Source organism: Musca autumnalis, unplaced genomic scaffold, assembly GCF_047663935.1.
Source record: "Musca autumnalis isolate F117 unplaced genomic scaffold, ASM4766393v1 scaffold_2, whole genome shotgun sequence".
NCBI lineage: Eukaryota > Metazoa > Arthropoda > Insecta > Diptera > Muscidae > Musca > Musca autumnalis.
In genome coordinates, this window is record NW_027411755.1 from 95,447,304 (window position 1) to 95,548,608 (window position 101,305).

Genomic DNA, 101,305 nt, shown 5'->3' on the forward strand with positions numbered 1-101,305 from the left:
TTTGGGAACAAGTAAACGACACTTGGAGCTAAATCAGGAGAATAAGGTGGGTGGTCAAGCAACTCGTACTTTAATTCGTTGACTTTAGCCATTGTAAAAACACTCTTGTGCGCTGGTGTGTTGTCTTGATGAAAAATATTTTTTTTTTGTGTTGTAAGACAGGACGTTTTTCTCGAATTTGTACATTTTATTGATCCAAAAGGTTGCAATAGTACTCTGAATTTATTGTTTTACCCTTTTGCAGATAGTCAATCAATAAAATACCTTTGAAGTCCCATAACCTTGCCATAACCTTATCAGCCGATTGAATTGTTTTTGCCTTCTTTGGGGCACTTCCTCCAGCTTCAGTCCATTGTTTCGATTTTTAAAGATCCGGCAGTCGGAACACGACGATTTTTAGTACTCCGCAGCCGAACACTACGATTTTTATTGTTCCATTCTTTGGTTTTTTAGAGATCCGGCAGTCGGAACACTACAATTTTTAGTGATCCGGCAGTCGGAACACTACGATTTTTAGTGATCCGGCAGTCGGAACACTACGATTTTTAGTACTCCGCAGCCGAACACTACGATTTATTGTTCCATTGTTTCGATTTTTGGAGATCCGGCAGTTGGAACACTAAAATTTTTAGTGATCCGGCAGTCGGAACACTACGATTTTTAGTGCTCCGCAACCGAACACTACGATTTTTATTGATCCATTGTCCAAAAATCAAATCAGGCGTTTTTCACGTGTTCTATTAAATTTTATTTTTTAATTTGTATTTATTAAAAAAAAATTATAAAATATTTAATTTTCCTCACAAATCATAATAAACTCATGTATCCACAGTCAGAACACTACAATTTGTAGTGCGTCTATGTACAACAACCGCATCAATGTTTTTCATATTTTCTACTTAAGATCCCAACGTAATTAATTAATATGTATACATACGTGGATTTAAGAGGTGTATCTGAGTTTTTATGTCTTAATTTGTACTTATCTCAAAAATTATAAATATTTAATTTTTCTCGCAAATCATAATAAACTCGTGTGTGGTACATTATCATTACGTTATTTTTTAGTGTTCCGACTGCGGAGCACTACGATTTTTAGTGCTCCGACTGCGGAGCACTACGATTTTTAGTGTTCCGACTGCGGTACCCAACGTTTTTAGTGTACCAAAATGTGGAACACTACGTTTATCGTTGTGCTCCGGATCATTATCACTAAAATATTTTTTAGTGTTTGTGTTCCGGAACACTAACGCTAAAAATATTTTAGTGATACTGTTCTCGGAGCGGTACACTATGTTAGTGTACTGTTTATTTTCGAACTCTGATTTCATTTGACGTTTGAGCAAAGGAATTAATTGACAGTTTGAAATCGACTCGATTACGAAATCGTCATTACAATGATAAATAATCATTCGCTATATGAAATGTTTTAGTTTTTGTCGATTATTAACAAATATATTTTTATTGTTGTGTAAATTTATGTTTTTTCGAATATTAATGTTTTCACTCATTCTTAATTTTTCGAACAATAAAGAAGAATCATTCCGTTGCACAGTGGTGGCACTTACATGGGAAGGTGTGACAAAAATACTTCTAAATGCTATATCGAACTGAAATTGTTATCAACGGGTCATAGTGGCCTAAAAACACTCTACGTAAAATATTGGGGTCCTCGGTCCAAAATTTCGCATGTTTCCCATGAAACGGATCATCTTGAATTTAAGTATTTTACTGTTACCAAGACATTGTTCAACCAAATTTTCTATAATCCGGTACCAGGAGTTATTATTGTATTGTAAGCATCCCCACGAAAAATTTTCAGTATTGGTCCATGATTTGGTTTACTCCCCAATGATTTATATATCGATTTATTTGGGCAGATGTCAACCAAATATTATAAGCGACTATATTCTTATAATGATCTCAGACTTCAGAACATTATATTATAAAGAAATGTCGTATCGGTCCACTTTTGACCACAGCCTCCATATAGGGTTACCATCTTTTTTTGTACTTTATAAGATTTAACCACATTTGTCTGCAGAATTACTTGTAATAATGCATATTTTTACTCAATGCGGGGAAAAATCTCCATTTTTTAGCGTGGTCTAACATTAGGGTGTCCCAAAAATAAAATAAATTATTTGTTAAAGTGATTACCCCCAAATCTTTTTTTCGCGAGTTTTCATTACATGTCTAAGTTACCATGACCATAGAAATCGCTAATAGCACAAAAAACGTCATATTGAAACCAAATTTAAGAAAGGATAATACTTAAAAGTATTCCAAAAAATATAAATTCAGCAACTATAAAAGGGTGTTAAACTTTTGGTCATAACTGTCAAAACCGCAAATTTCCGCAAAGAGTCTATACAGTTTTGAAATTCACAGGCGCTAGGCTACAATTTGGCACTAGTGGCCATTTGTTCGAATTTGTTGAAAGTGACTAAAAGTTTAAGGAAATCCATACATCTATATTAAATAATTTAATTTTTACTAATATTATAACCAAAATATTTGGCAACCCTTGCGATTTAGAGGATTTTTCATAACTAGAAAAATGAAGCTTAGGCAATTTACTAAATGAGTCATCTTAAGTTAAGGCGTTAAAAATAGTCCTTTGTTTCATAAATTCGCTTAGAATATAAAATATTTTTTCTCATTTTTAAATACATATTTTTCTTCAAAATTAGTCATGTTCATGAGGCGTTTTCTCCTTAAGAACCGCGAAAAATGGAAAAAATAAGTTGAGTTTCGAAAAATTTGGAATGTTTTGAAGCTATTTGCATTTTTAAATTTTTGAAACGACGACATGAATTTTTTGATTTTTGTCGTTGGGCGCATCCACTGTGCGTTGTCTATATTTAATTAATCTCAATGATGCACCACAATAATCGATTAATAATTTGCAAAATCAGAATGTTGAAATAGTTGATTCTCTATCGTTTCCAGTTGTTTTGTCATTGATTCCGACAGAAAGAATGATGTTTCTGACGTAATTTTGGCATGATCGTAGTTAGTGTCCCTTTAGCTCTGTTCCTTTACGTTCAAGAATCTTCAATTTTTACTACTTTTTACTCGAAAAGCGTTCCTTTACTTCAGACACAATGCAATTCATATGGGAGCAGTTTACAACTTTTACTACTTTTGCCGGTTTTACCATTTTCAGAAGTAAAGGAACAGACTATTTGTAGTCAATTTGGCTAGACATTTCGTCGGTGTCATGCTTAAGTGTTCCATACGCCATTTTTGACATTTTGAGATAAAGGTACCTTACAAGATTTTAAAGCATGCTCTTTCAGATTTTTTAGTCGGGTTTTCTCTATCTCTTATAGATTCTGAGATATTCAGATGCCAATATGTTCCATATCCTCTTGCGACACCGACAAATTTATCATTTTGTTCCATATCCATAAAGCCTGGCGTATGGAACAAAACAACTTTGAACTTTTTAGTTCCATATCCATGTCGTTTGGCGTATGGAACAAAAAGAGACAAAAACGAATTGTTCCGCACCAGAAATGATGGCGTGTGGAACAAAAAATTGACCAATTTTTTCAAGTTGCGAATAAGGTGGCGTATGGAACAAATTGTTTTAAATCTAAATATTTTTAAATATTGTACTGTTATATGAAACTAAATTTATTTTTATACCCAGGGCGTGTGTGGTGAAAAAAGTAGAACACATGTATTCTTATGAGAACTACCGAAATACGTCGAGCGTATACTTTTTGTAAGTTGAACAAATTTAACTTTGACAGAACGTTATTGTTTGTATGTGTGTGTTTTGTATTTTAAAAACAAAAGCCCAACAAAACATGAAATACAATTCATTGCAAAGGAAAATAATTTGTTTTACGAATGAAAACATTTAAGTAAGTTTCGGTCGCGGATTTTGTATTTTAGATGTGACTTTGGACTCAACGTATTTGGGTAATACGGACGCTCAGAGAGCGTTGTTGTGGTAGGTTGGTGAATAGTTTTTGTACGTCGCGCTGAGAGTTAGGTATAGCTTTAAAAACTATTTTCAAAGAAAAGTGTGAAAACTTTTGTTCTATGCCCTGATTTTTTAAAATTACGTCAGGAACATATTTTTTATTTTTATCGGAATCAATGACAAAACTACTGAAAACGATAGGGAACCAATTATTCCAGCCAACAATTTGGAATTATTATGGTGCATCATTTTTAATGCTCAATTTAAAAATGCACATTTTTTGTTTTCCGCTAAAATTTTAGTATAACGGTACTGGAAACGGAATGCCATTTTTAAGACAACTTTTCAGGTTACAAAATTGTTTTTTGAATTTTAAAAAATCTCAACTCGTTTCCAATTTATCAACGTTTACATTTTTTATTTCAGGTTGCATAATTTTCAGTGACAGTCACCGTAGTTTACCTGCACCTGAGATATCGATCCCGACAGTTCGGGAACACACGAGTATTTAGCACAATATTGGAAGTCCTAGTGCATAACAACTAATACCAAGACATTTAAAAACTTACCTTGTACAATTATATTGAAAATTAAAGTTAAAGAATCCACAAATTTATGTATATCCATATCTTTATTTCAGCATTATTACAAATTCACAAAATGAAATATGTATGTATATTTTAATAAATAAACAGGTTATAACAATTACAAGGGGTTTTACTTTGCTATAAACATTATTTGCAGGAAAAAATTACAGATATTTACCCCCTGTTTATGTATTTCGAAACGAAAATGTGTGCGCATGAAACACACCCAAACTTTAGTTTTTGAAATATTATTGCCTTTGCTTTTACTTCAAAACAAAAAACAGATTTGAAAAACACACTCAAATTTGGTAGTCTTTCTTGCGCATTCATTTTCTTATCGACATACATGAACAGGCTGTTAAGGGACACAAAATTCTTTTTCAACATTCAAATGACGATATACACACATACATATATTGTGTTTCGGTACGTATAGTCGTATAGTGTCCTTCATTAGCTTTGATATTTCGTATAAAAATTTCAGTTTTATGTTCGTTCGTTTTAACATATTGCATTCTTTAATCATTTTCATTATTACGGTTTATTTAACAGTTCTTGTATTTATGTATAGGTACATATATGCTTTACATTTTTTATATTTATTTTATGTTTTTTTTTCTAGTATGGCATATATGTAAATATAAATAATATGTAAATATGAATAAATACAAAATATTTTCCAAAGTTATATATATATAAATAGAGGATGTCTTTACAAAGTATAAACCCTGGCTCAATACAAGGTCACCGTACCCATAACACAATAGGTGTGTTCGTTTACTCAACAATTCGTACAAATTTGTACAAGTTCAGTAACTTCTTGTAATCGGCTAAGGTCTTTTGCATTGTACTGTAGAGTAAACGAACAACATCCAGTAACAATTTGTACAACTTTTGAGTAAACGAACACACATAATATTGCGTTTTGATTCGAAATTGAAAAATAACAAACTTTCTTGGTTGAAACCATGACACAGTTACAGGGTTAGGGGTATCGTAAAATTTTGAATATGTTGTGTCAAAATGTTCTTTATGTTTGGGAAAATACAATAAAAATAATTTTTTTATAAAGGGATTTGACTTTTCATATTGGAACAGCTGGTGTGATACCACTACCTTGGTAAATTGTGCTATGGATGAAACCAAATTAAATATTTTTGAACTTGCAATAAAATATATATTTTTATTATTTATAATTTATTACTTTTTTACTTAAATTTTTGTTGTTGTTTTAGACTATTTAACAAATACATGTTGTGAAATCTTCTTTTACTATAACAAAAATAGCCTGAAATATATACCATGAAAATCAAATTTGCTACGGTTACATAATTTTTCATATACATTAATAAAAAAAAAACACCAATTCGCATCCTGGGTGACCTGTATAGAATCATGGTATATATACATACATATGTACGCAGGGGCCTAATTACGACATTCGATTCGATCGAGTATTTGCTCGTCGATAGTAAAAAATGCGTTTATTTTAAAATAAAAAGTAAAAAACAAAATTAAGAATGAAAAATGTAAATATTTGTTAAAATTGTTGAACAATTGTTCATTCGAATAAAGGCAAATTTATGTAAGGAAGAACTGACAATCATCTGTATTTTTACCTTTTTTGTAAATTTGAAACTTCGAAATTTACTCCATAAAATACTTCTTTTCATCCTAAACATGTAATAAAAATGACCTACGACATTTTGTTCTATTTTGGAGGATTTTCAAAATGCATTTATGTTTTTCCTGAAAAAAAAATTAGAACGACCCTATTATTCAATATTTTCTTTGGCATTTAATTTAACAACAACAATGTTGTTTTTGTAAATTTGTTAGTTGTTATAATTCATGCATCTACCTTATAAAAATATGCCTTCATTCGAATGAAGTTGTGCTAGAAAATGTACCAAAGACCCAGTCAACACTAGAGTGATTTCATTGAAAAAAATTGCATGTCTCTATGTAGTGGGGAACTCGATCAATGAACGCCTACTTACTTAGCTGGCCCATTACAGAACATTTGTTCCATAGGCCGAACTAAGAAAAGATCTCCATTTCTCTCGTATGTGTTGCTTCGCACTCTGGAATATCGCGCTTTTTCATCTCTTCATTCACTTGTTTGCCCCATCTATTCCTTGGCCTGCCAATTCTGCGTGCACCGCCAAGCGGTCCGTATTTATACGCCTTTTTAGCGGGTTCATCTTCGCTCATTCTTATGATATGGCCTAGCCAACGCAAACGCTGCATCTCGATACGTTTAACCATATTGATGTCGTTGTACAGCAGATACAGCTCGTGGTTCATGCGACGTCGATATTCATCGTCAACGCAGATTGGTCCGTAGATCTTTCGAAGAATTTTTCTCTCAAAGACACCAAGCACTGTCATGTCTGCTTGCGCAAGTACCCAGGCTTCGGAGCCATACATCAGCACGGGTAGTATCAGTGTTTTGTAGAGCGTTATTTTTGTTGGACGAGATGTGGCTTTGTTTTTAAACTGCTTACTTAAACCAAAGTAGCATCTGTTGGCCAATACAATTCTTTTTATTTCGCAACTGATGTCGTTTGTTGTGTTTACGGAGGTGCCGAGGTAGACGAAGTCTTTTACTACCTCAAAACTATAGGAACCAACTTTCACAGTTGGTTCGAGCTCAATGGACGCATTGCGCGTCGACACCATTAACTTGGTCTTTTCACCGTTTACCGCCAGACCCACTTTAGTAGATTCTCCTTCAACCTTCATAAAGGTATCAGTTACTTCTTTTACTGATCGTCCCATGATGTCTATATCATCAGCATAAGGAAGTAACATGTGGCTATTGGTGTAGATTGTGCAACTTCTTTTGACGTTTGCCTCTCGTATAACCTTTTCCAGCAGGACGTTGAAGTGATCACACAAAAGACTGTCTCCCTGTCTGAAACCTCTTTTGGTACAAAACTTTTCGGAGAGGTTCTTTCCAATTTAACTGAGGTCCTCGTGTCAGTTAAAGTCATTTTACAAAGCCGGGTGAGCTTTGCGGGGATTCAGACATGGCTTGGAATACCTTTGAACGCAGCGGGCTGTCGAATGCTGCTTTATAATCGATCTCTTGGGTCTTCTCCAGGATTTGCCGCAGGGTAAATATCTGATCAATGGTGGACTTGCCAAGCCGCATTGGTGTGGGTCAATCATCTCGTTGACCAAGGCTTTAGTTCGTACAATATCCCTGATACGATCTTTTAGGGGCACAGGATACTCAGGTTCCAATCGTCGGGTACGCGTTCTTCCTGCCAGATGGTGCTAACTAGCTGATGGGTAACGTAGGGGATGAAAGATACCAAGGGACGGTCATGACCGGCTTTAACATGGCAAAGTCCAGGATTTATCTTGGTCCCTCTTTCATCTCAAGTGGACACCGACCTCCCGTGGTGCCACCTGAGCTAAAATGTGCCGCGCGTTCACCCATAAGAACCTTAAAAACTTGGGTTTGGGCGCAGGGTTAGTAACCCTCCCCTAGAAAAAGCAGCCTACTATGAAAAAACAAAAGAAAAGAAAAACAAATCCCTCTATGAACACCTAATTTCATGAAATTTTATAATGAAATCGTTCTAGTGTGGACCGGGACAAATTATTTATTTTTGTAAAACTTTTTGACATTGTTGCAACAGATTGCTAATGTATCTACCACTAGGTGGCGCGAATAGGTTTTCATAGTTAGATTTTTGCATTCACGAGCAAATACTCGATCGAATCGAATGTCGTGATTAGGCCCCAGATAAATTTGGGTAGCGTACGTACGTGCAAACATACATACATGTGTATGTATGTCTGTATTAATTTAATTTCAAAGAATGTCTAAATGATTACAATTCATTTAATTCCATCATCGCCACCACCATTAAAGAAAATACCCTACTTTTCTATAAGTTTTTACCGTAAAAGCCTAAAAGTCTAATACGTGTCGATACCGGACTTTGAACGTGTTCCAATATTTCCATCTTTATTGCATAACAATGAGGCAAACAGTAAAAGCACGAAAATAGAAATAAGAAAAAAGACAAAATGCAATTTTAAATAATTACGATTATTATACTGGATTGTTCTATTTTTTAAGCTAATAAAGCGGAATCACATTGCTGGTCGTTTATTAAATAGTAAAGAAATGTACATTCACACATACATATGTATGGACAGTGAGTGTCAAAAATATTCAATAAAAAAAAGAAAAAAAAAAAAAACAAATACTGAAAAATATGTTGGTCCTGTGGCAATTAAAAATGTGCATAACATGGATCCACGGCAACCCTATAACCTAGAATAATAAATAAAAGTTTGTTAACCCTGTTCTCGATGCTTCAAAAATATTCGGGTTTTAAACTTTTTTAAATATTTTGTTAAATAACAGGTTATTATCGATCCTTTTTCAGCAATATTAGTATACAGTTTAATAAATGCGAATAGAACCTTTATTCCTGTGTGCAAAAATAGTACATTTTATACAAAAATTATTATAATTAGGCGCCAAGGAAAAACGCTATCTTTGAAAAGAGAGGCCTAATTACCACATTCGATTCGATCGAATATTTTCTCGAGAATGAAAAAATCGAACTATGAAAACCTACTCGCTCCGCCAACCGTACATTTACTAAGGTAGATGCATTAGCAATTTGTTACAACAATGTCAAAAAGTTTTATAAAAATAAATCATTTCGTACATTTTTCTAGCAAAACTTCATTCCGAAATTATTACCCAAAGTATTCAACGATTTCAACAAATATTTAAATTTTTTCATTAATAATTTGTTTTTTAGTTTTTGCTTTTAAATAAAAACGTTTTTTACCATCTACTTTCGTAATTTGAAGAACACATAGGTCTTCATAGTTCGATTTTTTCATTCACGAGCAAATACTCGATCGAATCTAATGTCGTAATTAGGCCCCTGACCGAAATAACAGGATATTTTGCTTATTTTTGAATACTTAGTCGAATATAGTTGAAATCATGTGCAAAAGTTACGAAAATATAAAAATAATAGATTTCGTGAAACACATAAACCAGCCAAAACCAAAGACTGGGAGGGAAAGTTGAGGAATGTCCCAATTTACATTAGGCGAGTTTACTTGCGGCAATTGTCAGTTTGTAGGTGAGAGAGGGTGCTGAGAGGCAAATGGTTACCATATGCCTCACCTCTCTCTCCTACAAAATGACAATTGCCGCAAGTAAACTCGCCCAATGTAAATTGGGACAAACTCCTGAAAAATTACGGCTAAACCTCCTTTAATTTTCTTGAAATTGGCCACCGAGTCCTAAATGACGTTCAGAAGATAGAAAATATGCACTTATTTTCCAAAAAATTTTAAGGTTAAAGCTTCTCATAGCCTTGTAACTCATCATAAGTCATTGGAAATACATGGCCGGAAACTTGGTGGTATGATGATTTTCCTTCTTAGGTGTTCAAAACTAACACCATTGCACCAAGATTGTTATGTACATAAAGCTTTGTTATGTACATCAAGGCGAAACTTGAACTAGATTCTTGGTTACGTACATAAGCCGTTGGTTTGTGATGTGTTACAAGGCTATGAAAAGCTTTTTACCTTACTATTTTTTTGAATGTAAGTGTTGATTCCTTCTTAGTCATTAAAGGCTCGTTGACCAATTTCAAGAAAATTATGGGGGTTTAGCTGTAATTTTACACACAATTCCACTATCTTCCCTTCCAGACATTGATTTTGGCTGGTTTATTTGTTTCATGAAATCTATTATTCCTATATTTTCGTAACTTTTGCACATGTTTTCAACTATATTCGACTAAATATTCATAAATAAGCACAATTTCTGTTTATTTCTACCGTTTTCATAATGAAATATAACAGGATTTCCTTTTCTAAGATAGCGTTTTCCTTGGCGCCTAATTATAACAATTTTGGTATAAAATGTACTATTTTTGCACAAAGCAACCAATGTTCTATTCGCTTTTATTAAACTGTATACTAATATTGCGGAAAAAGATCGATAATAACCTGTTATTTAACAAAATACATAACCCTGCGTCTACACAAGACAGGACAGTTGACTTCATGTATTGATTGTCAGAATACCAAAACTTGCCTGTGTGACGTAGGCGTCCTGACAACTGCAAAAACAGTTGTAAAATTATGAATGAATATCATCGATTTCCTTTTATTTTCCATTGTTTTCAACACATTTCAATTATTATCTCACACATTTTTACAAAAAATGCCAAAAAATTGTTAGCCTTACTGTCTGTGAAAAACTGAAGGACAGCTGGGAGACAGCCGACAAATGTACATATGTGTTAGTAAATCAGAGTTGTATTTGAAGACAAATTGTCTGGTGTAAACGCCTAGTTAAAGAAGATAAAAAACCGAATATTTTTGACACATCGAAAACATGGTTAACAAACTTTTATTTATTTCCCTAGGTTAAAGGATTGACGTGGATCCATGTTATACACATTTTTTAATTGCCACAGGACAAACATACTTTTTAGTATTTGGTTTTTTTGTTATTGGACAGGGGTTTCTAAAATACTGAGGTGTTATTTTTGGTAAAATTGAAAATCGAATATTGTTGACACTCACTGTACATTAAAAAACTTTTAGTATCATCCGGACACATCCGGTTTAAATCTAAATCAGAAGTAGTTAGAAGTAGTAGTTTTTTTTTAATAAACACAACTAGTAATTATTCGACTACATATGCATTTTCCATTAGACCAACATGTCCTGTTCTTCAAATAACTAAAAATTCGTTAAAGAATCATATAGAAGTTAACCAAATTCAAAACTGTCGTCAAGTAAAAAATTATCAGTCGGCTTGGCCGACAGAGGTATCGGCCTTATTGTGCGTTTACGTCATACAATTTTGAGAAGATAATCAGTAATAATATTTCCCTCGAAATATTCTGCACGGAAAATAATTTTAAAAAGTGAAATTCTTTTAAAATCAATGTTTTAAAATTATGAAAACTACTGGAATCTCTTAAGCATAGTACACATTGACCAACAAAACTGACAGTCATAGTGGTCTATTTCGTTATTAGGGGTGTCTTTTTACTTACTAAAAGTTGCTGAAACATTTTTTCAGCAACTTTTCCTTTATACAACTGTCAAAATCTGTAACATTAGTAATAATTATTACTAATTATCACGTAAAAAGACAAAGCTATAATCAAAGTCTAGCTGAATAATTACTTACCTAATCTCTAAATAATACTTTATTGTCTATATTGTATTTCGATCATTTTTAGCTAAACATAAGTTTTTATTTAATTGAATTTGCCAAAAAATTGTCCTAAAAGTACGTTGACTGTCAGTTTTGATGATGGTGTATACCCCGCTTTAGTCAAGGGACATTCTCACCGAATCTAAAAAATATTACCTTTTTGGACGTAAATATGGAAATAAAAAAATGTGAAATTGGGGAAAGGGAACAAATTCCGCACGGAATTTTTATTCATGATTGCCCTGAATATCAACGATGCAAACCTTTTTTTATCGTGTATAACTCGAGAGTGTAAACTTCATAGGATCTGAGCAGTGTAATCCCAAAGTAGAAATTTTTGTGCATAAATTTACAAATGTTACGTAAATTGAGTTTTTTGCATTCTGATGCCCGTAATTTCTACACGCCTCGGTAAATGGCAAGTAGAAATTACCAAACGCATAGGTAAAGTTAACTAATGGTTAGTACCCGTTTACCCAGACGGCATGAATCTAATAAGCCAAATCCATCAACTAGATAAGGGAATATGGTACCCCTCAAATTTGAAAAATGTGCAAGAAATCTTTTTGAAAATATCGCGCATTTCAACGCGTGGTGGATGTGTAATTTCTACATATGTAAATAAATCGATACGACTTTTACAAATTTGCAGAAAAATATATTTAAGCGCTGCACGATGGGGCCAATAGCAGGTTTTCGAGGCAAAAAGTCAATTTTTGAAGTGAACAATTTGAAAAAATAATAACGGATTTCGATTGCCAACACTCTGAATCACTAAAAATAAAAAAATAAATCAATCTGGTAACATCACATAGCGACATACTGATCTGGCAATGGTGACATATGTATTTTCTTATGCATCATTTTCCGACATTCATTATAAATAAGAAGTGAAAGCATTTTAGGCGCCAAAGAGAACATTTCAACATTTTTATATTTTTTTAAACATGGAAAGCTCTTCAATGGGTATGTAAAATAAGATAGTGTTAACAAATAATAAAAATGTTATGTGTGGTAAATGTATTTTTGAGTTAAGATGTTATGTCTTTTTTGGAGTATTTTGCTTTGTTATACATGTGTTCTCTGGAGTATAACTTTTGAGATCTAGGTAGATCTAGGATATTATATATATGTGGTGAAAGGTATTAATGTGTACTATCATTTTGTGAAAAAATTAGCTGCGCCTATCTGCGCCTTTTCATAAAAATCTGATTTCAGATGTCGTAATACTTAAAAATATGGACATTTTTATGATTTGGTTGGCGAATAATCGGAAACCCATTAATGTTACCAATTGGATTTCGGAAAAATTTAATAGACGTATACAATAATAATAATAATAATAATAATAATAATAATAATAATAATAATAATAATAATAATAATAATAATAATAATAATAATAATAATAATAATAATAATAATAATAATAATAATAATAATAATAATAATAATAATAATAATAATAATAATAATAATAATAATAATAATAATAATAATAATAATAATAATAATAATAATAATAATAATAATAATAATAATAATAATAATAATAATAATAATAATAATAATAATAATAATAATAATAATAATAATAATAATAATAATAATAATAATAATAATAATAATAATAATAATAATAATAATAATAATAATAATAATAATAATAATAATAATAATAATAATAATAATAATAATAATAATAATAATAATAATAATAATAATAATAATAATAATAATAATAATAATAATAATAATAATAATAATAATAATAATAATAATAATAATAATAATAATAATAATAATAATAATAATAATAATAATAATAATAATAATAATAATAATAATAATAATAATAATAATAATAATAATAATAATAATAATAATAATAATAATAATAATAATAATAATAATAATAATAATAATAATAATAATAATAATAATAATAATAATAATAATAATAATAATAATAATAATAATAATAATAATAATAATAATAATAATAATAATAATAATAATAATAATATATAATTTCAAAGATATCGCAAACTTCGGCTTTTGTGGCGGAATCTTAGCCGATTTTTATTAAAATTTGGACCTTTTTTTATTAACTTATAACAAACCACAGACAAAACCATAACATTTGAACATATGTATATAGGGGAGCTATTTCTATATCTGAACCGATTTCAATATAACTTGACAAACTTATTTGTAGTCCGAATTCCGTAACATTTACCAAATTTTATTGTAATTTGATGGAATTTGCATGCTTGGTCAATCATTTTCCTGAAATCGGGCGAACATATATATGGGAGCTATATCCAATTCTGAACCGATTTCAATATGATTTGCCAAAAATGTTTCTAGACCAAAATCCGTCACACATTTCAAATTTCATCAAGATTGGACATACATAGTGGGATTGGTGCACCAAATACCTAAAATCGGGCGAAAATATATATGGGAGCAATATCAAAATCTGAACCGATATCAAAATAACTTGGCAAACTTACTTGTAGTCCTAATTCCGTGGTATTTTCCAAATCGCATAAAAATTGGGCAGAATTTGCGTGTTTGGTCCATCAATTGCTTGAAATCGGCCGAACATATATACGGCAGCTATATGTATATATGAACTAAATTTGGCATATTAGTTTCTAAGCCCATTATAAACATCTGTACAAAATTTGGAAGGTCTAGCTTGCCCCAGTGATTTGTTGCCTCGAAAACCTGTCATTGGCCCCATCGTGCGCTGTAGCGATTCCTTTTTCAAAAATAGAGCGTGATACCCTACATCCACGATTCTTAATGGATTGTACTGAAATGGCATAGACTGAGGTATTTTTAAATGGTGATCACTGAAATCGGATGCACATAAAAAGTTAAAGCACTCTAAAATGCTGCTGATGCTACCAAACTTCAGTCATTTCCGTAGGATAATTTGCTAAAACCTTCGAAATACCGAAATTCTGTCGGACATGTGTGGTATCGTTATATACCTATATTGAAAATCTTCTGCAGGTTTCCAAAGAAACAAAAATACAAAATTTCAGCCAAATCGATTGGAAAATGTGGGGGCTACCATGAAACAGGGACCTTCATAGACAATTTTCGACGAAACGGTGTTCTTTACCCTGGGAAACGAAGATGTTAAATTAAAGCCTAATCAATTGTAAAAACGTGAACCTATAATAATGATATTTCGCATAGAGGGTTTATATTTACCACGAACACAAAACACCAATATTTTGCCAAATTAGTTAGAAAATATGGGGGGGGGGGGGTGCTATACCAAAAATTGGACCGACATGACCCATAGTTTTAAATAAATGGAGCTGCATAGCAACGTTTGTATTGTACACAGTCTAAAGCGGGCTTTTCGGAAACAGGGTTAAAAAAGCAGCTCCCCAGGTGACACAACATTTTGAATTAAAATGACTTCATTTTACTAAATGGATAGATATTACCTTTTGCTATCATAATAAATCTCAAAAAGTGCGCCAAATCTAACAAAACCCATGAAACATGGAAATTAAACCCGTTCTGGAAAAGTTGGGTACTATATTTTTACCTACCAAAAAGTATGCAAAATTGGGTTCATGGACATAAAAATCATTGGGAAGACATCCCCACTGACATCATTAGGAAATATTTAATAGTCATTATTCTGAAAGTCGGTAAAACGGGTCCAAAAGCTCAAACACGTTCAAATACCACCTTTCCAATATGTATTGTCGGATAATGGACCAATGCAAACAGTCCGATTTTGGCTTTGAAAACATCGAAATACCTCTGGACACTATAGGGAAAAAGTAGACCCTCAGGGTATTATTTTGAGAGACCTTCAACAGAGCTCCATTTCCTCTCTCAATATTATTGGAATCTCTTCATTTTTACTAAATGGATAGATATTATACTCTGCTGTCATAATAAATCTCAAAAAGTGCGCCGAATTTAATAAAACCAATCAAATATGAAAATTATACCCTTCTGGAAAAGCTGGAATACCGAATTTTTTGGTATAATCGGGTTCCCGGACATAATAATGATTGGGAAGACATCCCCACTGACATCATTAGGAAATATTTATTAGTCATTATTCTGCAAGTCAGTAAAACGGGTCCAAAAAGCTCAAACACGTTCAAATACCACCGTTCCAAAGGCCAGATCATGACAAATTAATCTTATTTGTGTAAGTTGCTGATGTAACATAATAAAACTAAACTGATAAATACCTCTGGCCAAACTTCTGATATCAGCCCTTATAAATTGTTTGGTTTAAGAAAAAAAAATCGAAAAGGTCCTCCACCGAAAGATCCAGATTTAATAAAAATTGGGGAGGGGAACCAGTACCCTTAGAGTGTAACATGCCGAGCCTTAAATTTTGTTTTAACTAAGCTCATTACTGCTCCAATGAATGTCCAAAGTGGATAGACAAGTCATTACGAAACATAAGTTTTGTAATTCTCCAAGAAACCGTAGATTTGGTAATTTTTGCAATACATTTATTGTCACCTCCAACTGGTAGTTAATTCTTATTTTTGACCGTATTTTTATAAATCGCATATAAACTTTGCATATTTTGACGGAATATTGTTTTGGAGACCAATAGCAGGAGGTTTACACAAAAAAACCGAACAATTAATATGACATTTTGGAACATTCCTAGTTTGACTATAATCGTCCGATCGATTTGAAATTTTCACCATAGATAGATCTCGATGCCCTGATTACGAAATTATGAAATTTTTGGCAATATATATTTTTTGGCTGGGACGTACCCGAAAATGGAGTGCATCCTAGCTGTGTGCTGTGGAACCGAAATGGAGTGCATCCTAGCTGCGCGCTTGTACTGATTAAACTGCATCCACGGATGCAAACTTTTTGCTGGGATCTTAATCTTGATTACACTGTGCAACATTTTTAAGGTGATCTTGTGCAAACTGAGGATTTTTTGAAAGTACAGACCCAAACGACGGGAAACCCTAGTTGGGTTTTGTTGTGTCAGATCCAGCTCGAATTTTATGGCCCCATCTAAACATGGTTAAATAGTGAGTTTTTAAAGAAATTCGAGGCTATATCTCTGAAACCAATGCGAATCTTCTTCTGACCTCTGAAGCAAATTTGTAGATAAGGACAAGAATAAAATATTTGGAGAAATAATGAGCTCGAAAAACTGCATTTATTGCCTCAAATTTCAAAATATATGCAAAAATTCCACAATTTTTATACGTATTTCCAAAACCGTTAATTTTTTCTGTTTAAATTTCAAGCCTTTTTCCTAAAAAAATATCAAAATTCATTACATCAATAAAATCATTACATCAGTAAAAATTTGGTAATCACATGTCATTTCTTCTTGCATTACCGGGTAATAAGTGCTCATTATACTACGCATTATCAGTCTGTATATATATAACAGTTCACATATAACTAATTACTTCCTTACTTACTAAGTAATGAGTATGGCGGCACAGAGCTAGTGTGTCCGACTACAAATCCTAGAGTTGAGTGTTCAAAGCTCAGCGTCGGCATGGGTGTTTTTGTTTACAAAATTACAAAAACATGTTGATGTACATGGATGAGTTAAACCAACCCTTGTTGTTCGTGCGAGTGGCCTAGTGTGTAGTGTGTTTGGCTACAAATCAGGGGGGTTACTCTGCATTGCGATGCGAAAGCAAATGCGATGCGAAAGTTAAATACGTTAAGAGCACAATTTGGTACTCTGTATCACAAACGCAAACGCTTTCGCAAAATAAACGGAAAATATGGCAACGCTGGCTGCACAATGTAAAAAATAACGAAGAATGAGAAAAAGAAATGTCAAAAAATTGTAAATAAAAACATTTTTGTTCGGTACGTGCGTTTTTAAAACTTGCTATTCGCTTATAACACAAAAAAAAAAATAAATAATTATGGATACGGTGGCGGAACGGTTTACAAAGAGAACAAATTTTTTCGTCTCAATAAAGATGCGGTTATGTACATTTAGACAACTAATGTATTGCAAATTGCTCGTTTATAGCAACAAATTATGTAAAAGCTATACGGTTTCTTGTGCAAATCTCTTGCTATTGGTCCTCAAAACAATTTAACTATACTATATAACGATATTTAATTTTCCAAAGCTAAGTCTATACTTCCCGAGATATAGGTCTTAACATTTTTACTTGTATCACCATTATTACTAAAACCTATGAAATATTAGACTAGACGAAGAGTACTTTCCAATGCCGCAAATAATTAATAATCGTAATTTGATTTTTTTAATAATAATTTATTAAATTATTATACGTCAACATTTTAACAACATTTCCCTAAAAGAATAAACAATTCTGATATAAATGCAAGCATTTAATTATGCTAACTTACAAGATTCGTTTCCTTTGACATACGCTTTCGTATTACAGAGTGCGGTGATACCAGATTTGCGAAAATTAGATGCGAAAGGAGATGCGAAAACGCATTAGAGAGTACCAATTACTTGATTCGGTACAATTTTTCTTACGCATCGCAATACAGAGTAACCCCCCAGAAGTTCGTGTGTTCAAAACTAGCAGGTATCGAATAAAAAAGAAAGAACAACAAAATGTGGAATGTTGAATTTGAATATAATTTCACTTCAATTTTTTCTAAAAATAGAACATATGCTTTTTAGCTTCTTTTCGACTGCCGGTATGTGGTTAAGTATGTACTTAAAAAACATATTTAAGGAAGTACTTCCTTCCTATGACATCCACATGTAAAAATAATGACTTTTATGACCAATTGTAAGTAGTTACTACTGCCAAAATTTACTGAATAAAGTCATTACTTAAGGGCTGTTTACACCATCTATCAATGTCATATGAGCTGTCATTTCTTTCACTCATTCGACATTCTCTATGTTTGTCAAAATTGACGTCATCCATACAACTTTCAATTTGTGCGTTCATACCTACAAGTGTTATTTTCGTATGACATAACCTATAAATATAAAAACAGCTGTTTTTGTCATTGTTTACATTTATTGTTGAGTTGCAAATTTGCGCAAATTTTAATTTTGGTTAAAGGAAAATGAATATCTAGCATGTTTGTTGTGGTAGAATAGGTTTTTGGGGTTATAGAGGCATTTATGTTTTTGCCACAAAGCAATCATTTCCAAGACTGCTTCTTTCGACCAATCGATCTGAAAATTACATTATAAACACTCTTTGTTCACTTTTCTAATTATTTAAATATACATAACTTTCCATTTTCTTTTTTAAAAGATTTTGTTTTTCTTTTTTTAGAATGCCAGAAAACAGCTGATACATTTATGTTTACATACAAGAATGCCGTATCAAATAGAGCGCTACCTAAATGAAAAATTTACATATGAGTTGCCAAATCATTTTGATAGATGAAAATTTTCATAGTGGTCACACTATGTGTACAACTGTTGTACAACAACATTCGCAGGTAGAAAATTTGACATCTCATACGACATTGATAGATGGTGTAAACAACAACAAAAAGTCATTACTAAAGGACATTTTTTGCTGGGATCGTTTATAAATCGAACACAAAACTATGACCGTTTTCAAAACGAGGAAAATAAACGATTATTAGGGTTTTGGGTTTTCCCGGTTTTTATTATTCCCGGGAAACTGGAATCACAAAATCGCCATTCCCGGGAATCCGGGATTTCCCGGGAAATTTTAAAATACAAGAGTGGATCAATATTTCCGTGGTTTTTTCATCTTCCCATAGTAACTTACATGAAATACAATATTTTCAAAGAGTTCCGGGCCCAAAAATGGATGACACGTTTTCGCTCTATCGATTAAAAAGGAAAAATTCATAGATTGGATTGGATTTCGAACTTGCGCCTCAGCCACCATGTTGCCCGGATTTTGTCCACACTGACCATTTCCATTATTCAAAGCTAAGGTAATCGCTCGATGAAAAGTGATTTGGCTCAAACAATGAAGTTATTGATTAATTTTATGGACCTTGAAAACCGAATGTTTTATTTATTCTTTTCTATTCTTCTACCCTCAGCCTCGGACCTAAAGAAAAGAAGCAAACACAATACTTCTGACGTTTCTACGGGCTTTTTGAGTTTTTGAGTCAATTTCTTAGGAAGTATAGGTTTGCCCCGAAATCCAAAATGTGTACCGTTTTAACTAGGGCCGCATACATAACATGTTGCCAAACATTTTAAAGGGATAGTGTGGGAGATTTCTCTCTTCGACGGTTATCCTACACAATGTGGTTGGTACCGGCAGGCTTTTTGAGATTTTGGGCTTGTACCTCAGGAAGACTGGGATTGCACTCCCAAAAAAAGTTCCGCCGTCTTAACAAGGACTTAAGTAGAATTTTTTGAAAACAAATTCAAAACTATCCGAAATAACTAAATTTTGTGTTGGAGGTACCCGAAGGGCTGGACCGATATAGTCCATATTCCTACCGGATACATGACTACATGAAATAATACGATGTGTAAAGTTTGGACTAATCAGAAACTTCCTGTGGGAGTTATCTTGCCAATTTTCCATTTTAATTGTTGCCTTCAAGGTTTCTTGGAGGTTTTAGTACATTATCTCAGGAAGTATGGACTTGACAAACTGCTGAAACAAATTACAACTCGATCAAAGAAGATCTCTTAAACTTCGCTCTTTTCGAATTTTGTGTGGGCGGTACATGCAGTAGTGGATTCGATATAGCCCATATTTGAACCCGTTCTATTCCTGAAGTATTACCATATGCAAAGTTATGACCGATTCGGTTACTCCCTTTGAGAGTTGTCATGCGCACCATTTTAGCGATAATTGTTGAACTTTTGTGAGGGAGGTACCGGAAGTAGTGGACCACAGATATGGCCCATCTTAGAACTTAAACTAAGTTTGAAAAAAATCTCGAAAGCCACCAGCCAGCCAGCCTGTCGGACGGAACAGAGACTGAGGTTATAAAAATGGGGCTTTAAAATAGTAAATATTCTTTCGCACTTAAATGGAACAGGAAAAAATCCGTCGTATAGTCCATGTTTTGGTTATTTCCAAGTCTTTTGTAATTTCCTGATTCTGTAAAATCTAATCGAATATTAATTCTATGGTTAAAAGAGACGGGCATAGTTTATTTATTCATTCAATATTAATTGTGATAAATGTAAAAATATATTTCCAGATTTCCCGGGAAATATGATTTTGTTTCCCGGGAAAAGTCCCGTAGTCAAAAAACCGAGAATTCCCGGTGCGGGATTTCCCTACCCAAAACCCTAACGATTATCGAATTGCATAACACGTCTTTTTGATCAATTTTCCACAGAAAAAAATGGAATATGAAACCGATATCGAAAACAATTCGATGTCGGAAAATGTACATGCATCACACCTAAAGTCGTTTTTGACTCGTTTTAAGCTCAAAATCGATTTCCATCATATACCTGGGGTCTAATTACGACATTCGATTCGATCGAGAATTTGCTCGTGAATGAAAAAATCGAACTATGAACACCTATGTTTATTTTAAAGCAAAAAATAGAAAACAAAATTATTAACGGAAAAACGTAAATACTTGTTGTAATAGTTGAATAATAATTCTTTGGGTAATAATTTCGGAATGAAGTTGTGCTAGAAAACTGCACGAAATTATTTATTTTTGTAAAACTTTTTGACTTTGTTGTAACAAATTGCAAATGCATATACCTTATTAAATGTACAGTTGGTGGCTCGAATAGGTTTTCATAGCTTGATTTTTTCATTCTCGAACAAATACTCCATCGAATCGAATGTCGTAATTAGGCCCCTGATTGTGTTTTTCATTCCGTTTAAAATTCCTCAAAGTAATCATTTTAGAACCCACAAACCATATACATACATACGAGTATATTCTGGATCAGCGTGCAATTCTACATCAATATAGTCCAATGTCGTGCTTTGATATTAGGTGTGTTCGTTTACTCAACAATTTGTACAAATTTGTACAAGTTCAGTAACTTCTTGTAATCGGCTAAGGTCTTTTGCATTGTACTGTAGAGTAAACGAACAACATCCAGTAACAATTTGTACAAATTTTGAGTAAACGAACACACATATTGTTAAAGTTACGAAGTTTTTCGGCAATTCACACAAACACGACCCAAACACAACGAAAGAGCACACAAATGTTTTGATTTGTTTTTGTTTTGCAGCATGCGTGCATACAACGTTACTAACACACTGTCAAAAGTTGCAAATATTGAGAATTTTGTGTGCCCTCTTCGTGGTCGGCCGTGATATAGTCCTGTCCGTCCGTCTGTGGAAATCACTCTACCGTCCGAACGGATTGAACTGGGTGCATAAAATTTGAAATATATAGTAGGACAGTAGAACTTTTGTTAGTGAAAATTGGCTATATAGGTCCACGTTTTGGTATAGCACCCATACAAACAGATTTGCTCTGTTCCAGAACCTGCAAGAAGCTACTACTTTTTACTACGATAACATTTTTTCCTTTATGTTATCGGAAAAATAGTAAAAATTAGTAGATTCTTGCAGTACTGGAACAGACCAATTGCTTTGAATGTACTAGTACCATTTGAATACCGAATTGGTTGTAGTTTTGCATTTTGTGTTCCTAGTACAAAAAACATGTTTACATGGTACAAATACACAGGTAGCCGCATCAGCAATTGTTGGTAACATAAGGTGTCAAAATTTGACATCAATTCAATGCAGTTGACACATTATGTTACCATCAGCTGGCATGATAATGCTACCTGTATTATTGTACCATGCATGTTTACCAACAAGTGTTTATATAGGTCCACGTTTTGGTATACCTAACGCCCCGTATAAAGTACGCGTCATTTTAAGGAATTTTGTAGGTATTAATCCCATTTGATCACCGAATCGGTTGCCATTTGGTATTTTTTGTTTCCAGAGGCTAACAGCAATTTCCAACAAAAATTGTTTATATAAGTTCACGTTTTGATATTGAAAGGTACAGCCCAATTTTCGGTATTTTCAAAGTTTGAGCCACATTATCTAACCGAAATGGCTAAAATTTAGTATGTAGTCTTCATTGGTGGTATGAAAGACTTTTGTCGGGAATTGTCGGTATAGGTCCACACCTTCATTGTTCAACCGAAATGACTGAAATTCAGTCTATAGGTTTCGTTGGAGTTACAAAACTTTCTTCCAGAAATTTCTTGGCACAGGTCAATGTTTTATACAGCCTCCATATTTCGTTATTTTGAAAACTTTAGTCACATTATTCAACCGGAACAACTTCTTCGCTATAGGTAAGTGCCGACCAACAAAATACCCCAGAAGAATCCCTTGAAAAAATCCGACAGTATAGGTCTTGTATAGCCTTCATACTCGTATACGGGTAGCCCGGGGATACAAAACCTAAATTTAGAAAAATGTAAATATTGGTCCATGTTTTTGAAAGAACATCGATGACGATCAGTTAAGATATTCTGCTCCTGCAAGGAATGAGAGGAAGAGCTTAGCTCATACTTTCATTAACGAAAGGAAACTAATTATTCCTATTTACTTCGAAACAGTTCGTGGTGGAGGGTATAAAAAGTTCGACCCGGCAGAACTTAACGCCGTTCTTACTTGTTTATTATCATTGAAACCGAAAACGAATAATTTAGGTACACTAATAAAATGAAAATAATAATTGCTCCACAAACATCCCAGAAGGGACAAGGGAGACTTCTCTCAAATAATTTAGGAAAATGAAACAAATTTTAATGATTCAAAGATAAAAATAACAATTTATTTTTTATATTTAGCGATTATATTGATATATGTATGTATTTAATTTATTTAAATAAAATAAAATATCACCTTCAAATAAGTTTCATGTTCACTCATAATTACACTCACTCTTAATTTTCTCTATTGCTAAAAACCAACTTAAAATACATCACATTTTAGGAAATTTTAATCTAATAATAAAAATAACAATGCCCACTGCACATATTTTCCGTAATGGGGCTTGCGGCATTCAAACGATTGGATATCGAAACCAAGGCATATTTATATAAGGTGACAATCAGCTGTATTCTATTTTTTTGTAAATTTACAGGTATGTGCATGGCAGAACTACCAGGTAGTGGTATCACACCAGCTGATCTAATATGAAAAGTCAAATCCCTTTATAAAAAAATTATTTTTGTTGTAATTTCCCCAACAACATAAAGAAAGTTTTGACATAACATATTCAAAGTTTTACGATGCCACTACCTGGGTAATTGTGCCATGGGTATGTGATAGAAATCGATTTCGAACTCAAAACGAGTCAAAAACGACTGTAGGTGTGATGCAAGTACATTTTCCGACGTGGGTTTCATATTCCATTTTGTTCTATGGAAAAATTGATAAAAAAGACGTTTGATGCAATCGTTTATTTTTCTCGTTTTGAAAACGGTCATATTTTTGTGGTCGATTTATAAAAGATGTAATGAATTTTGATATTTTTTAGGAAAAAAAGCTTGAAATTTAAACACGGATATAGAATAGATTAATATACATTTATTTGCCTTTTATTTAGTATATTTTGTTAAGAAAATATTTGATACTTCGATTCGATTCGAAATTTATCACATACCTGTTAGTTTTCAAAATGTAATAGGGTCTACTCATGAAATTTGAAACTTCAAAATTTGCTACCACAAAATACTTCTTTTTATACAGAACGTTATTATGACCTACGACAGTTCTGAATGCTTTATATTTACTTTTTGATTCAAATTTGTTCTATTTAAAGGATTTTCAAAATGTATTCATGCTTTTCATACAAAAATTTTTGAAAATTTTTTCAATATTTTCTTTGACAATTAATTTACAATGTTGTTTTTGTAATTTGTTAGTTGTTGTAATTCATGCATATACCTTAATTAATTTGCCTTGATCGAAACTATCAAATTCATAAAAAAAACATTATTTGTCAATGTGTAAAACAATGATGGATTCTGAAAGAAAATTAATGCTAGCAACCATTACCTTTTTTTCAATTTCAATCTATGACATTATTTAAACAAAAAAAGACTATATGATTTATTTGACGCATGTTGTGTACATTGTAGTCACCGTTCAATCCTATAACCTATTATGCCTCGTTTTTCAGAATAAGTGCAGTTCATTTTTTTTTTTCGAGAAAAATTAGAAAACAACTAAAATAGAACTAACAAAAGGAACAATTTCGCTACAAATGATAATTGCGCAAATGATTGTCAATCTGAAACAAAAAAGAAAACATAAAATTAATATGGCGTAAAATAAAAAATAAAAAGTTATAACTAAGTATAGGATGTTAAATATATAATTAAGTTGGTATATCTTGAGTAAGTTTGATTATCATTTAAATATTATTTTAAAGCACATCGCTATTCTCAATAAATTTTGATTCAATTCTAAAATATACATATTTGTTTGGAGTAGTTGTTTACGTCGATGCGGGGAAAAGGAAATAAAGTTAATCCAATTAAAACACGGTTATTGTTATGGTTTAAAATATTTCTATGGTTTTTAACCCTTTCAACCCCACTTTTTCCGTCAAGACAAAAATATTTTTTATTTATTATGATTAGTAGTCGCAAAGAAGACCTCTGCAATAAAATTCTTATAAATTCCTTGCGTTTAGGGACACTGTAAGTAATAATATTGCCAGATATCCGCTTGACATCTTCAAAATTTCTAGCATACTATAGGTATGGATATTGTATCAAAAAACAAAACAAAAAAAAAAAAAACGTCAATTCAAGTCCAAACTTCGGCTAATATTATAAATAAAATATTTTCACTTTTCCGAATGTCCCAATCACCCTTTTTGCTCAATTAAACACCATTAATCTGCAATTTCCTCTTCTACGCCAAAAGGCAACTTTCAAATTAAAAAAAAAAAATACTATTACAAACACTGTGCCACAAATTGGACCTCAAGGTCTGTGCGGTGGAAAATTTTTTTTTGGAGATGAAAGCCCTTATTGAGTATATTAAGAACCCAAAAGGAAATTTTCCCCATAGGTCAAGCTTCTGAGATATCGCGCGATGAATTTTTTGAATTTTCGCCTTTGATGCTTGAGAAAATAGCTTTATATCTCTGTTTGCCGTTATTGTAGCTTCGTTTTGAGATTACACGTCTGCAGTCAAATCGAATGGCGAATCTTTTTGTAGAACATTTCATTCTTCTAACGCAATTCCTTTCATGTCCTTTTCGTCCTTTCTTTCTTGAACCGTAGTAAAAGTACCACAAGATGAGATTTTACAGCATCCAAATATTCCACAAAAATGTTGCTCAGAGAATTTTAGGTACGGTTCTCATTGACAACTAATCGATATTGTCACGTTTTCATTGTCTTTTTTGACATTTACTCGGTTTTTGTTCAGAAAAAACCTATGTTTTGTTTTTCTGTATATTCGTTATTTGTTATGTATTGGTAGGTAGACATACCCATTGGTTATCGCTTATATTGACATCTGGGATGTATCTGAAATATTTGCCATATATAGCTCCAGATATGCTGAACACGTTAATGAAAAATTTTCTTGGAAAATAGATCCGGTTATCTAATATTTTGAACCGGATATAGCGATATAAAACTCGTATTTTGTACCGATTTTAAGTAATAGCCCGTTTCCACGGTACGTCGTTCGTTCTCTATTCGTCGTTCGACCCTCAAATACGAATAAATTACTTGATTCCCCATACAAAATTCTGAGAACGAACGAAGATTTTTCTATGTTGTTCAAGTAGAAATACTCTCTGAACAACGATAAAATATGTCCCATCCCTAACAAATGAGAGAATTTATCGAAAAAAATAATTATGACATGTCTAAATTCAAAATTGAAAAATTGGTTGAAAACACAAAAACTTTCAGAAAAAAGGAAAAAGATGAATGAAAATTAATGAAGTAAACATTTTATATAGATGCAGAAGGAAGATGGTTGTGTTTCCTTCTTAATTCCACACACATTTCTTGTCCATTAGTTCAAAATCGCGTAAAAAATCAGAAACAAAAAGAAACAAATAACTGAAAGTCTGTATACACAAACATTGTTTTGACATGTCTCTCTCTCTTTAATTTTGAAAATAGAAAAATATAAAAATATATTGAAAATACAAAATTATTCAGAATTTATGGAAAAATGAATGAAATGTGTGTAGATAAATATAGAAGATACATTTGAAGGAAAGTCTATTGCTTTTCCTATTCATTTAATGTATATTTTATGTGTTTTCGGTTCAAATTTTCGTGAAAACAAGGAAACAAATATAAAGGAGATTTTGTTTATGTTTCTGTTAATTACGAATGGTGTCGTGGAAACGGGTTAATTCGAAATTGAAACGCTCGTGTGAACATGACATAACCGATTAAGCTTATATGTATACCATTAGAAAGCTAATAAAATTGCCAATCAGGGAAAATAATTTTTTTGACAGAATCTTACCTGAGTTCGGTGCTAAAACAAAAAACCCGTATTCTTGAACCGTTTTTAAGGAAAAATATCACTGCGCGTAAATATAAAGATAAAAGCTTGGTGGGTGAAATATTCTTTTTGCCGATGAAAGTTGATGAAGTTAATATTATGAACCCGGAAGGACAGTTATGCCATAGGTCAAACTTCTGGGTTATGGCGTGATGCATACATTATTGATGAACTTTAAAAGCACGACAATAAACCCGTAACATAAATTCCATTTCGCTATAACTCAGAAGTTTGACCTATGGCATAACTGTCCTTCCGGGTTCATAATATTAACTTCATCAACTTTCATCGGCAAAAAGAATATTTCACCCACCAAGCTTTTATCTTCATATTTACGCGCAGTGATATTTTTCCTTAAAAACGGTTCAAGAATACGTGTTTTTTTGTTTTAGCACCGAACTCAGGTAAGGTTCTGTCAAAAAATTTATTTTTCCTGATTGGCAATTTTATTAGCTTTCTAATGGTATACATATAAGCTTAATCGCTTACTTAAAATCGGTACAAAATACGAGTTTTATATCGCTATATCCGGTTCAAAATATTAGATAACCGGATCTATTTTCCAAGAAAATTTTTCATTAACGTGTTCAGCATATCTGGAGCTATATATGGTAAATATTTCAGATACATCCCAGATGTCAATATAAGCGATAACCAATGGGTATGTCTACCTACCAATACATAACAAATAACGAATATACAGAAAAACAAAACATAGGTTTTTTCTGAACAAAAACCGAGTAAATGTCAAAAAAGACAATGAAAACGTGACAATATCGATTAGTTGTCAATGAGAACCGTACCTAAAATTCTCTGAGCAATATTTTTGTGGAATATTTGGATGCTGTAAAATCTCATCTTGTGGTACTTTTACTACGGTTCAAGAAAGAAAGGACGAAAAGGACATGAAAGGAATTGCGTTAGAAGAATGTAATGTTCTACAAAAAGATTCGCCATTCGATTTGACTGAAGACATGTAATCTCAAAACGAAGCTACAATAACGGCAAACAGAGATATAAAGCTATTTTCTCAAGCATCATAGGCGAAAATTCAAAAAATTCATCGCGCGATATCTCAGAAACTTGACCTATGGGGAAAATTTCCTTTTGGGTTCTTAATACACTCAATAAGGGCTTTAATCTCCAAAAGGAATTTTCCACCGCACACAAACCTTGTTGCACAGTGTAATTGGAACTGTAAATTTAAAAAAACAGTAATATTAAGTCAATTCATTTGACTAACGACATTTCATAACAAGTGAGCAAAGGCTATAGTCGGAATGGGGCCGACTATGTGATACCCTACACCACTATCCCTGTGCACTGGTAAACATTGTAAGTTTTTTGCAAATTCTGACTACTGAATATCCGAATTTCGCTACGATCCGATCAAAAATGCGACCTGTAAAGTGATTAACAAAATTAAAACGGTAGCTCCATTGTTTGATTACCTACGCCAACCTACTTTGCATTTTTGTGATGGTGAACGTTTCATCTTCTATTTGCAGGCTATGTTTTTGCAATATCTCTACTAGAAGCGGAGTTTTTTGCCCATTCTCACCTCCGAATATTATCGGGACCCCCATTAACTCCCAAAATTTCGTGACGATCCAATCAAAATTGCGACCTGTAGTGCTATTTCGAAAACAATTGAAAAATGGGATGTATTACCGACTATTGGGTGCCACCGTGGTGCAATGGTATGCACACCCGCCTTGCACGCTAAAGGTCGTGGGTTCGATTCCCCGGCCAGTCAACATCAAACACTTTTCAACGGTGGCAAAATACCCCTCAGTAATGTTGGCGACATTTTCTGAGTATTTCAGCCTTGTACAACTTCTCTACAAGTGGTGTCTTAGACACGCCGTTCGGACTCGGCGATAAACAGTAGGTCCCATATCAGTGAGCTAATATGAATCGGGGTGCACTCACTGATATGAGAGAAGTCTCCCCTGTCCCGCCTGGGATGTTTGTGGAACAATTATTATTATTATTATTATTACCGACTATTGCTATATCTCCGTTATTTGGCCACCTACGCCAACATACTTTGCATCATTGTTAAGGTGGGATATTATACTTTCATAGGCAGGCTTTGCTTTTAAAAGCTCCCCAACTAAAGCTGTGATATTCGTCATTGTTATTGTGATATTCGTCATTGTTATTTTGTTGTATTAGCGACTATAGCGATATTTTCGTTCTTTGACCACCTACGACAACCTACCCAACAATATAAATTGGAAGTAGTGCAATGTGGTCTAGTTCTTTCACGGCATGTTTTTATGCAGTTCAAACGGAGTCGTGAAAAAGGCACTCCATTCCTCACATCTTAACTGCATTTGGATGAAATCCAAAGAATCACTTCCACTTGTCACATTTTAACAACATCCGGATGCAGTTCAAAGGAGTCGTGAAAAAGGCACTCCGTTCGCTACATTTTATTAGCAGTTGTTAGAGATCCCTACAGGTACATAAATCAGTTTGTACATCTCTACAGGCAGCGGCATACATTTTCCAAGAAGAGATAAGCGTGTTAACATTTCCAAAAATTTGTTAATATGTATAAGATAAAAAATATTTATGGCCTGTTTTTCTACGACGACCAAACTCTTGTTATTGTAGAAAAAATTAATTTGATTGAAAACACAAATGAGTCAAATATTTTGCAACAAACAGTATTTTTGGTAGTATTTCGAACGAATATGAATTCGGTCCACACTAGAGAGATTTCATTGAAAAAATTGCATGAAATTATGCGTCTCTAGATCGACTTCCATAGTAGAGTAAAAATTTAAGAACGCCTAATTTCATGAAATTTTTTAATGAAATTCACGCTAGTGTGGACCGGGACCAATGGAGTGCTGTGATAGGAAGACAATATCAAACCCATTTAGCAGATGAAGCAAGAACAGTTCAGCTTGGATTAAATGGAGAGCGGAGTAAACACGCATGGTTGCGATTAAATTCAATGGAGAATTTTCATAATTTGTGTAAGTCCATATTTACATTACGCAATTTTCCTTGCGGCAATTGTCAGTTTGTTGGTGAGAGAGGGTGTTGAGAGGCAAAGGGTTACCACATGCCTCACCTCTCTTACCTACCAACTGACAATTGGCGCAAGAAAAGTGGCCTAATGTAAATTGGGACGTAATGTAATAAAGTTCTTAATATTTTTGTTGTTACTTGCTTCTGATAAAAGAAGAAAATAGAAAAGAGCAACCTAGTTCTAAATTGGTTTGCCTTCTTTATTCTTTTATTTTTGTTATGTCAGAAATGAAGCAGGAAAGCAAGGCAATCAGGCGAGCAGCTTATGTACCCAGGCCTTAAAAGCGAGTAAAATTTTTAAACTGATATCAGTCACCGGTGGGGTGGCGGGTCATAGGAAAGAAGCATGAACATAGGTTCAAGAGTCGGAAACTGCGGAAATAATGGAAATTTCTTCACATTTCAATTATCCATTTAATTAAATTCAGGGTCTAGGGTGCAGTTATATCATTTATTAGCAAAATTCATAAGTCTAGGTCTGGAAAAACATTTGAGTGTAGGGATTTGACCCTTACCAGGGTGAGTAGTATTGACCTATTGACGTTATAACGGGCGGTATCATTGGGAGTCTATAAACATGAAAAGTTTTAGAAAGCTCATCAGATGATATTGTACCACAAAAATTTGGTATGTATACATTTCCGGGTGGAGTACAGGCTTCCCAATAAAAAAATGTTTCAACACATTTAGTGCTCGCCAAAGCCCATTAACATTATGTTATAAATACCGTGCTTTGTAGTCTTCCGAGTGAAGTTTTGATAGTATTCTTGTTTCTTCGAACTAATGATTAATTTTGGTATATATAAGTATAGGTCTACCACTTTTATTTTGATGTATAACCGACTTTTTGGCCAAAACCATCTTATAATACCCTCCTCACATAGTCATGTCAAAATTTTTACTCGACTACTTATACGAGGGACACTAAAAAACATTCTGGCCTGGGCAACACGCAGTTTCACAAGGCGTCATTTGATATTTTTTTGGAAAGTTTGACAGTTTTTAGACTAATACCCCGTTTATATATAACCGGATTTAACAAACCGACTGGGTTTTAAATGTCAATTCCATTGCTTATATTTCAAACAAATCCTCATAAAAAAGGTTAACCCTGAAAAAAGCTCTAATATAAACAGCATATTACCCCCAGTTTTTGTAAAAATTTTTATTCTTCTCACACGAATTATCAAATTTTGTAGATCGATTTACTAGCTTTAGCGCAAATGTAGAGCGCTGATTTTTAAATGTGGAATCCTTAACGATATATGGAACGGGTATACGAAAAATTAGATGTGTATGTCATCTGGGGGCTGAGCTATGAATGCCTAAACTATTACGAATATAGACGAACGAACAAAAATAAGTTACAAAAACAGGGGGTAAGTCTTATGGCAGACTATGAAAATTTTCATTAAACACGTTTTGCCATTTTCTTCAAAATTTTCATTGACGTCTACACTAGGGCTATAACCAAAAAAAGCACCGACCGCAATTACTAAAACCCTTTTGATATTTTTTCTACTTATAATTTTAAATTTGCTTTGTTTGAATAAATATTTATAGACAAAAATACATTTCTCACAGGCAAAGTCATTAAAAACGGTCTGTAACTATCGCGAATTTGTTGCAAATGAGACCATATTCTCTTGTCCGATAGGTACAAAAAATATAAACATAAAATTCGCGAGTTTATAAAGAAAAACCAAAAATTGCAATAGTGTCAAAAAATCCGAATATGGTCCGAAATGGCGCGATTTGAGAACAAATTGGTCCAGAACGCTTTGATAATGATTTTCAATTAGATTACAAAAAAATAAAAATTTTAATGAAAAGCAAACATGTTGTTATAACCGATAAAATTAAAAAATGCATTACTGAACTTCAATGCACTTGGTGCGGAAACTTTTTTCGCGATAGAGAAAAAATTACACCTTATTTCATAATAGTTTTTCATGCTCTACACGGCTATGTGGTGGTATTTTCGATATCTGCAAAAAAGTGCAAAAAGTTATATCCCTAATGTATACATTCATTTAGCAAAAATTCATAAACACAATTTTTCCCAATCTACATTTTTTTATACTCTCAGGTTTTAGGGTCAAAGTGTGTTTGGAAGAAATATGTTTTAGGAAACTCGAAGTCGACTTAGCTATGTTCGTCCATCGGGGCGGCTGCCTGGAGAACACGATAATTCTCGAACAGATCAACCGATTCGGTCCAACATTTGGCCTTCGAGATATTTTGTCCAAATGTTGATCAACTTCGATCATGGACCATATCGTTCCACTCTTTCGGTAACCATCCACAGAGTATTTCAAAAATGGTCAGAGATAATTAGAAAATATACCTGTGTAAGCTTACGACCTAAGTAGTCATGGCTTCACTTCCTTTATGCTAATAATTTAGTTATAAGTAAAAATATGAAATAAATAAATTAATAAATAAAAAGACTTTGCTTTGCTTGGCTTTGCTTATTTGCAACAAGTGTTCTCGGGGCCCCTACAATACAAGTTTTTTTCAGGGGTCAAGTCCATACTTCCAGAGAAAATGGCTCGAATCCTGTAAAGAACACCTACGGCCATTATGTGTAGTGGCTGGTGCGCACGACAACTTTCGAACCGGATACTGCGTTGGTCCAAACTTTGTTTATCGCAATATTTTTGCGAGCCTTAAACCGGGTCATCCAACAAGAGGTACTTTTTTCAGCAGCAGTTTTTTGGCAGATCGTGCGTGAGTCGTGTCACGTGTTCATGTTATTTTTGTTTAGTACTGCTTGACATTTTATCATGGAAAAGCTTACGCCTCTACAACGTTTACAAATCATTCAACTTTATTACGAAAATTCGCGTTATGTGGGGAGTGTGTTTCGAGCCTAATTTTGTTCAGTGATGAGGCACATTTCTGGCTTTATAGGTATGTAAAGAAGCAAAATTGCCAGAAGAGAAACTTAAAGAGATTCAAGGGCTGCCACTTCATCCAAAAAAAATAGCGGTTTGTGGGTCGGTGGAATCGTCGGACCCTACTTGTTCAAATGATGTCGGTTAGGATTTCGTCGACTATTTGATGTCTGAAATTGAAGCTCTCGGCGACATTTGGTTTCAACAAAACCGCACCACTTCCCACACATTGCATCAATCAATGGATTTATTGTTGAGCACGTTTTTGACCAGTCGATTGGCCACCAAGATCGTATCATATCACTCCGTTAGACTTTTTCCTATGAGAATATGTAAAGTCAAAATTGTATGCGGATAAAGCCGCTTCGATTCCGGTCTTGGGGGAAAACATCAGACGCCAGTTACCAGTCGAAAAGCTTGAACGAATCATTGAAAATAGAACTCAACGGATGGGCCGTCTGAGACGTAGCCTCGGCCAATACTTGTTAGACATAATCTGCAAAAATAAATGGCATCGAATGTTCTTTAGAATGATAATAAACATTCCCCATTCAATTTGATTTTTCTGTTTTTTCTTTCTTTAGGAACCTCTAAATGGATCACCCTTTATAAAGTTGGAATATGGTGATTTTCGGTCTACTCCTTCTGGCATTTCCCCCAAATTTCAAGAATTTTAGCTAAAGCGGTATGTGCTATTTTTCTTAAACGGAGCAACAAATTTGGTCCAAATTTTGGATCTAGTAATATTTTGTCCAAACTTAGTTTTAACTCGAAAATGGACCATACTGGATACATCCCCCACAAACCTTCAAAATATTTGTTTAATGCAGTTTAAGGTCTGCTCGAGGATACTCAGAAATTTTTACTAAAGGTAATCCTTGTGCTTAGAGCGGTATTATGTTTTTCGTGGGCAAGTCCATATTTCATGAAAAAACTGAAAATTATACTCTACTGAAATCACTGGTGGGCGCAATATCTTTTAAAAGGTATGACTCCCAAAATAAGATCTACTTCCAAAATGTTCGCAATACTTGCGAACAATGATAAAATTCATTTTTTTTGGGCAAGTTCATACGTCCGAAAATGGCTACACAATTCTGAAAATCTCCTAAATGAAGAAAGTTTCAGTTCACACAGGCTCAGGGTATATTCCTGTCCGCAAAGCCGTCTGTTTCCGATCATTTTTTTTTTCGTTTGTCGTCACAAAGTCCTTTGCCGAAGAAGGAAAAACAAAGAAGGAACATTTCTAGAAATGTGCATCCATTGAAAGTACTTCCCAAAATACAATTCAAAGAGTAATCGACAGAAAAATCCCTGAAGCACCGATTTTATCTTTTATTGTTGAATTGCTCTTATCAAAAATTTCACAAACAAAAGATCGCAATAATGTTTTTTCTTGATGTTGTTTATAAGCCAAAGTATCGGCCGTAATATGCTACAAACGTTCAATAAATAGAAATAAACGTCTTGTTCTGAACTCAGTAACACTTACAGTCAGCTTAAAATTACAATTAAATGCTTAAACAATACCTTAAAACTTAAAAACAACAATGCAGAAAATTGCTCAAAAATCCTAACGTGTTTCATTATTTTTATACGTTCAAATATGTTGGACAATAAGTATACCAATGTAGTTCAATAGTTCTCTGTAATACTTCCTCCAAATACATACTTTACATATTTCTTGACAATTTTAAAACAATTTAAAATTTGACTCAAAAATTAAAAAAAAATGTGTAACACTCCCCACACCCCCACCATTATATCATATGTTGAGTCGGGGACATCGGATGCCAATATACATACAATTTAAAATACATACAATTTAAATAAAACAAACAGTTCTTCGTAACTGTATTTCCGGTTATATGGAAATATGTATTTATTTTTACGTTTGACAGTTAAAGTTTATATTACCACGGTTTCCTTATTCATGTTCCACTAGAGAAAGAAACAGTTATTTTTTCTGAATGACTCAAAACATATTTTAAATATTTAGATTTTTATGATGAATACGCCAGAGAACAAATAAAATAAAAATTTCTGATGAACACTGAAACCAAAATCATTTTATATTATATCATGCCTTAACATTTTAAAATTTTGTCCTAAGTTGAGAAAAAATAGATTTTTCGGAATGGTGCAAACATGCGCAATTTTTTATGATTGAATGTGATAGCGCATAAAACATCAGAAGAAACTATGCTCGGGAAACGAAGGGGAAATAGACATTTTCAATTATTAAATTTGACTTATCAATATTATCATATAAAATATGCATAAAAGAGGACATGTAGCAACACTTTTAAAGAGTAACAAGTAAGAAAAGCGTTAAGTTCGGTCGGGCCGAACTTTTTATACCCTCCACCACAAATTTCAGCCATTTCGGTGGATTATTGTGGCCGCAACCTTCAAAATACCGAAATTCGGAAGGTACCGTTCCATGGGGCCAACATGATGGCGTTGACCTATACCTACAAATTTCTGGGGGAAGGTTTTATACGCCTAAAGAAGACTAAATACCAAATTTCAGCCATATCGGTGTGATAATGAGGCTAAAACGTTCAAAATATCGAAAATCGGGAGATATTGTATTATGGGGGCTATATCAACACGTGGACCTATATAAACATTTTATGGTAGAAATGTTTCTTAGCCTCTGGAAACACAAAATACAAAGTTACATCCGATTCTGTGGTCAAATGGGTCTAATACATTCAAAATATATTAAAATGACGCGTACTTTATATGGGGCCTTATATGGGGGCTATACCAAAATGTGAACCTATATAACCTGACTTTGGTTGGAATATTTTGTGGCCTCTGGAGACACAAAGTACCAAATTACAACCAATTTGGTGGTAAAATGGGCCAAATATCTTAAAAATTCCTTAAAACGACGACGCGTCACGCGTCATTTTGTATGGGGGCTATACGAAAGCGTGGACCTACATAGTTCGCTTTCAATACCAAAAGTCCTACGTAAATATAACATATTTTCCCAAAATTTCATCAACCTACGTCAATCCGTTCGGACGCTAGAGTGATTTCCACAGACGGACAGACGGACGGACATGGCTATATCGATGTAGAATTGCACGCTGATCAAGAATATATATACTTTGTGGGGTCTACAATGATTATTTCGAGTAGTTACAAACGTAGTGACAAACTTAATATACCCCCATCCTATGGTGGAGGGTATAAAAATGCAAAAGCAATTTGATACTTTTAAGCTTATCTTGTTCGGAGTCTATGCAAAAACAATACGTTTTGAAAAATATAAATTTTCGCGAAAATAATGCCAGTTTAATGTTCACCTAATTCCTTAGTATTCGAATATGTACTTTTTTGCTTTCATTACAGCTGAGTTCAATCGACTGCAGCGTTGGATTAGTTAACCTCAGAAAGTTGCGGATGGTAACAGCGAATGGAGAAAAGAGTCAGATTGCTGATTACCAACAGTTTGTTTTTAAAAACGCGATTTTAATATTTTGAGTTTTGCGCAACTTTTGGCCTATGTTTCCTTCTATGTGAGTCGGGCCACAAAGGGTTAATAAATACGTTTTGCAAAAATTTTCGGGCCTGCTCTGGCATTCACCTCACCCGTCCAAGTGAAATGTACACATGCAAAGCGTTTCTGCAACACACATTACCAATTCGGGTAAGTTTGACACATTGTAATTTTGATGGAGAGAGCTGAGTGAATCCTTATTTTTTTTAATAAACTAATTGAACATTTCAACAAAAAACTGCATAATACTAAAATTTAATGTGTTCTCTATGAGCATTTAAAAATTTATTTAATTGTCTTAACAAAATATGCTATAAATAGTTATTTTTCTTAAATTAACAAATTCAACATGTACGCTCTTGTAGAAAGAAGTTCGTTCCTTTGTTTTCGTCTGTTTCGTAAACAATCAAAAGAACAAAGCGAACATACACGTAGTGTATTCGTTGATGTGCCAACGAAGACTAATATGGTTATCGTTGTTTATGGCAAAGTTTAAAAGCTCTAAAAAGCATGTGAATTTTACCTATCTGTTTTAGTTTCTGAGATACCCACGTTTCGAACCGAAAGCTTTAGTTTTCTTCAGGAATGAAATTAATACATATTTCAATAAATTACAAATTTAAAAACACATTTTGAAAAAATCAAAACTTTAATTTTCCATTTGGAATATTTGAATTTCTTGAGGAAACGATGGGAATATTTTTTGTCACTTTGTTCCATGTGATATATACAATATTGTTACGGAAATATATTTAACTTAATCGCGTGTAGAGGTTGTTTAATTCCCCGATACGACTTGTATCAAATAAAACTAGGGTCAGTTTATATTTCGATTATACAAGGCTTTATTACTTCACTTATTCACTTTAATTAATACACGATTTACTTCTTCTTTTCTTCTTAACTTCTTCTTTTCTTCTTAACGCGCTGATGTTTTTAGTTCGCGAGTAGATTTACAACTAACTGTCACATAATTCCCTAGTATTTATGCACAATCGCTTCTCGTTGCCGATGCTTCTAGACGATCGGGCATGGTAGAACAATATAAGGTAAAAACAATACCCAGGTGACTGAACTGGGCTGTAACGTTAGTGTCAAATTCCATACGACATTTTATACATTTATTTTCTATGTTCGATGTATATTAGGGATATATGGTAACATGGGGCGCCTTCTCCACTGGGGCGGCTATGCCAGCGCCGATTTTTTTTCGCAAATTACAAGTGCTAGAAAAAATATATTAAATGCAAAATTGTGAGTTTAATGAAGATCTATCATCTCCCAAAAGTTGGCAGTTGTGTCATAGGTATGATAGCGGACGCACGCGGTTTTATGTTTTCAGGGTATTGGGAAAAATAATTATGGTAGGTATTTTTTGTGATATCTTCTTTACCTTTTGTTATATCAAAAACACATTTTATACCGTTTGTAGACAACTACTGAAGAATGTAAATACCAATAATTCGCATGAAAAAAGTAATTGTAAATGTCATTATATTAATATTATGAAATATGTATGGGGTGGGGCGCCTACGCCATAATAGGGGCGTGGTGGGTTAATGTTAGAGATTTGTCATGTTTAACTTAAATTCTTTATACCATAGATATACCACACTATAATATGAAGTTTAAATCAAATATTATCCTAAACGTATCTTGTTTTAGTTATATTATGATTTTTGTACATAAATTAAAGGAACATACTTCAATTAACAGCTAGAATCGGTTACATTTTATGAATTTTAAAATCATTTTCGATGATTCAATGGAAAACATTTTCCTTTTTTGCATAATGTTGATATTTAAGGAAGAAGTATGGTAAATTACAGTTTTAGAGTCCGTTGGAGAATGTTCAATATCAATGGCGAAGCTGCCACTTATTAGACATTTTGTAAATTCTCAAAAATAATATTTTAAAAACAAAATTATAACCATTTATATATCAAAACTTATAGTCAAGATACGCTAATATTTGTACCAAAAATAATATTAGAATAAACTTCAACGGTGTCGGTATGAGAACATTTTGAACAAAAACGTGGCGAAGGCGCCCCATGTTACCATATATTGTTTCAGGAAAAATATATCATACAGAAAAAAAACTATTTCCCGTAAAGACTTCTTCATATCAATAATATGTAACCTCTTCAAAGTCCGAACAACGTGCAGCACACTATATATATTTGTTAATATGTGTGGTATTTTGTTAAATTTAAAAAAAAAAATAAAGCCGTAGTTTGAAACAGCTTCTCCTTTTTCAATGAATTTTTAGCGACCCCAAACATTTTTCCAAGAATTCTACTTTCTGCTACAAATTATCCATTTAGTGGAATGATGTGGATACTTTCAAACTGAAAATGTAACGAATTTTCATTTATGCTTTTCAAAATATTCAATCAAATGTAAAAAAAAATATTCTTTTTATAAATTCCAATAATTTATAGACATTTAATTGTTTTGTTTACATGTACCGGTGACACTAACATTACAAACAAAAACAAATTTCTATGTGGTTGTTGTTGAGTTGTATTTGTTGTAGTATTTACTCTATCTTCTTTGTTTTACCTTGACGATCTGATAACATCTCCAGCCAACCTAGCCTATGCGAAAAGGGCTACAAATACAAGTGAACCAAAAGAACAGCAATGACGTCACTCAATGGTCAAAACAACAATAATAATATATCAAAAATAATAGCAAACTAAGCGATAACTGCATGATTGTAGAAAAACTAATGTAAACAAACATCAATGACGTGGAAAATAAGAATGGAAGGATTGGGAAAAATCTAGACAGTAGTCTACGTTACAATTAAATTTTTTAAATTAACGGATACTCATCTAAATTAACTTAAACCTATCAGTTACATTTGTAACAATATTTTACATTTGTGTCATAAGTGTGGATATATGTGGAGAGCTCTATTAAAAAATTCTCTATAACTTCTATATTCCAACAGATATTCCTCCAAATTTTGGCAGAGATGTTCTATACACTATTATTAATAATTCAAATAATTCATTAAAATGCGATTATTTCAAAACGGAAAAATGGCGTATGGAACACTTAAGCATGACACCGAGACGATTGTTCAAATCTGTGCCGGCATATATTTTTGTTTTCCTAAAATCAGCTGCTTTCTTGTTTGCAAACTTGCTGGTCACATTATGGCAAACGAATATTTGACACCTTTTGGCAAATATTTGCCAATGTGACCGTTAGCAATGCACATTTATATAAGGTAGAAGTGACAATCAGCTGTATTCTTATTTTTTTGTAAATTTAGTTTTTAAAATGTAAGGGGGTCTACTCATGAAATTTGAAACTTCGAACTTTGTACCATAAAATAATGCTTTTCATCCTTAACGTGTAATAAAAATGACCTATGACCGTTCTGAATGATTATACCCTACACCACTATGTGGGGAGGGTATTATAAGTTGGTTTTGGCCAAAAAGTTTGTAACGCATCGAAATAATGGTCGTAGACCCATACTTATATATACCAAAATGAATGTCTCGACGAGCTGCGTCGATCTGGCTATGTGTGTCCGTCCGTCAGTCCGTCCGTCCGTCCGTCTGTCCATCTAAACCTTGTAATCACGCTACAAGTCGCAATTTTGATCGGATCGTCACGAAATTTTGGATGTTGATGGGGGTCCCGGAGGGGAAGAAGCCTATTGATTTTGGTAATGGTCGGATAATATTTAGGGGTCGGAATGGGCAAAAAACTTATGTGGATAAAAAGACAACGTTTTTTTCCAAAGCGAATATCTCAGCTTCTGTACGGGGTATACCAAAAGCAAAACCTGACAATAAAAGTAGAAAATATCACCTTTCTAATGATGTAAAGTAGGTTCTCGTAGGTGATCAAACAACGAATATATCGCAATAGCCGCTAATAGAACCCAACTTTTTATTTTTGCGATTTTAATTATAATGACGAATATCAAGGGTTTGGTTTGGAACTTTCCAAAAGCAAAGCCTGGCTGTGAAAGTAGAAGATCCCATCTTCACAATGATGTAAACTAGGTCGGCGTAGGTGACCAAATAACGGAGATATCGCAATAGTCGGCAATACATCCCATTTTTTCATTTTTTTGTAATCACGCTACAGGTCGCAATTTTGATCGGATTGTCACGAAATTTTGGGGACTAGTGGGGATCCTACAGAGAAAGAAGCCTATTGATGGTCGGATAATATTCAGGGGTCGGAATGGGCAAAAAACTTATTTGGAGAAAAAGTCAACGTTTTATTTCAAAGCGAATATCTCCGCTTCTAAAAGGGGTATATCAAAAGCTGCTAATGAAAGTAGAAAATATCACCTTTGCAACGATGTTACGTAGGTTGTCGTAGGTGGTCAAACAACGAAGATAAAGCAAAAGCCGCTAATAGAACACAACTTTTCATTTTTGCGATTTTAATAATAATGACGAATATCACTGCTTTTGTTCGGGACCTTCCAAAAGCAAAGTCTGACAATGAAAGTAAAAACTCCCATCATTACAATGATGCAAAGCAGGTTGGTGTAGGTATCCAAACAACGGAGATATCGCAATAGTCGGTAATACATCCCATTTTTCCACTTTTTTGGAAATCACGCTACAGGTCGCAATTTTAATTGGATCGTCACGAAATTTTTGGTGTTATTGGGGGTCCCACAGAGGAAAAAACCTTTTGATTTTTGATAATGGTCAGGGGTCGGAATGTGACAAAAAAAAAATTTGGAAAAAAGACCAACGTTTTATTTCAAAGTTAATATCTCCCTTCTGTAGGAGGTATATCGAAAGCAAATATCTCCTGGCGAGGAAAGTAGAAAATATCACCTTTACAACGATGTGAAGTATGTTGTCATAGGTAGTCAAACAACAGATATATCGCAATAGTCGGTTATGCATCCCTTTTTCCATTTTTGTGCAATCACACTACGAAATTTTGATCGAATCCTCACGAAATTTTGGGGGTTGATGGGGGTCTAACAGAGAAAGAAGCCTATTGATGGTTGGCATCCATCCCACTTTTCCATTTTTTATTTGGGTTGTACTGTCGATGCACTTAAATGCGTTTCAAAAATATTGACCTGTGTTAATGAAGACATTCAGAGCAAAGGCGCTAAGCTATCCCAATTTTAATATTTTGAATTTTATTAGTCAAAAAGCTTATGAACAGGGGTAGTGGTGTAGGGTATCACATAGTCGGCCCCGACCCGACTATAGCCTTGGCTTACTTGTTTATATTTAAATTTTGATTAAAATTTGTTCTATTTTAGATGATTTTCAAAACGCAGGGTTTAAAATGCATAGTAGGAAACATTATTTGAATATTTCTGCTCGAGCCCAAAAAAGTAAATAGATTACACAAATTCTTAGGAAATCCTGTTTTTACAACTTAAAAGTAGTAACATATTACGCATATCAACATAATCTCGAAATGAACACCCTAAAAACTTAGTTACAAAGCAGGGAATATGTTCGCGTATGCGAACATTGTAAACAAATCTAACTATAGTATTCAGAATACGTTGTAATTTCAAAAAAATAGTTTCATTCGCACCTGATATAATCTCAATAGCATATATAATTGAGCAATTCGAATTTTAATCCAAGAGGGTAAAAAAATACTAGTTGAATATAACTTACGCAAAATATAGTACATTTTTGATTGAATAATATCTATATATATATGGAATCCAAATTTTAGTTTATTATCCAATACAAGTCCCAGACATTTATGACTATCGACTACCTCAACACTAGACTGCCCTAAAGATTTTGTACTTCAGATCCAAAAACAATGGCCTTGGATTTCAGGGGGTTTATTACTAACGAATTATTTTGAGTCCAGCTCAAAGTCTGAGCTAAACAATTATTTATTTTATTTTCCAAATCAATTATATTATTTTTATTCGAATTGAAAAGAATAAACACATCATCAGCAAATATATGTAACGAACATATACTCATATCAAGGTTTTCTGGCAAATTATTTATGTAGATAATAAAGAGCAATGGGCCCAAAACGGAACTCCAGATGCTAAAGAAATAATATTTATTTCCACAAACTGCGACCTACCACTGACGTAGGACATAATCAGTCTACATGCAGAAGGAGAAAAGGTAAACTGATTCCTAAGTTTTGAAATCAACAGTTCATAATTAATAGAATTAAAAGCTTTAGATAAATCAATCGAGACTAAAGCAGACATACTATTATAATTGCTATGATACCTAATACAGTCAGTCAAATACAAAAGCAAAGATGTTGTGTTATGACCAGAACGGAAAGATTTGTCCTAACCTTTGAAATAATCTGACTTCTCATTATGTGTTCGCAAACTTTGGATAAAGCAGGGAGTATGGAGATTGCAATTGGTACAACCCGTGCAACCTTCCACGAAGAAGGAAACACAGATGAGGTTAAATTTGCATTGAATAAGTCAACTAGTAAATCAGACACATAAGGAAAAACCTTCTTCAAAAATTCTATAGATATATTATCAATCCCTTGAGATTTAGATTTTATTTTTCCTATAGCATTTTGAACCTCACCAACATTGACGCATGAAATAGAAAAATCGTTATCGTTTTCGATAAACGATGCCAAATTTACATCTACATGTCCCTGTGACACTCCACAGGATGCAAAGAAAGTATTAAGTGTTTCAACATCACAGTTATTTTGTAAATTATCTTCTCCCACACATCCATGACATCGAAGAACTTCGTATATTTCTATTCTATATTTCGTGTAGTTCTCATATCTTCATTGCGATATTTAGTGAAAACCATCCAATTTGAATCTGTGCGATCTTCAAGACAAGCCTTGTAAGCCAAATCTCTTAAATTCTGGGCCAATAATATACTCCTCGTTCTAATCCAATCACAATCTTGGGACTTAATACGCCTTCGAACTACAGGAACATTCAAATAAAGGTCTTCAAAATGTTTCGAAACAATAGAGCATTTGTCATCAACATGTAGAGTAACGTAAAATTCATGATAGTTAAAAGATGGCAAGCACTGAAATATCCCGTAGAACTCAACAATTTCTTCTGAAAAATTGATCATAAGATCAAAGCTGGCAAAAATTAACGCCTGATGCGAAATAGCAGAACATTGCAATTGACTTGTAAAGTATGACTTCACATCATCACTAATAAGAATAAAATCAATTAAGGACGAACCACCGTGAACCATGTCAAAGTGGGTGGGTTTTGAATTATGTAACACTGTAAGATTTAATATGAGTCAAGTAGAGCGTATAATAAAAGCTCGAGATAAAGAAAACATGTCGCAGTTAAAATCCCCAACCACAATTATGTTGGAGTAATTCAAAAACAGATTAAGGTGTACTTCTTCAAACTTAGATATATCTCCTACAGGTGGTAGATAAACTACTCCAAAAAGAATTTTTCGTAGATCCAGACATAAGTTTAATGAACAGTGATTCACACTTTCCAGGAATAGTGCTCTTAAAAACCAACTTATGTTCCAGCCTTTTTAGCACATAGATGCCAACCCCACCCCCTCTAGAATGTGGACCATCATTCCTATAAAATTTGTAACCAAAAAGATCCACCGCCCTAAAAGAAATTTCTGACTTTAGCCAGGTTTCTGAAATACCAATAACTTTTAACAAAGACCCAGATAAAATAGATTTTAACTCATTAAATTTGATAGAATTATAAGACGGCCTCATACTTTGGCAATTAATGTGTGCTACATTGAACTTGTTACTCAAAGGTCTTAAAATCGACTTCAAGTAACAGTTATTACTAACAACAGGACCTAAATTATTATCAAAAGACATCAAAATTTAATAATGTAATTGAATTGGGGAACCAACTAATAATCCTTAAAACAATACAATATATCATTAATATACGATGTTACAGCTGATCATTATTATTAAATATTGTGTATTATTTATCAATTATTTCTCAATTAATATTTCAAACTGTTATTTTGTTGTTATTTTCACCATATTTTTGATACACAAAATTAATTAATCATGCAAATAATCAACAATTGTTAAGAAAATGTTTTTCCTTCCAATTTTACTTCATGTTTCTTCGAAAATATTCACTGCAACTGAAAATAACTGGTTGCTGAAAAATAGCCGGTTCGTCAACTGAGATTCGCAACTTCAGTTGAAGGTTGTCATACATAAAGTAATGACAACTGACAATATTTTGTGAACGCATAGAACTTAAAGTTTGAAAATGGAATTAGAACCAAGGTTGAGAAGTAGGGTTGATATAAGGAGATATTTTTGTTACGAAAAGTACTAAATTGTACTATATTTGGTATAATTTGGATTTGGTTGAACGGATACAGCTGCAATCATAAAATTTCGAATTAAGTACTATATAGTACTAAATTTGATATAGCGTGTAAGTCTAGAGCTGGAAATTCGGTATTATAGTCGCTGTCTGTAGGGTTGAGATATGGAGTTGGTTATTGGTATACATACGTAATATAAGTGTACGAGAAGTACTACATTTAGCATAGGGTGTACGAATATAGTTAGAATTCTGAATGTTATGTTAGTGTCAGTGTTGATGTGTAGAGTTGAGATATTGATGTGGTTTGGAAATACGAAACGTAAGTATACGAAAAGAACTAAATTTCGTAGTAGTAGTAGTAGGGACAGAACTGAATTTCTTAAATTTGGTATGTAGGTCGCTTTTGGTGTATAGGGTGTTGGAAATTAATACTAAAGGTACTAAACATTTAATATTGGATAGAGTTAAAATTCTAAATGTTTGTGTTTGGGTCTCTGATGGTGTGTAGGGTTGAGATATGGAGTTTGTGATGGAAATACATACGTATTATTAGGGAACGAAACGTAAATGGTACTCAATTTGTTATTGGTTGTACTCTTATCATCTGTATTCTGAATTTTGGGTATAAGGGTCGGTGTTGGTTTGTAAGGTTGAGATAAGGATGTGGTTTAGGAAACACATACCAAAGGTATACGAAAAGTACTAAATCGTACTATATTTAGTACTGGGGCAGGGACAGAATTGGAACTCTTAAATTTGCTTTTAGAATAACTGTGGGTATTGATAGTTGGAGGTGACTTAGGAAATAAGTAGTATGAAAAATACTGGAATGTTACAATTCGGTATTGGGATAAAAGTTGGTGCTTAGAATGGAGATTATGAGAAGGTTTTCAAATTCATACTTATGAGTATGTATACGAAAAGTACTAACAACATAGTACTATAATTGTTACTGGGGAAACAAAAATGTGAAATTTGGTGTTAGAATTGCGGTTGGGATATAGAGTTTATGTAAGTAGCTTATTTTTGAAACTTACACTATGTTCACGAAGAGTATTAAATTTTGTACCATTTGGTACGGAAATTTAGTGTTTGGGTCGGTCTTGTTGGTGTTTAGAGTTTAGATAAGTGCTATTTTAATGGGTACGAAATTCTGAAATTTTGTATGAGGGCATGAGAAATCCTACTATAAGGCAATGAAATGTAGAAATATTTTGTAAAAACATGTTACTAAATTTGGTATTAGATGTACGAATGAAGGTGGTTGTTTTATAAAGTCGTACTATTAGAGTACGGAATGTAGCAAATGGTATTAATTTTGATATTTGGCTACGGAATAGAAGAAAAATTCTTAAATTTATTTTCAGGGTCACTATTGATGTGTAGGGTTGAGATAAGTAAACATGAGATAATAAATACTAGTAAACATGAAGCGCTGGTATTGAATAAACAGGTAAATCGACGTTTTATAATTTTAGAAGAATTGGCTTGTCAGTATACCAATGGTTACACATTGATGACATAATGGAAGTCTGTGATATTTCCTATACACAAAAAGGGTGACTATAGTATAGAAAATAACTATAGAAGAATTTCGCTAATTAATTCAAATGCCATATTTTTTATATGAATCTTGTATAATCCAATAAAACAGTGAGTAGACGAGAATGAAATATTAAACGAATACCAAGCAGGCCTCAGATCTGGACATTCTACGGTAGACAACCTTTATAATATCTCGTCAATAGTGCACTTTAAGCATAATGAAAGGAAAAAAGTCTGTACCTTTTTTATTGATTTCTTAGCCGCTTTTAACATGATCCACCATATGGGAATATCAATAAAAATTGTTATTCTGATTGAGAATATCTACAGAAGTACAAGTATGGACGGGTAAAGAGTCGTCTGAGAGTTTCAACATTTATACAAGAGTGCGTCAACGATGTATATTGTCGCCTTTATTGCTTACTCTACACCTAAACGATCTACATAACCACTTACAAGGCTATTGATGAGCCTTATGTACGCGTTTTATTACGCATACGCATAAGGCTCACACCAATAGCTCAAATCCGGGAAAAGGGCATTCAAAAACATAATAAAGAGATCCATGCGGAACACCACTCCTCACAGGTAGAATAGAGCTGTATCTATTATCAACACATACCAGCTGTCTCCTATCAACCAGATAAAAGGCAATAAGTGAACACGTGCTACTAGAAAAATTAAACAAGTGATGCAACTTTTGAACCAATTTAACACGTTCGCGGACGCAAAAAAAAGAACTCAGAGAGGTGCAAAAAATGACACCCATTTTTTTCGAAATTAGCTTTTTTGCATTCATTAATTAGTTATTAATATTATTATAATTTTTTATTTATTATATTTTGGATATTGATGAAATTAGTCGTATTATGTACATTAATGACAAAAATATACGATTGTATACAAGTAAATGACTAAAAACTGTCATTGCATATGAATGCATAGCATTCACGTCACCATGAAAATGAACGCTATAGCATTCACGTCCGCGAACGTGTTAATATGATTATTGTGATTCAAGTCATCTTTAGTGTAAAAAAGTATTTACAAAAATACAAACTATATTACATTCGAATAGGAATCGAAAGAACAGTTTCGACTGTCTTAGAGAAAACAACCTTTTTCTGGACAAAAATAAAACATACGTTTTTAAGTCACATGTCGATAATACATCATTTAGCGTAAATGGTACGCCGCCAATTATGGAAGTTAATTATCTAAAATACCTAGGACTGACTTTACAAAGCAATCTTTCATGGGATACTCACATACAACAATTAAAAAATAAAATACCTGGAGTATTAGGACTTCTGTATAAATTCAAAAACAAATTTAGTTTTGAAACTAAAAATCTTATTTACGAAGCATTGTTTCAAAGTAACCTTACTTATTTGACTCTAATATATGGATACAGAAATAGTGTTGAATTGAAATTGTCGGAAATCCTCCAATCTGATATCCAACCACTTCGCTGTACAAAGAAGTGTTTACATCTGTCTTACCACTGTATAGCAGTTATAAAATGCAGTTGTTAATGTATGTGTACAAATGTGTGAACAATATTGGTTTTCATTCTATTTAATTTTTAGTGAATCAAAATGTTTTTAATACCAGAAATAACACAAACTTAAATGTAGCAAGGTGTAGACTTGGGTTAACAAAGCAGAAGGTTTTGTATGTAGGATGTTATGAGTTTAATAAATTACGCTAGGCTATACGAAATGTAACTCGAATTTCTGAATGTAAAAATAATATAAAAAACTATCTATTTAAAGAATTAGATGCAATTTTAATCAATTTCAGTTATAAAAAATAAAGCTAAAAATGTCATATTTTGTCTTTCAAGTACCAATAATGTTTACTAGCCCAATTTTAGCCTCTCTAATGTCTATATGACGCTGAGAAAACAATGTAATTAGATTACTGTCTATTAGGTACTTATAAGATAAATTGAATTAAAAAAGAATTCATTCGGGACAGGTACAAAATTATAAATTTGCATAAAGAGAACACTTTAACCCTACTATGGAAAACATCTCAATGGTCTATTTTATATTTTGGAAGATCTATTCCACTTAATATAACAAAAAACCAGTAAGGAAAGGATCAAAGTCGGGCGTGGCCGACTATATGATACCCTACACCACTGTGAATATGTAAAATATAAATCGGAGGTATATCCAAATCTGAACCGATTTTGATATAATTTGGCACATTTATTTCCAGACCGAATTCAGTCACACATTCCAAATTTCATCGAAATCGGAAATATATAGCGTGTATGGTACAGAAAATACGTGAAATCGGCCGAAAATATATATGGGAGCTATATCCAAATCTGAACCGATTTCTATATAATTTGGCACACTTATTTCTAGACCAAATTCAGTCAAACGTTCCAAATTTCATTAAAATCGGACGTATATAGCGCGATTGGTGCAGCACATACGTGAAATCGGGCGAACATATACATGGGAGCTATATCCAAATCTGAACCGATTTCGATATAATTTGGCACATTTATTTTTAGACCAAATTCAGTCACATTCTTCCAAATTTCATCGAAATCGGACATATATAGAGTGTGTGGTACAGAAAATACGTGAAATCGGCTGAAAATATATATGGGAGCTATATCCAAATCTGACCCGATTTCTATATAATTTGGCACACTTATTTGTAGACCGAATTCAGTCACACATTCAAAATTTAATCAAAATTGGACGTATATAGCATGTTTGGTGCAGCAAATACGTGAAATCGGGCGAAAATATATATGGGAGCTATATCCAAATCTGAACCGATTTTCACCAAAAGCAATAGCGTTCTTCCTATGGCAAAAAAAGTGGTAGTCCCCAATTTTCAGCTGAATCGGACAAAAAATTCGACCTGTACGTTGCGAACAAAAATACATGGACAGACGGACAGACGGACGGACATGCATAAATCGACTCAGAAAGTGATTATATGTATATCCCCAAAAGGAACTATGGGTCTATTTCGTTTCCTTTTGTATGTTACATACAAATGCACAAAGACATAATACCCCTTACCACTGTGTGGTGTAGGGTATAATAATATCTGATAAACAAATAACAGCAAACCACATGTAAACCGTACAATGATACCTAGCGAACAAAATAAAAGCCTGATATCCATAATAGTTTCCGAGAAATTGCTGTTTCCTAATCCAGAAATTAAACCAGTAAGGAAAGGATCAAAGTCGGGCGGGGCCGACTATATGATCGGAGCTATATCCAGATCTTAACCGATTTCGATATAATTTGGCACATTTATTTCCAGACCGAATTCAGTCACATATTCAAAATATCATTGAAATCGGACTTATATAGCGTGTTCGTGCTGTTTCCGGCCGAAAATATATTTGGGAGCTATATCCCAATCTGAACCGATTTCGATATAATTTGGCACATTTATTTCTAGACGGAATTCAGTCAAACATTCCAAATTTCATTAAAATCGGACGTATATAGCGTGTTTGGTGCAGCAAATACGTGAAATCAGTCGAAAATATATATGGGAGCTATCTATATATCTAATGCTGAACTAATAAAATAGTTGTTTTAAAATATTAAAACAACAACAATGGGATTAAGCCAGACTATTTTGAAAAAACAAAATTGCAAACGCTATCCCAATAAAAAAACGCCACAATGCTTCTAATTGAAGACACTGGCACGACGTGTGTTGTTTTTGCTGTAAAGCAGACCAACCAAATTTTTGGTGTGTGCATTCGTTGAAATTCGACGACACATACTAGTGGAAGAGGTTTGAATTGTTTTCGCAGACACTTTCGTCGGAGTTGTATGAGGTTGCCAAGGAAAAACTTCTCATTGAACTTTTTTCTTTGCTTACCTTTATACTTCGAGCTGACGAGTTTCTTGTTGAAGAAGTTATTGAAAAATAACTTCGGTGGAGAATATCCACAAACAAGGGAAACAAGGGAACTGATGAGATCCAGCGGCGTGGATCGAAACTATAGTATTCCCTGCCTTACCCCTTGGCGAACAATGCCAAATCTTTTCCACTAATAAAATAGTTGTTTTAAAATATTAAAACAACAACAATGGGATTAAGCCAGACTATTTAAAAAAAAAATGCAAACGCTATCCCAATAAAAAAAAAACGCCACAATGCTTCTATGCTGAACCGATTTTTATATAATTTGGGACACTTATTTCTAGACCGAATTCAGTCAAACATTCCAAATTTCATCAAAATCGGATGTATATACATAGCGTGTTTGGTGCAGCAAATACGTAAAATCGGGCGAAAATATATATGGGAGCTATATCCAAATCTGAACCGATTTCGATATAATTTGGCACACTTCTTTGTAGACCGAATTCAGTCACATATTTCAAATTTCATCGAAATCGGACATATATAGCGTGTGTGGTACAGAAAAGACGTGAAATTTGCCGAAAATATATATGAGAGCTATATCCAAATCTGAACCGATTTCGATATAATTTGGCACACTTCTTTGTAGACCGAATTCAGTCACACGTTCAAAATTTCATCAAAATTTGACGTATATAGCGTGTTTGGTGCAGCAAATACTTGAAATCGGGTGAAAATATATATGGGAGCTATATCCAAATCTGAACCGATTTTCACCAAAAGCAATAGCGTTCTTCCTATGGCTAAAAAAATTGTAGTCCCCAATTTTCAGTTGAATCGGACAAAAAATGCGACCTGTACGTTGCGAACAAAAATACATGGACAGCGGACGGACATGCATAAATCGACTCTGAAAGTGATTATAAGTATATCCCCAAAAGGAACTATGGGTCTGTTTCGTTTCCTTTTGTATGTTACATACAAATACACAAAGACATAATACCCCTTACCACAGTGTGGTGTAGGGTATAAAAAGTACATTTTCCAAAAAAACATACAATATTTGTTTCAGAACGACACACCGCTCACAGGTACAAGTTAACCTAAATTCGAACTGGGCCCGAATTGATAGTACGATCCCCACCACATAACCTGCATAGAATGGAACCACCATCGTCCCGATTCTTTATGTACGCAGCCAGAACATGTTGCAGAATTTTTGAATTTTGATTCAGAGAGAGAAAACTCTGAAAACGGACATTTTACACAAATCGAAATATTTATCTTGCTACAAGAGCAACAGTGACTGTCATGTAAAATATCAAGATTACAAATTCTGCCGGGTTTTGTCTCATAAAACAATCGTTTTCAAAAACAATGCAACAATACCGAAAATATTTATATTCACAGTAAAAGGCTTAAAAAATTGTTTAAAAATCCAATTTTTTTTAATTGATAACAAATAAAAACAAATATTTCCACCGAGGTAAAATTTTAAATTGTAATTGAGGTAAACTAGCCTCGATAATATGAACAAATTATATCCATTTCGTTCCATATTAGCACAATATTAAAATATGAAAAAAATACAAAGAACACAAGAGTAAATTTTAATTCCACCCTACAAATTTGTTTCATTTATATATTAAATTTTAATAATGAAAACCAACCTTTTTCATCTTGTTTCGTTACGGTAAAATTTGATGTCTTACATAAAGTTGTTTGTTACCACACTGAGATCAGCAATGATTTGATTAGTTTCAGTCAATATGTTCGACTTGAAATATGTTGTTGTAGTTGGATTAGTAAGATAGTATATTTGTGTAATAATAAAGTTGTTGTTGGTAAGCAAGCCATGATGATGAAATCATTAGTGATAATGTTTTGGGGTCAAATTTTAGATTGGTATTGTTTGTTATGTTTCGTTAGTTCATTGCAATAATTAGAAAATAAATCCACAAGTTAGAACGAGAACAGAGAACACAAATTACATTTATGGAAAAGAAGAAGAAAAAAGAAGAGTTAAACAAATGGTTATTTGGTTTGATAAGTCTTTTAATTTATTGTTTCAGATTACAACAACATGCAACAAATATTCTGTGTTATAGGAAAGATTGTTTTTTTTTTTTAAATAAGTTATATACATACATATTTACAATATTTAGGAGGATAATTATCAATAGATAACGAAATAACCAAAATTAAAAACCACTTAAGAAATAGAAAACTCAAGAATACTGACATTGCCAATATAAAATAAAGTAACGAAATATAAAAACAAATTATAAAAAAAGTTAATTATAAAGATAAGTACATAAGTATTTTATGTGTAAGTACATATGTACCAAGTACATAATGGTATCAATTATTCTTTGGTATGCGTTTCAAAGTGTTCAATGACTAGTACTGGTTGGTTCGGTATTATATTTTAGTAGAAGTAATTGTTGAAATATGAAGTTCATTAAGATTTGATTTTTTTATTCAATTAAAGTGTAGAGAATGAATTGTTTTAACATCAATCACAGTTCCTGTAACTAGCAAAGGTACTACGATTATTTGCCACAAACAGTATACTTACACGATTGATCGAGTTGCGACGCGGATCACCAGAACCCAATGTAGCTGAGCCGCCACCACCGCTTCCACTTCGATTGCGACTTAAATCACTGTCGTCGATGCATATGTCAGAATCTGAATCTGTACGCCGCAAATCACCATCCTAGTGTGAGTGTTTTGCGATGATTTACATGAATATGAATAAATTATACAAAATGGAAATGGTGTTTGTATTAGTAATGCATAAATGTATAAAGAATATTATATAAAATGCAATAAATGTAAATATGAAACAATATGTACTTAAAGTCAAAGTTTTGCACGTGGTGTTCTAAGGCTACAAAACAGAATCTTTGCGCAACAGTAGCTATGGGTATGGATGTATTCTAAAGGAGTTACGAGCAGTCTTGAGATTATCCCAAGTAGAGATAACTGGAACCAAAGTAACCCCCTCTGGACCGTTTGGCTTTCTATACAGACGGTTCCAAGAACGACTGTAGTGAATTCTTCGCGAATAGGAAAACTGAAGAATTGATAAAAAGTCTGTATGCTGATATCTTTGAACTGGTGGCTATCATTGTGGATAGCCAAGCGGCTCTTAAAGCCATCAAATCCTTTAGCATCAAATCTAAGGCCACAGAGCAGCATTGGAAAAACTAACAAATGCTTTCCGACTAGAATTGTATAAATCTAGTTCATAGCTCGCTGTCCTAGTTCAAAAAAGTGTGAGTAACGTCACACAACTAACGTGTGATGTTACGTATCTTTTTGCATTCTTTGCTTTTCCCTGCAGAGTCTATATGAAGGCAATGCAAACAGCATTATCTAGTGAAGATAAATATCTATATAAATATACAAAAATTACCTGTGTCAACTGTTCAGTTGTGGTTAAAAGGCGAGCCACTGGATTGCAACAAACGGGTAATGTTTCTAACAATGTTGGCCTCGAGTGTGTTAATAACGGCTTCATATACCTAAAAAGTAATTAATGCTTTTAGGTTATTTACTAAATATAATACGGCATTATCAAATAAAATTTTAGTTAGCTAGTTAATATTACATGCATAAATGAAAAATTAAATGATTTTGCAATTGATTCAATTGGTGCTCATTAGTGTGATTCTTCAACTCATTTATAATATGCTTATAAGTAAGGTAATTGACTATATTTTTCGGTAAGTTAGCGACCAAAAAAAGTAGTCGGAAACATAGTTCTACCAATAGCATGAGTGCTGTCAACTTTTATTTGAACTTTTCATTCATATTTATGGGTTTTAAATTTGTCGTTTTTTTGTCGGTAACTAAAAAAATGAGTTAGAGAATATCACTACATAAATTAAATAAAATTTTAAATAAAGTAAATTGTAGATATATACAGAACATGGAATAAATATGTATTTGATAACAAAATGTTGATGATGGTCAGTTTTCAAGAGTTCTACACAGTCTTTAAATTATTTTTAATGCACAATGCTGTAGTAAAAGTATGTTTGATCTTAAAAATTATATTAATAGAACTCATGGCACAATAATTTACAAGATTGATTTGAAAAAGTTAGGAAAATATGGCCTTGTGCTGCTAATATGAATACAAAACATGTTGTATTGTTTGATTTTTTACCATTCTATAAATTTGAATAAAACCGCGAAAAATGAATAAAAGGTATATGTATTTCGTGAGAAGGTTATGAGAAATTTTAATATAACTGAATTTAAGTATACTAACCCCCATTATTACAAGTCTTTTTTTGCTATAGTTTGGATTTTCCTAACAGATTAATAAAGGTTCCGTTTAACTTAAAGTTAAAAGTGATTATTTATTAACTTTCAAAGAGGACCTTCTTGGCATTAACTCTTAATGTAAAAATTATATTTTAATGCCTGGAAATTGGTTTATTTTGCCTTTTCAAAATACATCCAATAGTAAAAGAAAACATATAATAATGACTATTATTGTGTAATTATGAAGATAACCTTCTGCAAACAAATAAATACAAATTATTTATATATGTATGTTTTTCCGCGTCATAACGTACTTATGCTATTTTGAATATTACACGTTCAATTGCACAAATAAATAATTTATCAAAATCTACATTTTTGAAATGAGTTTGTCTTTGTTAATGTGCAGTTTTATCATTAATATCATGTATGATGATATTAATGATAAATGATGATATTAGCAATACACACAAATATCCCCCTAGTCAGAAGCTGTCCTTATTTTATTGTAACATGATAGAACTTACTTTGTATCAAAGCTACCCCACAGCCTGGCAAGAACGGCCTTTTCGTTACGTCTGGTGCTGCCGGAATTACCACCATTATTCTCAATATCACCACAGTCCTGCAAATAAGTTTGAGACTATTTTTAAATATTTTATTTATTCTTAACGAAACAACTACAAACAATTTAGCACATTAATTGCATAGCGAACATTAAAAATATGTTATAAAAGATAATAATTAATAAAAATTGCATTATACGTTATCACAGACTTATCTTCGGCAGGAGGAGTCAAATGTCAACCTCACAGGGATGTGCTTAGTATTGATGTTTTTTTTTTTTTTTAATAATAACATAATGTTATTAAGCTCTTAACACTAAATAGATAATGTATGTTCATGCATGTGTTACTACGGTGTATCATTCTTCCCATATTGTGTTATAATAAAAATCGTAAGCTACTATATATGAATTCTAGGGAAATTTCAAACTTTCTACACAGAAATCAAAATGTCGAATTGCAAAAGGCTCTGTTGAAAATTGCATATAAATTCTCAAAAATTTGAAAAATCGGGAATTACTAAAGCTTCTTTCCCGTACTTTTTAATAGTAAAACTCGTAAAAGAGAGAACTGCAAAAAATTTCTTCTCACACACATTTTTTTTGAAATAGTTCGGGAACGGTGAAATGGAAAATACGTCAAAAAACTGGAACAAATGTCAAAGTCGGCGTATCAGCCAATCAGACGCCGGCAACCATGTTACTATTTTTTTACTTGCCCAAATTTGTCGTGTAGAAAGTTGTTAAAGAGCCATTTTTGTTTAAAGAGAAGTGAACATTTTACAACTTTTTTTGTGTACGGGAACGCTTTTTCGGGTAAAATGTGTAAAAGTGGTAAAAATTGTAAAAACTTTTTAGTTCTGGAACAAAGCTTATATAAGTTAAGACGACATCACAATTAAGGACTTAACATTGTGTTTATATTGTGCTAAATAACAATGAATACCTCAACCAAACGAAAGCACACGATGTTGCATATAGTGTACGTGTGTTTTTTTTTTTGTCTTCCCAATGCTCATGAGCATTACTGTCCTATATTGATGCTATTACCGATTACCTATGAACATTTGTAGCATGTAGGGGTTTATTTAATAATTTGCAATCGTTTTAAATCATTTGGCAACCCGTTTTATAACCGCGCCACCCGAACCAAAAATGAGTTATTTAAGAGTTTAAGATTTAGGAGAAGGATTTGCGGTGGATGCGCCTGGTAGAAGAACAAAAAAAATTCCTCATTGGAACACTGATTTTGAATGATTATGAAAAGCCTAAGGTGTTAAGGAGAATTGACACAGGATCTTAAAAAAAAACTATTTCTTGAACAAATTCCTTAAAACTAGGTATGTTTTCGTAATGGTTACATGCTTTTGGGAAATTTTGAGAAAAAAAAACGAGTATAACGTTGTCACGAAAATTTATATCCATGGTTTCATAAGCAAACTTACGATTTTCATATCATCTTATTAAGTTTTTTGTTTCAACCTAATGTGGTATTACTTTTAAATCTACTGTGAAATTTGTACTGTATAGCACGTAAACTTCAGTTTATTTATATATTTCATTTTTATGAAAAACACGGTACGTTTATTTCATAGTATATCTGACTAAATACAAAATGTCGCTTTATGAATGAATTGAATTTAGGCAAAAGTATAATCTTCAGTCGAAGTAGTCTTATAGATAATGAAAATAGATTAAAGAATAAAACAGAATGAATGTTTTGCTTTCTTTGAGGACCAAAAATGAAAATAATTAATATAAAACTATGTAGAGTGTAGTCTCGATAATCCGGACAACGCGGTAATCCGGGCACTAAAATTGTAAGGATTATGGAGACATTTTCTACTCGATAATCCGGACTTCACTATTTTTTACACTTAAATATTTTTACTTGTATATTTCATTTAAGGTTTCAGTTTTAGCAATTACAATTTAAAAAGTATTATTTTAGGCCTTCCTCGAGTGATTTTATCCATATTCTGTAATCCGGGTAATTCGATATTTCGGACACCGCCGAAACTTGAGGGTTACTTGTAGGTTACTTTCCTAGCAAGAACTTTCTCAGAGAGTAATGAGTTTTTATTCTCTTTTGCAAGAAAAATGTAAAAAGTAAAAAGACACCTTCCTTGCAAAAACTTCCAAGCAATCAGCTGATATGGCAAAACACAGCAATTTGGCGGCCATTAAAGGAACCAAAGCAAGCAAAAATGTTATATTTTATTAAAAATAAAGAAGAAAAAGACCCAAAAAAGAGATTTTCCATTTCGCAACTTTGTTTTCCAACCAAAAAACAAAACAATTAGGCTTGCTATTTCGATAATGACTGTTTTCATTTGCACAAACATAAATCCACAGATTAAAAACAGATAATTGATTGTTTTCAGGAAGAAGAAGAGTTGCAAGTGGTTGCAAGAAGAAATTTGTCCAGCAAGAATTTGCAAACTCTCAGTAAAAGAACTGTCAAAATGTCTCTCGAGACAATTGGTACAAATTGTTACAAATATTAGGGTAACCAGACAAACCTATTATTGTCGCTTTGCTTTGTTGGCAAAGCGAACTTCAACGCAACACACAAAACACTCATTCTATTTAGTCTTAACATGCCGAAAGTGAATATTTAATGATAAGTCAATAATCTAAACATAAAATGTAGATTTAATGTGGGTTATTTACACATACCATATTTGTTGTATTTTCCATTGAATTGTAGACCTTTCATAGTAATATAAATTAAACAAAATTTAAGAACAAAATACAATTTGTTTAAAAAATTGCAAGTGTGAACATATTGACAGCAAGTAAACAAAACCACAAACAAAAATAATTATAAATTGGCATAAAAAGGGAAATAATTGATGCTCAGCTTGATATATACAGTTTTTGTCACAAATAGGAAAACAAAAAGAAAAAACAACAATAATATGAAATGCAACTACTCACACTGCGCACTTGATAGTTATTCAGCTGCTCGATTTCCTCGTCTACGCCCACTCTGGAAAAGAAGAAACCCAAATTAAATCCGCAAATTAAGGGGGGCTGTGATTACATACGGTATTTGAAGCCAATTAAGGAAAAAGTTTGCAGCACCACCTTGAATAACAACTGTGAAAATTACAATTAGAGATGTTGCAGTCAACATCGTCTGTCTAGCCTCTGATAATGTATTACGTATAGCCAATGCAAAGGACATGGCACCACGCAAACCTAAAAAAGATTCATAGTTCTTAAAAGATCCGCAAAATATTATAATAAATGATTTTTATAAAATACCTGCAAAGAATAACATGTGTTGAAAATTTGTTGATATTTTCGGTTTACGGTTTAAGTTCAACAACCATGACAGTGGATAAATGTTCACAGCTCGACCAATTGCCGCACATATCTGAAATAGTTGTGGTAAATAAAAAAACATTAATGTTAATGTAATACACAAGATAAATATAAAAGTACTTACAAATCCAGTTATGATAAATACGGCATCGAAATGATGTTTTGGAAATGTGAACATGGAAACTCCAATGTATGAGAATATAAAATTCTCTGCTAAAAAGTTCAACAGTTCAAAGATTTCCTTCGTACGAGTCCGTGAATTTTCCGACAAATTATTGAAAGTGTAATGAGCCTGACATATTCCACAGAACAAGACGGCAACAACACCAGTGAGTTCGGATGCCTCTGCTATTAAAAATGTACTATACGACATCAAAACAAAAAGCGCCGACTCCAAAAGTGGAAAATCTCGGACGCGAGTAAATTTGGTCAAGTGTTGAATGAGTTAAGGATTAAAACTTTGGCAATATAAGAAATATTAAATAAAACAAAAGCTTCAGAATGCAATATTAACAAGCGACGATGATGGTTAAGCCTAACATAGTTTTAAGTTAACTTGACACTTTATTTTGAATTTGCTTATTTTCCCTAAGGATGCAATTCAAGCAAATTGAAAAATATTCGAAATAAAGAAGTTGACTGATGATAACTCACTGATATGGTCGCCATTAAGAAATCTTGACCTTCCAGACATTTGTGGTGGTTTTAGTAATTTTTAAAAAAAGGCAAAAAAATTAAATCATACAATACAAATTACCAACATGCAATACATTGTATTGTACTGTAAGGTTAGTAAACAAAAATGCGATAATTTTACGACTTTTAATAGCTACATTGCAGTGCTATTTTAATAGTAAAAGTAGCAAAAGTGCGAACTGCCAAGAAATGCTTTCTCATATAACTTTGTAACAAAAAATTGGTAAAAATTGCAAACAATCTGAAAGAAATGTCAAAATCAACATATCCGTTAATCAGATGAAAGCAAAGAGATAGATGTACATGTTTGCTACTTTTTCGAGTACGGTAACGGTTTTCTAGCAAACTAACTAGATAGTATTATTTTGCAGGTTCTGGAACAAAACCTACGAAGGTATCCGAAGAACAAAGAAAGTAGTCCGATTCAATTTCCATAGCAGTCCGATTCAATATGGCAACTCATATTACAATACCACTGAGACTAAGCCACAGCCATAGTTATTACCATCAACATTTTTTTTCTGTTTTAAAATGATTGCACGTCACCCAACAACTTATGAAGCAAAATTTAAAATTAATACGTTTGAAAAGGATATTAATGCTGTAAAACATCCCATTAGGGCTCCGATTAACAACGACAGCATAAATATGCCAAAAAAGTCACTCAGTGCTCGGAAAAAGGCATATGTTTCAAATTCCCCGGTGCTAGAATAATGTTCTCCATAATTTTGTATGGCTCTAAAACAATAACAAAATAACAATTATTTCAAATATCGTTGATATGTATGTATATCGGTAACTTACCCACTTAAAACAATAGCGACAGCATCATTTAAAACAGATTCACCAAACACTAAAGCATACAAGTTAACATCGACATTTAAATCGTGAAAAATTGCCAGAATTGTTAGTGGATCTGTTGGTGATATCAGCGCTCCGAAATACAGCGTGTCCAGAAATGTGAAACTGCTACTCAAGTATGTTGGCATCAGTTTCACAAAACCGTACATAAGTGCACCGATTAGGAACGCCGATAACGTTGTGCCCAGTATGGCAAATGTCAAAATTGCCCCCAAATTTCGGAAAAAATATTTCTGTAATGAACATTTTTTAGTTTTTAGTAGATAATATTTCAAAATTTCAGGATTTACTTTTTTTAAACTGTAACCAGCATGAAATATTATTGGTGGTAAAATAATATTAAAAAATATTTCAGGATCAAATGTTGCCTTTAAATCAATTTCATTCTCCACTACATCATAAACTTGACTACGAAAGGTGTAAGCATATGTTTTATTTTCAATGGGATCACTGCCGTTTGGAGTTAGCTTTCCTGGGAACTAATGTAAAGTAAATAAAAACACATTTATGTACAATAAATCGAAAATGTTATAACTTACTTTTAGCCATAAGGTATCTGGTGGCAATGTTTGATTGAATGTTGAGTTGGGTTCTGGTTCCACTTCCAAATGTACTAAAGGCGTTGATGAACCCGAATAGCGTATTGCCGCGCCAACAATAAGTCCTAGAGACAAAAATAAGAAATTAAATAAGAATTTATTGGGTATCAATCTCTTTTGAACTGCCTTAAGTCGTCACTTTTATTTTTTTATTATTTTACTAGCGGGCACATCGCTACTTCGTTAGCATTAAAAACATTAAAACTATTTTTTTAATATAAATCATTTTTATTTCTGGCCGATTTCTGAATTTAATACCCTAATTTTGTCTTCAACAGCATCTCATATGTTCAACAAACCAAACATTATTGAAAGAATTTTTGTTTTAATTTGAAATTGAAAATCAAAATTTTTACAAATTTATCGTTTGTAATCAATTTTTGTCTAACTGGATTTTAAGAAAATCTTTTGTGCGACACCTTTTATGTGAAAACAAAATTATTAAAGAGACGTAAACCATTCGTAAATCAGAATGAAGTTTATACCATTATCACCAACTGCGACATCTGTTGCAATGGAAAATAACAACCTTCATTGTCTTTCCAATATATATTGGTTTACGATAAAATAAATGCGCCTAGAAGTAAACTACAAAATTTGAAATTGTTTGTGATATTTTACGGTATTAAGAAATTATAGCATTTAATTTGACAAATATGTTGAGGCTTTATATTTTTCTCGGGCGTTCTAGATTTTCAACGGTTTATTGTGGAGGATACAAAAATTTATTTTTTGGATCGTTGGAGTAATAAGCGACCTATATATGTTTACAAAAATTGTATACGAATGAAGAAAACATTCGGCAACATGTCGATTTAATTAATTCACTCAAACCCGTCCACTCATCGATATCAAGACATCACCCCGGAATGGTTCCACTTGGATTTGCTGAGATTACTTAGCATATTTCTGTGTAATCAATCATTATTTATGATATGAAAAACCGACTTTTTGTGATACAATAACGTGTCTACTAATCTAATAGTGAACCATGTTGTTACACATATGGCCAAAATAATATGTACAAACGTTAGTATGCATATTATTCGTTCAATTCAGGAAATGTATTCACTGCAAAACAAAGTTCTGTTTTAATTTAAGTTTTGCAACGCAAATGATACTTAAAAAATAACTTTTGTTCATATCTTCAATATAAACAAACTTCTAAATGCGATATTAAGAAAAAATTCATAAAAATTGATGGACAAAATAAGAGGTACATTTTGGAAATCATTAATATTAGTACATATATTCAATTATTTTAGGATAGATTGTAATTTAGGATGTTTATATTATTAATATTTGGTGCTTCCACCTTTGTTTTGAGCTACTTTTTGTAATACTGCTTGAAGTTTGCTGAACTTTTCAAAAGTTATTTAATATCACTTTCTTTATATAAAATTCCAAATTTGATGTTTATTTATGGAAGGATTGTGTACCAATGCACAGTTTTAAGTATCCACAAAGGTTTACTATTGGATTCATGTCCGATTACTGCCTAGGCGAGTCAAATAACTTCATTATATTGTCCAGGAACCAATCCTTGCATGGGGATGCATGTTTTGGACCGTTGTTCTGCTAAAAAATTCATATAAAAAGCATATTTTCTTCAGTTTGTAGCTACATTGTGTTGTCCAATATGTTTTTGTATTGGAAATAGGTCCCAGTATCTGTAATGTGATATATTGGATGAAGACCATACCAGGAAAATTATTCAGCCCACACCATTAGATTGCTACCTATATGAAATTCCTCTCATTTGAGATTGAAATTAATCTTGACGTAATTGTTATCGAATAAATTAGTTTTCATTTTATTGCTTTAGAAGAAATGTTGCCAATTTTTTCCATATTCGTTTTTTCGGACCCACCGATATGATTGTTAGCAAAGGTGGACCTCGTCAACAAATTTTCTTTTTCAGAAATAGTTGAACGCCGTTTGTTTTTTATTCTGGTAATTTAGTAGCCACTAGTATTTTCCGAGCTATTTGGTGAATGTAACATTACCCATGTCAACAGTAATTACCCAAAATGAATTTTATAGGTCTCTTTAGCGAGAGCAACAATTGATCTATCGATTGTTTTTTTTTTTTTTTTTTGTCTTTTTAGGCCTACACCGTGCTTCTTCAGTTTTGTTTTGGTTTCAATGTGTTTTCGACAAAAACCACCGGCCTTTCCAGGGATTTGGCTATTATCGAAGACTGTTTGTTTTTGTTTAATATTATTGGCACAGTCAAATTACTAATCCACTTTTATTAAAATTTACTCGATTATGGATAAATAATAAAAAAAAATCCAAGATGTACTTATTTTTTTGGCCAACCAAATTTAGGACTTTTAGACAAAAGTGACACAGGAACAAAATATTAGCAATTCTTTCCGTTTTTATGTTTGTTGCAGTATTGATTACGAACATAAGTTTCGAAATGTAAGGCAGTTGACATCTTTCCCGAGAAAAAAAAACTGATGGTGAAGCACAATATCAAATATAAACTACGTTGTACTTATTATTTTGGCCATATGTGTATATGTATTTCACAATTATGTACAAGGGAGGTTCTATAAAAAATCAGGTTGAAAATTTTGCACAATAAGCAGCTCAATCGTTGACATTTTCTAAAAATAATGTTTTTGGTATAAAGAAATATTGAATTAGCGTCAGAATAAATTCTCAGAAGAGCGTAAATTTAAACTACTACCGAGTTTTAGTTGTTGTGAAATAAAATCGTGTTTATAGTCGCTAATTACTTGATTTAAGAAAAATGATGACAATGCCCAATAGACGAATCAAATGTAAAAGGGTGTTTACACTAACCATCAATGTCATATGACAAGAAATAAAAACATTTCATATCTGCCCGCACAGATAATGTGGAGACGCAATTTCACTGCATTTTTGCTGGTGTAAGGAAAATCCCCAATATTGCACATATTAACACATTAGCGGCTATATAACGATGAAAATTTCGGTTATATGGAATTGATGGCTAGTGTAACCCTTAAGGTTGTCTTTTCATTCCGTCCATATCATGATGCAATAAATAATAAAAAAATAATAATAAATTAACGTTGGTATATATTATTTATATAGCAAGCAAATACCTACCATATATCACAGCAAGTCCTGTCTCATGGAGCCAGGAAACACGATGGTGTTTAAACAGCCATATGGTTAAGACAGTAAGGGTAAGCAGGAAGGTGTAAACCAAAAGATTTAGACTGTCAATTCTATGCGTCAATGTAGCCTTTGCATCAAGTGCAATATCTGTAGCGGTTGCATCACAACATCTTGTTCCAAAGGCAAAGGTCCCAATAAGAAATGTAGCAGCCACATGCAGTCGGCTCGTAACAACATTATTCGGCATTGAAAAGTCCTTCCGTCCTTCCTTTGAAAACTCAAAAATGATCTTATTGTTCGTTTTTCGTTGCAACATAACATATGTATAATTCAACACACGGCGAACTGCGACGTTTTCAAATTTTCATTTCATTCTGTAAATCATTTACAATTAGAAGTTTTCTAGAATAGATTATTTTTTCACTAATTATTCAATGCAAAATTTTGCCCTGTTGTTTACGATTTTCTTTACAACAAATACACTCATTCATTGTAGGGTTGCCAGAGTCATTTGGATGTTAAAAAATTCGTCGGCGATGGAAGCATAATTGCGGCCGTGGTACAAGTAGACGTATGGCGGCACATTAACACAGGTACTATCAAAAACAGCTGATAGCCATTATTACCCAGCAAAAAATTTTGGAAGTGGTGCATGTGGAGTTATGATTTCACAACATTCTTCGACGCAGTCCACACGGAGTTATGAAAACTGCACTCCGTTGGATACAATTTATAAGCAGTTGCTATAGAGATCCCTACAAAACAAAAACAGTTGGTTGATCACTACCCACCGCTGGCGAAATCATTTATTCTAAAAGATAAAAGAGAATGCATACAATTCTAAGAATTTTTTATAAAATAAAGAAATAAAAACGTAAGTAAGTTGCGAACATTTTTGCGGTAATTCACGAGACGGAAATTTTTAATGGAGTGGAGTCCAGTTGGAGTCAATGTCAAAGGCTGAACTAGTGATGGAAAGTCAACATAAAAAACCTTTAGGATGATGAAGCAAAATCAGATGCGCTTGGATTAATTGGAGAACGGAGAAAGTAAACTCAAATGTGATTGAATTTAATGGAAACTTTTTTAATTTGTATTTATATAATAAAGTTATTTGTATTATTGTTTTACACAAATAATAAATGCATTTTATTTATTCTGGGATATTTCGCAATGACTTGCATTTTTATTGCATCTTTAGACTGACTAAAAATGCAATCCGAAGAGTGCCTTTAAATTCAATCCAAAACACTATATCAAAAGCTGTGATTTGGATTGAAAATGGAGTGCATCCTAGCTGTGTGCTGTGGAAGCAAAATGGAGTGCATCCTAGCTGCGCGCTCCCTTGTAAAATTCATAAGTGAATTCATAGAAAAAGATGTACTCCAACGGCACTTGTACTGTACACTTGTAGTGATTCAACTACATCCGCAGATGCAAACTTTTTGCTGGGAATGGTTACCCAGCAAAAAGTTTGCATCCGCGGATGTTGGAAGTTGTGCATGTGGAGTTATGATTTCGCTACATCCTTCTATGCAGTCCACACGGAGTTATGAAAAATGTTGGATACATTTTATATGCACTTGCTTAATGATTCCTACAAAACAAGAAATTTTTCCAAAAACAAAAAAGAGTTATAAATTTCTAAGAATTTTTTATAAAACAAAGAAATAAAAACTTAAGTTGCGAACATTTTTGCTTTGTATTCTTGTTTTACACAAATAATATATGCATCGCGCAGGAGGCACTCCATTTTGCTTCCACAGCACACAGCACTCCATTTTCGATCCAAATCTCGGCTTAAGATGCCGAATTTATATGCATTCTTCGGATTGCATTTTTAATTAGTCTAAATATGCAATTGCGAAAGATCCCAAAATAAATAAAAGATCTATTCCAGAACTAAAAAGAACACAAAATTTATATGAAAATTGATTACGACTTTTACAACTTTTACCACTTTATAAAGTACGGGAACAGACCAAAAATGCATTTATTATTTGTGTAACACAAGAACACAAAAATCTTTATTATATAAACACAAATTAAAAAAATTTCCATTAAATTCAATCACATTTGAGCTTAATTCCTCCGTTCTCGATTTAATCTAAGTGCATCTGATTTTGCTACATCATCCTAAAGATTTTTTATGTTGCCTTCCCATCACTAGTTCAGCTTTCGACAAGGACTCCAACTGGACTCCACTCCATTTCGTCTCGTGAATTACCGCAAAAATGTTCGCAACTTTTTATTTCTTTATTTTACAACAAATTCTTAGAAATTTATACACTCCCTCTTATTTTTAGAATTAGGGATTTTTAGAAGTAGGGATCTCTAAAGCAACTGCTTATAAATTGTATCCATCGGAGTGAATTTTTCATAAGTCCGTGTGGATTGCATCGAAGGATGTTGTGAAATCATAACTCCACATGCACAACTTCCAAAATTTTTTGCTGGGTATGTATGTGTTGCTAAATCAGAGTTGTATTTGATGAAAAACTGTCTGGTGTAAACGCCTAGAAAGCAAGGCAAGCAGGCCAGGCAGCTTATGTACCCAGGCCTTTAGGTCTCAATCTCAAACAAAAAATCAAATTTAAAATGGCTGTTTTGTCAGAGAAAGAAAAAAACTGACAAAAACTCAAACATTTGCCACAGCTCTATTATACAATGGAGTTGACAGTTGAAATCTGATGGATTTCGTAAATGTACTAAAATCGATATTTCCGAATAATCAACAGTCAAAACTGATGGTGTGTAGCATGGTACAAATACACAGGTAGCCGCATCGGCAATTGTTGGTAACATAAGGTGTCAAAATTTGACATCAATTCAATGCAGTTGACACATTATGTTACCATCAGCTGGCATGATAATGCTACCTGTATTATTGTACCATGGTGTGTAGCTCGCTTGTATAGGAAAATCTATAATCGACTTTTCCATTTTCTCCATGAACAAAAGTCGACTACGATTTTAGACTTTCAAAGTGAAACCAAAAAGTCGACTAATTGTTTAATCGAAAGTCGACTTGCATATCCCTTGTGTCTTTTGTTCCCTTGAAAAAAAAAAAATAAAAATTATTAATTCAATGAAGTTTGGTTTATAATTGTTTGTAAAAAATTCTCAAAAACACAAACGGTTTAGCATAGAAACGATTACCATATTTGGCAAAAAGAGAGATCGAGTTTGTGTGACGATAGTGGCATATTAGACAACATAGAATATGGCATTAACGGTTGGACAACTTATTATGGACGCGCAGAGAATGGCAAGTCGCGTAAAAGAATTGGACGCCCTTAGCAGCGCCTTGCTTGTGGAGGCTGAAGGTAATAACCGTTATGTGGAAAGTTTACGTCAGTACCAAGACGAAGTGGATTCATTAAATCGCATTGCAAATAATAAGACCAATGTAGAAATGGTTAATCGCATTCAACAGCAGAATGCCAACAGCTCAGAGATATTGAAGGAGAATCGTGAACTAAAAGTATGCATCGAGGATTACGAAAGAGCAATGGATATGATAATGCAAAAGTATCGAGAACATACAAGTAGCAAAGTTTTGGAGAGTAAGCTCAATTTCAAGGAAGTTTACAATGAAAAACTTTGGAAAATTATACGTGAACAAAGGGAAAAGATCAACGAAATGGCAGCGGTTATGCAGAAAGCAGCGTCAATCGATGACGACTGTGACTTGGAACTGATAACGCGTTTGCGTTTAGAGAACAAAACTCTGCGGGAACTGTTACAAATATCTAAACAATTTGGCACATTTAGTCGACCTATACGTTTTAACGAACACTTGTTGGAAGAAAAGGGCGTTCAAACAGATTATGGTGCTGATGATTCAGCCGATGAACTTTCCTTGTCGGGAGCATCAATCGAAAATGCAAATAACAACTCAGTCATACAACTAGATACAAGATCAACTTCACCGAATGTGGCCATGTCCTGCTCAAATACAGAAAATTTGCCAACTGACAATGCAGCACTGCTCAATTCGCACGGAATTGGTGATGTGGGTGAAAATAATAATTTAACACCTGCCATGGATTCAGCACATACACCATCATCAACGACCCCCGCTGCTGGTGCCGCTGGGACAGCCACTGTTTCAAATGTTGAGGAGAACAAAGTATCATCGACAACAACAGCCATAGACCATAACAATCCAAACGCTTCTGCTGGTATGGAAGCAACAATCAGTACTACGAATACCATTACAAAAACACATCCCCCAAATTCAAATAGCTTGACCACTGCCAGTGCAACATGATATTGTGTGTCCAACAATTGAAATTCTTTCTTGGATAGAACTTTGTGTTATCGACTATATTTAATCCAATGTAATTTTTATTAAAACATTTATATGTTTTCTTACCTTTCCATCATTTGTGTGTACAATCGAACTTATTTAGAATTACTATGTGCTACATAAGTCGAAGGTCACTCTAGGTGGTTTCATTGAAACTTTAGGAACTGTTATATCGGATTCCCCACTACAGCAATTACATGCATGAAACCACTCTAGTGTGGCCAAGAACTAACCATTCTATCATATAGCAGCACCTCCAGTTTCCTTCTAATACATTGTATATTCATATTTAGCAAGAGTTTTGAAAATAATTTTTATACTTAACCTAGTTGTTATAAAGAAATAATCATTTACAACACTCCCCTACAACCAACAAACACTATTTCCATTTTGTACACTCTTCTCACGCCATTAACGTGTTCCCCCACATCGTCATCACCATATTCATAACATTTACAACTACACATTTATTTAATTTAATCAAAAATAAACCAACCAACATTGATATTGACCAGAGTATGTACTAATACGAGTGTGTATGTATGTATAAAGCTACAAATATTAGAGAAAGTACGACATCAGTGCTTTATTGATTGTTGTATGTTAGATTCTCTTCTGTTTTTTGTTTTCCTCATAAGCTTCTTCGCTTGAATGGGGTATTTATTCAATTCAATCTTTAACAAATTACTAGAGTAAACAATTCTCAGACAGCATTATAATTAAATACGTACGTACTTTGTAACAATTTATTAATTTAACGATCGCATTTGCAAACCGTTGAGAAAGTTACGACATTCTTATATCACACAATAGACAAACTTTAAGAATGTATGTAAATTTAAAACAAAATAAAAACATATATACAATATATACTAAAGTCTCAGAGTTTCATTCATTAATGTTTTTAAGTGGTTCATACTAGGGTTATATTGGTTATATAGTGGATTTTTTTTTTTAAACGAACGTTTCCACTCCTCTCTTTCCCACCCCTGTCGACCGAGGGGGTGACCTCGACTTTCGTAGGGACCGCGTACACAACATGATCCGCATGATGGAGTATACGAAGGAAAATCGAATTCGAATTCTATTTGTAATTCGAATTATTCCATTTGGAATTCCAATTATTCCATTTCTAATTCGAATTATTTTTTTTTGTTAATCTTTATCTTTATTAGGTATATATTATCATGTACAATTTATATATCCCGCGAAGCGATTAGCTTGTCTGCAGGAAAATTTTACAAGTAATTTTTATACATACTGTTTAATATAGTTCAATATAGTTCAGCTGTTGTAGTATGTTTTTTACTTAAGAATAATTAAATTAATTTTAAAATTAATATAAATTTTTATAAAGAAGGAATTAGGAATTTATTAAATATGCTTTTAATAGTTTCTTTCTTTTGATTTTATTTGTTGTGTTGAATATTTCCAAGGGCAGTTCATTTATTGTTGATGGAAGGCTTACATTTAAGGCTCTTTTACCATACTCATTTTTAAAGGCAGGAACCCAGTATCTTCCTTCGGCTCGTCTTCTTGTCATTTGGTTGTGGTCGATGGGCCTTAGTAGAGAGTTTTCACCATAAAATTCATTAATAATTGTTGCTTTGTAGAGGTTTTTGATGTTTAATACATGTAGATTCTCGTGTATATTTTTGTTTTGTCGCATTTCATTACGTTGGTTTGCATTTATATTGTTTTGTTGTTGGTTGGTTGGTTTGTTTAAGCTGTTATGTAGTGTTTTCAGTATATTGTCTTGAGATGATTGCAGAATAGAGCAATGTGTTGAGTTTCCCCAGGCTGTAATTCCATGCCTTAAGTAGGATTCAACTAGTGAAAAGTATGTTTGTCGTATGACATGGTATGGGGAACAATTGCTCAGGTGATAAATGGCGTATGATGATTTTCTGAGTTTCTTCCTTACGTTGTCGATGTGGGGTTTAAATTTGAAATGGCTGTCTAGAACTATTCCCAGGTATTTGTATGTGTCCACCACTTCTATTTTTGTTGTGCATGTTTCAATTTGAGGTTCGTTATATGTAGTAATTTTGTGTAAGCAATCGTAATTATGGAATGTTATGGATAAATTTGTGCTTGGCATGTGCTTTGTTCTGAAGTGCATTAATTTGGTTTTGCTAGCGTTAATGACAAGTCCATTGTCATGACACCATTTGGTTAATTTATCCATTTCATTTTGCATTCTCAACTCTGCTGATCTTATTGAAATATCTGATACTAGGACAGCTGTATCATCGGCGTATGAGTAAGTGTTGCTATCGTTTAGAATTTTGACCATTTCATTCGTATATATAATAAAGAGAATGGGTCCAAGTTTTGAACCTTGAGGGACTCCATACTCTATGTTATGTTCACTACTTGTACTGTTGTCTACTTTTACTTTAAAAGTACGTTGATGAAGGTAACTTTCGAACCACAGCAGACTACGACCCCTTATTCCGTTTTTTTCTAATATGCCAAGCATTTTATGATGAGACAGTGTGTCGAATGCTTTGCTGAAATCAATAAACATGACTAAGCAATGCTTCCGTTGTGATAAATTATTATTTATTTCATTAGAAAAGTGTCCCAGTAACTTATTGATGCTTTTACCTTTTTGAAAGCCATATTGGTTTTTGTTGATTATGTTGTATTTGTTTAAAAAGCTATTCAGTCTCCTTGTAACTATCTCTTCTAATACTTTTTCCACAACTGGGAGAATAGATATTGGCCTATAATTTTCGTACAACGACTTGGTTCCACTTTTGTATATTGGTCGAATTATGGATGTCTTTAGTTTGTCCGGTACCGTTGATTCAAGCAAACTCCTGTTTATTAACTCAGTTATCACTGGCGCTAATGTTTCTGCATTGGTTTTCAAATCTATGGGTCGAATGCCATCAAGTCCCGCACTTTTTCTTATATTGAGATTCTTCATGATATTTGTCACTTCCGTAACATTTGTGTTTTCCAAAAACATTGAATTTGGTATGCTGGTTTGAGTATGTGGTAATGTTTTTATTTCACATTTGTGTACAATGTTTTCAACGTTGCTTTTAAACTGTTTGGCGAAGTTCTCAGCGATTATGGCAGAGTCTTGATTCACAAAATTTAGTTTAAGCGTTTCATCTACACTATTACTCTTTTTTCCAAGTACTTCATTTATGGTTTTCCAGGTCTCGCGAATATCATTTCTGTTTTGTGCAAATTTTTGGTAATAATATCCGTTTTTTGCGAATAGTATTTTTTTATTGAGCTGATTATTAAAGCTTTTATATACTCTTTCATTAACTGCAGTTTTAGATTTTCGGTATTTTTGTATAGATCGTCTCTTATATTACAGCAATTTATTAGTTCTACCGTAAGCCAGGGATGTCCACTTCTGTTTTTTGTTTTGGTTTTCCTCTATTCTGTTGATTTTGCATATATGTCAGAGAATTTCTCAAATATTTTGTTAAAGAGATCGTTTGATCCATCAGAATCTCTTACGATACTGTTCCAATCAATTTCTTTTAGCAGATTATTAACTTTTTTATTATTGTGCTTAGAATATGATGTTTGATTGCAAGTATCACTTTTTGGGTTCTCAGTTTCGATGCTTCCAAATATTGTGTAGTGGTCAGATATTGTAGTGGTGATTATGGCAGAATTTACATTATGTGTTTCGTTGTGCCTGATTCCATTTGAAATTCGAATTAATCTATTTGTAATTCGAATTATTCCATTTGTAATTCGAATTATTTTATTTGTAATTCGAATTATTTTATTTGGAATTCGAATTATTCCATTTGGAATTCGAATTATTCTATTTGTAGTTTCAAATAGAATAATTCGAATTACAAATGGAATAATTCGAATTTTATATGGAATAATTCGAATTACAAATGGAATAATTCGAATTACAATTAAAATAATACGAATTACAAATATAATAATTCGAATTACAAATAAAATAATTCCAATTTCAAATGGAATAATTCGAATTACAAATGGAATAATTCGAATTTCAAATGGAATGATTCAAATTACAAATGGAATAATTCGAATTACAAATAGAATTCTCGAATTACAAATAAAATGTTACGAATTACAAATGTAATTCTCGAATTACAACTAAAATGATTCGATTTACATCTGAAAAAGGTGTAGTTATTTAAAAATAAAATTACATTAGATTTTATACCTTCAAACTCATGCAAAAGTCCACATTACCGTACATGGAGTTAAAATCAGTACACATTTTGCTAAGTGGTTCACCCATCGAAAAATTGGTACGGTGAAAATCTATATTAGAATTGATAATATCTCCTAGATCTAAAAGGAACATTTATTATATTAAGAAATCAGACGGTACACTACCATTCAATATTTTTAAAACAAACGTAGTATTTAACATAATGCGTCTACTTTTTAATGTAGGCAATCGAATTAACTTTAGCATGCTAGAGTATGAAGACAGCTCAAAATTACTACTCGAATGTTAACCCGTCAATGCAAAAAGTAGAAATTGTTTTTGTACTAATTCGATTTTATCAAAATAGATTGCATATTGCGGATCCCATACGACTGAACCATATTCTAATATAGGTCTAACAAGGGATGGAATAATTGGTTTGTTATATATGGATCAGAAAACTGGTCCATCTTTTTATAAATCCTAAGACTCCATAGGCTCCATTTACCATAGAAATTACATGATTAATAATGTTTAATTTTGGATCCATCAAAAGGCCAAGATTAACAAAAGATTCTACAGATGATAAAACAAAATCGTTAATATTGAATTGTCTTATCAAAGAAGATGATCTGGAAAACACATACGTTTACATTTGTCCAAATTTAAATCCATGCAATTTATTTTACACCACTGAAAAAGGTTATTTAAATCATTTTGAAGTAAATCAGCTTGCTTCCCAGAATTATGAGTAATGAATAACTTAACATCATCAGTCAATTTTATCAGAGCAGGAGTAGCTGCAATCATTATAGTATTTAGGACCATGCCAAAATCATGGATTAGAACTCGTATGTCAGATATATTCACTGGACAAAAGCCGTAGACTATCCCCGCATTTTCACATACAATATCAGGAACATATGACTTATCCTGAAATAAAATACGTAATTTTACAAAGTTTTTGAAAAGAGGGACCAAAAAGACACCTTTAGTGACTCGCATGAGGGTTAATTTTATTCATAGAAAGATACCCCGCATTATTGTCAGTAATATTGCCAAAGCTACTTTATACCCAAAATGCAAGGATTCCAAGGAATCGGATGTCGAATATATCAAAACCTGTAGAAATGGGCGGAACTTGCCACGCCTATTTAGGTTACTTCCCGTCTTAAACTTTCAAAACGCCGATACACGTGTTTTCTTCTTTCGGTACACTTTCATAATCTGTGCGGGGTTTCTTGTAATTTAAAAAAAGTTGCGGAGTCGGAGTCTAGCAAATTTTGCTGGAGTCGGAGTCGTGAAAAAAAGCTCGACTCCGACTCCAGGCAAAATTCTTTTTTTCTAAATTTATCAAAAGAATTTGTATATTATTTTTATATGGTAGAGAGATGGACATTAATAAATTTTGTGAATCGTTTATTCATTTTATAAGAAAGCTATGAGGAAACGTGTAAGCAAAGACTTTATTATAATTATTTATTGGTCCAAATGATTCACTTAATGTTTGCAACAAAATGTAAACTTCAATGAAAATACACTAGCGGTCATCTGAATAGGTTTGAATTTTTTTCTTTTTGTTGGCGTTTTTTATTGTTGGACTGCAGAATTTTACATCTTTGTGTTTATTTCAGCTTGAGTCCATATTTTGTTGTAATTCAATTGTTTGAATAACAACAAAATATTTTAAAGTGGATATGAAATTGATTAGTTGCGGGCGAAGGGTAGGGAATACTATAGTTTCAGTTGTCACCAAACAACTTCATCAGTTCCCTTTTTTTTATCGATCCTAATAATATGGCTGCACTTGGTATTTGCTTTCTGATAATTTTGGTTCAATACCCACGTTCCAAATAAAGCGGGTCAAATTTGTTGTAGGATTTATCAGAATGTTCCATTTTACTAATCTAAACCAAAAAACTGCGCAATATTTGCTTGGGTAGTACAATTTTTCAATTTTATTTGATTCAAACCTATTCTGATGATCGCAAAAATTGGGCACTTTTTTGTACATTTTTTATTATAATTGGGATATTTTCCGAAAATATGGCAACACCGTCAAGTTTTTTCTTGGGAATGTTGGCATAGTATAGGACTCTCAAAAACTAAATAGTATGGATCTGCAATACGAACACATCAGAAGATACATTAACATATGAAAAGAAAAAAATTCAAACCTATTCAGATGACAGCTAGTGTATATGTTTTGTTCCAGAACTGCAAGAATCTACTAATTTTTACAAATGTTTTCCGATAACATAAAGGAAAAAATGTTATCGTAGTAAAAATAGTAGCTTATTGCAGGTTCTGGAACAGAGCAATAATTATAATTGCACCTTTTGCGTATGTGTTCAAGCTGAATCGATTTCTTAACATAACGCCACATTTATGGTAAAAATTATATACACTTTGAAACACTGGTTTTAGATCCTACTGATTTACAACATCATTATAATGTGGAAAATGTATTACAAAATCCATCTAACACTGCGAGATAATCCTCCTAGACCCCCTTTTAGTATACCAATTCCAACAACATTCCATATGATGACTTTTGGTTAGAAAACTTGAGAATTATTCATTTGACATCGATTTTTAGTGATACGTTTCATATTAGAAGTGACAGGGTGCCAATGTTTTTGCTATAGTTGTTAAAGGCTTTTATTGAAAGAAGAAAACACTATCGAAAACACTTTTTGATCTTTACTGAAGTTAGGTGCTTGAAAACTTTACATAATATTTTAGCCACATGATTGATCATTCCTGATAGATAAAGTTTAAAAATGTTCGGAAAAATTGTGCGCACGATAACTCTTGATGGGAGTGACGGATTTGGTACATACTTTACATATCCTAATACATCTGCCATATGTATATCAGGTTTGAATATGGACTATATTTGTCCACTCATTCGGGTACCTCCCACACAAAATTTTGTATAAATTCGCGTTAAGACCCGCTCTCGAATCACTTTGATTTCTGTTGAAGCTACTTGCATTCGCTGAGTCAATTACGATAGTAAATGCTTTTTCAGGGGCAAGTCCTTACTTCTTGAGAAAGCGGCCCAAAAGGTGTCCAAACTTAGTTTCGGTTAGAAGATTGGCAACAACTTCCAGTACTTCCCTCCAATATTTAAAAAAATGTCACAAAAAAGGTATGCACGATATCCCTTTACCAGGCAACCAAATTTATCCAAACGTTGGATCTCCTACTATTTTGTCCAAATTTTGTTTTAATTCTGTCGATCTTCTCTTTATGTTACCTCCTCCACATAAGTTCAACAATTGTGTCGATCTGTCCGTAGATGAAAGTTTTAATTCACATAGGCTGAGGGTATATCTCTGTAGGCAAAGCCGACTGATACTTTTTTACTTGTTAATAGCGAATTTAACACATATTAACCAAAACTTTTTTATATTTAGAGGGAAATGAAAAACTCAGAGATCCAGTCGAAAACTAAGAGGCAAATTTGTACTCTGCTCCTGGATTAACGTAGATATATTATAATTGTGATTTTTAACAGGAAAAAAATATTTCATATTAAAGGAAAATTTTAGATTTTTCTGTCGTCGGGATATGGTTTGCAACTTTATGTAAAGTTTACGTCCCGTAAATAGTTGACTTTATCTGTTTGCAATGCTGGGGCATGTGCTTAAAATTTTATGTAAAGTTTTCAGGCAACTTTTTGCAATTCCAAAAATTAAGCGTATAATATATTTTCCTTTCAATAAAGACATGTAACACGTATAGTATAGTAATCGCTTCTAATATGTAACAGATCTCTTGGATTCGATGTCAAATGGATGTCGAATGTACCAAATTTGAGGTATATTTAAAGTAGTTCATTACTATGAAAGACCTTGTAGTCTTCTATGAGAAATCCTACTGATCATCAACATGAAGTCCAACATGTTCTCTACATAAGTCCTAAGATATTCTATGAGGAAACATACTAGACTTCAAGGAAGAGATTAAAACAATTTCTATGAAAATACCTACTGCACAGTGGTCCGACTTGTGTGGAAAGGAGTGCTAAAAATAGCTCTACTCGAGCTAACACCTCGAAATTTTAAACATAGTTTTATAACGAGCCCAAAAGGGAGAAAAACAAATTTAATGTATGTAGGCCCATATGTGTTTAGCCCCCATATAAAGGTACCCCCCGATTTTTTATATTTTGACAATTTTAGCCAAATTTTCCAGTCGATTTGACTGTAATTTTGCATTTTGTGTTCTGAGAGAACAACATACCACCTTGCAAGAAATGTTCAATATAGGTCCACGTTTAGGTGTAGCTCCCATATAAACGTACCTCCCTATATTCGGTATTTTGGCGATTTTAGCCAGATTTTCTAACCGAGTTGGCTCTAATTTTGTATTTTGACTTCGAAGGGAAGATCATACGTCCGTGCAAAAATGTTCAATATAGGTCCAAGTTTAGGTATAGCTCCCATATAAACGTACCTCCCGATATTCGGAATTTTGGCGATTTTACAGGCGTGGTATAAGGGGAATAACTTACAGGGTGGCAGATAGTGGCAGCTGGATTTCTCTTTATCGTAAAATAGAGACTTTCCCCTGTATTTAAAAAAAACCAGTAAGGAAAGGATCAAAGTCGGGCGGGGCCGACTATATAATACCCTACACCACTGTGAATATGTAAAATATAAATCGGAGCTATATCCAGATCTTAACCGATTTTGATATAATTTGGCACATTTATTTCCAGACCGAATTCAGTCACACATTCCAAATATCATTGAAATCGGACTTATATATCGTGTTTGGAGCTGAAAATACACGAAATCGGCCGAAAATATATATGGGTGCTATATCCAAATCTGAACCGATTTCGATATAATTTGGCACATTTATTTCTAGACTGAATTCGGTCACACATTCCAAATTTCATCGAAATCGGAAATATATAGCGTGTTTGGTACAGAAAATACGTGAAATCGGCCGAAAATATATATGGGAGCTATATCCAAATCGGAACCGATATCGATATAATTTGGCACACTTATTTCTAGACCGAATTCAGTCAAACATTCCAAATTTCATCAAAATAAGACGTATATAGCGTGTTTGGTGCAGCAAATACGTGAAATCGGGCGAACATATATATGGGAGCTATATCCAAATCTGAACCGATTTCGATATAATTTGGCTCAATTTAAGTGGCGAAATTTAGTGGCCACTGGGAACCACATATGTAAAATTTCAGCTAGTTCAAGCAAAAAATGTGGCTAAGATCCCTAAAATACCTTAAATCGTGAGGTATCGTTATATGGGGACTATACCGAACCGTGGACCTATCTTGACAATTTTTAGTGGAGCAATTTCGCGGCCATTGAGAACCTCAAATGTAAAATTTCAGCTAGTTTGGGCAAAAAATGTGGCTAAGATCCATAAAATACCTTAAATCGGGAGGTATCGTTATATGGGGACTATACCGAACCGTGGACCTATCTTGACAATTTTTAGTGGAGCAATTTCGCGGCCATTGGGAATCTCAAATGTAAAATTTCAGCTGGTTTGGGCAACAAATGCGGCTAAGATCCTAAAATACCTTAAATCGGGAGGTACCGATATATGGGGGCTATACCAAAACTTGGACCGATATAGCCCATCTTCGAACTTGATCTTCCCAATTTTCAGCGAAATCGGTCAACAAATGGGACCTGTATGTTGCGAACGGACGGACGGACGGACATGCATAAATCGACTCAGAAAGTGATTCTATTTATATCCCTAGAAGGAACTATGGGTCTATCTCGCTTCCTTTTGTATGTTACATACAAAGGCACTAACACATAATACCCCTTACCACATAGTGGTGTAGGGTATAAAAATATGGACTTGCCCTTAAGGGGCCAACATTAGTAAAACTCAACATAAATTTATAGCAATGATATTAAAAATATCACAAAAAGTAATTTACAAAGAATTTATTTTTAATTGTAAATGCCATCAACTATAAGTTTCATTTTGGAAATTGTACATTTACCTCTTAATTTTATTATAATTTCACTCATAAGCTACGAATGCTTTGCGGATTTTTTCGTTTTTAAGGTACAACATACAAATCTCAATTTCTTCGACTTAACTTGGCATATTACCGCTGTAAATTGGCAAAAATAATACTGGATAATAAAAATTTAATGTGTTTAGAGAATATTTATTTCAATCGCAATCAAATTTGTGGACATAAATTTTTCGATTTTTATCCACAGGCGGAACCACAGTGCTGGTCTGTGTTGGCTGGTGTTCCCGATAAATCGGGAACATTTTGATAACATTTTTGATTCCACAAATTTTTAAAATGTGTGGGCTCATGCTAAGTACTACAAACGTTTGGATTGGATCCAGTTTAAGACCTGGTCTTGAATTGCGTACCCCATGTAGTACTTATGATCCAGATTACACTTACATAAATTTACAAATTTTGTCATTTGCATTAAACTATCCGAGGAAGATTTTGTTCTCATATCCCACATTCTTGAACAAAGTTTTTCTACTTCAGAACCTCTTATACAATCTTTAAAATTTTGATGAAATATGTATGTAGAGAAATGTTATTACTTCGTGGTGATCTCTCCTTGCATGAGAAATTGTCGGCATTGCCTTCATTCGCCGTCAATCATCAATCTGTGAAATCAATATAGAGCTTTAAGGTAGGTTATTTAATTTTAACACAGAAGTTTTCTACAACCGAATTTTAAAATGACAATCTGCGCGTATTTACCCTTACATATAAATATTTGGGCAAAACCGACTAAAACTTCCCAACTTGTTTCTGTTGCTACATGCATTACAAAATACCTTAGGAGAAAACAACATATAGGTGTATATGGTCCAAGTATAGGAAAAAAGTTAAAAATGGTGCATGTTTAATTCATTTTCAGTGGTATATGAAATTACCCTCGGAGTCGACTCCGGAGTCGGAGCCGTGAAAAAAAAACTGATAAAACTGATAACTGATAAGTCCGGTATTAAAAATGTTGTTAGGAAACTGGTAGGGATAAGATTCGAAAATACCAGTAACTAGTCCATTTTGTTATTTTCAACAACATTTTACATGCAAAATTAATAAAAGTTTACTATTTCCGATTATAACTGAAGTGTATCTATTATTATGAGCAGCAAATCTGCCCTTAGTTCAAACACTACCTAAACTTAATCCATTTTAAATGAAACTTACGTTGGTTATCGATTGCTATACTTGTGTGACATTGGGGTATAAGAAAAACCATATTCTCATATATATTTCTTTCAATAAATATAAACTTTCTATTGAACGTTCAAGAAAAATTTACTAGGTGTATCTGTTATTTTGAGCAGGCGTGTAAATAAATAATGGAGAGAAGTAATGATCTAGATTTCTTATAACAAATTATGGTAATTTAAGGATCATAATAATTAGGATTTAAATAATGATAAGCTTCTCGTTATTTCTCCCCCATTAGATAGTATAATGAGTTCTTTTAATGTGCCAAGCAGACATCTGAGAAATGTTAAACTTTTTCATCTCGATTGTTATAGGAGTAATTATTTAAATAATAGGCCGCTTAATAGAGCCCTAATGAATTTTAATATGTAAAATGAACATATACTGGTTGAATTCAGTGCAACAAGACAGTCTCTACGAGAATGTGTAAGGAGATATCTCAAATAATATATTTAGAATAAATATAAGTTATTTTATGTAATTTTTTACCACAGTCTGTAAGGAGTAATGTTCCATAGACTGTTAATGTACGAAATAAAATGAAAATGAAATAAAATGAAATTATTTCTGATAACATTCAGTTTTCAAAAAAAAAAAAAAATATGTTACAGATTAATACATACAATAAAAACCTAGCGATTATTTATCATAAATTACATAATAATTATTGAACATATCGAGTTGGGTTTGGTAATCCATTATATTTGGCTTTAATATTATTATTGTGAACATTATTTAAATCGCTGAATCTGAATTTAGGTTCCTCCTTATGTCAGACAGATTTATTATGAATCCCATTTCTCGTTTTTCGCTATTAATTTCCCTATTTACGTTTTTCTTCTCAATATTTTTTTCTTATATTTTAATATACTTTTATAGATTTTTTATTACACTCTCCAAATTCAATTGCAAACGGCTTGTCTTTAGTGACTGATTAAAATCTCTTATTGTAATATTCTATTGCTTTACTCATTTTGTCTTTTATGGTTAACGATTTTTCTTCTAAATATAAGACCCTAATTTTTTCGGAAAGAGTGTTATGTAAACGTTCTATGTCGCCATTTCCTGTATGTGTATTTGGTTTAACCAAATGCAATTCTACGCCTTCGTCTTTCAAGAATTCTTTAATGTTCACACTTTCGAACTCATTATCCGTTATCAGTTTTTTAATACGTCCTTTTTGAGACTTATACTATCTTATTTTTTCTATTATGGTTTGATTTCTTCTTCTAAGTAATAAGCTGTTGCGAATTTGGAAAATCTGTCTATGAATGTTAAAAAGTTTGACTTTGAATTTGTATAAATGTCCATATGTATTATTTGGCCTATATCTGTTGGGGTTTCCGTGAACTTAAATTTTTCTTTAAAAGCTTTCTATCAAATTTTGATTGATTACAAATATCACAGTTATTTATATACTTTTGTATAAGTATTTTCAAATTAGGAAAATATATTTTTCTTTTAAGACCCTCATAGTTTTCAGTAATCGATTTGATGATATGTTTCATCTTCTGAATTTAAATCCTTTGCAAAATAGGGACAAATTTAATACAATTACTACCTTCATACAATTCCTAAAATTTTTCATCTAGCTCAGTATATCTATATATATATAAAATTCTTCGAGACTGCCATGATGTTCGAAATTAAACTCCTCCGAAACGGCTGGACCGAATTCGATGAAATTTTGTATGTGGAGTTTTTAGGTCTGAGAATAGGTTTTTAGCTATTTTTTATACTGGTCAGTGGAGTGACCAGGGTACCTCCCCCACAAAATTTTTTAAGAAAACGCGAAATCAAAGATAATTTTGAACGTATTGTTTAAAAATTGATTGCAATACTATGGTAATAACTGTCTTGATCCTGAGTGGTCATCTCGAAAGTGGAATATCGCGGTCAGCCCAATTTTTCAAAATTGTATAATTATAGATAATATACTTTATTATAGTAAGCGTTACTACAAAAACGCTATAAACACTGGCTTCAATAAGTGGGAATGCGCGATCAACCCCACATTTTGGTATACAGTACAACCCAGATAATGTTAAATGCCGATTGACCGAAGTTCCAAAAAATCGACTGAGAAATCAAGCAAAACCTAATTTTAAAGATGGTTAAATAAGTAGGACGTCTAAAGAATGTACATTGATCACTAAAGCGATGGGCAAGCAATTCGGTGCATCTATAACCTATCTAAATGTATATAGGGTTCTTTAAGACAGACATGATTTTCTAAATAAAACTTCCGAATCGGCTGAACCGAATTGGATGAATTTGTGTGTAGGTTCATAAGGTGGGGAATACCGAAAATGGGGGTGTGCGGGACCTCCCCAACAACGGGTTTTAACAAATCGCTAAATATAAGGGATTATTAGATGTATTGGTACTTAATACAATTGCAATTGAAAACAGAATAGCGCGATTGCGTCCAATTTTTGAAAGCTTTATTCTTACTGATTAGATTTACAAATATAGTAAGTGGGACAGCAAACTTGGCATGAACATTGCCTTCAGTGCTTGGAACAACTCGATCAACACCACGTTTTTTTAATACAGCAAAGTCTAGATAAACCCAATAGCATTTTGAAGTCATTTTTTATGAATCACAGATGGTTTCATGTCTAGGAGTGCAAAATAATAACGTGTTCAATGAAACATCTCTCTGTTAACAATAAGTAAAAACGATGTTAAGTTCTTTTATGCACATTGAAATCAGGTTTAAGCCATTCCGGTTGAATAATGTGGATAAAAAGTTCAAAATCCCCAAAAAATCGGTAGGTATCGTTTTATGAATGAAGACATGGATTTATACCGACAATTCTCTGCTAAAATATTTGATACCTCCCAGGAAGACTAAATACCAAATATAGCCATTTCTGTTGAATAATGCCGCTAAAACCTTGAAAATATTGAGAATCGAAAGGTAGCGTTCAATGAAGGCTACATAAAAAACTTCTACCGAATATTCTATGCGGGAATGTTTTATACCTACAATGAAGAAAACACACCAAATTGCCGTAGCCATTTCGGTGGGATAATGAGACTAAAACCTCCAAATTATCGAAACTCGGGAGGTACCATCCTATATGTCGATAATTCTCTGCAGAAATGGCTTATACCACCAATTATAGCCATTTCGTATGAATAATGTGGCTATAAACTTGAAAATACCGAAGATCGACAGGTAGCGTTCAATAAAGATTATTTAGAAACCTGTACCTGTACCGAATATTCTATGTTTTATACCCACGCTGAATTCTAAATACCAAACTGCAGCCATTTCGGTGGGAACCTCCAAAATATCGACACTCGGGCGGTACCGTTCTAGGGTAGTTCTATCAAAACGTGAACCTATGCTGATAATCCTTTGCAAAAATGCTTTCTGCCTCTAAGGGAGACTAAATACCAAAGTATTGTCATTTCGGTAGGATAATGCGGCACCTTGAAGATTCCAAAAATCGGGCGGTCAGTCGGTGCTATATCAAAATGTGGACTGATATAACCAATTTTCAATACCAAACATGCTACGAGAAAAAATAGAAATTTCTGTACCAAATTGAAAAACTCTATGTTATCTTGATTTCAACAGAGGCGGACATCGTTATATTCACTTATTTTTATGTTGATCACTTTATGATTCTGTTTGTAACATATCGGAATATTCGTCGGAGAACTTTATAGGTTCATAAAGTTAATTATACCCGTCATATTATGGTGGAGCCTATAATTAAAGTAATTTTCTATTTTACATCTGGAGATACCATTGCATGAGGGTTATACCAAAACGTCGATTTATCGTCAATTCTGTTCGAATATCTAGAGGTACCAATATTAGATAGATACATTGTAGATAGATTACAAAGCCTTACACGGAAATCCAAAACGACGGGCCAGCAACGCGGAACCGGGTCAGCTAGTAATATATATAAAAATTCATTTTAAGTATTAAGTAATTGTATTGATATGAATCAACCACTATAACTTAGCCATTTATTAACCGATTTGAACAAATAATAGCTTATTCGAAAGGTATTATTCACCCCTTTAAAAGGAAAACGGATCAATAGGAATCGGTTGTGAAAAAAGAAGATATGCCAGTTTAAATTTGAAAATGTAAGAAACCCAGATTTTCACTACTTTCACCGTTATAAAATAATAAAACGAAGTGACCCAAACGAGCCAAAGGTATTTTCGATAGAATTATGTAACAGAACGCTTGAATATTTTTCTGGTCAACTTTTGTAGCACAGTGTCATTTATCGATATTTTCCGAAAAATGTGCACTTTCTCAAGGCCAAAACTGCCTGAAGGATATTACAATACTTTTGCGATGTACTATAGAGTTCTTAATTATTGTGTTGGCTACAATTTTGTTCTTTGTGTTGGATAGCAAATCTCAATGGTTTGGCTGTTATATGTCAAAATATCCAAAAAACGTCAATAAAAAACTTCAAGTCAAAATCGGGAGGCTCGATTTTCATAGTAGACATGTGGTTCAGTGGACTTTTTCGCTCAGTTCAATCCCAGGAATCAGAAACGCGAAGGGTCCATTAAGGCCTAGCCCCGGCCTAGTATATATACATACTTTCCCTTTGTCTGTACTTTCATTCAAAATTGTTTCAATATTGTTACCTAGATCAATAGAAGTTATATAAATACGTTTATTACCATGACTTGTTTCAATGTTGTTTGGCTTATTATTTGTTAAGATTATTTGCAGTTTAAACCGATTTACGACTGTATCTAATATTCCGATATTATCTGGCTCGTCCTCTAGTTGCGAGTGTACTGTGTCTGATTCAGAATCTTTATTGTTATACATCGAGCTAGCGTCATCATCAAGATGATTTATTTCTCCCGTATTGCTATTAATCCTGCTAAGAAAATCCGCAACATTATTATCGCTGCCTTTAATGTAATTAACATTTATGTTGAACTCGCTGAGTTTCAACATCCATCTGAAAAGCCTTGGAATTAAATCACTACATTGTGATTTAACAAAGAGCCACCTTAAGGGCTTGTGATCTAAAAGGACTTCGAATTTTACACCATAAAGATATGGACGAAAATATTTCGTAGCCCAAACGATCGCCAAAAGCTATTTTTCAGTAGCTGAATAAATTAATTTGTGCTGGTTTAATGTTCTACTGGCATAGCAGATTGAATTTTCTATTTTGTTGTAATACAGCACCAATCGCGTAATTGCTAGCATCTGTAGATAATTGGAAAGGTTTCTCAAAGTCCGAGTACTTAAGCACCGGTTCTTGAGTTAGAGTATTTTTTAATTTTTCAAATGCATTGATGTAATTTGGATCGTTATATCAAGTTTTACTCCTTTCTATGATACCTGATCATAGGAAAAGCTACTTTGGAAAAGTCTTTAATAAATTTCCTGTAATAGCCAGCCATACTTAGAAATGACTTTTTTCTCTTTACATTTTGAGGTAATTGAAGTTTTAAAATACTATCAATTTTAATGGGTTTGGCTTTACTCCGTGCGTTGTTAATAGATGTCCCAAATACGTCGTCTCCTTAGCGAAAAATGTACATTTATTTATTTAAATCTTCAGACTAGCTTCTCTTAGTTTTTATTCCCTCCACCATAAGATGGGGGTATATTAAGTTTATCATTCCGTTTGTAACTACTCGAAATAATCATTGTAGACCACACAAACTATATACATATGTATATTCTTCATCGATATAGACATGTCCGTTCGTCTGTCCGTCTGTGGAAATCACTCTAGCGTCCGAACGAATTGAAGTAGGTGGACGAAATTTTGGTAAAATCTATTATATGTACCTAGGACTTTTAGTATTGAAAGCGGGCTATGTAGGTCAACGTTTTCGTATAGCCCCCATATAAAGTTTCGAGTCGTCGTTTTAAGGAATTTTTAAGATATTTGTCCCATTTTAACACCGAATGGGTTCTAATTTGGTATTTTGTGTTTCCAGAAGCTAAACAACATTTCTACCAAAATTCGGTATTTTGAAGGTCGTGTCCTCAATATCCCACCGAAATTGAACTTTGGTATTCAGTGTTAGCTGGGCAGGGACGTACGCAGGGGGGGGGCACGGGGGGCCCGGGCCCCCCCCGAAATGGTTTGGTCGAACAAAATTTTTTAAGCTACTGTAACTAGTTATTGTATTTTTTTCTCATAAAAATGTTTGTATATATGAAGATTTCAAATTAAAACTTATATTTTCTTTAGTTTCTGAACAGAAAATGTACATCATTAACAAGTTTTGTAAGAAAATATTTTAAAAATTTTTGTTTGTAAGCTGTTTTTGAGAGAAACTTCCAATAAAATCTGAATTACTTCTTCATGTCATATCATACCACTATCAAAAGCTAATTCCTTAATGAATACACCCCATGTCTATTATTTATTCGAACTGTATAGAGCTCTCGAGGCTTAAAACTAATCCGGTTATAACAAAAATAACGAGTTCAGTATTATGGGAATGGAAATATGTATGTATATAAAAAACAAGTAAGAACGGCGTTAAGTTCGGCCGGGCCGAACTTGTTATACCCTCCACCACAAGTTGTATTGAAGTAAAATGGAATAATTAGTTTCCTTTCGTGTATGAAGAAGACTTAATACTAAATTTCAGCAATTTCGGTAAAACAGTGTGAGGCACCATTCTATGGGGGCTATTTCAAAACGTCGATCTATATCGAAAAATTTCTGACGGAAAGTTTTTAGGCTCGAAGAAGACTAAATACCAAATTCCCTATATTTCGGTAAGAGAATGTGGCTAAAACTTAAAAAATACCGAATATCAAGAAGTACGCTTCTATGGGGACATAGGAAGACGTGGACCTATACTGATAATACACTTCTGGAATATTTTATAGCTCTTGGAAGACGAAATAACCAATTTCAGCCATTTCGGTTGAATATTGACGTCACAATCTTCAGTATTACGAAAATCGGGAGGTACCGTTCTATGGGGGCTATATCGAAACGTGGACCTATACAGACGAATTTTAGTTAGAAATGGGGCAATATGAAAGCGTGGACCTATACCGACAAATGTAAAGGGGAAGTTTGAGTACCCCCAACGAAGTCTAAATACCAAATTTCAGCCATTACGGTGGAATATTGAGTCAACAACGTTCAAAATACCGAAAATCGGGAGGTACCGATGATGAAGGGTATAAAAATCTATTGAATAAAATGTATGAAGGGTCGGTCCTTCGTGGACTACATATTGAAAGCCAATTAGAAATTTCTTTTACTGCCATCGCCAAAATTTTGTTATTCTGTTTTAGACAAATTTGCTGCTAAACAGTATGAGAAAATAATGAAGACAAATGAATTTTTGTGCGTCACTTGATTTTTACTTATCATTACCGAAGTATAATTGTAACCTCAGACTTTAGATTACAAGATTATATACACTAGGATTGCATAGATTTCATCAAAATAATGATTTAAGACTTCACATATGTTTAGACGATATTCGTTTCAGCCAAGATGGAAGTACTTACCACCGTCCGTCCGTCTGTATCTCTGTTTGTCTGGCAGGTTGGAACTCATGATAACTCTCGGTCCATGTTATGGATCTCGTAATGTTTTGTCTAAATTAAATTTAAGTCATATCGGTACCTCCGCCATAAATGGTCGAAAGGACTAACCGATTCGGTCTAAAATCGAACCTAATATGGTTCGCAAGATTACTTCCAAAAGTACATCAGGGTCCAAGAGAATATGTTTGGACAACATCTTCAGGTCTCTTATACAAGTCTAACATAACTGCAGTTTAACTGTTTGAGGATCCCTTGGACATTTTGTAGTCTTGTTTACAGCGATATCCTATTTTTCGTGGACAAGTTTATGCTTCCTGACAAAGCTCTAAACACTACGGTGGCCAACTAAAAAGTTTATGGGCGCGGTAACTATCGAGAGGAGTGTCTCTCAAATAATTGTTAGTGAATAGTTATGTGGGGTTCAATAAGGATCGATTGTTATTTGTCAAAACTATATAGAACTAAGTCCATCAAAGTGTTTGTCATCGAGTCCAAAAACTTCTAACCGTACAATTAAGAAAACAAATTATAACGCTTCTTTTGTAACATAATATTAAAAGTAAAAATAATCCTGGTATCAGAATCTATCTCTTTCGGTAAATAACACTATGCAACATGTTTAAGGTAATCTTGTGCAAATAATTTGAAATGAGGATTTTTTGAAAGTACAGACCCAAAGTACAAAAGCCCTAGTTCCGTTTTGTTGAGTCAGATACAGCTTGGATTTTATGGCCCCATCTAAACATTATTAAATATCGACTTTTTAAACAACTCGGGGCTATATCTCTGAAACCAATGCAAATCTTCTTCTGACCTTTGCAGCAAATTTGTAGAGAAGGGCCAAAATAAAATATTTGGAGAAATGAAAAAAAAAATTAATTTTATAATATATCTAAAAATTCGATAATTTGTATACATTTCGCACCATATCTCCAAAACTGTTAAATTTTTCTTAATGTTTTCATTTGGAAACATATCAACGACAACGACAGCCAATATTCTTAAAAATTAGGCTAAGATCATCGAAATAGTGAAAATCTTGCTATAGCAAAGACAACGGCAATTCTTTGTTGTTGTAAAATTCTGCGATAAACCATAACGTGGACCTGTATGATTAAAAACTTCAATATACTTCAATAAATTTTACATGGCGACATTACCGAACGTGGCCCGATATTGTCTAATTTCAATTCTAAATATCCTACTCTGTAAATATTTAAAATTGTATCCTTAGTCCCAATTTACATTAAACGATTTTTCTTGCGGCAATTTTTCTCGTTCTCTTTTAAACTTGCCTCTTGCGTTTATACAGGCAATTCTGTTTCTACAAGTTTTGTTTTCAAAACAATGAAAACAATGTCAAAAACGAAAAATATAAAAGGAATTGCCTGAAAATTGCCGGTACGAGCAATTTTTTTCCACTTCCATACCCCTTACGTGTCTCTCCTACAAACTGAGACTTACCGCAAGTAAACTCGCCTAATGTAAATTGGGACTAAATATTATGAATTCTTTCTATTGAATTTATATACTTTGTACCATTATTTCATATAAAATATAGAATAGAATATAGAATAGAATATGTGCCAAAATTTCCAGTCGGACAAAAATTTACCGAGATATGAGCTTTCGAAGGGAAACATTTATTGTGTTTTGTATGTAGCATAAAAACTAAAAACGCCTTTTCCTAGAAGTGGCACTTTAAATGTTTTTGTGGGACTATTGTGCACATAAATCATGTGCTTAACCGAGAGAGTCTTAAAAAAACTGCTGACGGAGTCAGAAAAATATCAATTTTGTACGGTGTTTTGTTTTTGTTAAAATCGAAATTTTGATTTTAACTGTTCAAAATTTTTAAAAATTGATTTTTTTAATTCCTTTTCGATAATGGACAAGATTATTAGGTTCGTAATGATCCCACAAAAATATATGCTGATCGGTTTATTCTTTTTCAAACTACAGTGGGTACCGCAAACTGCTTTAGTAAAAACAGTGCTTTATAAGCGGGCATTATAATGTAAGAAATTTCAAAAAAAAAAAAAAAAAAAAAATAGAGGGTAACTTAAGGTTTAATAGATTTTTTTATAAGAAATGCATGAAAATGGCTTTTCTCATGCTTAAAAGTGGCCATAACCCCTTAAAATAGCTTTACGTAACGCTAAACAACATTTGAATTTTTCATGATTTTTGGTCAAGTTGTGCCCCCCCCGAAATGAAATCCTGCGTACGTCCCTGTAGCTGGGGGTTCAACATTTTCCACCTGAAATTGTCGGTATAGGTCCATGTCTTCATATAGCCCCCATACAACGGTACATCCCGATTTTCGGTATGTTGAAGGTTTGATAGGAGTATGAAACATTCCACCCGAAATGTGCTGGTATATGTCGACGTCCTCATATACCCCCCATAGGACCGTACCGCCCGATTTACGGTATTTTGAAAGCTGTGGCTTCAATATACCACCGATATGACTGAAATTTAGTGTTTAAATTGCTATGAGTGTATAAAATAATGCAAAAGAGAATTATCAGTATAAGCCCTTTTCTTCAAATAACTCCCATAGAAGCGTACTTCCCTATTTTCGGTATTTTGAAGGTTGTGTCTGTCATCAATATCGAAACGGATGAAATTTAATATTTAGTCTCCGTTGGTGGTATAAAACTTTCCACCTGAAATTTTCCGGTATAGTTCCATGTTTTTATATAGCCCCCATAGAAAGGTCTCTCCCAATTTTCGGTATTTTGAAAGTTTTAGCCACATTATTCGACAGGAATAACTGAAATTCGGCTGAAGTTATGAAACTTTCTTCCAGAAATTTATCGGTACAGCTCAACGTTTTATACAGCCTCCATAGAACGGTGCTCCAGATGTCCGTATTGCTCAATTTTATGTATTTTGTAAAGAACAAAAATGTCGCCCATCAAGTATTATCAGTTGAGATATATGTACTACTCCCGCAAAAAAGGAAGAGTTTAGTACTTTCATAAACGAAATTAAACAAATTGTTCCTATTCACTTCAATGCAGTTCATGGTGGAGGGTGTAAAAAGTTTGGCCCGGCCGAACTTAACGGTTGCTTATCTAATATTTGATTGAAAAATATTGAGTTCTTCCCAATTTGTCTAAAATATTTTCTATATCCGGTATTGGAAACTTATCATCTACCGTAATTTCATTTAGTTTGCGATAATCTATAACTAAACGAAACTTATTTTCCTCAGAAAAATCTACTTTTTTGGCACTATCTACAAAGAGCTATTATATGGTGAATTGCTTTCAACAATAATCCCCTGTTTCAGCATGTCCTCTATCTGATTATAAATTTCTTGCTCATAAATGTGTGGGTAACGATACATTTTAGTATATACTGGTTTATCAGTTACTGTCATGCTGTATGACATCAGTATTACCCAATGTTTGACCTTCAGTGTATATTAAATCACTGTAAGTGTCTAAAATATTTTCTAGCGCTGATTTTTCCTCTGCGTTCAAATTATTAAATAAACGTTTCATTACTTTCTCGTCAATATCTATGTACATGTTCTAATTGATAAGTTTCATCTACTTTATAAGGACAATATTTGAAAAAGTGTAAAGTCTTTCCATTGATAGTAATTTTTTCAGTTTCCAAATCTATTATAGATCCTAATGGTTGCAAAATATTTTGGCCAAAGATAGCATAAAATATTTATCACTGAAACTTGTAAACAGCGTACGTAAAAATACTTTAGATTCACTTTGGCAGTTTTGTTGTGATGTGTGTTTAATTTTTATTTTTAAAATGAGCCCGCTTAATCACAGATTTGTTGTTTTCAAATTTTAAAAACAACAAGTTTTTGAAGCGGTTGTATTTAAAATTGATTTACTTTAGGGATGGGCAGAGAATACTAGTTTCGTCCAACGCCACTTGGACTCATCAGTTCTTTGCATTGAAGCAAAGAACTCTTCCCCAATTTTATGACGACTCTAGCTCAAGAATGAATGTGACCGACGAATTCATTTAAATGCGAATTCAACAGAAACATTCAAAAACTCTCGTAGCCGCATATGCAAAGCAAATTAACAACTCCAACTGTTATGCGTCTCCACAATGCAGAGAATCATCATAATTATGTTTGTCGAAAATAACAACAAACAAATGGTCCACCGTGCTGTGTCTTTTTTAGATTCGCTTTGGCAGTTTTGTTGTGATGTGTGTTTACTTTTTATTTTTAAAATAAGCCCGCTTTCTCACAGATTTGTTGTTTTCAAATTTTAAAAACAACAAGTTTTTAAAGTTGTTGTCGTTTAGGGGCATATTTTGCAGAGTTAGAAAATAAACAGTACACTAACATAGTGTACCGCTCCGAGTACAGTATCACTAAAATATTTTTAGCGTTAGTGTTCCGGAACACAAACACTAAAAATTATTTTAGTGATACTGTTCCGGAGCACAACGATAAACGTAGTGTACCACATTTTGGTACACTAAAAACGTTGGGTACCGCAGTCGGAACACTAAAAATCGTAGTGCTCCGCAGTCGGAACACGAAAAATCGTAGTGCTCCGCAGTCGGAGCACTAAAAATCGTAGTGCTCCGCAGTCGGAGCACTAAAAATCGAAGTGTTCCGCAGTCGGAGCACTAAAAAATCGTTGTGTACCACATGTCAGAACACTAAAAAATAACGTAATGATAATGTACCACACACGAGTTTATTATGATTTGCGAGGAAAATTAAATATTTATAATTGTGAGATAAGTACAAATTAAGACATGAAAACTCAGATACACCTCTTAAATCCATGTATGTATACATATTAATTATTATTATTATGTAGAATATATGAAAAACATTGATTCGGTTGTTCTACAATGGCGCACTACAAATTGTAGTGTTCTGACTGTGGATACATGAGTTTATCATGATTTGTGAGGAAAATTAAAAATTTTATAATTTTTTTTTAATAAATACAAATTAAAAAATAAAATTTAATAGAACACGTGAAAAACGCCTGATTTAATTTTTGGACAATGGATCAATAAAAATCGTAGTGTTCGGCTGCGGAGCACTAAAAATCGTAGTGTTCCGACTGCCGGATCACTAAAAATCGTAGTGTTCCGACTGCCGGATCACTAAAAATTTTAGTGTTCCGACTGCCGGATCTCTAAAAATCGACTGCCGGATCACTAAAAATTTTAGTGTTCCTACTGCCGGATCTCTAAAAATCGAAACAATGGAACAATAAAAATCGTAGTGTTCGGCTGCGGAGCACTAAAAATCGTAGTGTTCCGACTGCCGGATCACTAAAAATTTTAGTGTTCCGACTGCCGGATCTCTAAAAATCGACTGCCGGATCACTAAAAATTTTAGTGTTCCTACTGCCGGATCTCTAAAAATCTAAACAATGGAACAATAAAAATCGTAGTGTTCGGCTGCGGAGCACTAAAAATCGTAGTGTTCCGACTGCCGGATCACTAAAAATTGTAGTGTTCCGACTGCCGGATCTCCAAAAATCGAAACGCTGTTAATTATGATTTCTGGGGAAAATTAAATATTTTATGGGTTGTGGGACGAGTAAAAATTAAAAATTAAAATCTATATTAATAAAAGAGTAGAGTGACTGATTCACTGACTGACTGATTGACTGATTGATTCATCAACGCCCAGACGAAACGGCTGAAGCTAGAATCATGAAATTTTGGGTGAGGGTCACTCTTGGTCCGAAGGTGACAGATAAGGCTTGGTTTTTGGAAATTCGTACTAGAACGGTACGAAAGGTACCAAAAGGTACTAAATATGGTACCATTAGTATTAGCCAAACGCGAAGAGCTAGAATTCTGAAATTTGGAATGAGGGTCGCTGATGAAAAGATAGAAAGGTATACCAAAGGGTTTTTGGAAATTCGGACTATAAGTGTACGAAAAGTACTAAAAGTTACCAAATTTAGTACCATTTGGTATTATGTGAACGGATAGAGCTATAATCTTGAAATTTGGAATAAAAATCAAGGTTTAGAAGATGTGTTGATACAAGGCGGTGGTTTTGGAAATGTGTACTCTTGTGTGCGAAAAGTACTAAATGGTACTAAATTTGGTACAATTTGCATTTGGGCGAACCGGTAGAGCTAGAACTCTGAAATTTGGAATGAGGGTCACTGATGGAAAGATAAAAAGGTGTACCAAAGGGTTTTTTGGAAATTCGGACTACAAGTCTACGAAAAGTACTAAAACGTACTAAATTTAGTACTATTTCGTATTATGGGAAAGAATAGAGGTAAAATCTTCAAATTTGGAATGTAAATCAAGGTCTGGAAGATGTGTTGATATATGGTTTTGGGAATGTGCATTCATGTGTACGAATAGTACTAAATGGTACTAAATTTGGTACACTTTGAATTTGGCGAACCGATACGGTTAGAATTCTGAAATTTGGAATTTCTATTACTGTTGGAGTGTAGGTGTGAGATATGGAAGTAGTTTTCGAAATTCGTACATATGAGTACGAAAAGTACTAAATAGTACCAACTAAGGTACATTTTGAACAGATGGAGCTGGAATCCTGCAATTTAGAATTAGGATTACTGTAGGAGTGTAGTATAAAGGTATTTTGGAACTTCGTACTTTTGGGTACGACAAGTACTAAATGGTACTAAATTTTGTACAATTTGGATTTAGGTTGAACAGATAGAGCTGGAATCCTGAAATTTTGAATTACGGCTACAGTTGGAGGGTAGAATGGTAGCAGTTTTGAAAATTCGTATTTATGGGTACGAAAGGTACTAAATGGTACTAAATTTGGTACAATTACGATTTGGGCGAATGAATAGAGCTGGAATCCTGAAATTTGAATTAAGGCTGCTGTAGGGAACTCCTTGACCAACTGGAGAGACTTGTTCCGACCGTACCACCAGAGGACATGCTCAACAATCTCACCCTCACTGACGACGAACTGGACATTACGGTGATCCCAGCTGAGTCAACAAGAAGGTCTGATGACGACATGTCCACTGACGGTGATGTGGTCGAAGAGGTTGTGAACCTTGGTTCGCAACCACAGACAAGTCGCAACCAGTCTGGTCCTGTATCGGCACCAGCCGATACTAAGCTTCGAAGACAGATTGCCACGGAGTCAATGGATGTTGATGGAGAACCTAGAGATGATCCATCAACAGCCACTGACTCTAAGTCGATGACCATCGAGGGGGAATCAACGGAAGCTCCAACAATTGCCACTGACTCTGAGTCTCCGGCCTGCGTTGGGGAATCCAAGGAAACCTCATCGACGGACACCGACGCAGACGCAATTTCCGCCAAAGAGGCTTCAGATACGAGGCACTACAAGCGTGCAGCTTCGTATCTGCGCAAGTTCGTGGGAAGGGACGCGAGCTCGCATACCAGGAGAGAGATCATGTTCATCATGTTCATCAAGAGCAAGCTGAAGTACATGCGGAAATTCGAAAGAATTTATCCAAATGCACCCAGATGCGAGCTCCTGGTGGACAAAATCTTTCTCCCGAACCCTGCTTCAGCTTCAGCCAAAGACTCAGTAGAGACTGCGGCGACAAGCAAAAAGGTGGAGGTGAAGCCTGCTGCTTCTGACAGCAAGGTGGAACCTAAAGCTGTTCCGAAGCCGAACCCGAGCCAGAAGGGACTGGAAAAGGATAAGGGGCATAATCCGACTCCAAATGATTCTCGTAAGAGTAGTCAACTGGAGAAGGTGACTGTCCCAAATCCGGCTCCTACCCCAACTAATGAGGGTAAAGCAGACGAACAGAAGGTGCCTAAGACCTGCGCAAGCCACTCGGGAGTAACGACGGGTGGATCGACTGGGACACCATCGACTTCGGAGAAGACGAACAAGTCCTCGCAGTCAAAGACTGTGAAGCGAGTTCGCTCTTCAGAAGGCCCTCAGCCTTCGCCAAAGAAGACGATGATCTCTCAGACGGTCAACACGGCGAACTCCTATGCTGGTGTCCTTGCTCACAAAGCCAAGGGAAGCAGCACCAGTACTGAGAAGGCGTCCACCTCCTCAGGAAAAGCTGTTACCAAGGCACGTGAGCGAGGACGTAGGAAACCCTACGCCAAAACGGCCACGGTGGCAAACGATGACGAGCTCCTAGTAGCAATCATCGACCGAGCTGACCCCTTCGGGAAAATCAGCGAAAGTCACTGGTTGCTCTTCGAGACTCGGCTTCGTTTAGCCATTGTGTCCACTGAGGCGAACCAGGGTGACCGTACTAAATTTGGTACAATTACGATTTGGAGCCAACGGATAGAGCTGGAATCTTGAAATTTTGAACTAAGGCTACTGTTGGAGAGTAAAATGGATGTAGTTTTGAAAGTTCGTACTTTTGGGTACGAAAAGTACTAAATAATACTAAATTAGGTACAATTATGATTAAGGCGAACGGATAGAGCTGGAATCCTGAAATTTGAATTAAGGCTGATGTTAGATAGTAGAATGGAAGTAGTTTTGAAAATTCGTACTTATGGGTACGAAAAGTAATAAATTTGGTACAATTAAGATTTGGGTCATCGGATAGAGCTGAATTTCTGAAATTGGGAATAAAAATTGCTGCTGGAGTATAAGAATGGCTACTGTTGGATTGTAGAATGGAAGTTGTTTTGAAAACTCGTACTTAAGGTAACGAAAAGTACAAAGTGGTACTAAATTTGGTACAATTTGGATTTAGGGTGAACGGATAGAGCTGTAGCCCTGACATTTCGAATTAACATTGATATTTGAGTATGGGATTGAGATAATTTGGAAATTCATACTTCGTAGGCTATATTTGGAGTGTAAAATGGAAGTAGTTTTGAAAATTCGTACTTATGGATACAAAAAGTACCAAATTTGGATTTGGGTGAACGAACAGAGCTGAATAATGAAATTTTGAATTAAACTTGCTGTTGGTGTATAGGATGGAGTTACTTTTGAAAATTCTTACTTACGGGTAAAAATACTAAATTTTGTACAGTTTGGATTTGGGTGAACGAATAGAGATGGAAACCTTAAATTCGTAATTGAGATTAATGTTGAAGTGTAAGATTGAGGTAGTTTTGGAAATTCGTACTTATGGATACGAAAATCACTAAATTTGGTATAATTTCGATTTGGGTCAACGGATAGACCTAGAATCCTGAAATTTGGAATTGAGATTACTGTTGGAGTATAGGATTAAGGTAGTTTGGAGATTCGTACTTATGGGTACGAAAAGTACTAAATGGTACTAAATTTGGTACAGTGGGTATTTGGGGGAACGGATAGAGCTGGAATCCTGTAATTTGGTAAGACTACGGTTGGAGTGTAGGATTGAGACATGGAGGTAGTTTTTGAAATTCGTACTTATGGGCACGAAGTATACCAAATGGTACAATATGAACTTGAGTGCACTGGTTATGGAATTAAGGTTACTGGTAAAGTGAAGGATTGAGGTAGTTTTGGAAAATCGTACTTATGGGTACGAAGAGTACTTAATGGCACTCAGTTTGTTGTTGGGTGTAGGGACAGTATTGGTGTGCAATGTTGGTCTCGCTGTTAACATGTAAGGGTGAGATACGGCTGATTTTTTTTTGAAAATCGAACTAAAGCGGTACGAACAGTACTAAAATAACAATAAATATTGATTAAAATTCGTATAAGTACAATAAAATTTTCAGTGTTCGCCATTTCCATATTATGTTTTGTTTATTTGTTTTTTATATCCTTTCCGCATACGAAGTAGCGGGCACTTTGCTAGTTAATAAATAAAATGCCCGTGTTTTAAATTAGTTACAAGCCATCAAATATTTAATTTACCTCACAAATCATAATAAACAGATGATTATCCAAAAACCAGTCAGATGTTTTTCACATTTCCTACTAATTTTTATTTCTTAATTTGTATTTATTAAAAAAAAAACATAAAATATTAAATTTTCCTCACGAATCATAATAAGCTCATGTGTGGTACATTACCTCAGGGACGTACGCAGGATTTCATTTCGGGGGGGGCACAACTCGACCAAAAATCATGAAAAATTCAAATGTTGTGTAGCGTTACGTAAAGCTATTTTAAGGGGTTATGGCCACTTTTAAGCATGAGAGAAGCCATTTTCATGCATTTTTAATAAAAAATCTATTAAACCTTAAGTTACCTTCTATTTTTTTTTTTTTTTGAAAAATCTTACATTCAAATTCCCGCTTATAAAGCACTGTTTTTACTAAAGCAGTTTGCGGTACCCACTGTAGTTTGAAAAATAATAAACCGATCAGCATATATTTTTGTGGGATCATTACGAACCTAATAATCTTGTCCATTATCGAAAAGGAATTAAAAAAATCAATTTTTAAAAATTTTGAACAGTTAAAATCAAAATTTCGATTTTAACAAAAACAAAACACCGTACAAAATTGATATTTTTCTGACTCCGTCAGCAATTTTTTTAAGACTCTCTCGGTTAAGCACATGATTTATGTGTACAATAGTCCCACAAAAACATATAAAGTGCCACTTCGAGGAAAAGACGTTTTTAGTTTCTATGCTATATACAAAACACAATAAATGTTTCCCTTCGAAAGCTCATATCTCGGTAAATTTTTGTCCGATGGACTGGAAATTTTGACACATATTCTATTCTATATTCTATTCTATATTCTATTCTATATTCTATTCTATATTTTATATGAAATAATGGTACAAAGTATATAAATTCAATAGAAAGAATTCATAATATTTAGTCCCAATTTACATTAGGCGAGTTTACTTGCGGCAAGTCTCAGTTTGTAGGAGAGACACGTAAGGGGTATGGAATTGGAAAAAAATTGCTCGTACCGGCAATTCCTTTTATATTTTTCGTTTTTGACATTATTTTCATTGTTTTGAAAACAAAACTTGCAGAAACAGAATTGCCTGTATAAACGCAAGAGGCAAGTTTAAAAGAGAAAGAGAAAAATTGCCGCAAGAAAAATCGTTTAATGTAAATTGAGTCTAAGGATACAATTTTAAATATTTACAGAGTAGGATATTTAGAATTGAAAATAGATAATATCGGGCCACGTGCGGTAATGTCGCCATGTAAAATTTATTGAAGTATATTGAAGTTTTTAATCATACAGGTCCACGTTATGGTTTATCGCAGAATTTTACAACAACAAAGAATTGCCATTGTCTTTGCTATAGCAAGATTTTCACTATTTCGATGATCTTAGCCTAATTTTTAAGAATATCGGCTGTCGTTGTCGTTGATATGTTTCCAAATGAAAACATTAAGAAAAATTTAACAGTTTTGGAGATATGGTGTGAAATGTATACAAATTATGGAATTTTTAGATATATTATAAAATTTATTTTTTTTCATTTCTCCAAATATTTTATTTTGGCCCTTATCTACAAATTTGCTGCAAAGGTCAGAAGAAGATTTGCATTGGTTTCAGAGATATAGCCCCGATTTGTTTAAAAAGTCGATATTTAATAATGTTTAGATGGGGCCATAAAATCCAAGCTGCATCTGACTCAACAAAACGGAACTAGGGCTTTTGTACTTTGGGTCTGTACTTTCAAAAAATCCTCACTTCAAATTATTTGCACAAGATTACCTTAAAAATGTTGCACAGTGTTATTTACCGAAAGAGATAGATTCTGATACAAGGATTATTTTTTACTTTTAATATTATGTTACAAAAGAAGCGTTATAATTTGTTTTCTTATTTGTACGGTTAGAAGTTTTTGGACTCGATGACAAACACTTTGATGGACTTAGTTCTATATAGTTTTGACAAATAACAATCGATCCTTATTGAACCCCACATAATTATTCACTAATAACACTGTGATACAAATGTGGACAAAATTTTTTTGCAGGATTTCTGATGCACAAATTCGGTTTTGTGGGAGTCCATAGAAGACGAAAATACCCTTGGTTTCTTTGGTTCACTTCGGGTTTTGATTTTATAACGGTAAATGTAGTGAAAAATGGGCTTTCTTGGATTTTCAAATTTAAACGGACATTACTTCTTTTTTCCACAACCGATTTGCACACACTAACAGTATTAACATTAAAAAAACAGTAAAATGTTTTTCCTTGTGCTCTAGGCTGCGTAAACGACACCTAACTGTTCAATTATTTACTGTTAACAAGTAGGAAATTTAGTTGGCTTTCCAAAATGGGGAAAACCAACGAAATCGGTTGAAAAATGAATGCGTTTTGGAATTTTTTGTGTTTCAACTTTTTGGTTTTTTTCATATTTTCCTTTATAAAAGATGGGTATCTTAGCATGTATGATTCTAATTGTGATTATCCTGCTTAACAATTACGCACAAGGTATCAATGTTTTATAACGGAAAATATGAAAAAAACCAAAAAGTTGAAACACAAAAAATGCCATAACGCACTCATTTTTCAACGGATTTTGTTGGTTTTTCCCATTTTGGAAAGCCAACTAAATTTCCTACTTGCTAACTGTGAACAATTGTACTGTTAGGTGTCATTTACACAGCCTACAGCACAAGGAAAAACATTTTACCGTTTTTTAATGCGTTTTTGTCACACTTAAACCACTATTACTTAGCCACTTGTTAACCGATTTTAAAAATCTATGGCTTGTTCGAAAGACATTACTCTCCCCTTTATAATGAAAAACAGTGTGTGCAAATCGGTTGTGGAAAAAAGAAGTAATGTCCGTTTAAAGTTGAAAATCCAAGAAAGCCCATTTTTCACTACATTTACCGTTATAAAATGAAAAACCGAAGTGACCCAAAGAAACCAAAGGTATTTTCGTCTTCTGTGGACTCCCACAAAACCGAATTTATGCATTAGAACCCCTGCAAATTTTCACTGTAGCACAGTGTAATTATTTGAGAGACACTCCTCTCAATAGTTACCGCGCCCATAAGCTTTTTAGTTGGCCACCGTAGTGTTTAGAGCTTTGTCAGGAAGCATAAACTTGTCCACGAAAAGTAGGATATCGCTGTAAACAAGACTACAAAATGTCCAAAGAATCATCGAACAGTCTTTAAACTGCAGTTATGTTAGACTTGTATAAGAGACCTGAAAATGTTGCCCAAACATATTCTCTTGGACCTTCATGTACTTTTGGAAGTAATCTTGCGAACCATATTAGGTTCGATTTTAGACCGAATCGGTTAGTCCCTTCGACTATTTTAGTGAACATTTTTGAACTTTTATGGCGGAGGTGCCGATATGACTTAAATTTAATTTAGACAAAACATTACGAGATCCATAACTTGGACCGAGAGTTATCATGAGTTCCAACCTGCCAGACAAACAGAGATACAGACGGACGGACGGTGGTAAGTACTTCCATCTTGGCTGAAACGAATATCGTCCAAATATATGTGAAGTCTTAAATCATTATTTTGATGAAATCTATACAATCCTAGTTTATATAATCTCGTAATCTAAAGTCTGAGGCTACAATTATACTTCGGTAATGATAAGTAAAAATCAAGTGACGCACAAAAATTCATTTGTCTTCATTATTTTCTCATACTGTTTAGCAGCAAATTTGTCTAAAACAGAATAACAAAATTTTTGGCGATGGCAGTAAAACAAATTTATAATTGTCCACGAAGGACCGACCCTTCATACATTTTATTCAATAGATTTGTTTTTATATACATATTTTCATTCCCATAATACTGAACTCGTTATTTTTGTTATAACCGGATGAGTTTTAAGCCTCGAGAGCTCTATACATTTCGAATAAATAATAGACATGGGGTATATTCATTAAGGAATTAGCTTTAGATAGTGGTATGATATGACATGAAGAAGTAATTCAGATTTTATTGGAAGTTTCTCTCAAAAACAGCTTACAAACAAAAATTTTTAAAATATTTTCTTACAAAACTTGTTAATGATGTACATTTTCTGTTCAGAAACTTAAGAAAATATAAGTTTTAATTTGAAATCTTCAAATATACAAACATTTTTATGCGAAAAAAATACAATAACTAGTTACAGTAGCTTAACAAATTTTGTTCGACCAAACCATTTCGGGGGGGGCCCGGGCCCCCCGTGCCCCCCCCCTGCGTACGTCCCTGCATTACCTTATTGTATTGCACGTAGTACACTACGATTTTTAGTGCTCCACAACCGAACACTACGATTTTTAGTGCTCCACAGTCGAATACTACGATTTAGTGCTCCATTGTCCAAAAATGAAATCAGATATTTTATTTTACACATTTACTTCTAATTTTTATTTATTAATCAAATTTAACCAAATATTTCATTTTCCTAAGAAAACATAATTCCTTTGTTATTTTTAG

At 33.3% G+C, this 101,305-nt stretch overlaps 2 protein-coding genes and 1 long non-coding RNA gene across 32 annotated transcripts; 1 reads left to right on the forward strand and 2 right to left on the reverse strand.

The window, feature by feature from the left end:
- Window positions 1-5,736: 5,736 nt before the first annotated feature.
- On the reverse strand, window positions 5,737-64,334 carry Nhe3 (Na[+]/H[+] hydrogen exchanger 3). Of its 30 annotated transcripts, none has more exons than XR_012410329.1 (16): window positions 63,791-64,296; window positions 60,626-60,750; window positions 60,377-60,565; window positions 60,030-60,319; window positions 59,822-59,963; window positions 58,654-58,962; window positions 58,470-58,581; window positions 58,250-58,403; window positions 58,140-58,191; window positions 57,879-57,911; window positions 55,162-55,259; window positions 53,778-53,886; window positions 52,935-53,075; window positions 52,027-52,089; window positions 23,982-24,952; window positions 23,464-23,804 (listed from the first exon to the last, which is right to left on the reverse strand). XR_012410329.1 is itself a non-coding variant. In XM_073968547.1 (15 exons), the coding sequence occupies exons 1-14, from the start codon at window positions 64,116-64,118 to the stop codon at window positions 52,045-52,047; spliced, it is 2,127 nt and encodes a 708-aa protein (XP_073824648.1). In that variant the 5' UTR covers window positions 64,119-64,296; the 3' UTR covers window positions 23,464-24,952; window positions 52,027-52,044. The 30 variants fall into 30 exon arrangements, 20 of the variants coding, with proteins under 20 accessions (XP_073824660.1, XP_073824655.1, XP_073824661.1 ...); XR_012410327.1 differs by having other exon boundaries at window positions 52,027-52,133; XR_012410332.1 differs by lacking the exon at window positions 57,879-57,911 and having other exon boundaries at window positions 52,027-52,133; window positions 63,791-64,311.
- Window positions 61,170-63,398, reverse strand: LOC141394315 (uncharacterized). Its single transcript, XR_012410337.1, has 3 exons — window positions 63,384-63,398; window positions 63,234-63,300; window positions 61,170-61,273 (listed from the first exon to the last, which is right to left on the reverse strand). It is a non-coding gene; the product is annotated as an uncharacterized lncRNA (long non-coding RNA).
- A 2,449-nt stretch (window positions 64,335-66,783) lies between the features above and the next one.
- On the forward strand, window positions 66,784-68,991 carry Fgop2 (Fibroblast growth factor receptor 1 oncogene partner 2). Its single transcript, XM_073968568.1, has one exon. The coding sequence runs from the start codon at window positions 67,026-67,028 to the stop codon at window positions 68,073-68,075; it is 1,050 nt and encodes a 349-aa protein (XP_073824669.1). The 5' UTR covers window positions 66,784-67,025; the 3' UTR covers window positions 68,076-68,991.
- The last annotated feature ends 32,314 nt before the right edge of the window (window positions 68,992-101,305 follow it).

What these genes read in the sequence shown, in the direction of transcription:
- Nhe3 (XM_073968554.1), bottom strand. Translation starts at nt 64,118, where the DNA reads ATGTTGCAACGAAAAACGAACAATAAGATCATTTTTGAGTTTTCAAAG. An exon ending in TGGGATGTTTTACAGCATTA is followed by an intron (nt 58,963 to 59,821) that starts ATATCCTTTTCA and finishes CTCATTCAACAC; the next exon opens with TTGACCAAATTTACTCGCGT. An exon ending in CAACTGAACAGTTGACACAG is followed by an intron (nt 53,076 to 53,777) that starts GTAATTTTTGTA and finishes CACTCACACTAG; the next exon opens with GATGGTGATTTGCGGCGTAC.
- Fgop2 (XM_073968568.1), top strand. Translation starts at nt 67,026, where the DNA reads ATGGCATTAACGGTTGGACAACTTATTATGGACGCGCAGAGAATGGCA.